The sequence below is a fragment of the Anguilla anguilla genome, chromosome 3 (assembly GCF_013347855.1).
Source record: "Anguilla anguilla isolate fAngAng1 chromosome 3, fAngAng1.pri, whole genome shotgun sequence".
NCBI classification, from domain to species: Eukaryota; Metazoa; Chordata; class Actinopteri; order Anguilliformes; family Anguillidae; genus Anguilla; species Anguilla anguilla.
The window spans coordinates 14,162,522-14,281,759 of record NC_049203.1 but is presented as its reverse complement, the minus strand read 5'-3'; the positions used below and the strand labels follow the sequence as shown (position 1 = coordinate 14,281,759).

The 119,238-nt window shown below is 45.8% G+C and overlaps 6 protein-coding genes across 13 annotated transcripts in view; 4 read left to right on the top strand and 2 right to left on the bottom strand.

Moving 5' to 3' along the window:
- The first annotated feature begins 1,569 nt into the window (after positions 1–1,569).
- LOC118223977 (platelet-derived growth factor receptor-like protein) lies at positions 1,570–7,799 on the top strand. Its single transcript, XM_035411103.1, has 6 exons — positions 1,570–1,663; positions 2,511–2,787; positions 3,714–3,865; positions 4,882–5,175; positions 5,973–6,112; positions 6,373–7,799. Exons 1-6 carry the CDS (start codon positions 1,606–1,608, stop codon positions 6,592–6,594), a joined length of 1,143 nt encoding a protein of 380 aa, XP_035266994.1. The 5' UTR covers positions 1,570–1,605; the 3' UTR covers positions 6,595–7,799.
- A 1,331-nt stretch (positions 7,800–9,130) lies between these two features.
- Positions 9,131–45,614, top strand: n4bp3 (NEDD4 binding protein 3). 3 transcript variants are annotated; one of them, XM_035411864.1, is made up of 6 exons: positions 9,131–9,323; positions 36,753–37,211; positions 38,381–38,971; positions 39,719–39,961; positions 41,990–43,442; positions 44,508–45,614. In XM_035411864.1, the coding sequence occupies exons 2-5, from the start codon at positions 36,786–36,788 to the stop codon at positions 42,527–42,529; spliced, it is 1,800 nt and encodes a 599-aa protein (XP_035267755.1). In that variant the 5' UTR covers positions 9,131–9,323; positions 36,753–36,785; the 3' UTR covers positions 42,530–43,442; positions 44,508–45,614. The 3 variants fall into 3 exon arrangements, with proteins under 3 accessions (XP_035267755.1, XP_035267757.1, XP_035267756.1); XM_035411866.1 differs by lacking the exon at positions 9,131–9,323 and adding an exon at positions 20,625–21,318; XM_035411865.1 differs by lacking the exon at positions 9,131–9,323 and adding an exon at positions 24,524–24,880.
- Positions 45,615–48,135: 2,521 nt separating this feature from the next.
- Positions 48,136–60,498, bottom strand: rmnd5b (required for meiotic nuclear division 5 homolog B). Of its 3 annotated transcripts, XM_035411254.1 has the most exons (12): positions 60,417–60,498; positions 58,178–58,302; positions 57,481–57,661; positions 55,914–56,056; positions 55,261–55,398; positions 53,321–53,421; positions 52,987–53,101; positions 52,789–52,838; positions 52,351–52,518; positions 51,863–51,965; positions 51,389–51,543; positions 48,136–51,028 (listed from the first exon to the last, which is right to left on the bottom strand). In XM_035411254.1, the coding sequence occupies exons 3-12, from the start codon at positions 57,617–57,619 to the stop codon at positions 50,965–50,967; spliced, it is 1,176 nt and encodes a 391-aa protein (XP_035267145.1). In that variant the 5' UTR covers positions 57,620–57,661; positions 58,178–58,302; positions 60,417–60,498; the 3' UTR covers positions 48,136–50,964. The 3 variants fall into 3 exon arrangements, with proteins under 3 accessions (XP_035267145.1, XP_035267144.1, XP_035267146.1); XM_035411253.1 differs by lacking the exon at positions 52,789–52,838 and having other exon boundaries at positions 52,351–52,516; positions 52,935–53,101; XM_035411255.1 differs by lacking the exons at positions 52,789–52,838; positions 60,417–60,498 and adding an exon at positions 59,527–60,080 and having other exon boundaries at positions 52,351–52,516; positions 52,935–53,101.
- A 1,300-nt stretch (positions 60,499–61,798) lies between these two features.
- LOC118223149 (ras-related protein Rab-24-like) lies at positions 61,799–69,784 on the top strand. 3 transcript variants are annotated; one of them, XM_035409341.1, is made up of 10 exons: positions 61,799–62,019; positions 63,238–63,517; positions 63,864–63,932; positions 64,410–64,488; positions 66,603–66,670; positions 67,101–67,200; positions 67,433–67,483; positions 67,760–67,822; positions 68,398–68,418; positions 68,854–69,784. In XM_035409341.1, the coding sequence occupies exons 2-10, from the start codon at positions 63,401–63,403 to the stop codon at positions 68,901–68,903; spliced, it is 618 nt and encodes a 205-aa protein (XP_035265232.1). In that variant the 5' UTR covers positions 61,799–62,019; positions 63,238–63,400; the 3' UTR covers positions 68,904–69,784. The 3 variants fall into 3 exon arrangements, with proteins under 3 accessions (XP_035265232.1, XP_035265231.1, XP_035265233.1); XM_035409340.1 differs by having other exon boundaries at positions 61,800–62,019; positions 63,377–63,517; XM_035409342.1 differs by lacking the exon at positions 68,398–68,418 and having other exon boundaries at positions 61,802–62,019; positions 63,377–63,517.
- A 4,686-nt stretch (positions 69,785–74,470) lies between these two features.
- On the bottom strand, positions 74,471–97,210 carry nsd1a (nuclear receptor binding SET domain protein 1a). Its single transcript, XM_035408254.1, has 24 exons — positions 96,743–97,210; positions 95,120–95,992; positions 91,509–91,650; positions 88,837–89,009; positions 86,441–88,283; positions 86,154–86,278; positions 85,314–85,527; positions 84,811–84,902; positions 83,849–83,908; positions 83,267–83,327; positions 82,967–83,097; positions 81,913–82,044; positions 81,451–81,574; positions 80,569–80,769; positions 80,075–80,254; positions 79,782–79,938; positions 79,280–79,485; positions 78,660–78,772; positions 77,956–78,225; positions 77,436–77,552; positions 76,920–77,061; positions 76,419–76,525; positions 75,858–76,059; positions 74,471–75,225 (listed from the first exon to the last, which is right to left on the bottom strand). Exons 2-24 carry the CDS (start codon positions 95,834–95,836, stop codon positions 74,471–74,473), a joined length of 6,264 nt encoding a protein of 2,087 aa, XP_035264145.1. The 5' UTR covers positions 95,837–95,992; positions 96,743–97,210.
- Positions 97,211–113,823: 16,613 nt separating this feature from the next.
- Positions 113,824–119,238, top strand: part of LOC118222208 (fibroblast growth factor receptor 4-like) — a 15,511-nt gene continuing 10,096 nt past the window's right edge. Inside the window, exons 1-5 of one of the 2 annotated variants that reach the window (XM_035407609.1) lie at positions 113,824–114,553; positions 117,117–117,366; positions 117,724–117,780; positions 118,295–118,555; positions 119,012–119,125. In XM_035407609.1, coding sequence (XP_035263500.1) covers positions 117,273–117,366; positions 117,724–117,780; positions 118,295–118,555; positions 119,012–119,125 — 526 coding nt within the window. In that variant the 5' untranslated portion in view covers positions 113,824–114,553; positions 117,117–117,272. Of the gene's footprint in view, positions 114,554–117,116; positions 117,367–117,723; positions 117,781–118,291; positions 118,556–119,011; positions 119,126–119,238 lie in introns of both variants that reach the window. The other variant, XM_035407608.1, reaches the window with a different exon arrangement.

Genomic DNA, 119,238 nt, shown 5'->3' with positions numbered 1-119,238 from the left:
GCAGGGGAAAGGAACTATTGTTGAAATGGTAACATGGTAAAATTGTTTTTCGATTTTAAATCTGATTTTATGTTAAACAAAAAGTCATTAACTAAGAATGTAGCATTTGTGGTATTTGTACTATTATAAGGTGGAGAGTAAACTAGAGGTAGATATACATGTACAGTGAAAAAACTTCATGAATCAATGCATTTCCTACTTTTATACTGTATGACATTACGGGTTGTTGGGTCATATTTATGGTGCTTTCAAATGTTTTATAATAAACATTGTGCAGCATATACTTTATAAATTCTCATGACAAAATAAAATGACACAAATAAACCATCAATGAGGAATGTGATTCTTTCATTGGAGAAGGTTGCATTTCAACTTTAGGAGAGATACACTGCTGGACCACCTAGTCTTGCGTAGTCAGACGTCAATCCTCCCCAAGCATACTAGCTAGTCTAAGGACCATATTAAATTATTGGGGTGACATATCTCCCTGGATCCCCTAAAATCTGTTCTTATATAGGTAAAACTGTGACAGAAAAGGTGCAATTGATTTCTTGCTGAGATGCAAAAAGTCCAGACAGAACCAGGCCTGGAACTTCACCCCACTCCCCCACCCTCCCACCCCTCCTTCTGTGCAGGAGACACAAGGAACAATGCTCCCTTTCACGGAGCATAACTTCTGTCACATCAATCACAGTTTCACCAATTTATCTCCTGGAATCTTGGCACAACAATAACTATGAAATCCGCTGGTGCCTGTCGGCTACCTGCTCAATCACCAGCCTAAAAACAGCATCAGAACAGAAGCCTTGGTGTAAAGACATTCCACTGGAATTTGTATTTGTTCTACATAACAGCTGTATATGCACTTTTTTCTACTAAGGACAGCCATAGCAAAGTTGATGCAGAATCTATCTATGGCACCATCATAGTGTAGCATTACACATGTAACTCACTAAAGTTTCACAGCTATGTGCGGCCTGTAAAGCACATGGTACAGAACAGGTCACAAACCAAAATGTAAACGTACAGTAATATGAAATCAGAATATTCTTAAAAATAAAGAAAAATAGACTCATTAATTGTGTCAATAGTTCTGCAGGAAATTAACTGGTGTCAGAAGAGTTCATATGCAATTACTGTTGCCGTTTTAAGGAAATTTTGCCATTTGAGACGGGTTGAGTTTGAGGCACCATGTCTCTGCCGGTTGGTGGCCCCAGCTAGATAAACACTCCGTGCTTTTGCAGTGGGCGGAGCCAAGAGCCCAGCTAGACAAACACCCCGCTCTGTCTCAGGGGGCGGGGTCAGGATCGCAGGGCTGCAATTGGACGTGCGGGGGAACGACCTGTGGACTGTGAATAGGCCCATTGAGCAAATCAGGAGGAATTTGGGGTGTCTGTGCCACCATCCCTGCACTGAGTGAATTCATGTGAAACTGGCTAACAGCTGACAGCTCGGCTTTACTCTACTCACCCCTTCCCCCATAGAATCTCTGCTGGCCTCTGAGCAGGTCTGGGCCCCTCCACAGACTCCCTGCTTCACAAAAAGGACTCTGAAACCCACCTTCACACCCACACTCACAGGTAGCGCAGCGTCCACTTTTCAGCGATGAAGTGGAAGTTGGCATTCAGAGTCGTCATCCTCACCATTTTGCTCTTGGAATTTGGTGAGTTCCTGCTTATTCGTCCGTTATTTTGATATGTTGTTTCGGTGTGTTAGCGGCTCAGAGGATTCTTTCTCTTGCCTGACTGAGCTGTTATACCATAAAGAAACACTGCACACTGGGAGCAAGCCCAAATTTGCTTCATTTCCTTTGTGGTGCTCATGGGATATATACACATGTGCACTGATGCCATCAAACAGCAGCAGTTGGTGTGAGGTTATTTCTTTGTGTACCTGAGCTCCCTTATGATTTGTAAATGCAGACACATCATTTCGATAATGTTGTGTGACTTGAGATCTACTTAACCAATTTATAAATAAATGTAAATTGTATTCTCACTTCAGGTCTGTGTTTGAGGGCTTTGCTGATATTTCTCTTGAATATTTGTCACTCTTGTAAAACCTACAGAACATCCAGAAAAGCTCTTTTTACAACAGCTGTTGGAGAAGTTAATGGCATAGGTCTCATTTCAAACAGGGTGGGGGGGAACCGTGGGGGGCTGGTGGTTGGAGAGGGGCTGGCATCCAATGGTTTTGTGGCCCAAAAAGATTTGGAGATCTGAAAGAGGGGGGTGCTGTGTGGATCATCCTTTAAGACACTGTTCTAATGGGGGGATGTGTCCCACAGTCTGGTACTGAATCAATACCAGTACCAGTACCAACTGTGGTTAAGTATCCCATAGGGCATTATCTAGCATCACCCAGTGTCACACAACAGTGCATACTCTGATGGATTGCACACCTGCTCTAGCTGTGTGTGTGTGTGGGCGTGTGTGTGTGTGTGGCCTGTCTGTGTGTGGGCGTGTGTATGTGCAATGTGTGTATATTTGAGCACTATGTGTTCTTTGCAGGACTCTGTCAGAAGAAAGGCCAAGACGCCGGTGACAAAAAGCCCAAAGTGAAGCCGAAGAAGACCAAAACGGTCACACCCAAACCCAAAGTCAGAGGCACCCCAGCCCCGCCCTCCCAGGTCACCCTCACACAGGTGCTAGACAAAGGAAAGTTCCGGAAGGTGGGGGACACATTGAGTGTCCCAGCTGGGGGTTCCCTGGAACTCAGGTGCAAGGGCAAACCCGTGCAGTGGGCGGTGCCCTACTACCTGCAGGAGGAGGACGAGGGCCGGCTCAGGTAACACCCCCACAATAGGAAGGCCCCAGAAAACCAGATACCCCATCAGCTGGGAGTCATGAGTCATGAATTCAACGATGCTCTTAATTATCCATGGGAATTTTTCAATGCATGATTTAATGTTTCAATTAATTCCTTGGATTTGCTAAATTGAAATGTCAAGTCTCAACCCTGATTAATAATTCTTGTAAATTAGCACAATCAATTGTTGGGCTTGGAACAGGAGCAGGGAATTAAGGAACAGGGCTTTGTAATTAGAAAGTTGCAGGCTTAAATCCCTAAAGAGGCATTACTGTTCTACCCTTGGGCTTGGCCACTATTTCTCTGGTAACTAGAAAATAAAAATTTAAGCCACTCTTGGAGAGCAATGGGCATTAGGGGAAAAAAATATTGCTAAAATATTTTTTAAAGATATATCTCAGCTGTAAGCCTTCAATAGGGCAATGTTGAGAGCTAGAAACAATGGTTCACAAATGTACCATACGTACGTGCAAGAGCAATAATGTTATCATCAACCAATAGAATTGCACCTATTTACATGAGTAAGGAAAAAGCATCCTGTATTGAAGATGTCCTGAATAAAATCATCAGCAAAAATAAATGTAACAAAATGAGCTTCGACTGACATGGATGTAAGAACTGGGCTTGACTGAGATAGATGAAACAATGTCGGAAATAGCCTTGAATGAAACAAAACTAACAGCTCTGTGACAGGCCTCCGTAGGATACATATTAGCAAGACTGTCACTGTTCATCCTTGTGTTATGAAATGCCATGACCCAAAGCATGCAATCTTGACATTTTGTTCCACGTAACTCGCCTGTTTGGCGCCCGATTCTCACCTGTATCTTGTTTATTTCTCTGTAGTTTCTTGCTTCTTTCCTTACTAATGTCTCTCTTATTTCTCATTTGTTTCTCTCCCATAGGACGGTTCAGCATGCACGGTATGGTGCGCTCATCCTGTCCAACGCTACAGGTGCGGACACGGGCGAGTACACTTGCTACCCCATGCATTGTGAGGAGAAAGACTGCCGGAAGGACTACGAGCGTGCGGTTAAGGTCTTTGTCTTCTTTCCCGGTAAAGCCCTACATAATTTCACCAAGATTCAGAATGCATTTCGGTTTCCCTCTGCAGAGGGCAGTAGCACTTAATCCAAATATACAACTTTTTTCTTTTTTTGGCTGGACCGCAACAGCGGGGCCAGCCCTACAAACGCGAATGTCTGTGACTGACTGAGTGAGTGACTGAGTGAGTGATGAAGTTACACCATTGGTCGGCCGAGTTATGAAGTCACACCATTGGTCGGCTGGATCACGTGTGTTAGGTCCAGCCATATACTAGGCTTTAACCTGGTCTTGTTTAAACAATTGAGACCAAATTCATTTGGATCCTTGTTATGCTCCTGAAGGTTCACAAGTATTTTCCATTAGAGGACTATCTATTATAGCGATGGCTAACCCTGGTTCTGGAGATCCACATGGTATGCTTGTTGCAGCAGTGTCTGTAACCATTAGGGGGCATGTGTACAAAAAAGCAAAACATTAAAGACAGTTGGTACATTGGCATGAGAGTGGTGATTGGTACAGTGCCTGTCTTTATCTGTGTGGCTGTGTTTGGTGACTCCCAGGAGATCCCCAGCCAAAGAGGCCAAAAGAGTGAATAGTGATGTTGTAACAATAATTGATTTTACGTTTTGTTTTTAATAGAACACTACGTTTTGTCACAGAAAAGTTGTGTTGTTCCGTAGCAGAACCCCAGAGCTGTGTTTCTAGACATATGAATCACATGCAAGAACAGAGAGAGCTCTTCCTCTGTCTTTCCTAGACTGCCCCCTGGTGCCTGTAACAGGTACTGAGCCTATATCGGCATCAAATATGTTTTTAATATTTTCTTAACAGGAGAGTATTTCATTATTTAGGTGTGTGCAAAATATATTCCTAACAAAAAAATGGAATCATATGAAAGAAACAATTTGTTCTGGTTATTGTTGACATTTTGAGATTATTCATTTACGGTTGTCTGTAATCATATATTTGAAATACAGTATTTGATGAAGTATTTGACCCAGGTCTGACTCATCCTGGTTCTTGCAGACCCGCAGGAGCTGTTCGTGCCCTCGTCGGATTATTACGAAATGATTCAGCTGCGCACCAACCGCCCCACGGTGCTGCCCTGCCAGGTCACCAACCCTCAGGCCACAGTGACCCTGCACCGTGAGTTCCCCCCGGAGGAGCTCAAAGTGGACGGGACCGAGATCTCCTTCGACCTGAAGAGGGGCTTCACCATCCACAGGCCACGCCCCCACCACGCCGGCTCTCTCTACTGCGTGGCCAGTCACGGCAGGCTGCGGCAGAGCTCCGTCAAATACGTCCTCATTTACGTCAACTGTGAGTCTATCAAATACGTCCTCATTTACGTCAACTGTGAGTCTTTGAAATACATCCTCATCTATGTCAACTGTGAGTCGAGCAAATACATCCTCATTCACATCAACTGTGAGTTTATCGAATATGTCCTCATGTACATTAGCTGTGAATCTACTAAATTGTATTCTCTTCTACATCAACTGTGAGTCGACCAAATACATCCACATTAATTTAAACTGTGAGTCTAGCAAATACGTCTGCATTTGCATAACTGGGTGTCTATGAAATATGTCCTCTTCTACATCAACTGTGAGACTATCGGATACATACTCATGATTCAACAGCTATGAGTCTAGCAAATACGCCTTCATCTACGTCAACTGTGAATCGACCAAATAAGTCCTCACGAATGTCCGCTGTGAGTCAAACAATTAAGTCCTCAAATGCGTCACCTGTGAGTAAATCTAATACATCCTTACACACCCCACCCATATGTCCTGTCCATGCAGCTAAACGCATCTTCATCCACGTCAAACGTGAGCTTACAGCACAGTACCCGACTATGTCAACCGTGAGTGACCTGCCCAAACACCCTACCCACAAGTGCCCTACCCATGCAACTAACACTGGTAACAATGTAAGCAGTCATGAATCTTTGCAATTTGCCTCAGGCCAACAGCTTAATTTTAGAATGATTACAATTACAGGACAACAGAAGCCAGTATCAGAATGAACTGCAGGCCTGGCTTGCTCAGTAGGCCTCTGTAAAGAGTTATGTGTAGATGGGTGTGACTTTATTGCTTCTTCTTTCCCCTTAGACCCCACGTCCCCTCCCTCCCCTGTGATCCAGGCCTCCTCCACGTCTGTCCGTGTAGGTGAGAACCTACAGATCATCTGCTCTGTGATGGGAGAAGCCAACGTGGCCATCGAGTTCACCTGGGATTACCCCGGGCAAGAGGTAACCCCCATAAGCACAGCAACCACACCATGGGACTGTAATGAGCATAATTATTAATCACCCCATTTATGACAGTGACTAATAAACGTAATGTCATTGACAACAGATACTGTTGTCTGTGGGGGAAATTATTGTCAGCAAGAAAGGAACCATACTATAGCATAGCCCAGGAAGCTTGCTGTTGATTTTCCCCTCCCCCTACAGTAAGGTCTACATTGGTTTACTCCTTCCCTGTTCTGTATTGCTTTGGTTTGCTCCAGATTGGCAGGCCGCTGTACACCGAGGACAGCGTGCGGCCCATGCGCGGCAGTGGCCAGGGCCAGCAGCGGTCTGAGACCGTTCTCCTGGTGGACGAGGTCCGCGAGGTGGACGGGGGGTCTTACACCTGCACCGCCCAGAACCTTGAGGGGTCCCGCTCCGCCTCCACTTCTGTCAAAGTGCTACCGGCCCAACCTGCCACCCCTCGCTCCCGCAGGCCCTGAGACCAGCCCCTACCACCTACAACCTTCATCCAGGACTGGAGGTTTCCACGGACACAGACAATCCCCCATGGACTCTCTATCTCTCTCTATCTTTCTCTCTGTCACACACACACACACACACACAGCGCTCAGGGCTTTGGGCTGCGCTGGAGAAAAGCACTGCAAAAGGATGCACAGAAAATAAAGACACGTTAGGGAGAAGCCAGTGAATTTCACTGACTGGGAGGCTTGAGGCATGAGAGCCATTCTGTTCCATTCTTCAGCATGTAATATGATCATTTATACCTGTGTTTTTTCTTAATTATATGTTGTTGTTTTTTTTTTTTTGTTGGGTTTTACATATTTCTACTTCATATTTCTACTTCATAGTCATATTTTATGCCTTGTATTAATTTGCTCAGTGAATGCAGTTCAGACAGTTATATCCAACAGTGTTCACTCCTTGTGTTTAAAAGAAAAACGATGTGTATTTAGAATAATCTTATCTATAATATTATACCTGAGTATCTCTCTCCCTCATTCTGAAAAACAACCTGCCACTAAAATGTACTTTTGAACTCGGACACAGCACACGTGACTCCTGTCAAAGCAGTTCATTTTTATGGTTGCAGATCAAATGAAAAGGAATGGAAATTTCCTTTTTGTGTAATTATGGAAAAGTATAGATGATCAGGCTTTGTATTTTTTGCAAGAACATCTTTGTTCCAGTTAAATTGGTGAATATGCTGGTTTTTTGTCATTTTTCATAAATTGTATGGAATAATTGTGAGTCATAGTGGTGATCTAAATTTGGTGTCTGACCTACTGCAGGACAGGGCTGAATGAGGCCAGAAAAACAAGCTCTTCTCTCCAGACATGACATTTAAACATGCCAATTAAAAGAGTCTTTTTTATTTTTAGGCTATCTCAGAACAGTGGATGATTACAGTAGTAGCTAAGGCCTTTCAGTCAAGGAAATGTCCTAGCAGTGAGACAATGTGGTTGCCTGCATTATGCTTTGACAAGAAAACTGTGCAAAACCTTAGGGAACTTAGCTATTCTGTAGGCTACTATGAATTGTTGATTATGTTTGGTTTTTATATTTTACTTAGCACATGGGTTGATACATTCATTGATGATGTTATATAGGCTAGTTTTGGTCTGTTTCTGTTTTTGGTTGTGACTGAGAGATTGATGAATGGTCACCTTTGTGACCAAGTGCAAGTTGTGACTTTATTAAATGATATCACAGTCGGCTCTTTCACCTCTCAAATTGGTTTTGCATGTTTTAGAAGTTAGTCAAAAAAAATCTTATGCTCAGTTTGTCTGCAAGCATAAATAAGCCAAGACTCACGAACGGTGATGTCCTACGCTAAGTGTTACGATGTTATTTGTTACTGCAATGACAATATATTCCCGCTAGAGGCACTAGAACGGACAAAAAGAACGTGCCGCCAAAGCAGGTATTCAAAAAAGTCAGTCGTTTGGATTGAAATGGGCCCAGTAGTCTAGTGCTATTAAGAGGAATTACGCGGAAAAAAACAAAATGTGCCTCTCCTAAATTCTTCCACATACACTTTTTGCGTCAGTTGCTTGTGGTTTGGCGATAGCTTTGCTTGTAGCCTACTGGTGGGTAACAGTATATTGCTTTATTGCTAAGATATTAGTTTCATCCACAAATTGGTAGTTGTACAAGCCTGGTGCTGCACGATAGACGGGTAAAGAGCGAATCAGAGTTATGTCTGATATACTGTGCATTTGTACTGCCGACCATTTGATTAGACGAGCCAACCTTGGACTGGAGGTTGGCCCTCCTAATCTGTTCATCAGAAAAGACCCAGTGGACAGTGTGTTTCTCCCGAATCTAGGGGCTACCAATTCCATCTGTACATGGCATGATGTGCACTGCACTTTGAGGCTTAAGTGCCTGTGTGACAAGGTCGTTAAAACAGGATGAGCGTGTGCGTTTTACACCCCAAGAGCTTCCTTTAATAGGCTATTGCAAGAGGATGAGAATCCCAACCAGGTCCCACCGGAGCAGACGGTGGCTCCTCTTCTTAAATAATTCATAAGCTTCTCAAGATTTCAGGCGGTATTTTTAAAAATGTAAATCAGTCACAGATCTGTCTGCGAGATGGGGATTTTATGGAGAAGCATCATAGCAGTAAGCTTACTGTTGCTGTCTTTGGGAAAGTACATTGTTAGCATTGTCTGCAGTGGCCAGCAATGAAATTATTGTATGTCTGCCATGCTAATTGGCATGCTTCCAATCGATTTTTCACTGGTAGCTCATCACCGGCACGGGATGTTTGTTATTATCTAAATTGCCTGGATGAATGCACAGTCATATGCCTGCAAGTTAAGAAATACATAAAATGTGTATATATTGTCGGGTTGATTCTGTTTATTTCAGGAAATTAAACTGACAAACATAAATAGGTGCATTCTGCAACTTCGCCAGGTCCATCGGTTGCACAGCTGTCATTCCGTTTGATGGCGCTGTTGAGGTACACTCGGTACCAAATCCGTTGCGAGGGAATGCGTATGGGTTGAGGATTGCGCTGCATTGTCCACAGTTCAAATCTCAGAGAGGGAAAAAGGTGCAGAACGGCAGTGCGGTGCTGCAAGATTTGATAGTCACATCGGCGAAGTCGTATACTGATTTGAACCAGGAATACATTCCTGCATTTGTTCGCTGCAATCCAAGAACTGAAATTTTCTTTCGTGTGTGAATCTACATTCGGGACATGGTAAGGACTGCTTTGCTCTTCATACAGTTATTGGTGAAATACTTTAAAAGGAGCTAGCGACGACGCTAGCAAGATGCAACACTTTCCCTCGAGCTCGCACCTTGGCGTGGATGTTAGCGATACTTGATTGGAGCTTTGTGGTCAAGTTTCTTACATGTCATAAGTTATTTTCATATATTGCTTTTTAATTTTATTCTGGCACAAGGAAGTAAACTAAATATAATAACTTCGCTGGAATCGTTTATACTCCACTACAGTCAGGTGGGTTTAAAACGCAGCTAGTTCAGAACAGCCAGGTCTACGTCTTGGTAAGTTAGATGATGCGATGCTGCGAATGGTGTTGTTTGGTAACATCAGTGCTTGTGTAACTAGTTGGCTGAAAATATTTATGTGTTGTTGGCATCGATGGCAATTCTTACATTGGTATGGCTAGTGAGATTCGTGAATAATGTACAACATAAAATTATTGATATTTGTTCATATAGTTCAAAAACAGTTGTATAGCCGTTTCCCACTCATCTGTCACGTTACCAACGAGATTCGCAGGACTCGCTACGTTTAATATAATGATTGCAGCCACCAATGTTTACACAGCTTAGTCTACTCACGATGTCAGTTATGTGACTCGTACTGATATAACCTAACTTGGATAGCGTAGCTATGTTATACTGTTGCTTTACGTTTCAAGCGACATACCCAGGCAGCGCAGCCTGATAGTTGCATAAACACTTGTGTTGCCATGTGCGTAGTAATTTTAACGGTTGAAATGGCGCATCTGTTAAGACGGGGTAAGCTCATTTGTTTTGTTTACTTTTTCTGCAACTCAAATCTGAGATAACGATCTTTAATTATTAGCCACGCTGTAGTTATGGTTAGGATTTGGAAACAAAAATATAATTTAATTTATACAATTTAAAAAAACAAAAGTAAGCCCAGGGTTTACTTTAAAGATATGCGGATTTTGTTTGTTAACTTTTTTGTTTGTGTTTTAAAATTTTTTTTTTTAACGTATGCTTGAATATGCACCCAAATTGAACACAGCGCAGTTGACAAACGCAAGCCTGTGTGCTTGCGTGTGCGCTCATGGTGTTCTCCCTGTGGTACGCATATCTGTGTCATAGGTTTACACAGAAAGGTACACCTTAATGACAGTGTCGTTCGCCAGCGCTAAGGAAACCGCGCTAAACATAGGGAAGTAATTATGCAAACCTAGTTGTATTGTTTAGTCGATGCTATATCGGGAACGATCGGGAACAGTGTTGTTCTTTGTTTTCTTTCCTTTGTTCAACTTGCGTTTGTAACCCCCCAGGGCTTCGACTGCAAATAGCCTCCCCCAACCCATCCTCTTCTCGGTGGTTTTAGGAAAAGTGCACTTCTTGTGTAACTGGGATGTAGAGAAACGTGCAGTGCCGTATGTATACCTGAATATCCTGAGATTGTTTGCAATAAAATGAATAAAGTGGAGCAGAGGTTTACCTGGTGCAGGAGAGAAGGGACGCAAGTCTGAATTGAATTGTGATGCTTATTGTCATATACCACCATGTGATTTAAGAACGTCATAAACAGGTCTTCCTTACAATAACGTGCTTTCCTGCTTGAATCTCTGAGTCTGCCTTAATGCAGGAGTCCAGTCAGCTGGAGTCCCTGTTAATTTTGGATATCCGCCCATCTTTCATTGATGCTTTGGGCCCCCCCTGGGGCAAGGGGTCGAAGGTCACGGGTCTCCTGTAATAGTTGGGAAATCACTTGAGCGGATGCAGGCCGTGTGGTGCAGCTGGGCCATGTCCCTGTGGAGCCCTGCAGGAAGGACGGGGTATTGATTCTCCTCCCTGCTCATCACAGGAAGACAGTGCCTTTCCCACCAGCCAAGGAACGGGACTCTCCCCACTCATTTTTCAGTACTGCTGCCTCTCTTTTTTCTTTTTTTCTACCGCTGTCTTGTTCCTCTCTTCTCTCTTGCTTTATATGTGTGTCCATCTACCCCTGTGTCCTTAATTCCATCTCTCATTCTCTGTCTTGCTCGCCCTCTCTCCTCCCTCAATTTCCTTCTCTCCTTCTCATTCCCTCTTTCTCTCACTCTCTCGCTCACTCTCATTATCTCACTGGTTTCTGACTCAGATCTTTCCCTCCATTCCTGAAAGCAGAGATGATCCCTTCATCTCTCTCCCCTCCCCTTCGCTCTGTCCTCACGAATCCTCCAGCCAACGTGATCGATCTGCATCGCAGTGTACAACTTTGGACGGTCCGGGTCTGTGCACACGGGGAAGCAGAGGGTATATCGATTCAGCTTCTAACGCTCCTCCCTGCCTGGGTCCCGCTGTACAGATTTGGCCCGGGTAATCTCTTCTTGGCGCGAGGAGGGAGAGTCTGCAGAAACATCACGTCATGTCCACATGCCCAAACAGATCAGAGCACTGCTTCTCTTTTATTCCCGGAAGATGTTGACAAGTCTGGTGTGATGTTTATGTGGTGTGCTCGAGGGCGGTCTGCTGGAGAGGAGTTTTTGTAAACCTGTGGGGGATTGAGTGCTCGAGGAAAGGGTGACGCATTTGGGTGCATGCCATCATGTCCCAGTGACCCAGGTGGGTCTGTGGCTCCTCCCCATGTCGGTAGATGGGCTCCAGGGTGTAGTAATTTGGAGCTTCATACACTGCTGTTTGTAAGAGAGTTAAAAAAAACCGTGTGTGTAATCGTAAACAGGAGATGCCTTTTTAATGAGAGTGTAAAGGGTACACACTCTAGTGTATGTAAAAGCTTGTGAATAATATTTAATGTGTAAAAAGTGTGCATGTGGGAGCTGCTTTTTCACCTGTGGAGGTCTTGGTGTAGATGCAGTTACAAGCGTGGGTTCTTCAGTTTCTTTTTCCCACTGACACATCTACGGCTTTACCCATGGAAACGCAAACCTGGGGGGGTGGGGGGCGTGGGTGGGGTGAGGGAGAATTGCACACGAGTTCGGAGCCCCCACAGCCATAGCTCCCGTATGGCTGTTTGTTTTATTTCCAGCCGTGTTTGTGAGCGTGTTTCAGTGAGCGCAGAAGATTGCCGTGTGAGAGGAGGTAATTACCGTTCTCCAGGTGAGGCTCGCCCTGCTGTCTCCTCAGCGGTAGTGTTTAGGTATCTGCCAACGCGACGCAAGACGGGAGCGCTGTTGGTGTGTGGTCAGCTGGGCGTGCTTTCTGTCTGCCTCACCCCCCCCCCCTCCACCTCTCCCCCACTTCCTCCACTCCTCCACCTCTTCCTTTCCTGGTGGTCCCCAGGGCACAAACCGTGAGCTTTGACCGCTTCTGCATTGAAATGCATGTGGGCCGTCGTAAAACTCTGAAAGGGGGGTGGGGTGGTGCCGGTGTATTTTCGGAGGAGGGGTTCCTACTCCAGACGAACTCAGAGCTGTTTCTTTTGAAGCAGAGAAAAGTGGGGGAGAGGGGAGGGGGGCTGCTGCATTCCCCCCCACTGCCCCGCCAGTAACCGTGGTAACCGGAGGCCCCCCCGATGAGCCTTGGTGACCTGGCGGATTGTGGCGCTGACCGTACCGGGGTGGGGGGTGCGGCAGGCTTTCGGGCTGTGAGGGCGGAACTGTCCTGTCTGCATCATCGCTCCTTCCAACTTTCACAGGAACAGGAAGTCAGTAATTTGCACAAAAAATGTAGTCTTTTAGTTATGCCAATTGAATTAATTTAAGTGTATTGCATATCTTGCTTATGAGCTAGCACAAAACCTTTTCAATAGATAATTACAGATTTGTAATTTGCTTGTTTTGTGTTGTCTTGTAAGATTGGTCCACTAAACATTGTTTTTGGTGATCAATATGACCATCGACCATAACAGTGTGCACAGAGGGGGGAGGGGTCGGGGGTTTTGAGAATCTGGCTGAAGCATGGCAGGCAGTGGTTTCCCATCGCTGGCCCGTTTTGGTTTGGGAGGTGGACGAGAGTCAAAGTGATGTGGGCGTGGCAGCCATGACGTGTCAGTCAGCCAGAAGCGACCAGTCATATCGCTTCTATTCTCCCTCATCCAGATTAGCCCCCCTCCCTTCCTCTCCCTGATGCGGCGCGGTGGTGCATTCTTTGGGCATGACGGCTCTGAAACCAGGGAGCTCTGCCTCCCACCTCCGGTATGTTTGCCTGCCTGTCTCGTTGTTATAAATGGCGCATTTTTGTTGAACATTTCACACCCTCCGCCTTTGTCGTGATGACAGGGTGTTTCGCTGCGCGCCTCACCGTGAAGCAGGTTTGCCAGACTTCAGGCCGTGTCGCTTGACTGCTTGACCCACTGAATAAGTTATCAACCGGCTGCTCTTCGTGCTTCTCTTGACACAGAGCCTTGACACTGACCTCAGCCCTCCCCCCCCCCACACATACCCCCCCATCCCCATTCCCAAGCCCACAATCTGAGCCCACAGTTGCCCCAGCCAGCTCAAGCTGATCTGGAATGGCTGATAGTAAGCTTCGCTGGTCCCTGCCCACTGATCCTAGATCAGCGAGGCCACACATCTGTGGACAGCAGATGGCCTATCTTGGGCAATGTCCCTGAGTAGGACTCTGATCACTAAAGGGGCTTTCACTGGAGCGAGCAGCTAAAGACCCATAATCCCCCTCATACCCTCTGCACACGAGCTCCAACACCATCCGACGAAGCTGAACAAACAGCCCCCACCGCCTGGCACCAAGGGAGAGAGTCTATGGGCCACTCAGGGTTAATCAAGTGTCCCTTTGTATTCCTGCCTCCCACCCAATGCACGCTGGGATAGACACCCCCTGCGACCCTGACCAGGAAGAAGCGGGTATAGATAATGGATGGATGTTGGGTCGCCCCGCCCTGTTAGAATACGTGCCTCTCTCTCCCCCCGGAGAGACTAAAATGTCTGTTGTGTCATTAACAGCTTTGGCGTGTTGATGCACAGCTGGTGAAAGTCTCTATAATCACTGATCCACCTCCCAGCCCCCACCCGAATGCCTGCTGGGTGAATGTGTCTGTTGGATGAACAATCCCACGCGTCACTGAGTGTGCAAATGGGGCAGAATCGCACATGCCACTAGCATGTAAACATGTTGCTTAATGTGTCACTGAGTGCATAAATGTGGCTGAATCACAGACTGAGTGTAAAAATGTGACAGTCACACGTGTCACTGAGTACAGACACGTGGCATGATCGAGTGTGTTAGCGCACTGACTCACACACATCACTGACTGACTCTAAGCACGCTACACTGTGATTCCACAATGAACCTCTGGCATTTTAACCTCTCTGTCTTCTGAGGTAGTGGCAGGCCCTGCAGGGGAGTGTTCTCACAGATGTACGATTTGCGAAAGTGTGAAAATGAACAGGCTTTGGCCCAGTTCAGTACAAATTCAGTTCTAGAAGTGGAGTGGAGCTCTGGGAAGTGGGCCAATTGCAAAGAAGTATCACCAGAACTCCAACACCACCCCCCCCCCCACCCCCAACTTCTCCCAGGTGTACAAGTGGGCCACTCCTTGCCCAGCCAGCCATGTCTCCGGCACCTTTAGTAGCCGAGTGGGGGGGGGGGGTAAGGGGAGGGGCCCCCTCTTAGCCAGGTCTCACCAGCTGCTGTTGTGTGACCCCATTTAAGCAGGACGAGCCGAAGGCGGCACTGGGGGTTGGGGGTGCGGGGGTTAATTGGCTGGACTCAGCAGGAGCTGCACTCTGCACTCTTCACTCTGCAGCCGCTGCTGTCACAGAGGCTTGGCCCCTGACCACAACCAATCAAAACACAAGCACCCTGCACTAATGGAGCTCTTCAGGGGGGCTCAGGGGACCCACGTCCATTTGGAAGGGGGGTGTGGGAGTAAGAGGCCTTGTCTGCACGTAGACGGATATTTTTGAAGGCACAACATTTTTCCTCCTGTTAGCCTCCTGTCCACAAGAAAGCAGCATTTTAGGTCACCAAGCTTTTCAAAGACGCTCTTCTTTTTCTGTAAACCGCACATCGTATGACCCACATATCCTATAAACCACACGCAGAGCATGTGCTTAATAGCTTTTTCAAAAATATCTGGCTACATGATCGATGAGGTCTAACCCCTATATTGTTTTTTAAAAAGTTTTTTAATTATTTTTATATTATATGTAAATAACAGTAATACTATAGGCTATTGCCTGTACCTGCAGGTAGCAAGCCTGTCTGTCTGTGTTTGCCTGTTCCATGTATGGTACCGATATTGAAACACAGGATTGTGGGAATTCCTTGAGGGAGTAGTATGGTGTCCAGACAGAGCATTAGGAGTGGGTGGGGGGGGGGGTATCTCAGTGCGTGGGAAGGGGGCGGGGCAGGGTGCTCTGAGGCCTTTGTCTGCAAAGGCCACGCGCCCCGGAGACAGGCTGAAGTAGTCTGCCAGCCATTGTTCCCCAGAACGCCAAAGAGCCTTTTACCGACGAGAGGGAAAGTCACGCCCCCCTCCCCAGGACACAGTGACATCAACAACACCCATAACAGACAGGTTCATGCACCTGCTTTGCCTGGGAAACACTGCAGGTTGCAAAGTACGGGAATAACCAAAGTTGGTTCTGTGATGCTGTCTGCATTCTGCAGTACACTGTAGGATCACACAGTGTTTCCAGGGCGTAGCACCGCTGTAAAAATACAATGTGTGTAGTGTGTGGCATCACTATAGCGATGCAGTCGACTGTAGTCTGTATAGTAGCGCGGTGAGTTTGTCCACGGTGTAAAACCCAGGGTGAACCTGTGTGCCTCGCACCCTTACCTGCTCCTCAGGTGTGTAATGAGCTCAGGCTGGGTTTGGTTGGGAGCTATTTTTGCCTTTTCGCTGGTAGCGTTCCGACTGTTGTGCAGGAAGTGCGGCTCTGATTTGAAGGGCTGTTGCATTGCGGTAAAGGAGGCTTGCCCTCCCACTGAGTGGCATGTCATTGGTGCTTTATATAGCCATGTGGCAGCATTCCAAATTTCCCAAAATAGCGCTGTTGGGAACAATATTCAGCGTTGCGCTCCTTCTCTTTATCACATTAATGATGCTGTGGCTTTTGGGGGGGGGGGGGGGGGTAGTGGGGGAGGAACTTAATCCGGTGCCTTCTCCTGACGGGGGTGGTCTCACTCACCCCTGACTCTCAAGGACCAGTCAGAAGGCCAGGGAGGTGACCCGTTTCTGAATTTAAGGGCAGTGATTGGCTTGTGTCTGAGGGTGAATATTCAGTTTTTTATGGCGCCAAAGCCACAGTGTTGTTCTTCATACGCTGTGAGTCACAGGTTAGGGGGCTGCAGCTTTTGATTGGTGGAATCCGAGTGTTGCAAGCAAAACCGTTATTCACGCTGGTATCAATCATTAAATGTTCCGTAAAAACATAGATAAACAGTTAGTGTGGGTAATGGAAGTTCCCTTGCTCAGGTACTCAGTTTGACCCCACTGTGAGGTCACATAAAGCTGCCATTTTATACCAGCTTGAATTCTGCTGTGAAGAAGTGGGGCTTCTGATCAATACCATCAATAATCAATCACACACATCTTCCCATAGTCTGCAGTAGTCTTGAGTTCCTCTCTCTCTCTCTGTCTCTCTCTCTCTCTCTCTCTCTCTCTCCCCCCCATGCTCACTCGCAAGCTCACTCACATTCAGGTATGCTTTACTCACACTACCATAAAATACATTTATTACCAAAGAAAGATATTTACTACAACAGCACTGCAATTAATTCGCACTAATAAGTTAAATACATGAAAAAACCAGGAAGAGGAAGGAGAGCAAACAGACTGAAACCCTGCTGTGGGCTAAGTGGTCTTCCCTTTGTTCCTGGGTTGGGAGTGTGCAGGCACATATCCAGTGGCTAGGCTGCTCTCCCTGTGGATTTGGGATTTTTTTTCCCAGTCTGGGAAGGCATTAAATCGAGGTATTAATATCACTTTTTTCATGCATGCTTTGTTTCTGTGGGCTAAAAGCAGGAAGTGCCTGTCTGCTTCTCCTGTAGTTCACTCATCTCTGGGAAAAACAGGATATAACTGTATGTTTATACACCTGTAATTATATAGCTAGGCTGTGGTCACTGGGGGGTGTAGCCTACTTCAAGATCAAGGTTGAAATTTACCTTTAGGTATTTTTTCAATTTTACATTTCTGTTGAAGACTCAATTCATGTTTATTTTGTGACCCATTAAGTGAAATTCTTGTTTATTTTAATGTACTTTATCTACCCTTGAGTCAATCTGTCAGGTGAGGACAGTTTACTTATACTCAATCACTCACATTCAGTCATTGAGAGGAAGAGGGAGGGGGCGGGGGAGAGAGAGAGAGAGAGAGCGCAGTGAAAGTGAAACCATTCTCTGGAAAGAGTGCTCTCTTGGGGCTGTAAGGCAAAACTATCTCTCTCTACCCCTTTCTGTCACACTCCCTCCTACTTTCTCTCTCTCAATACGAAATGCTCTTCAGTGGTTGTTTCAGTGATTAGGTATTCCCATTTGGGAGAAAATGAAAAAAAAAAACGGTAACCTGTGCCTCACTGTAGAGTCCTGCCTTGTCAATGTCAGTGTCTGAATCCATCTCTGTATTGCCTCTGTGCATTATCGGGCTTCTGCTGTGAGCTCACTGTTTGTGTCCAGACACCTTCCATGTTCCAACTGACTGGATTCTGCCCTCTGGCTCAGTTAGCTTGAGTCACAGAAATCACAGATTCCAGTTGGAAACCCATGTAGGCTATACACAATAATGATTCCTCAGAAGAACAACCTGAGCATTGGTTTATTAGCAAAGCACCCCTAGAAGTATGATGGACTTATTTCACATTAGAGTGTTAACCTGCTCAGGCTCATAATGCATCAGAGTTCATGCAGCAATGACCTGAGAACCCCTGGCTGGGGTGTATTTATTTAACCTTTATTTAACTAGGAAGTCTCATTTTATCCACATATTAATGCCCATAATTGTGGAAGATATGTTGGATGCCATATGTCCACATACTTTTGGCTATGTAGTGTACCTGGAAAAACAAAGGCAGGAGTTTACAATGTGAACAAGTTCAGGCAATGGCAATCACAATGAAATAGTTGGCAGCATGATACAATCATCACAAGAATTAGCCTACGCAATATAGTACAGGTTGCAAAACTCATCATCGGTGAGCGCTGAGCATATTTTTGAAATTAGATAAGGTGGGAAATTTCTGTCTTAGTTTATGATTGAATTAGTTTCATTTGCATAGCATTTCGGTTCTAGCCCTGGGCAGTGAAATGTGTGGTATTTTTCCCCACCCTACCCTGTTGAGATCAGGCCGCTTGTGTTTGGTGACATTGCCCCGGGCTCGTACCATACCTGTGACGTCTTGGCTAACATCTGAATCGCTCAGAACGCCTTTTCTGATATACGTCCCGGAGCTTGGGACAGCCGCCAGTTACTAAAATCAACCGCAACTACACCCTTAAGAAAATAAAAGAAAATAGGTAGGGAATAGGCATTCCTATAGATAGTTAAGCGTCCATATTTTGAAAAGGGCTCATACAAGGAACCCAAGTGTAGCACATCCAGATAATCAAATGAAAATCCTTTTTTTTTTTAACAGACTTCCTTATTTAAGTCTACCTTTCACTTTGCAGGATGTGCCTGACTTAGCTGTCCACATGCACACACGCACTATTTGTCCTCAGGGCAAAAGAGCGATTCTGTCGCACACCAGTGTCTTTGTCATCAGAGATTTTTGTTTCACAGAAATACACGTGGTTTTTTTTCCTCAGGAGTTGAATTGCAGTCTCATTTTATTGGCACCCTCTCAGTGGGTTGTCCCTCAGCATTATTGTTCTCTGCCTGCTCCGTTTGTGGGAAACAACGAATTGTAAAAACACCTCCGCCTGATTTTCTCCCGTCTTCTTCGCAGGGAAGACTGTGAGAGGCGTTTGCCCAGATCAGGGATCAGGTCGAGACATGCCAGGACCCTGCATTCTCTCCCAACTAGATGGGACAACGGGAGAATTTGGGGAATTTATGTGTGACAGAGATCACCTTAGGGAAGCGAGGAAGACTTTGAGTCAGAATCATTTGTGCGGGCCGAAGGTTTCTGGGGTCGCTGGAGACAGAAATTCCTTCTCTGGGGTCAGCGGCGAGGGGCTGTTTGTTCAGCATAGTTTCGCCTCCGCTCTGAAACTGTGCATGTCATTAGGAAGAGGGGAGTGCGATCAAAGGTGAACACTGGTGAGTGTTTAAGGGCCAAGTGGGATTTACCCATCATGCCTTTGGTCTCAGTGTGAAGTCTGACTGGAAGGGTCCAGGAAACATTGACCAGAAGGCCCCCACGCATCTGTCATTGGGGGAAGGATGCTGGTGGTGGCTCTCATTGGCTCCTCCTGTTTGATTGGCGGGGTTGCTTTGGTTTACAGTGGTCTGTGCGGATTAGTTTAGTTACCAACGGCAAGCTGTGGGAGAGCTGGCACAGGGCTGACAGCTATACAATGGCAGGGACTTTGGCACCCCCCCCCCCATGTTATTGGTGGCTGAGACATTAGTTGACAATATTCCTGCCTGCCACTACAATCCATGACCCGGTCACATGGAGGGGGGTGCAGGTTATTGGAAAGTAAGCCGGCCTTTAATTCTGCTTCAGGGTTCCAGCTTCTCTTATGTAATTTAAGGAGAGTGGTCCAGCAGCCAGTCGTGCAGGTTCCTCAGTCCTGAAGGCTGGAGAAACAGAAAGGCTGCACATTCACTTTACGCTGTTATGACTTCTGAAGGCCAACCTGGCAACCAAAACCACTAAAGCTCATTTTCCCTTGTTTGAACAGGTTTACAGGTTTAGCTATGCAAAGCAATGTTCTTACTGCATATGACTGCATGTTTTGGATAGAAACGTGTTTAATTGGAAATTCTCAAATAGCCTTCATATTTGAAATACTTAAAATTCAAACACAGTCATGCAGAAAAGAATGTTCTTTGTAATATTGGTAAAGATATGTTTCTTTTACAATTGTCAGTAATCTATGGTATGCTACCCCGTCTCTGGCAGTTGTCCACATACAGTACCCCGGCCTGATTCTTGGGAACAGGAGAACCGGTCTGGCTGCAAGTGGAAGCCCTGCTATTTCAGAACCCTCGAAATGAATGTAGAAGAATGGTAACCAGATACCCATACCTCATGAAGATATGTTCATACACTCCTCTGAGACTGCCCCCCCCCCCCCCGAATACACAGCCACGCCCTCAGCACTCACAGACATGCCCGCCCCCACAGCCACCCCCCAGATAAACACACACACCCCCCCCCCCCACTAAGGTGTCAGTGCGGGTCCTGTGCTGTGCGGGTTTCTGTTCTTCGGGTTGTTAGTGCAGAATTACTGGGTTCATGGATTTCCATATATATGAAGTGATCAGAATCTGATGGTGCCATTTTTGCCTTGAGTTGGACTTTCTGTTTGGGATTCAGAACTGCATCAGTTCACCTGTGCTGTAGCATGTGGCTGGAGTGAAGTTTAATTGGGCACTGGATGTTGTGAGCTGCACCAGGTGATCCCAGAGGCTACCTGCATTGAGGCCTTTGGGGCCAGGTTCTGTATTTGGATAAGGGACGTACCTCAGATTTTGGCAGTGATATGAGCTCACGTGGCTTATTTGCAATTGAAATGTGCCTTGCTGTCTTCAGGATAGCCTTTGATCTGGAGCCACAGATGAGGCTAGATTGCTTTGTTCATCCCCTCTCGATTTTCAGGAAGTGCACGCGCAAATATGGGCCCTGTTCTGTGTTTGTGTTGTAGTACCTGCTTTGTTCCTCTCCCTCCCTCCCTCTGTCTCTCTCTTTCTCTTCCTTCTCTCTGTCCCTCTGGCTCACACAGAACAGGGCGCTATTGTTCGGTATAGGCAGGCAGGCAGAGCGCGCTTTCCGTTGGAATTCTACGCCGGTGGGAGCTGATAGGGCCGGTAGGGTGCCTTGGCGACGTGTCTGGGATTCTTTTCAGACGTTTGAAACCGCACGGGTGTGAGGAGGAAGCAGCAGTGCGCTGCCTGTACCTGTGCAGGAGAGGAACGGTGCTGTGAAAGATTTATCCTGCAAGTAAGTGTGTGTCTCTGTGCTCATCTATATGGGACGCTCTCATACTTCTTCTTCCTCTTTATCAGCTTCTCCCTCTCTCTCCTTCTTCTCCATCTCTCTCTCTTCCATTTGCCACTTTGACAAGGGAAAAAATTTTGATGAGGGAAAAAAAAGTGACTGTATGGCATTAGCACTACAGTCTGTAACTAGTGCCGCAGACTTGGTTATGAATGAATCGGTTATGCTTTATTGTTGATGAGGTTTCCCACCTTAACCTTAATCATTAGTTAATTACTGGTCTTTTATTGAATCATTGTTCAGTATTGGTATTTTCCATTTTATGATTGTGTGTTATGTGTGTAAGTGTGTCTTTGGCTATATAAGATTTATCTCTTGCCAATAAAGCTATTTGAATTTAAGAGAGGGATTGGCACGACTGAGGCAATGTGTTAAGCCCTGGCCGCAAGACTGTTGGCTCTGAAAATCTCCCAGGTGTGCTACTGTGGGCCAGTCGGTTGCGGATGGAGGTAGTAAGTGCCCGTCTCTCCTAATTCTATGTGTGGAATACTGGTCGGAAGTTAGCAATGACCATTTAAACTCTTAACCAATCAAAGAACTGGAGGTTGCATCTTTGGAAAAAGACCCTTAAGCTCTAAGCCAATCAGAGAGTCCGAGGGTACCGTGTGAGGACCATCTGAGCTTCTGTGTCCCACAACTGTGAGTCACGCACCTGGGCAGAAAAGGTGTAGGCTGCTTCACCTTTCAACAATTATTGTTCTCAAACTAAATCTAAACAATTTTGCACTGATTATGCATAGAGACTCGAACAGTAACACAATCTGATGGGTAGGCTCATTAAATGCACATAAAATGTCTGCCATTTAAGTGGTTCGAGCTTAATGCAGTAATCAGCGGCTCAACTTACGTTTCGCTGCTGCAGCCATTACACCTGCTGTTTGCACAGTGTGAGGACTGGATGGGTTTGATCCAAAGCCTGGAGGGCCCCAGTGGCTGCAGGATTTCGGAGTGTTTCAGCCCTTGAGTGCTTAATATAAGTGATTTATTGGCTGAAGTCCACATGCTCGTTTCCAAGGCCTTAAACTGGCTGCTGATTGAAAAGAAGTAAAAAAAATTAATAAAAATACTGCAGACACTGCAGCACTACGAGAGTTTCAGATCTTTATGTAGGATTCTGAGGATTCCGAGAGAGGGAAAACCTGCTTCACTGCCTTCCAGGGTATTCAAGTATTTCTCCTTGGGTGGGCACACTCACTGGATTCAGTAGAGGACAGGTCAGGCCATTGTTCTCTGGTGTGTTTTCTAGGGGGAAATGATTGCTTAATTAGTTTGTTAGTTTTCACGTTGCTGGTTCGTTGCCCATACTTGGCAAGATTGGAGAGATTTTCAGAGGCAGACTGAGAGAATTGTATTGGGACAAAGGAGTGTGGTCAGGCAGAATCTTCATTTTTGCTTTATTTTTTATTTCCATTGTATGAGCTGTTTGACTTGTGTTACATCCGCTTTTCTTTGTTTGCTTGTGTCATCACATATCTTTATTTTGTGGGTGTTTATTTTTTTTGGCTGATGGCTTTTATTTTGTATAATGCAGAAAGTGCTTTGGCCACCACTGAATAAAGTTAGTTTTAATTATTATATTATTAACTTTAATGATGCCTCTTGTGAGACTTTGATGAAATAAGGTGCTTTTTATGGCAAAAGAAAGCCCTTATTCACTCATGGGTGGAGTTGGAACAGGAGATCCTGAGAAATTACTGTGAGAACAGACCTATCATCTTGGCTCATTTACCTGCAATCTTGGCTCATTTACCTGCAATACTCTCTTATAATGACTTTGGTGGGAAACTGTAAACCAGACCTGGGTCAAGTAATTATTGGAAATACTTAAACCTTTTAAACATCAATTTCATTCTTTCATGTGACTGCATTGTAATATGTTTTGTTGAAATTGCTAGGGATGTGCAGTCTTTTACCCACATCTAAAGGGCTTTCAGTATTGTATTTATTTAAAGAACTTTGAATCATTTTGAAAAAGACTTGAAACAGGTCAGTTTGAAACCAGTTTTCAGAGTTAATGATCAGGTCAATTAGGCTAGCCAATTTGGTTATTCCTGTTTGTAAGGAGGTTAGTGAAAGCGTGTAGCTGCTGTGTTTGAGGGTATTTGTGAAGGTGTGTTGACGTGTACGCGCAGGTTGCAGGATTTATCGTAACTGGGCAGCGCGTCAAGCGATACTGGGTTCTGTTTATTATCCGCCTTGTTTTAGCGGTCCTTCTGGTTGGCTGCTAATTGCGCGCTGACGAGTATCGTTAGCACCAGCTGCCCACCTTCATGAGACGGTGGGAAAAGTAAAAAAAACGGCATTCCCCCTGTAACCTGTAACAGGAAGCCCTCAGATAAAGGTGAGCGCACCCCCCCCCCCACTCCCCCCACTCCCCCCACCACCCTGCCAAAGTCGCGGGAACGCTGATATCTCTCTTTCGCACCGGTTAGCTTGTCAGATGTGTGTGTTTATCTAAACACGGCGCTGATCTGGATCTCTGTGATCGCAGAACGCTGGCTCCACTGCGAGCTTCATCTGGAACAATGCGCCGCCAGTCTGTCACTGCGCTGGAATTCAGCGAGTTCCTGCTACGTCAGTACCTGCATTCAAGCACCAGAAACAGCCTACCTTTCAGGGGAAAAACACAACATGGCAGCTTTGCATCAAACGGGCATTCATAATTGAGTTCGGTAGGCGAGCTTAGTGTGATAGTCGCACCCTGCATCAAGCTCTGCTGGGAAATAGCCTACTCAGTGATCATTTATGCCAACCATGACTTCACCTGTCATTCTGTCGGTGCAGAATGTCAGACATCTCTTTTAGTTGTATTTGTCGAGTGCGCATATTCTGTTTGACGCACTGTCTGTCTGTGCTTTGATTGTAGAGCGTGTGCTGCCCGTCCTGCATTTTTAATGTGCAGAGTGTTTTTCACACTCTGTTCCTGCTCGTGCCGCATTGGTAGAGTGTTTGTCGTGCCTTTGACATACAGTCCCACCTGTGCTGCACTAGTCGAGTGTGTGGCGTGTGTTTAACATGTTATCCCTGAGTGCTGCGCCGCCCGGCCCATTTTCCCACTGCTCAAAAGGTCATATTAATTATTCCCCAGGCAGAAATGTCAGGAATGTGATTGTTTACATATCACCACCCGCTCCCAAAAAGCATTCTCCTTTGCAAGTCAAGGTCCACTCAGACAGAACACTGTCGAAACGGTAATGGCACAAATAGAGGAGGCGGAACAGGACCAGAACAAGAGCGTATTTAAAAGGGCTTTAATTTCCAGTCGTCTGTTTCCTCGACATCTTTCGCGGATAAACGGATTCCTCCGACTTTGCGTTGGACGTGCTTTTGCCACGAGACAACAATACTGAAGGCGTTTTTTTTTTTTACCTCTTATGTCAATCAAGACAAGTTGTGCGGTATTTTCTCCCGAGGGGTTAGTGGTGTGATGTCACCGAACTGGAAGTGTCGCTCCGCTGTGCCGCCGGCGTGACGTGTGATCTACGGCTCTTCGCACCGCGCACCGGTAAAGACTGCGGCCGCACACTTCCTACAATTAATTCTGCAGAGTTATCGCTTGAGCCACTTAACATATTAGTTTCTGCGGGGCGACACAAGGCATTAAGTGATAGAATGCAGAAACTCGTGCCAAGATGGATATGAATGGGGTTACAGCCTATCCATCTTATTAATTATACTCTGACTGCCAAATTCTTGTGTGCAGGTATGGCTGCCTTGGTTATATAAGAGAGTTATGGGGGAGGGGGGGGGGGGCTTCTTGAAAAAACTGGTTTCTGTGTAGCGTGCAGTCATGGGATTAAGGGTTCTCAGATTACCTCACCCCTATCATCAGCAAGAAGATGGGGCTGTAATTTTCTTCATATCCTGGTGAAAGGGCTCTCTGACTTTACTGGCTGGGGTAGGAGACTTTTAATGCACACTGAGGTTAAAGGCAACATTTGCTTGGCTCTGTATTGGTGGACATGCTTGATTGCTCCCGCATTGCCATGGATACAGGTGTGACTGGCGGTTCCCACAGTCCTCTGGTCCCAGTAGGGCTGCAGAGAGAGGCCACTGGCGGGTTCGGGGGTTGACTCTAAATACTATCTGGCCTTCATGCTGTATGTCAGGGCCTGATTTTCTGAAGTAAAGGAGTAGTAATGCGTATACTGTTTACAAATAAAAAGGCTTTATTTCTACTTATTGCAGGACAACGCTGCAATTCAGAGCTCTACAGTGCTCCCATTTAAGAAGCATTTGTTCCTGAAAATAGATGTGTGAACTGGAAAAATAATTTAGGAGTGCATCTGCTAATTGGGATGCATTAGTGTGCTCATAAATATTCCAACTTACTAATTAAAAAAAAAATTATTGCAGAGCCCTGCAGTTGGTTCAGATCCGTGAGCCAGCGATAATACAGTAGCTCCACCCATATTATAGTTCGTGAAGCCTCACTCTCATTGCTTTAGAGCTGAGATCTCAAACTGAGGTCCTGAAGGGCCACAGTATCTGTTGGTTTTCAGTGTGTTCCAGCTCTTACGTGCATAATTTAAGTCATTGATTGGACCAGAGTCCACTCGTCTTGTTTCCAAGGCCTAAGTCGGCTGCTGGCCGCAAACCAGAAAAACCTGCAGGCACTGCGGTCCTCCAGGACTGGGGTTTGAGGCTGTTGTAGAGTAATCTGCAACAGGGATATAAAATCCGAATATCTGTTGATGAGAGCAGACCATAAAGCTCTTCTAGCGCATTCTGCCACATTAAAAAATCTTTAATGTAAACAGCTGTTGCCGTAAAACTGGTGTGAGCTGTCTTATCACGGACCATCATTGTGACGTCTTACTGCATCAGACAATGGGCTTTCTTCCTATTAGACTTCAGGTTAGCATAATCTCTTCTGTTCTGATTGGTGTTCAGCAGAATCAGAGGCATTTTGTATTGTGAAGCCGGTAATTTGTCTTAAATATTTTTTTCCTTGTTAGTTGTGTCTGCAGTGTGTTTATGGCCAAAGAGGAGATTAAAATAGGTAAGGTCAGTGTGTGCTCTCCAGCTTGTGTGTTCTTGATCTGTTTGTCCTTCTAAGGTGTGTCCAAAGATAAACACTGTTTCTCCCTTAGCCTTAGTTTGTTGGTGAACAGAAAAAAATAACTTTTACTTTAAGTATTTTCTGAATTATTTCAAAGCTTTTACATGTATTGGGTTCCCATGAATCCTGAAAAACCTGGAATTTTTTTTATGCAGTTTTCCAGTCGTGAAAAAGACACAAAACATGTCCTGGAAAACAATTAGTTTTCCTGGAAAATATTTTAGTGCAATGATAAAAACAAGTAACTTTAAAGGTTAAAGTCTGCAACTCCAATCACCCAACCCAGGGTCTTGGTCATGTAAAATGTTTGGGAAATGTCTTGGAAAATAAAGTTTTGAAAAGGTTGGAATGGAGCCCTGCTTTGAATATATACATGTTACAGAAGAATGATGCTTGCAGCAGATGCTTGGATGCTGCAGCCATGAAAGTGGGTTGAGGTTGTGTAATTTCACGGGTCCAAAAACAGAAAAACCCACACAGTGGAGCGTGTTTGAGTGTATGCGTGTACGCTATGTGGGCGCACGTGTGTGTGCATGTGCAGTTTTACGTGTGTGTGTGTGTGTGCGTGCGTGCGTGCGTGCGTGTGTGTGTGAACACGGCCATATGCAGGTAAAAGCCATAGCTGTACTGGAGGGCTGTCATGGATGTGGGGGGCATGGTGTGTTTGTGCTCAGTAAATGAGTTTGGATGTTGGGTTTGGGTAAAAAGCTTGGTTTCCTGTCTGCAGTCTCCTGTCCCCTTTCAAACCCTCGCTACTGCAGCTGGTGCCTGGGGGGGTACTCTGTCTGTTGTGAGGGGGTCTGAGTGCAGTCTAACAGTTTACGGGGGAAGCCCTGGGGGGTAGTCTGTCTGGTGTAGTGGGGAGAACCTGGGAGATGCAGTCTGCATGGTCTGTGGGGGGTGGGGTCACCCCCATACTCCACAGGAATCAATAAACAGCCAGACTGGCCTGCTAATTACTGAGGTATATGCAAGTGCATTCACTAAAACACAAACACACAATAACATACAAACACACATACACGTGCACACACACCCAGTCTCATTTTGGACTTGTTTCAGGTGTGTCTGCTGTTGCCATTCTCAGGTGAGCTTGCAGGTGTGACAGTGCTCTTTTCCCCCTGCACCAGAGACGAATCAGGGCCTGTGGTATTTCTGAGATGAAAGCTTGGGTTGTCTGTTAATTGGCCCTTTGGAGCAGAATGTTAAAAAGGGAAAAAAGGACCCTTTAATTATGTCATAGACCCTTTACTTCATCAGTGCAGGTATGCGCCATTTGGATGACTCATAAATCCCTGGCCCTTAGTCTGCTACCTGCAACATAGAAATTGCTACTCAGCATATAAGCATTGGCTGCCAAGGAACACAGTGTTTTTGCACAGATCAAAATAACATGTTGACATTTAGGAGCGCTTACTCGTTTGGGCCAGTGGAAGTGTTTTTGTGCAAGTGTGCGTGTGCGTGTGTGTGTGTGTGTCTGTGTGTGTGCGTGTGTGTGTGTGTGTGTGTGTGTGCTCCTCCCAGCATGCTCTGCTTCAGGCTTATTTACAGACAGGCAGATGTATGGTAGAATTACTCAGCAGTGTGGGGGCTGTAGAAGCCTTTTCCCCCCCTCCTATAAATCAATTACAGCTTCATCAACAGGCCTGTTAGGCCAGGGCTGAGTTATTCATACTCCTGGGCCTTATGGCAGAGAGAAGAGCAGGCCCCCGCGTCTGTAGCGAGCGTCGGTTTCGGTGCCCGAGGGCAGAGTGGGGCACGTTCATTAGGCCCCCGCTGCCTGGCTATCGGCCTGTGTGGCAGTGTCTGCTGCCGGCTGCTGTTTCGGTCCTGTGGCCTTTCTTTGGAGGGATCACAGCTTCTCTGATTTATGAAAGGACTAGGCTACATCCCCAACCCCCCCCCCCCACCTTCTTACCCGTTTACTTTTTTCCTCTCCGCTGGGCTCGTTCCCAGACTGCAGGTTCAAATCCCAGGTGGGGCACTTTAGCTGTATGCATAAGCAAAGGCACTTAACCTGAATTGCTTCAGCAAATATATGGCTGTATAAATGAGTGATATATTTTTAAAATGTCTGCTCTGGAATTCGGGCTGCTCAGCAGCTGAGTGCTCAGGGTGTGAAATGCGCTAAATTACAGCGGCTCTGCTTACCAAATAATTAATGCAATAAAGCCTTTTTCCAATCTTACTTTTTACCTGCTTTCTCCCATCCACTAACATTAGAATGTATTTCAATGGGATTAATCTATTGCTTTAATTATCCACAGAGACAGAGTCTATAATTAATATAGAATTAAACAGCTAAACTATATGGGATGTAGGCCTAGTTTTTTTTAAGAATGTTCTACCATGTTCTAAGACAGTGGTTCCCAAACCCTGTTCCTAGAGATCTACCATCGTGCAGGTTTTCATTTCAACCCTAATTACGTACATCTGATTCTACTAATTAGCAGCTCAGTGTAGATCTTTAGCTGTTGAATGAGGTGTTCTGTGTTAGGGTTGGAGTGAAAACCTATAGTATGGTAGATGGTTGGGATCCACTGTTCCAAATAGCCTACCTCTATTAGGTACAAACTTTTAAGGTGTTTCAGGAGAGGGAACCCATCTCTTATTTTAGATTTTTGCTGCTTCTCTTCACTATAAAATAATAAATATTAAAAATGCCCGGTGGATTTTCCACTTGCGCATTTGGGTGTAGCAGTGTGGTAAGTGCATCACTGAGTGAGTGAAATTCATGGGCAGACTTGAGTGCAGTACTGCTAATGAACAAGTGCATCCTGGGCTGTGGAAATACCTGTCACTCAAAATGCACAAACCTGCTCCCTTCGTTATTGTATTATTAAAAGCGATTGACCTGTGCTTCCTGTCTACCTCATGCACGACGGTGGGGTTTGATGTAGCAGGGTGTGGTGAGGTTTGGTGCATCGGCGTGCGGTGGCATTTGGTGTCACAGGATGATGTGGCGTTTGGTGTAGCAGGATGATGTGGCGTTTGGTGTAGCAGGATGCGGTGGCGTTCGGTGTAGCAGGATGCGGTGGGTGGGGTTTGGTGTAGCATGGCCTGGAGTGGCGTGTGTATTGGCGCTTGGGTCAGTTGAGGACTTGCGTCCCTCCTGTGTTGGCCTGCCTGTCATATGGCCTGCCTGCCACACAGGATTCTTGCTTGCTGAACAAGCTTACTCTACAGGGTTGGAGTCCTGATCGATGTGGTCACTTCTGGCACTACGATCCTTACTTCACTCTAGTGTTTCTTTTGCGCCTCTACATCATGAAACCTATGCACTTGTTGTACGTCGCTCTGGATAAGAGCGTCTGCTAAATGCCTATAATGTAATGTAATGTAAATATTGAGCCGAGCTCTTCGTCAAAACGTGCTGAAGATGTGCAGTAAATGCACTGTACGTGCATAGGGGGAAAATGTGCCAGAAAGACTCATTAAAACACAAAAAACTGTGCTGCATATGTGCAATAAATGCAATTTAGGAGGAGAAAGTGCTGCAAATACACTGTAAATCAATGTGCTGTAAATGCTCTGTAAATGAAGTGCAAGTATGCTGTAAATGTACTGTAAATTAGGAGTGGGTATGCTGCATGCATTGTAAATTAATGTGCTGTAAATGTGCTGTAAATGAATAGTAGTATGCTGTAAGTGCACTGTAAATTAAGAGTAAATGTGCTGTAAATCATGCTGAGAAAATGTGTGAGTAATTAGATACTGTAAATGTCAGTGGACAGTGAACACATCAGCAGTTTTCAGTACGCTGCAGTTTTGTGTGGAGTTGAAAATGGTGGCCCTCAGATTGGGGAGCACGGCTTTTACAGACATTGGTGTCCCTCCCAGGTTACCTGCCCGGGATTAGCCTGTCTCTCTCGTCCTTTCATGTGCAGTTATCACCAGACTCGCAGCCAGAGACCAGGCTTGGCTTTTCGGCTTTTCGGAGAAGTGTCTTTGGAACAGTTTATAAGAGGTGCTCGTTGTGCTTCTGCTCAGGGTGTGGTTTCACAGCAGGTGTGAATCATGTGATCTCATATCTATCACGTCCAGCTCTTCTTTCTGCCTGAAACCTTTACTTTTTACATTTTTTAATATGTTTTACTCCTTGAAACAGTTGGGGGAAGCACTCCATTACAGCTGCCACTATTAAAGTGTAGAGCTGGAACCAGGCTGGCCCATTATACCCCTTTCCCACTGTAGAGTTGGAACCAGGCTGGCTTATTATAGCCTACCCCTTTCATACAGTAGAGCTGGAACCAGGCTGGCTTATTATACCCCTTTCATACAGTAGAGCTGGAACCAGCCTGGCGTATTATACTGCTTTCCACTTGTGAAAAAATGTGATGCATTATTTACACACTCATACCACTGGATATTTACCGAAACAACAGACCCGCAGCTGCACGTCTGAAAGCCCATTCCTGCGCCTCACTTCCTGCTGTTTCCTGACTGGGTCAGGAGGCCGGGGACACAGCGTTTTAACCACAGGTCCAGCCCTGGAGCAGACCTCCCCTGCATAGCCCCAGAAGTGTGTGAGTGTGTGTGTGTGTGTAAGCATGTGTGTGGCTGAATCCTCCTAACATTTGTTGGCATGACTTCTCTTGATTCCTTCAGAGCAGCGTGGGTATTATAAAACCGAAGTGGGGCTGGGGAAGTGTGTGGAGTGGAGGGGGGAGGAGAAGGGAGTATGTGGTTGTTGGTTGTTTATACTCAGGTGTCCAGTTACCTGATCACAGGGTAGATGTGCTTATTCCAGAAAGCACTCAGGGGGCATCTTCAGAGGTGTAATTTTATTGTCATGAGAACGAGTCAGAACTCATTTATGAAAGCATGACTGGAATGCAGAGGATCTCAATCTCTCCTCTCTCCATCTCTCCCTCTCTCTGCCCACTCCCTTTCTTTCTTCCTAACTCCCCCTCTACCGTCCATTCTCTCTCCCATTTTATCTTTCGTTGTCCCTTTTTTTCTCTCCCTCTCCTCTCCCCCACACGTGCTGGTAAGCCGTGTGCAGTGGTGACCTCATCTCCCGGAGTGTTGCATTGTGGGAGTTGAAAGTGGCGGGTATCTGGGGCTGGAGTGGGGCCTGTTGTGGGCGGTTGAGTGTGTAAAAACATGGAGAGAGGAAGTGCCGTTTCAGTATCTGAGAAGATGGCACCACTGGGAATCTGAGGCCCTGTCAAAAAATACTCTCAAGCAATGTCTTCCCTTCCTTCCTGAGTCATTTCACTGATCGGAAATAACTGCTGATTGACTTGGTGAGGCTTCTGCCATATTGCTTCAGCCTGTCCACACACTATAGATCAGGTGAATGAAAAAAGGAAGGATGGCAGGATGTCACTTTTAGAGTTTTTGGATGTGGCCTGAGATGGGTGTGTATGAACTCTGACCTCTGACCTGTGTGTGCAGCTGCAGGAATCTTTGTGTATGGCTTCACGCTGGAACGGGCTGGCCTGTCAGTTTGATAGAAAGTGTCGCGGTTGAGCAGCAGCGCGAGAACATTATGGCCGCGGTCAGGCGGCACTGTGAAAACACGGCCCTTGCGGTCGACGGTGAGACGACTGTGAGTGAGGGAGCGCCGTGGCTGCGGCTCAGCTGCATTGTGGGAACGCTGAGTTCCAGCTGCACTTCGGAATGACGGAGGAGTCATCAGCTCGGATGCTGAGGTGGAGGAGCTGGAGAGGCTGAGTCAGCGCTCGAGAGTGCTGAATACACGCATCACTGTTTACCCAGAACCCTCAGGCCACGCGTAGCAACCCCCCCGCTGTCATTAATGACCTCAAACACAGGAGGCGTCTGATTGGTCGGGATGCAGTCGTTCCATAAATCCCACGGCTCCAGTGGACAGGTGTGAAGGACAGGCAGGTGAACGTTGTCTACGTGCCCTGAAAGATGCAATTCTGGAACACGGAACAGAGCTAAACATCGCTCTGCCTCGACAAGGTCAAACATGTATTTGATATACTTTAGCTTTTTTGAGGCCAGTAAACTTTGAGAACTTGCAGATCCCGGAGAAATAACTTTCCTTGCCAACAAAAAAAAGCACAATCTTATGAATGAGGACATTTGTTCTTAATATTGGTAAAAGAATAGTCTGGATGCTTCCGGGCTGATATCTTTAGCCAGTATTTGTCTGGAGATATTGGCGGATGTCAACGCCAATGCCTTGCTTGCACAATTACAAACTACAACCAAGTTTCCCAATTATAGGAAGAAGTAGAAGAGCATAGACATCAACTAATGTAAAATGTAACAAATTGTATTTGTTTACTAAAATATTTCAATATGCTTTGTTATCAAGCAGAGGGTTTAAAGAGCTAATGAGTTCAAATAGCTTTGCTTGTGAGCCTGTATATATATATATATATATATATATATATATAGATATATATATATATATATATAGTTAATGAATAAATAAATAAATAAGGGAGATTCCATTTACAATGATTAGGCTACTTTATATGTGACATTTTCACTTCATTCATAGCATCAGTGGAGCATCAAATGCGCTGCCTCTGACACATGCATGTTGTGTCATACAGCAATATCAGCCACAACGTCAGCATCAAATACCAGAATGTTTTCAGCTATTAGCCCCTCTCGATACGGCCCCAGTATTTTTTGTGCGTGTATAAAAAAAATCAGGGATCTGCAGCGATTTTACTGGTGTCCATAATGGCATCTCCGATGTTTATTTTACCTAAGTTTGCTTCAGTCATATGCTTCCAGCAGCAGATTTATAACTTTGTACCCCAGCCCCCCCCCCCGGGCAGCTGCCTGACGTGGTGTAATTCAGAGTAAACACAATCGATTGCGTCTGTCCTGCCAGCCCTTCAAACGGGATAAAAATGTTTGAAAAGAATCTGTTTTTAGGAGATTAATAGCATGGTTAGAAGGAAAATGGCCTCCGTGTTTTGTCAGGACTGGGGTTTCTAAATAATGTTCTGGAAAGAATGGGACTGCATTCAGCACACAGCGCCACACAAGAGGGAATAAATAGGCCTAAAGCGTTTAGAAAACCTTGAAAACAAGAGGTCAATTGTCCTCAGGGGGCAGTTTAATATACCCATTCACTGTAGCCTTAGTTTTTACATCCAATGAGAGCAATTGACAGCCTTCAGGCATGAAGGATACACTGAATATATGCCTCTTTCTTCCTATATAAACACAAATACCATTGCTTATAAAGTCAATTGATTTGTCTTTCACTGGATGTCAGGTTGAACATCAAACTAAAGCTTATACTGGGCTTATTCGGCTGTGTGAAAGGTTTGTGAGGTTCTATGTTGTGGCTCAGTGTGGTTGTGTGCCAGTCCCCTTCTTTTCAGGTGGGCAGGGATGTTTTCCCGGTGTGTCAGGGCGTTGGCTGAACAGAGAGGTCACTGCTTTGTTTTGAAAACACGAGAAGGGATCTGACCTAGCCTGTCTGAGCCTCTGGGTTTGAACTGGTTTCAGAACCGCTCCACAGTAGCCTGCTGGTTCTGCTGACTTTGGACTCGACCAAAACCTGTTCACACTGAGGAACACGGACCAGTCTGGGTCAGTCCAGAGTGACTGGTTCCTCCTGAGTGGTTCACCCCTTACTGCTAGTGTTTTTTTCCCATGCTGCACAATGCCTGGAAGCAAGTGTCAACAAACCTGCTTTCTCAGAGTGTGGGGGTTTAGCTTTCACTGGTCAGCCAGAAGAGCCTTATCTTCAACAAAGTAGCCCTTGTCTGCTTGTCTGCATGTTGTTTTCTTCGTGGAAACAACAGGTTTCCCATGTGAACGACAGGTGCGTTGAGTCTCATGCCCATGTTCTGGAGCTAGGCTCACACAGGGCGGAGCCAGAGCCGACTGTTAGCTGCTGCTCTTGCTGTTTTGTTGCTCTACCTGCAGCTAGACCTGCAGGGCATGATGTCATAATGTATGATGTCATGTTGAGATTTTTCACAAAACTGGGCAGTAGTACAATGTAGCTGTCTGGTTCCAACTTTACAGTTAAAATGTATGCGCCAGGGCCTAGGGGTACAATGAGCCAGCCTGGTTCCAGGGGGAAGAAGCCTTTTAAAAGTGGAGCACCTAGTTCTGGTACCTACAGTAGTCAGAACTCAGTAGACTAAATAACTGGTTCACCTCATGTCAGGTGGTCATGTTAGTGTTTGTGATCTCATCCTGATTTCCATATAGAGCGTGAATGAGTGTATTCTTAGGAATGTGTGCTCGTCTCATGTTTCCTTAGGCTACCTAGTTGTCAAGTAAGAATCATATTTCCCTGAAACAAAATGAATCTGCATACAGTGATGTGAGTAGACCCATGCAGCAGAAAGAATGCCTCCCCCATGTTCAAACCTTGATAAAACCTGACCTGTTGACAGTGGTGTTGAGTGAAAGGTTTTCCTTTGAACTGTCAGATGCTGCACAGATTAAGCTGCTCAGTGGGAGGTCTGCACTAGATTGGCATGAGTAGCTGTTGCCCCCGGAAGCCTTACGGTGATATGATGGAGCTCCTTATAGGTGTGAGCTCAATAGTGTGGGCGGAGTCAGAGGGGAAGAGAGAGACTGAATGAGAGGGAGGGAGAGAGAAGTACTGAGAGGAGAGAGTTTCAGAAAAGGAGAAAGGGAGAGGAGAGGGGGTGTGAGTGAGAGAATAAGAAGAATTTGAAAAAAATGTTATTTGAGAAGGGGGATAAAGAGTCAAGTCTTCAGTTTCATTTTAATTGCTGTACAAATAAAAATAAAAGCAGCGCTTTAGTAACAGAAGGGCAAAAAAGGGCGAGAGACAGAGGGTGGTTGGTATATTATCTGGACTCAAATGTGTGTGTATGTGAAGGGAACAGACAGAAAGGATGCAAGTGACACATGAAGCAGAAAGAGTGTGTGTGTTTGTGTGTGTGTGTGTGTGTGGGGGGGGGGGTATCGGGCACAGTATCCACCCTTACCCTCCCCCCCCCCCAGGTTTGTGCCATATCTCTGTGATCCTGGCAGAATAGGAACAGTGCGTGAGCTGATGGCTGAGTCTGCCCCCCTCCCAGTCTAAATCAAGCCAAAGTGTCCCAGTTAGCTTTCAGCGTGGGCCAGTTCTCTCCTCTCCCCCTCAATCCCCCGGCAGGTCGCCGGTACTGCGGCGCCTGTCCCTGCCGCTCCTCTCCAGCCGAGCGGGGTTTACCGCCGGATCGCCAGAGCGCCGGTTACGCAACGGGCTTACAAACCGCCGGTCAGCGCGTCACCTCATCTCCCCCTGGCCCTCGCCGTCGGGGGGTCTGGCCAGGAGAGCGGGCGCGTCCGGGGGCCCGGCCAAAATTTCTCCCCCCCCCCCTCGTTCCTGCCTCTCATTTACGTTTAGCAGCCTCTGCTTCCTGGAGCACTTAAAGAGGGCACAGGAAGGTTAGGCAAAGTAGGAAGGAAGGAGGCAACCGTATGGTATGGAAACTACATTAAAATAATAATTCATGGTTTTCAGTTAAGTGCCTTAACTGGCTCTTAGGGGTAGACATCTTTACAGAGCTGTGTTTGTGTGTGCATGCGTGTCTGTGTGTGTATGTGTGTTTGTGTGTGTAATGCAGGTACTGTGGAACACTTTTCATTTCTAACTGTCGTCTTTTAAATCCCTGTTAGAACATTTATTTTGTTTTAAGCGCCTTTGCACTAATCTCTTATTAGGTCGTTATCGTCTGGTCAGCCCTGGCAGAACCCTGTCAAACCAGGTTCTTCTTCACCAGCAGATCGTCCTCAGAGCCAGTGCTGATCGTGGCAGGGAAAGCTTTGTCGCAGTGTGAAAATGAAGCTCTTGTGATCGCCTGTTAATCAGGTCACCAGAGTGGAAAATAAAGGCAAAAATAGAGAGGAGGAATTAGAGTATAAATAAAAAGGAGGCTCAGGCGGTGTCGCTGAGAAGGGGCAGATGGACCGAGGAAGGGAGAGATAGAGCAGTACAGACTTGCAGCCTCACACCAGCCTTTAGCTGGTGTGAGGGTACATAGGATACCGTTACTGGCCTGACCTATGACCCTTACTAGCCTGACCACTGACCTAAAAACTGCTCCCATCCAGAATGTGGGCTAATCACTGCCCTGAACTCGATTTCTGACCTTCAGACCATTACTGCCCTGAACGCTGACTGGTGCTGACCTACACACTGTTACCACCTTAAGGACTGACATTTTTTTAAATGAGTAACGTTTTTCTGCCAATGAGTGTGAAATGTTATTGCCCTTTGTTGCTATTTTCTGTTAAAAATAGAAACGTTTAATGTGAGTGTCAGCTAGTGTACACACTGGCCCTGAGACATCACAGGTGGCCGGGGTTTATCCATGATGATGTCATTTCCTCTCCTTCCCAGAATCCCCATTGGGCCCACTGTTCTGTGTGACTCATGGCCACAGCCACCCAGACTCTGCCTTTGTCCTGCACTCCCAGCCGGCGTTTCAGAGACCCCTACCCCGCCCAGCCCCCGCCTCTCCTTTCCCACTGCACCATGGGAAGTGTAGGCAGTCTGGTGGAGAGGCCGGAGGTGAGCCCGGAGCGGCTGAAGAGCGGGCGGGCGGGGCCGCAGGCGAGCGCGCGGCAGCAGGACGGCCCGCTGAGGAAGGGCTTCACTCAGCGCGAGCTGCTCAACTACCTGAACATCGCCAAGAAGGAGCAGAAGCCCAGCGGGAAGCACATCATCTCCTCCATCTCCTCCATCAAGAGGGAGCACGGCCGCGAGGAGGAGAACGTCTACAGCAAGGTCTACCACAAGGACGCCCGCGAGCTCGACCTGGGAAAGAACTCCTTGCCCATCGGGGGCAAGTACGAGAAGGTACAGAACCGCACGGCGGCGCCTGGTTCTCTTCTACTCATTTCAGGGTTAGCTCAGCGCAGGATTGTAGCCTGCAGTATAACAGTAGCTTTTAGGTATGCAATTGCCTTCAGAGGCTAAGAATTTATTAGCTGCTACCCTCAATAGAAAAAGACAAAAATTGTGAAGCAAAACATTGCCTTACATTATATTGTGAGGCAAAACAAAACTACTTTCACTCGCATATCATGCTTCTATGCAAAAATAGTATACGCATAACCCCTGGGATATGAAACGATACGTAAAGAAAAGTTTCCTCAGGACTGCAGCCCAGCCTTTTTTCTTTAATAACATAAACAACGGGATCTATAAAAATGGATGTCTCTGCAGCCGGCTCCGCAGTTGTATGGAAATGCTGAAATGGGCCTATTTATTTGCGTCTCTGATTTATGGCTGCGGCATAATTGTTTCTCATATTCTGTACGGCTTAATGCGCAGATGAAATGGATCGTATTAACGGAGAAGAAGAGGAGCGTTGGTCTCAGTGGAGCAGTGTGCCATTTCTCACAAGGCCCCGTGATTTAATATTCAGAAATATTAATATTCCTCATGTTCCTCACGCTGCCAATATACTCTGCTGCATCGCCACTGTAACGGGACAGGATCTTTAGGCTAATTTTGTCTTTTATTCCCCTTAAAATATACTATGGAAATTGAACTAATAAACTATCCTGTGGATTATACATTTTCTGCTGGAATAACAAATGGCCGTGCTGTTCGTATAAGTCATTTATTTTTCTGTACTCTTTGGCCTGGAATAATTGTTATTGTCCTTATGATGTGGTTTATTTATGTGTGAATTTTGCAGATCCCCACATTCAAAGCTTTAGAAATGACAGGACAGAACACAGCTGGCAAATGAGCAACAGCAATATATCCTGAGGCGAACAATCATCTTTACTAATTGGCATCCTCGGTAAAAACATACTGATCATAACTCGTGTTAGTGCAGTATCTAAAGACTGGCACAAGGACAAGCTTCTAGTGCTACATCAGCTTGTGGGTTAGGGTGAAATAACCCACAATTACGCAGTTATATTACACTTAATAAATGCAGTTTTTAGATATTGTCCTTATCTGCCAGTTCTTGATGGATACATTTTTATTTATTTTTTCTTTCCTATCCAAAGTCTCGTTTCAGGCCTTCCGCCTTCAAGCCAGTCACCCCTAAGACCTTCAGCTCGGTGCAGAACCTCTACCCTTCCAAAAGTGAGGATCTGGACTCGGGTCTGTCCAACGGGCTGCAGGTGACCTTCGCCAAGGTGGCCTCCGCGGGGGTCTCCACCTCCTCCTCCTCCTCCTCGCCCTCGCGCCACGCCGCGGGGGGCGTGGCCAAAGCCCCGTTGGCAGCGGCGAGGGGGCTGAGCCAGGAGGAGGAGAGCATGTCGGACTCGGGGCACAACTCCATGAACAGCCTGCCCCCGTACCGGCCCCCCTTCCGCCCCCACCTGGGCCAGATCAGCGCCTCCATGGGCCACATCGACCACATCGGCTCCCTGGACCGCGCCTCCGCCTCCACCGCCACCGAGGGCTCCTGCCCCGGCGGCATGCCGGCGCTGGGCCGCCTGCGGGTGTACGGCAGCGAGGCCCCGCCCCCTTACGAGCTGTCGCAGTCGCTGGAGGACGTGGTGCGGGACCTGGAGGACCGGCTCCTGGAGAAGGAGCACGAGCTGAAGCAGATGAGGAGGAACCTGGACGAGAGCGAGGGAGCCATCGCACAGGTGAGCAGTCATAGAGCAGTCATACAGGTGAGCAGTCACAGAGCAGTCATACAGGTGAGCAGTCACAGAGCAGTCATACAGGTGAGCAGTCACAGAGCGGTCACCCAGGTGAGCAGTCACAGAGCCATCACACAGGAGAGCAGTCACAGAGCGGTCATACAGGTGAGCAGTCACAGAGCCATCACACAGGAGAGCAGTCACAGAACCATCACACAGGTGAGCAGTCATAGAGCAGTCATACAGGTGAGCAGTCACAGAGCGGTCACCCAGGTGAGCAGTCATAGAGCCATCACACAGGAGAGCAGTCACGAGCTGTCAGACAGGTGAGCAGTCACGGAGTTGCCACACAGGAGAGCAGTCACAGAGGTCACACAGGTGAGCTATCACACAGAGCTGTGAGCTCTGGAATCCTCAGACAGCATTGCCAAAGGAGAGTGACTGACTGGGTGATGTCATCAGTGTTTGTTCGTGCGTGTGACTGAGTGCTGCTGGGATTTCCTAAGGATTGGTCAGGACAATGAGCAGTGGAAACTCAACAGTGCTGAATGACTGCACTTGTTTACGGCTGGGCAGGTTGGACCAGGTGTTCAGGGGAACACAAAGCAGGTGCTTAATGCTCTGTTTCCTCTTTGGGTGGAGTGTTTGGAGTTCTAGAGAAGCCCTTTATAAATGGTAAGTTGAACGTTAACCCTGCTTCAACCTTCTCACCCGTTCTCTCTCTCCCTGCTCCCTTCCTGTCTTTCTCAGGTGTTTGAGGGGAAGCAGAGGCTGTGGGAGAAGGAGGTGGAGGAGCTGAGGAGGTTGTACGCGGCCAAGCTGCGCCAGGTATCCCAGCATGCCCAGCGGTCGACGCGCTCGCTGCAGCTGCAGCTGTACAAGGTCCAGCAGGAGCGCCGCCGTCTCCAGGACGACCTGGAGGCCCTGCAGAACCGTACCCCCGGAGGCCACCCACAGGAGCCGCACCCACAACTGGAGGAGACGCAGTGGGAGGTGGGGAGGAGGAGAAGAGGGGAGGTTTGGGGGTGGGGGGGTATTGATCAGGCCTAGAGTCTATGACAGGGTACTGGAGGGCTGTAGGGTCTGCTGGTTTTTTCCGTCCTAAAATCAGCAACCAAAATTGGCTCCTAAGAGAACGGGTGAGGAGAGTTAAGTGTGTAATCAGCTGCCTCAACTGAGTAGCTACGAAAACCAGCACGCCCTGTGCCCATCTCCAGGTCTAGGGCAACGGTTTTCAACCTTTTCTGATCCCAGGACCCCTACCCAGGCTCCAAAGCTCCCAGGAGACCCCCATCATGACTCTTCTAATTAGCAGCTCAATGTAGATCTTTAGCTGTTGAATGGCGTGCTTTGTTAGGGTTGTATTGAAAACCTACAGGGCAGTAGATCTCTTAAGCCGCGTTTCCACCGCAGGAACTATACCCCGGAACTAGGAACCTTTTGAGGAACTCAGTGCGTTTCCACCGCAGGAACTAGGGTCTAAATTTAGTTCTGGGGGCTTTGTTTTACCCCCCAAAACGTTCCTGCTCGGGGGGTAGTACTTTCCGAAAGTACAGGAACCTTTTGGGTGGAGCTTGCAGCGCTGAACATTTCTGATTGGTCGAGTACTCGTAGCATTTGTGTTGTATTTATTTTCCGCCATTACCCGCCATGTTTGAAAATATGCAGCGGCAAACCAATTTATTTTCATAATAACTTCAAATCAAACTTGTATGTTATGCGGCGCAGTAGCCTACTTTTGGTTATAGCCTGTCAACGTCTTGGAATTATAACGTGTGCTCTTCTGTTCTTTTCTTGCTTTAGTATTCGTTTTATAAAATGCTAAGCATTCGTGCTGGGACAGCATATTACGTAGGCTACCAAAACATTCAAACGGATTAATTCGGTTGCTGAATATTTTCTTCCGGATTTTCTTTGTTAGCCCGTTGTAATTGACTCAAAACGTTTGATACAGTTATGTGAGGTATGCGGTAGTTCTGCATAATTAACATTGGTGATACAGTACAAGCAAACTGGAAATCACATTCCGCACTTTTTATCCGGGTAAAATAACAGGTTAATTCTAGTAATCTTCCCTTTAGCTTTTTCAGACTGCCGTAATTTTACTCAATTTTACTGCCATTTTTCAATTCCACGAAAAGACCAGGAAGACTATGGACTCATTTATGGTGCATGGTTCGCATCTGGAGGGCACACTTCGCTGCTCGGCTAGCAGTAACTTCGAAGGAAAGCAAACGGTGGCTTTACCACTACTAATTTACATTTTCACGCAAGTCCGAGTTTTCGTTCTATTCTTGTCATTTTGCGATTAGCCTATATGGAATTGACGACGAGAAAGTAAAAAAACAGCAAATTGTTTACAACGTGTGCATGTTTTCTGCTGTTAATGAATGTGTTTGAGAGGATATATGAAAATCAATAAATACAAAAGTAACCATATATAGTCATTAGTTGGTAACCCGTTGTATATAAGTGGAATAAACCCCTCCGGGCTGTCCCGGTTATTAGAAAATAATATAGGCTACTTCGGTGATAGTATGGGGTTACAGAAGAAATCATATGACAGATGGACCGACGACAACGTCAGTGGGCTAATTTGCCTAATCTTCGCGGTACTTTAGACCCCGGTGGAAACGCAGACAACCATTGGCTGAAGGAACCTTTTAGTTCCTGGTAAAGTAGTTCCTGGGACTGAAAGTTCCGGGTAATTTTGGTGGAAACGCGGCTTTAGTTACCACTGGTCTCGGGGGGTAAAGAGGCCCACGAAGGGGGGGCTGGGTGTAGTGATTAAATGTGATGTCATGTAATTTAATTTTGCAATTACTACACTCATCATAGGCAACTTGATTTGAGGGAATAGTGTTTAATGTCATCCAAGGGTATTCAAAGCAGGGTCAATTCTCAGAGTTGAAGTTTCAGGCAATTTGAGTCAAGATGCATTTGAACAGTTTGGTTTTCAGTCTGTGCTGGGGCAGTGCTGTAACTCCACCCCCGTGCTGTAACTCCGCCCTCTCCCTGCAGGTGTGCCAGAAGTCAGGCGAGATCTCCCTGCTGAAGCAGCAGGTGCGGGACGCCCAGGCCGAGGTGGCCCAGAAGCTGAGTGAGATCTTCCACCTGAAGACCCAGCTGCGCGAGGCCCGGGGCGAGGGGCGGGCCAAGGACGCTCAGATCCAGCTGCTGCAGCAGGCCCTGCAGGGGGAGGGGCCGGGGGGTGGGGCCGAGGCCAGGGGGACGGGGCCCGGGGGCGGGGCTGAGGAGCGCCTGAGGGCGGAGCTGCTGCTGGAGCGGCGGCAGAGCGAGGCGCAGGCCTCCGCCTTCGAGGCAGAGCGACGCACCTGGCAGGCGGAGAAGGACAAGGTCATCAGCTACCAGAAGGAGCTGCAGGCCAGCTACCTGGATATGTTCCACAGGAACCAGGCCCTGGAGAGGGAGCTGGCCGAGCTGAGGGGCGGGGCCGAGGGCGGGGGAGGAGGCGGGGCCGGGGACGGGGAGGCGGAGGGAGGAGACAGACTGCCCCCAGGCCTGCCCTGGATTGAGAGGATCGAGTCGTCCGAAATCTGATTGTGACCTCACAAGGCATACCAGAGCCAACCAATCAGGACATAAGGCTACTGTATTCATTTGTATCCCCCATCTCATGAAGAGACTACCCCCATTGATGTCTGCAGCCTTTTTTAGTTGAATAATGAATGCAGGACACTGTTGGTGTGGCTCTGTGCATGAAGGTTTGTCCTGGAGGCACATGCACAGTGCAGTGCACAGAACACATGGAAACTGGTGTCCACAGGTATGAACGGGAGGAGATGCACGGGGGATGAAGATGAATTTGGGCGAGTGAATGACCCCGCTCACTCTCTGGCTGGGCTCTCCAGTGATTCCTCTAACGAGCTGCCCAGCAGCATTAATCATCCGTTTTTATTTTATGTTCTGAAGATTTTAAAAAATAAGCAAGGAGAAATGTAATTTTAAGCTAGCCTTAGTTATGTAAGTAAGGGCTGTATGATGTTCTTGTTATTTTGATCTGTGATTCACACATTTGAGACTCTCCCGAGGAACCCTCTGAAGCTCGTATTTACTGGGATTTTTTTCGGCCTATTAGATCCGAGTGAAATGTGTTTAGCGGTGTTGCTTTATTAAATAATATCTGGATGTTGTTCATGTTGTGTACCTGTGAAGCTCAGGCTCCAGATAATGCCACTGCTGGTCTGTAAGAAACTGCTGTGTGCTTCAGCTTTAAATTCTAAAAATACCTGCACCCTCTCACTCCTCTGCTCTCACCCTCTCATACCTCACCCTGTCACACCTGTTTCCTCTCATACCTCACCCTGTCATGTCTCTTTTAGAGGGAGCATGTAGGGGATATTGAGGCGACATGTGGAGGGATTGTAGAGTGATTCTGTAACGGTTATGCAGGGAGGGTATAGTGATTGAGTGATGCAGGGAAGGTGTAGTGAGTGAGTGATGCAGGGAGGGTGTAGGGTGTAGTGAGTGAGTGATGCAGGGAGGGTGTAGTGAGTGAGTGATGCAGGGAGGGTGTAGTGAGTGATGCAGGGAGGGTGTAGGGTGTAGTGAGTGAGTGATGCAGGGAGGGTGTAGTGAGTGAGTGATGCAGGGAGGGTGTAGTGAGTGATGCAGGGAGGGTGTAGGGTGTAGTGAGTGAGTGATGCAGGGAGGGTGTAGGGTGTAGTGATTGAGTGATGCAGGGAGGGTGTAGTGAGTGAGTGATGCAGGGAGGGTGTAGGGTGTAGTGATTGAGTGATGCAGGGAGGGTGTAGGGTGTAGTGAGTGAGTGATGCAGGGAGGGTGTAGGGTGTAGTGATTGAGTGATGCAGGGAGGGTGTAGTGAGTGATTGAGTGATGCAGGGAGGGTGTAGGGTGTAGTGAGTGAGTGATGCAGGGAGGGTGTAGTGATTGAGTGATGCAGGGAGGGTGTAGTGATTGAGTGATGCAGGGAGGGTGTAGTGAGTGAGTGATGCAGGGAGGGTGTAGTGAGTGAGTGATACAGGGAGGGTGTAGGGTGTAGTGAGTGAGTGATGCAGGGAGGGTGTAGTGAGTGAGTGATGCAGGGAGGGTGTAGTGAGTGATGCAGGGAGGGTGTAGGGTGTAGTGAGTGAGTGATGCAGGGAGGGTGTAGTGATTGAGTGATGCAGGGAGGGTGTAGTGAGTGAGTGATGCAGGGAGGGTGTAGGGTGTAGTGAGTGAGTGATGCAGGGAGGGTGTAGTGAGTGAGTGATGCAGGGAGGGTGTAGTGAGTGATGCAGGGAGGGTGTAGGGTGTAGTGAGTGAGTGATGCAGGGAGGGTGTAGTGAGTGAGTGATGCAGGGAGGGTGTAGTGAGTGATGCAGGGAGGGTGTAGGGTGTAGTGAGTGAGTGATGCAGGGAGGGTGTAGTGAGTGATTGAGTGATGCAGGGAGGGTGTAGGGTGTAGTGAGTGAGTGATGCAGGGAGGGTGTAGGGTGTAGTGAGTGAGTGATGCAGGGAGGGTGTAGTGAGTGAGTGATACAGGGAGGGTGTAGGGTGTAGTGAGTGAGTGATGCAGGGAGGGTGTAGTGAGTGAGTGATGCAGGGAGGGTGTAGTGAACGAGAGATGCAGGGAGTGTGTAGGGTGTACTGGGGGGACACAGGGAGTGCATAGGGCACAGTAAAGGGCACACGGGGAAAGCGTAGAGCTTGGTGATGGTGGCACAAGTAGGGCATAGTGAGGGCACAAAGCGTGGGCATCAGAGTGGCACATAGGTAGAAAGCATCGACCCAGGCTGCTTAATGTCCTGATTGACCCTGCAGCCCGTAGAGTAATTATACTGTGACTACTGAAAACAATCCTACAAGTGTATCATATGTTCATTAATCCAATATTTCGATTGATAAGTATTTATACATTTGTGTACAGGAAACGGATTTATTCCTTTCGTTTCTGCCTTTATTTGAATATTATTATTTTTTATACGTGTGTTTTGGGGTTAAATTTTCCGCAGGTTTTCCGGATGGGGAACTTCTGCAAAGGGAGTTTTTCTTCTGTTGGATTCGGTGTCTTTAGCAGCCTCTTTCTCCTTTTCGTTGCTCCCGTTGTGAAATGGCCCCTCATTAATAATTGAAGGTATTTGGTGTGGAATGCACTTTGCATATGCTCTGTAGATCTCTACACAATCATACACACACACACACACACACACACACACACGCACACACACCGACCCACACACACACACACACACACTCACTCACAAACACATTAGCATCTGTAAAGGAGCCTTTTCCCTGATCCACTTTCCTGGGGGGCGGAGCTGTTCTGTCTACGGGCCGTGAAGGAGCTGAACGACACAGAGGACACTCTCGAACCTGGAACTCGTACCAAAAACGACCCTTTGTCAGCCTCGGGGCGGGGGGCCTGACCGCATACGGTGGCTGCGGCCGGAGTGGGTGGCGTTCGCCCTCTTCAGTGGAGGCGGAAGGGCGGACGAACGAATTAACAAAATGAACGAGTGAGTAAACGAATGCATGGCCAGGCTACCGCAAGGTATTTACGCTGAACTGAAAGCCACTTCTTCCTGGACCTGGACTCCATTCTTTGGTCGCATGTATGAACACGAAACCGCGCTATTGTGACAATCTACAAAGAAATAAATTAACCGACAAAACAAGCTTATGTCATTTTCACTGTGTTTTTTTGTTGTTGACTGTATTGAAAAGTTAATGTGGCACTCGCACAGTCTACACACCTTTCCTCTGCTCGGCTATTTTCCCTCCTGTTTTGGAATTCCCCTATTTTGAAATCTGCAATGTTTTTACATCACGGCTGTGCCACCCACTCACGTAAGACTCTTATGTGCAATCCAGTAACTAAATTATCTCCCACAGTCCAGGGTGACCTGATATTTCCTTTTGGCGTGGTAGAGAAGAAGCTACAGAGAAGGCTGACTGAAGAGATAAAACAAACACTAAACACAAAGTGAAATGGCACTAAACTGCCATAATCCCGTTGCTCTAGTTGGTAACAGTGAACACCATGGCCTGCCTATACAAACACTGCACTCACAGTTAAGCATTGAGTCACCGATATTCAGAGCCATGCAAAGTTGCCAAATCTCACATCTTTATTTTGCTCGCCATATTCCTGGTCATGTGACAGCCTGGCATATTAGAGTGCTCAGTTTCACAAACACACCTAGGTGTGTAGCCACATGTGTTGTAATTCAGTAAGTCAACAGTAATTTGTGGGGATTTTTCACCACATTTTAACAATATGTTGTGACCTGCGAAATCCCTCTCTATCACGGTGAGTTCGGTATGATGAAAGGGACCGGGTCTCTCTCTGTTGGCCACACCCTCCATAAAGGGATGAAAAAAGCTGGTTTTACAAGTGATTCTGTACAATGAGCTTAACTGAAATCACTGCCTCATCCACAACATCCTGTGCCTGACTGACCGAACCTACCTGAGATCAGTGCCTGGTCTGTAGTGTGTTTTTGGAGTAACAGCTACGAGTGGATTCTCTTTAAATGACAAGTTGACTCCTGTGAGCCTGGCATTCCTCTTCCTGGGCGCTTGTTGGAGGCTCCTCCCACTTTCCTCCTCGCATACCTCTCCTCCATGTTTGGACTCTGCAGGTCAGAGGTCATCCCTTTGTGAAAACAGAGGAGGGCCTTTATGTGCTCAAGGAACAGGTGTTTCCATGGAAACTGGAAAAGGTAGACCCAGAGGGAGTGCCCAGTCCAATATTTAAAGGGAGCTGCCGAGATTCTTGCAGATCAGTAATCATTTTAAAGGAAAAACACCATTTTCACCAACATAAAGAACAAGATTCTGCTTTCATATAATTGCATCTCTTGGTCCAGTAAAAACATCATCAGGAATCCCTAAGAAGTGTTTACAAATTTTGCCAGCAGCTGAAGAGAATAAGTATATATTGCACATGACCCAGGTCTGGCACACACTGATAAAGTGTTCTAGCAGAGCAGGCAGGAATGGGTCAGAGACCGGGCTGGGTTAAGGTGATCAGGGGCAGGGGCAAAAGCGTTATCTGAGTGCTTGAATGTGCGCTGCTGAGGGCGAGAGCAACTGGCTCCTTGAGCTAAATAAATGAGGCTCTGCTGTAGCCAGCGGAGCTTTGAGCACTGGCCAGCGGGAGTTTGAAGGAGGACTGCAGCCTCTGTGTTTCAGCCTGCACACACCCTCCCACCCACCCATAAAAAAAGATTAAAATGCAGCTTGTCCTATCCCTAGGTGGGGTGTACACACTGTGTACAGCTGACCGCAACTTCTGTAGCTCTCTCTGGTCTTCTCTTCCTCCTCCGTTCTGTTTGGGTGGGATTCAGCTGCTGTGGAAAACTCTGCAGTGCTGCATTTACCCAGGCCCTAAATCTGGGAACCCCCCTCCTCTCCCCTCCCCTCCCCTCCCTGCCCAGCCCTCCTCTGCTTCGCTCCACAAGAAAACAGCAATCCCAGAGCTGCTTAACTCTAAATTATGCGATGACTCGAGGTTATGCATTGTTCTGTCTTTTTAATACTTACCCTGAAATAAGGAAACACAAAATCCCTGCAGGTTGTGTACACAGGCATTAATCTGCCAAGAGGAGAGCTGCCTAACAGAGCCATCCAATAAATCTAACCTGTGGAGGAGTGAGCAGAGTCGTGGATAGCTGCTCCACTCCCAGGCGCCTGGGATGCTAGTTTGGCTGGAGCATCTCAAAGCTCAGCCGGTCATTAAATAAAACATGAAACCTTACAGAAAAAGAGCTATAAATAAAAATCGTATCAATGGACTTGGGTGTCCTGACACCTAAGGCTCTTCAGATCTTCCTAGGAATAGCCTGGTTTTGGTATGCAGCCATTGTGGTGTCTAGTGTCTCAAGGTGTACACAGAAACTCACTTATCCTGTTTGTTGCACGCAATCGCTGAAACATGCTTAACAATACCGTGCAGATTCACACGTTAGGAATAAAATGCAATTGCTTCTCGTGTGTGTTTTTGGAACTTCACATGACTGCATATGAATATATTCCATATTACAAATAACATCAGATACATGTCTAATAAAGTACATATGATCGCGGTTCCCTGGCGGAAACCAATGCTACACTGCCCTCTAGTGACATAATCAATAATTACATTAGTACATGGTTTATGGAGACCTGAGACCTTGGTGAACTCGTGATCTGCAAAATGATTGTTTTCTCAACCAAATTCAAATTTATGAGTTTTCAGTAAAGGTACAGAATACAGAATGAATCATACAAACAAAACACCTGCACATACTTTAAGGTGGTCCTTTCATTTTCACCCACAGTAAATGTGGGATAATTATGCTAAAAGTTCATTACAGCAAGTCTTCGGTAAAATGAAGACACTTCCTTTTGAAGTACAAAGTTTTATTTTAAGATGCAGGTGTAAAATGAAACTTACTGTACTATTAAAGGATACATTATTTACAATAAAAATTGCATCAACATAACTGTTAGCGGGAAAATGCAAGTTTGTTCTGTAGAGCTGGTATAGATGCTCAGCGAAGAACTGGCAGGCCAGACAGGTAACTGCCAGGTGAGCACATGGTGCTGTAATAACAGATTGTCTAACAAAGTAATATGCCCAAAAATAAAATCAGCCAACACAGGAAACACAGGAGAACACACACCCATTCCATTCTCTCACACACTTGTACACACACACGCACACACTGAACTACCACCCCTACAACTCCCTTAATGTTACTCGGAAAAGCAAGCTGTGAGTTCCTGCTCTTCTAAAGACAAGAAGGTATGACCCTCATGCACACAGAGGGCCTGGAGCTTTCCCATTGGCCCCTTCTTGCTGTGATGTCACAATGCCGTAATGCCCTTTTGAAATAAGAAGGCCCAGTACGTGTGGGTGGGGTTACAGATTATGTGAGGGATACCTTATGGATGGATACATCGACTGTACCTTGTGGGCGGGGTGTAAACTCCAAATTATGTGCACAATCACACTGACAGTCACTCCCCCTCTTTGCACCACTCATAGCCACAAGCAACACAGTACTTGCTTCAACTATGTCAAACTACAAAAAAAAAAAACAAAAAAAAACGCTCTAGCTGTCTAGAGATGATAGCAAGGCTCCGCCCCTCCAGCCTCTCTCTCATTGGCTGCTGCTGGAACTTGAGCCTCATGCAGCTTTATAATGAGCGACATTCGAGTCTGCAGCACCTGCAGCACAGGGCAGGGGTGATCCTCTGGAACACGCAGTTGGGAAAAATGTTCTCACAGTTTTCATATCAAAGTCCTTATACAGTAAGACTGACTGCGCACCGGGAGATAGGGGCAAAAAGCATTCACCTTTCCAAAGGATCATGTCCTACTTTTTCTTGAACGACTCGACTTCCCACAACACCATGCAAAATGTTGTGCGCATCCAAGCCCATGGAAAAAACTGCCCTGAGACAAACTAAACATATTTGAAAGCACACCGCCTGGAACCGGGGAGGAGCACAAGCAGAAACACATTAAAATAAGCCCGGGGCAGACTGTGCCAAAAAAACAGAAAACAATAAAACCAAATCACAGCAACAGCGAATCAGAGACGAGGTGAGGGGGGGGGGGGGGATCTGGGAGAAACACGAGAGAAACACATGAGAAAACAGCGAGACACCTGAGAGCTAATTCCATTCAAGCACTACCAATGCTACAAGCTGAGCGCTGCTCGTCCTGACCACCGCACCGCCAAAGGGAGGGCGACGCCCGCAGTTTGGACACACCCACTGAGTGAGGCCGACGCCCACTCAGTGGAAAACTGGGCGGGGGCAGTACGGAGGGCAGGCAGGGGTTCACGCATCTTCCTGCACCTAGAGGATCCGTAAATCTCATCTCTACAACGACGATATAAACGCGTATGGTCTTCCTCTTTCTTGCCGTAATGAACACTAAACTTTCTACCGATCTGACAGCATTATATTTGTCTTATCTTTCACAAAAGTACAAAAGATTAAACACAGATTCAGTTGCACTGAAAACTGAAAATACAGCACATTTAACAGTAGTACATTTTCCTTTTGAAATACTTGTTCAAAACACACACGCGCGCACGCACACCCATGCACAAGCACACGCACACGCACGCAAAGAGAACAAGAAACATCGCTTCCAAAACCCCACAACTCACAACTGGTCAATAACTTCATTGATCCCAAAAACCCTCAAGTTTCCAAAAAAAAACAGCTCGCAAGTCCTCCTCATGCCTGTAACCACGGCAACGCACCCGTGGTCATTTCCGACAGGGAAGTCGTATTCAAAAATGAATGAGGAAGCGGGCCTTCATGTTGGTGTGTACGCATGCTTGCGCATACATGTATATGCGGTGTGTACGTGTTTTACGCGTGCATATGCATGTGTGCATGCATGCATGTACGTATGTGCCGGTATTATATAGTCATTTTATTGTTCATTTTTATGACAGCTTGTTTTTAAACTACCTCACCACGAAGCATAGAATTATTATACCTATCAATATAACTTATATGTGGATATACCGTGGCGGAATGGGCCACTCTCTTAATAACTGATAGATGTAGATTAACTCCATATATAGAACATTTACCATGTTTACATATCGCCCGTTATCCAGCAGCATGTCCCTGGACAGGCAAGTTTCGGCACCCACTCAAACTCTCAGCAAACTCTCGCCAGACAGGGAGGGTGCAGACAGGGAGCTCTGGAGGCTAAGAGACCTCTGATATTAAAGTTAAAAGAAAAAAAAAGAAAAAAAGAAAAAAAAAGCGATAATTTTCTTTTTTAAAAAGCCCGCGGTGGCGGACGGGGGCGGGCCACGTATAACGGAGGTCTCGTATGAGGTACGCGTATCGACTCGGTCTACGGATGACGCCGCTATCGTTAGTCGCTAACGGTCTCTGTAAACTACCGGCCAGGCTTCGGCCTCGGCTCAGAAAAAGGAGGGCGGGGCCTTGAACGCGGGGGCGGGGCGGAGCGGGAAGGGGGCGCTCCGCTTCCTGTCTTCCCGAAAACGGCGTCAAAAGAAGATCTGCTTGGCGTCTGACGGGTCCTGCTCCATGGGACAGTACGGACACTTCAGCCTGCCCAACGGAGAGAGAAAATGGTAGAAACATATGAGAGAGAGACAGGAGGAGAAGAGAGAGAGAAAGAGAGGGGGGGAGAGAGAGAGAGAGGGGGGAGGGAGGGAGAGAGAGAGAGAGAGACTTTCTTTCAATAAGGCATCTGGAATTTGTATTAAACAGACAGTCGAGTGGGCACTCTGTGGTAGTTAACTTTTGAATGTTCAGGTTTTATACACCATGGTGATGTAGGTCAACAAGTTACTTAACTGACTTTTCTCATTTACTGATGCTTCTGGGGTGAGGGACAGGGAGGGGGGGGGGGGGGGAGTGGGTGGGGTGGGGGGCTAAGAGACAGAAGACAGGCCCGCGCTGACTCACTTCCCAGCGTTGGTGAGCTTGTTGAGGGCGTCGCGGGAGATGACGTGGCCGCAGATCAGCTTCATGGGCGGGTTGCTTTCGGAGGTCTGCTGTCGCAGGATGGGGCAGGCGAACACCGAGTGGTACCAGCACTTCTTTCCCAAGTCAATCTCAATCTGAGCACCGGGTCAGAGGTCAGGGGTCAGGGGGTCATTCACAAAAATAGGCCAATCACCTCCCAGGGAACTCTATTACCATTCCATTACTGTCATTCTTGCCACACTGAGTCAATGAATTGGTATGCAGGCACCACGTGAAACGCTGACAGTATTTCACATTCTGTACCTGAAGGAGATGTACAGCACTGTAAATCCCAATAGGAAGGATGTCCCCTTTCAACACTGTCCTGGAATCTAAAGAGTACAGTGGTCCACGGACCTCTGCCCAGAGAGGAAGTGATCTCACAGTATCTCTGTAAAAAGTTAAACATCTCACCGGTAGCTCATCTTTGTGCGTCCAGACTCCACTGCACTGTCTCTGTTCAATCACCTGCTTAATATTCATGAGCACAGGCAGGGCCATGCATCCAGATGCAAAGCTGAGAGAGACACAGAAAAGGAACACGAGAGAGAATGACCATCCGACATGTCCATGGGATATGGCATAAAGTCCGGTCAACTATTTTATTACAATCTAACCTGCAATTGTATGTATGGAGGCATCTGAAACCGTACAGTATGTGTGTTTCTACGAACGTGTGTGTGTGTGAGAATTGGTATGTTTGGGACGTGTGTGCCAAAAGCCACATATGTACTTGTGTGTGCATACGTGTGTGTTATCCATGTGTAACTGGGGTCCCAAATAAATAATTATAATCTGTGTCTCTTGGCTGTCAATATATATGCATGTATGAATCTGAGGGTGTGCATGTCTGAGCTGGGTGTGCTTTGAGCACGTGCAGACAGGGGGCGCTGTACTCGAACCTCACGCTGAGGGGCGACTCCACAGACAGGCCCAGGAGGGAGCAGGCGTCGCGGGTGAAGATGCTGCAGATCTCTGCCCACTGGTTGGTCTCCAGGAGACTGCGGTACGGCGACTTCTCGATGCCGTGCCGCAGGTACACCAGACTGCCCATGAGGATCTGTATGTCTAAAACCACCAAACGGGGTCAGCCTTAGCTTTACAAAAAAAAAAATCTTTTTAAAAAGCATGTTTTTATATTTTCACTTTTTTTTTCCGAACAGTAAAGTTTTTTCAAACGTTTTCGTTTCCAAGCCCGAATTAATCGGTTTGGTTTAAGTCCCGTATTTTACAGTAAATCAACTGTGCCAGCAGCCCACAGCAAACAGCTAAATGAGAGCCCCAGCGCCGCGTCTGCATGCAGAACAGCAGGCGGAGAGGACGCAGAGCGTGGGGGGCAGCTCTGGTGCTGGGAGGCGAAGGGCTGGAAGTGGCGGGCATACTGCAGCGCCTCCAGCTGGTTGGTTAGGGTTAGGGTTTGGGTTGGGGGTGGGCTAGGGGAACAGCAGCCAGAGGGGAGGTGTGTGTGGCATGGGGGGCAGCTCACCTCTCTGGTGCTGGGAGGCGAAGGGCTGGAAGTGGCGGGCATACTGCAGCGCCTCCAGCTGGTTGGCCATGCCGCCGTTCAGCAGGCTGATGAAGTAAAGCCGGTGCAGCTTGAACTCCAGAGTGCTGTTCAGGTCCAGCAGCCTCTGCCGATTCGCTACGGCCCACCTGGACACGCACGCGAACACACACAAGCACGCACGCACGCACACACACACACATTTAGAGGACAGGTCAAGCACAGAGATCGGTAAATGTGAAGCACACAGGTGAATGAGAATCATAGACACAAATAAAGGTGAAGCACAGAGACAGGTACAGAAGATACACAGACTCAGATAAAGGTAAAACACAGATAGTGGTAAAAGGTAAAGCAGAGTTTCATACTCCAGCGCTGGTCTGAGGTCCTGCATTCTCAGAGCCTCCAGAATTCGATTCAGCTCCAAGAACGGCTGCTTCAGGCTCATATCAATCACCACCCCCGATTCCTGCCAGATACAACACCCCCGTTACTCTCCACCCACAGCCAGAGACAACACTCCGTTCCTGCATCAGCTCAGTCCAGTTACAAACCACTTCCAGGTCACAAGTACTTTACACAGAGCAAATGCACTTTATATGCTTCAGTCCTTGTTAATCAACAGGAGAAAGTTCAATGAGCCCGAGGTGTGACAGGAGAAGGTTCAATGAACCTGAGATGTGACAGAGGAACATTCAAAAGCCCTGAGCTGTGACACAGGACAGTTCAGTGAGCCTGAGCTGTGACACAGGACAGTGCAGTGAGCCTGAGCTGTGACACAGGTCAGTGCAGTGAGCCTGAGCTGTGACACAGGACAGTGCAGTGAGCCTGAGTGTGTGACACAGGACAGTTCAGTGAGCCTGAGCTGTGACACAGGACAGTTCAGTGAGCCTGAGCTGTGACACAGGACAGTGCAGTGAGCCTGAGCTGTGACACAGGACAGTGCAGTGAGCCTGAGCTGTGACACAGGACAGTGCAGTGAGCCTGAGTTCGTGACACAGGACAGTGCAGTGAGCCTGAGTTCGTGACACAGGACAGTGCAGTGAGCCTGAGCTGTGACACAGGACAGTGCAGTGAGCCTGAGCTGTGACACAGAACAGTTCAGTGAGCCTGAGCTGTGACACAGGACAGTGCAGTGAGCCTGAGTTCGTGACACAGGACAGTGCAGTGAGCCTGAGCTGTGACACAGAACAGTGCAGTGAGCCTGAGCTGTGACACAGGACAGTTCAGTGAGCCTGAGCTGTGACACAGGACAGTGCAGTGAGCCTGAGTTCGTGACACAGGACAGTGCAGTGAGCCTGAGCTGTGACACAGGACAGTTCAGTGAGCCTGAGCCTAAGCTGTGACACAGGACAGTTCAGTGAGCCTGAGCTGTAACACAGGACAGTGCAGTGAGCCTGAGCTGTGACACAGGTCAGTGCAGTGAGCCTGAGCTGTGACACAGGACAGTGCAGTGAGCCTGAGTGTGTGACACAGGACAGTTCAGTGAGCCTGAGCTGTGACACAGGACAGTGCAGTGAGCCTGAGTTTGTGACACAGGACAGTGCAGTGAGCCTGAGATGTGACACAGGACAGTTCAGTGAGCCTGAGCCTAAGCTGTGACACAGGACAGTTCAGTGAGCCTGAGCTGTAACACAGGACAGTGCAGTGAGCCTGAGCTGTGACACAGGTCAGTGCAGTGAGCCTGAGCTGTGACAAAGGACAGTGCAGTGAGCCTGAGTGTGTGACACAGGACAGTTCAGTGAGCCTGAGCTGTGACACAGGGCAGTTCAGTGAGCCTGAGCTGTGACACAGGACAGTTCAGTGAGCCTGAGCTGTGACACAGGACAGTGCAGTGAGCCTGAGCTGTGACACAGGACAGTGCAGTGAGCCTGAGCTGTGACACAGAACAGTGCAGTGAGCCTGAGCTGTGACACAGGACAGTGCAGTGAGCCTGAGTTCGTGACACAGGACAGTGCAGTGAGCCTGAGCTGTGACACAGGACAGTGCAGTGAGCCTGAGCTGTGACACAGAACAGTTCAGTGAGCCTGAGCTGTGACACAGGACAGTGCAGTGAGCCTGAGTTCGTGACACAGGACAGTGCAGTGAGCCTGAGCTGTGACACAGAACAGTGCAGTGAGCCTGAGCTGTGACACAGGACAGTGCAGTGAGCCTGAGCTGTGACACAGGACAGTGCAGTGAGCCTGAGTTTGTGACACAGGACAGTGCAGTGAGCCTGAGCTGTGACACAGGACAGTGCAGTGAGCCTGAGAGCATGACAGAAGATGGTCCACTGAGCCTGAGGTCTGATGGGAGATCGGGGACACACCTGGCACAGGTCCTCGGCCACGCTGAGCATGCCCTGGCGGTACAGGTGCTCCACAATGGTCTCGCTCAGGTACTTCTGCCTCTCCGGGGAGTCCCACACCGTCTCGGCCACCACGGCGCTCACCTCTGCATCAAAGTTCTGAGCGCAACACAGCAAGCACACCTCACAATGAACAATCATCTCAAGTGTTAACAGGGCACTTTTCAGGTTTGAATTTAAATAAAAACAGCCGTTTCATACAATGTTCAGCAACAAATGTACAGGAAATTAGTGAAGCAGAAAATACGAAATAAATCTGTGACGTAGACCTAATTTTCTTGACAAAGTGAATAGCCATCTAATTCCTTTTAACTCATAAATATGCTGGTATACAAATATATACCTAGGTGGCCAAAATCCTGGGCTATGAGTTTTTGCTACTTGGTAGCCCAAAGGACTAAATCCTGACAGTGTCTCTGCTACTGTATGTTACAATGTAAATATGCAAGCTACTAAATTAGGTTGCGCTAGCCAGTGATTGACAGTACATACTACTACATAGTAGCTTGCACCACCAGGGGATTGATGAATCCTCACTGGCTCTTCAGCAGAATGAGAGCCAGGGCTGGCCTGTGCATTGCAGAGGGGGGCGGAGCCTGTCCAGCATTACCCACCCGGTCAATGGCCTTGCCAACTTTCGAGACGCTGCCATGGATGTCCTTGTGGCGGGATGCCAACATCTGCACTGTGTCTTTGATATTCTTACAGCACTGCGCCATGGATTGTGACAGCACAGAGAGGTCTGCATCCTGCACACCTGCGAGAGGGAGAGAGAGAGAGGGAGGGGGGAGGGGGGGGGGGGGTGAGAGAGAATGGGTGAGAGAGAGAGAGGTGGAGGGAGAGAGGGGGGGAGTGAGAGAAAGGCGGAGGGAGAGAGTGAGAGAGAGAGAGAATGGAGGGAGAGCGTGAGAGAGAGAGCGAGAGAGAGAATAAAAATATTAACATTATTTCCCCCAACATCCAAATTATAAGTGTCATTGAAAAACTGTCAACGATATTACGAGAAGGGCCTGCAGCCAGATATGTAGCCACATACCACAGGATGAGGGTCATAAAGAGAACACTCTGCATCAAATTTAACTAATTTATTTAGCCTATTTATGCAAGAGGCAGAGATTGAACTGGGGTTAAAATCACCCCCCACCCCCCAAACAGTACTGCACTGTACAACCACCCACACACCCCATGTAACCCTTCCCGAAAATCCATAAATAAACACGAGTCATCCTGCCCTTTATGAGCAAGCAACAGCAGGACCGCTCAACAGCAGGACCATTTCTCACAGAGCGGAGCTCCGACCGAGCATTAAGAAAACACTCCATCTGAAAACGGGCTCGCTTTTCGAGCTTTCCCACAATTCTCAAACAAAACAAAAAATAAAAATACACACGTACACACAGTCTGCACATATTTGTTAATGCCATGTCTCTCCATCCATAGATTTCAGCCATGAAGGGGAAATAAACTTCATACTCGACAAGGCGAGGAGAAAAAACAAAAACATAACTCAAACGGCAGGCCTAAACCCTTGTGAACAAGAACACACACAAACCGAAACCACTGGGCACCAGGGACGACATATTTCAACATATTACAACCACTCATCCACTGGTTCCCAATTCCTATACAATGAAAACATGATAAGCTGAAGCTGAGGAGATACTGTATCTCCCAGGCATATACGTACTATCCACAGAAAGATTTTCTGCTGACCTGAATTGCTCAAATGATAAAAGAAAAATTTAGATTGCGTCTACATTCTGGAAGAGCTATTCTGGAAATAAGCAGCTTCTCGCTTTCCTGACTGGAATATATAAAAACACGAGGTAAACACAAAATAAAGACGTCACTTCTTTTTCATTCCCAAAACCAAATCAGCCTGAAACGGTAAGTCAGTGGTTCAGTTTCACTCAAGAACTGAAGGTCTGCTGTCCCATCGAGCAAGGCACTTAAACCGAATGTTTTCTGTAAAATATGAGGCTGTATGAACGGGCTGGCTGTTAAAAAAAAGTGCTTTTAAAAAGTAAGCTATTCAAGTCACCACGGATACGAGCATACAGAAGGTAAACAGTTGGGGTAAAAACCCTCTTTGTGCTGGCCTCCTGGAAGGTGACCAGTTGAGAAGAACCCCATTAAGTCCAGACCTTACTAAAGGAGAAAAGCCCTCTGTGCAGGCCTTACCGAAGGTGACCAGCTGTCCTCGTAGTTCGCAGACGTATCGCAGCAGCTCGTCCAGGCTTTCCTCCGACAGGTGTCCGTACATGACGAACCTGTGGAGCACCTTCTCCAACTCTCGCTCCACACACGCGCACTGCTCCATCGCACCGGAATGAGCTACCACACCACACGGCACTACGACCACCTGAGGGGCCAGAGAGAGAGAGAGATAGAGAGAGAGAGAGTTTGTGAGAGGGTCATACGTAGCACACACGCGCCAGCTAGACTGAGGCTTTATGAACCTCATAAGGGGTGGAGCTATAATGCTCTACTGTTGCTACAACACAAAGTATGCACATACACAAAATCCCCCAGTGTTGTTAGGCCAACCCTACTGTTCAAATTGTCATTAAATCCTCTAATTGTAACAACAAAAAATGTTCATATTATCTTGCCAGGACTACAAAATGTGCTGGCCTGGCCTTCTGACTTACCAATAACATGCCAGATATCTTAGTGCAATTATGCATTACAACGGTCGACAATTGATAGTTCTCACACAAATACTACAGCAGGCACTGAATAATCTGACGTGTAAAGGGTACATGCATAAAACTTATCAAGGGGTCAACATACGTTCTATTATAATGGGTAAAACTACCTGTGGAACTGGCCCCGCTGTACTTAGTTTAATAAGTGCGGTTTTACGTGGTGAACTCACCTTGACCCCTCTTCTGTCTGGCCACTGCTTCTGCTCCGTGCCTGCACCGCTGGACCAATTGCGCACATGTGGACACAGCCAATCAGAGCTGAACAGCCCTTAATGTCCGGGCATTGCAAACCCGGCTACAAAAGAGGAGAAGAAAAGACTTTATTGAGCACTAGTACTGATTTCACAAAATTAGGCGAGTCTTACCTAGAGATACTGGGTTCAGACTTCGTTACACAGTGTGTTATTGAAAACTATACAGTATGTACTGTGGGTGTATTTGTTGACTAAATAAACATGCTGAAAAAAAAAACTCAAGGTTTAAAGAAACACTGCTGTACATTTCTGCCAGGACCAGGAGACCCCACAGGGCCATGGTCTACAGGGCTGAACAGACAGTGAGAATCTATGCCTTTGCAAGAGTAGGAGAGTTACACCCACGACATAATATACACCGAACACAATGGGCCATTTACACGTCACACACTCCCAAACTCTCCGCCCATCACGTCTGGTTGAATGCAGTTTTTTTTCTTTTCTCCATAAAACTGCCTCCTAAATGGTCCTGTGTCTGATAAACCAAGGGAACGGTTATTTAAAGAGTAGTCGCAAGTCTCTAAAGGCTGTGAAATGTTGCAGCTTATGTTATGCCAACACACTGGGCCTGATTTACGAAGGCCTTGGTTGTGTTATTAGCTTTGCGTGTGCTAAAGGTTTCAGTAACTAATTCCCACTATGTAGCCTACTATAATACAATACTTCTCAACTTCCGTACTGAAACGAAAAAGCCAAGCCTAAAACCTCAATTTTAAGATTGAAATCTCCATTCACATGATTCAACTGGTCCCCAATGATCCGTTTAAGGCTTTAAGAGTAACCCTTCAAGCCCTTCGTGCCCGCTTCATCGAGCAAATTACACAAGTAAGGGTTTTACGGAAAATAGAAAAATACCGGGGAAACAGCGACACTTTATTTACAATGGCTCGTTCGCCTGGCTTTCATTATAACGCATAGATAAATTGCATCGTTCAACAATACGGGTACGGTATTGGCATTAACTGCGGCAGGTCGAACAGCACCTGGACCAGCTGAACAGTTCAAACTGAGGTGACCAAAGCGAAGCCACACAGATCTACACGATTGTAACCATTCATAAGTAACCAAAGAGCAACATACAATCATTAGAAATACTAAAATGCACGGAAGTCCATAACGTCGGAAATCACACTATCCCTACGTAACTCGCCATCTATACCGAACAGCCAGGGCAACATGCGATCATATAGAAGAATACATTATTATTTCCACTGAAATTGTCTATAATATATTTAACGATGGCTAGGTAGCAAAACAACACTTACCAATTTAGCGACTGTTTAGCCAATAATTGTAGGCAACGATCTGCAAACTGTAGCTATCAGATAACGCAAGAAAACACATTCACAATTTAAACTATTCACCACCCCCAGCTTAGGACGTTAGCTACAACAACGATGATAGAATATGGTTATACCAGTTTTCTTGATACAACGAGAGATCATATCTTAACCAAACTGCTAAAGTTGCCGTGGGATACACAGACTCTTGGCATAACTCCTTAATTCAGTGATGTGGTCATTTGCATAGTATTCATTCATACGCATTTTCCAAATGACCCAATACAGTTTTAAACTGAGGCCTAGCCAACAGGCAACCAACGCCGGCACTCGTCTGGGTTGCTACCAAGCTTGTTATCAGAAACATTACAGCAGCTAGCTAGCCTAGCTAACCTAAGTGGCTAGCATGTCAGCTAACCTGCCAGGATGAGTGGTCTTTCACCATCGCTAGCGATGAGCTAACGTTAGTTAAAATCACACCGTAGAGCATAACACACAACGGTCGCAACAATGGTTAGACTAGCTAGCTAACTACAAACTATGACAACGGTATGAATAGATGACATAAGCTGCTATTTTAGGAAATAGGCAAACAAGGCAGCACTTGTTTACCAATCTACTACTAGTATAATGGACAACGAAAACCGATGGCTAACGTTAGCTAGGTAAGTAGCCAGCAAATACGGTTAGCACTAGCTTAGCTTCAAATGTAGCTCACCAGCGCGAACTAGCTAGCTAAATAACAAATTGCGAAATAATATTTCACAGATTCCTAGCAAGCTTTCAGTCGGAATTAGTTTAATCACTTCAAATATGTATTTAAAGCACGTTACGTTCAAAATGATACGCAAAACACAAATGTAAATATTATTTACCTGTAGTCTGGACACTTTTCACCGGCTGTCTCTTTAACAGTACAGTACTTCCTGTGAAAATACGGACCTCCGCAGGTGGAATGTACGCATGCCTGGGTGTCCGGATATTACGAAATATAAATAAAGCGCTGTCAAGCACAGTTGCATTTGGGTATTTTTATGACACGATGAGCACTACTTATTCCAGTTTTAGTTTAAATTATAAAGCAAAAACTTAGCGTTAATTTCTTTGTATTTTTTAAATAATGTTTCTCCCATAGGCTACCTGTCATATTTGTTTCAACAACCTAAGTTTCTGAGGTAAATTCCATATTACAAAGTCACATGTTGAGCATGTTTTGGCCATTTTAGGACCATCTATTAGCATTTTCATGTCACATTGCATGGGCTGTGGACAACACAGTGTGGGTAATCTTGTGACTGTGCTTCGATGAGGGTTTATTGGTTATATTGACCACACAATATTGGTGATGTGACTAAAATAGATTGTTTCTGTCTACAAGTCAATGGCAGAATTAGCCCTGCCTAACACTAGAATTAGCCCTGCCTTACACTGTAGTATAATGGTTATGGAACTGCTCTTGTAACACAGAGGTTGCAAGTTGAATTTCCAGGTGGAGCACTGTGGTTGTACCCTTGAGCAATGTACTCAATCTGAATTTATTCAGTGTACATCAAGCTGTAATGAATACTATACAAAATGGAAAGTTACTCTGGATAAGAGCATCTGATAAATGTCTAAAATGTAACCAAAAAGGAATGCATACTATAATGTTAAACTAGAATAGATTTAATATATAGTATGTGGCCTACAGTGAATTCATATTTCATGTAGCCGCACGCACAAAAGAAGCAAATTTCAAGTGCATTTTTACTGCAGTTCATGGTTTATGATTATTTTTAATGGTGACAACAGCTCAGCAAAACATTGATTGTAAATGGCCTTTGGCCTTCAAGACTGTTCAAAAAAACAAAAAACAAAAAAAAAAAAACATGCATAAAACACAGTCATATTGTAGTCCACTATGTCTCCTGTCAGGGCAAAGAGAAACATCACAAAAGGGCCAGTTTAACCTGGCAGACAGGCGAATAATATTAATAATCAGTGTTTAGCACGAGATGAGCATTTTCCTAAACTTGGGGATACATCAGCACGTACATTACTGCTGAGCTCTCTGTATTTAGGTTTTAATGAGCCGTAATGGGTGCACCACTGCTATAGCTTATTTGTGAAAGATGTGCAGCTTGATTATGTTAATATGAATACATCTAATTCAAAATACAGATTATTGATTATATGTTATTTCGAGAAAATTAATTCAGCCAAGTCAGTTACGTTGTTCTAGGGTCGTACATCACTTCCTGTTCAACGTGTGGTCTTCTATTGGCCATCCTGGGAAGAAAAAAAAAACAGAAACCTCATGCGGTCGTCAGATTGCAAAACAAAACACACCTCAAGCTGGTTATATCAGATGCACATAATACACGACAATGCCTGCCGAGAGTGAGCTAGTCAGTGTTAGCAATATTGTGAAGTTGTCGCTTTGTAACAGCTAGATTATCAGACGAAATTGCGAAGCTATGGAAACTGTACAATATTGAGGTAAGCAGTGGAGCTGCGCATGCTGGACCACTGGCAAGCTGTCCAAAATGATTATTATTATTATTATTTCGGAAGACAAAACCTTTCAGACAGCCGGCCTAGCAAGCTAGCTGTGCGTATATTAGCTATGCTGACCAGAAAACGAAGTAATATGTAACGTGGGCAGCTAGTTAGTTTGCAGTATATCTCTGGCTTGTTGACTTGGGTGTGTCAGTCCCCCATCATAACTAATCAGTTAACTGGGTAGCTGCTGAGCGTGCTCGTTTTGTGTTGCCTGCTTTGTGTACGATGTTTGTAGCGATAGCAATTGCTTGTTAATTTAGCAAGCCAGCCAAATTATTTACTGATTTCAGCAAACTAGCTAAAGAGCTTGGCACAGTTCAATACATGCAAACATAGCGTGATAGTTATTGACTTAGTTAGCCACGTTAGCAAGCGAACAAATACTTAATATATGAGCAATCGAGCAAATGGATAGCTAGGCGTTACATAAATCTGAAAACGCTAATTTGGGTTGCTAACTTAAACTCGTTAACGATAGATAATATCAAACATACGTTTGGGCTTGCAAGTTATAAATTAAGTGATGGAAAAAAAATAAAGAAATACAAATGTGAACCAGAAAACGTTTTCTAGTTTTTCAAATAAAACACCCTCAACACCTTAATTTAGAATGAATAATAACACCATTGGTTGTGAAATCAATAATGTTAAAAATTAACCATGGGGGCATTTGTGGATATTTTATGGATTTGATAGTGCATGTTTGTGTTGTGGACATGACAAGGCATGTTACTGTACATTGTGTTGTAAAAATGCTTTACCGCCTGCCTCAACTGCATAAGGAATTGAACAGCACTCCGGAGGGGAGGGCTGTGATTTTAAAATTTCCTCTTTTTGTACCTGATATTGTACTTAGACCAGGTACTATTTATCTCTTTATGTTTGGTTCCGTGCTTTTTCTTATAACAAAATATCACAGCAATATTGCAGAAATCCAATTTTCGAGGTAAGTCTGACTATAAAATACTGCAAAACATTTACATGGTAGCCTATATGTCCTCTTGATTATTTGAGCAGTTTGCATCTGCTGTGCATTCCCTTGGTTTTCAACTTGCTTATGAACTAATATATTTTTTAAAATAAGAAAAACAGTCTAACTTTTCTGTCCGATAGCACTGCAGACCCCCTCCTTCTGTTTCCACCTTTTACATCCAGAGCCCCTGCCCTCTGATCCCACCTCTCCTATGCCAAATCCCACCTCTGACTCCACCTCTCCCGTCCACGGCACTGTCCTCCCAGACTCCACCCCTCCGATGTACAGCCCTTCCCCTGACTCCGCCTCTCCTATCCACAGCCCCTCTTCTCTACAGGCCGCAATATGAGCAGCCAGCGTGTGGATGCCAAGGTAGTGCTGCTTGGTAAGGAGTATGTGGGGAAGACCAGCCTGGTGGAGAGATATGTGCACAAACGCTTCCATGGTGGGCCGTATCAGAATGTGAGTATGGCTTCTCTCAACTGACTGCATATTTGGGCTGCAGAGGTTTGTGTCGGTTGACTGAAATCTGTTACCCACTGTGAAAATTTCACCAACTTTACAGAATGTGAATACGGTAATGACATCATGACAAAAGCCGAGTCAGAAGAGTTGGGGTGGCACACCACACACATTTTCAAAATGGGGTAATGAAGTAGCGCGTCATGCCCTCAGGATTCAGCATGTTCAGAGCCATACAGTGTTGGGTACCGTTTGATGCTGCCCTACTAGTCTTTTATAGGTGTAATACAGACTAGGTGGCCCGCATTGCTAAGCTGGTGTAAAATTAACTCCCTTTTTCCAACAGACAATTGGTGCAGCATTTGTTGCCAAGCCCATCCAGGTGGGAGACAAAGTACTGACCTTGGGAATCTGGGTAAGTGCTGATGGGATAACCCAGGAAAATGCCTGTAAGCCAAGAAGTGCAAGGGAGGCGGGGCCTTTTTGAGGGAGGCGCGGCCTTACATGCAAGCAGTGTGTACTTTGCATATAGGATGGGCCAGTACTAGTTGTAAACTATGTTTCACAGTACGATAGAACTTTTCAGATTTTTTAAAACTCATATTGCTCCAGGACACAGCTGTAGCTGATGCACATGTACTGCTGTGGTGGGACACAGCTGTAGCTAATTGCATACTCTCAAATCACTGCTTCAGGACATAGATGGAGTTGATGCACACTTTCATATAACTGTCACTGGTGTTTGGCGGTGCTAATCTACACATTCATATTACTGCCCTGGGGTGTGCTCATATCACAGTTTTGGGACACAGCTGGAGCTGATATGCACATATTGCTGTGCCAAGATGCACAGCTGAATCTGTGCTCTCATGCTCTTGTTTTACTGTCACAGGATACAGCTGGAGCGGAGCGCTATGAAGCCATGAGCAGGATTTACTACAGGGGAGCGTGTGCAGCCATCGTGTGCTACGGTAAACATAACCTCACCTTATGGTGACTGCATACTTTGGTGGGGTTCAGTCTAATTGTCATGGCACTCATTCATTTACTGTGAAGTAACAGATTTAAGCAAGAATTGTTTTATTGATTCTTACAGTGCTTATATAGTTAATAACAGTGATCACTGAATCCTGTGAGCTAGTTTAAGTGAAGGAAAAAGCATCATGATAATAAGCCTCCATTTGCTGTCACTAACAGACTAAGCAGAGGTAGTGCCCTTCTTATTATACTCCCCCAGTGGAGGAATGTGAGTGAGGTGATGTCATGACCTGTGGGAGGGGCTATTTTCATACTGGCTCAGCCCGTGTGTACAGACAAACAGACACTGTTGCTATTTTGGGAGCTGGAGGCGCTTCACAAAGCTGTGTGAAGAACAGAGGTACCAGCAGTCACACTGCAAGCCTGGCATTCCAGGTGAATCGCAGCGTTAAATCACTAACGTAACCTAAACATTTATTCTTTTGGATGAGCTTTTATCTCACCTGCTGTTGATTGTGGTGGGTTCACAAGGAGACTATTTCTGGCTTCTGCAGTGAACTCCATAATGTTTGAGATAAATTAATGTTTTTTTTCTTGATTTGGCTCTGTACTTCATAATTTTAGATTTGTAATCAAACAATTCACATGTGGTTATTCACATCAGCTTTTATTTAATTGTATTTTATACAGTTTTGCTTTCACCATGTGGAAATTACAGCACTTTTTATACATGACCCCCCATTTCAAGGCACCTTGATGTTTGGGACATATTAATGTTATGTAAACGAATGCAGCCATGTTTAGCACTGTGTGGCACATGCTTTGTATGCTGCTTGAAGTCTATCACCATTAGCCATGGCCAGGTGCTGAGCATCTTCTCTGGTGATGCTCTGCCAGGCCTGTACAGCAGCTATCTTCAGCTCCTGCCTGTTTCGGGGGCTAGTTGCTTTAAGTTTTCTCTTCAGCATATGAAATGCATGTTCTATTGAATTCAGATCAGTGAATGACTTGGCCAGTCAATAATTTTTCACTTTTTAGCATTGGAAAAACTCCTTTGTTGCTTTGGCAGTATGTTTGGGATAATTTTCTGGCTGTTGGATGAAGTGCCGTCCAATGAGTTTGGAGGCATTTGTTTGAACTGGAGCAGATAAGATGTTTCTGTACATTTTAGAATTCATACTACTGCTGTTATCAGCTGTTATCAGTGGTTGCATCATCAGTGAAGACAAGCAAGCCAGTACACGTGGCAGCCATCGTTCCTTTTGGCCTCCACACTTTGCTATTGTAATCAGTCTGATGCAAGGGAATCCTGGTCTCATCTGTCCACAAGATCCAGAACTCTGCAGGCTCTTTTAGATACTTCTTAGCGAACTCTAACCTGGCCATCCTGTTTTTTTTTTTGCAGCTAACTGGTGGTTTGCATCTTGCAGTGTAGCCTCTTTAGTTATGTTCATGAAATCACTGTCACATCCACACTTGCCTCTTGAAGAGTGTTTCTGATCTGTTGAACAGGTCTTTGGGATTTTCTAGGTATAAAAAGTGATGTAATTTCTACATGGTAAAAACAAAGTGTGTAAAAATTCCCTTAAATAAAATCTGAGAAATATGCACTTTAACCACATGTGGTTAAATGGTTTGATTAGAAATCTAAAATTGTGCAGTAAAGAGCAAAATCAAGAAAAATAAATTGTTTTCTTTGTCCCACACATTATGGGGCTGATTATCCACATGGAAAAGTTGTGTAATTCTTGATGGCCTGTTGTTAGCCTTGTATTCCTCTGTATGCCAAAACCGCCATGGCGACTGTTTGTGAACATGTCTTTGAGGAACTCCAGCCCTGCCCACTTTGAGATTATAATATGCATGATTTGTATTTTCATACTTCAGGAAAGATGTGTTGTCATTTCTTGTTGAACGTGGATACATATGTAGATCTGAGATAGCCTTGCCAGTTCTGTTTGGATCTGTGCAAACGTACTCTGCTTAGTTCATCTGTACGTTCCGATTTTGTGTGGATCTGCAAGTTCTGCCAGTTGTGTGTGGATGTGTGAGTTCTGCCTGTTCTGTGCGGTTCTGTAAGTTCTGCTGGGAATTTGTTCTCCCTCAGATCTGACCGACAGCAGCAGCTTTGTGCGACTGAAGTTCTGGGTCAAGGAGCTACAGAACTGTGAACAGGTGAATATACGCACACCTATCTCTGCCTTTGTAGCAGTTGCTACAAATTCTCCTGGTGCAGTAAAGTGATAATAACTTGGTGTTCATAAAAATTGGTCTGTCTTGCACAGTCATAAATACACATTTTAGGGTCTTCATTCATTTATCTATCTGTTATGGCTCAAATATGGCTCCTACACTATCTGTGTGAAATAGTCAAGCCACCAATACTAAACAGCACGTGTCTGTAGGTTTTCTTTGGACTGAGGTCAAGTCTTACACATTTTTTGAGTCTTGTTTTTATGGTTAAGCCCACCAGGCTGGTTTTCAGTGCAGTGGTTAAGTACATTTTTTGAATAATTCTCACAGCCCGTGATGTGGTAACGTTGTATTCTCACTGAGCAGTAATGTGACTGGGTGAGTGCCTGTATTTTTTCTTCTCTGATTCCAGAAATGTAAGATTTACCTGTGTGGCACAAAGAGTGACCTCATCGAGGCCGACCGCAGCATAAGGCAGGTGGACTACCACGATGCCCAGGACTACGCGGAGGGTAATGCCACAGTTATTGCCTTGTATCAATAATGCCACTTCTCTTTGCTATTACACCACAGAACAGGAATCCAAGAGTGTGATTAAATCAAATGCACCATTGCCAGGGTGTATTAGAAGTCACTGTACAGCAATTTAAGAGAGTTCACAGCCCACATGTTTGGACTGAAATTACTTTGCCTTTGTTTATTGACAGTGGAAGTTTACAAATGTGCTTTTTGTATATTCTACAGAAGTGAAGGCGGAGATATTCGAGACCTCCAGTAAGACAGGCCGGAATGTCGGTGAGCAACCAATCACATCACTTACTATGGAAATGTTTTAGAACCTAAGAATGTGAGGGGAATGGAGAAAAGTATGTTTTTTTTCCTGCTGTGGGCCCAGCACTTGGTCTGGTTTGGAGCATAGTGGGGGTACAACAGTAAGCTGTTCCATGCATTAATAAGTCTCAATTGGTCACAAATAATGTAAATAAGTGGTTGCTGGACTCAATTTTCCACAATGCCTATTCAAACAGAGACTATGAGTTAATGGAGGGCTCTCATGTATCGGCTTTACAGATGAGCTTTTCCAGAAGGTAGCAGAGGACTTCCACAACAGCACAGCCTTCCAGGTTATGACAGGTGAGGCCACATCCCTTTCACTCCTTTATTCTCCCTCTTTTTACAGTGCTGCATAAGTTTGCACAAGGCAGAAGAGCAGCGGATTTTTGCAAATACAGGTATTTGTAGTTCAGTAATAAAAAAAATGACAGTTCCTAGGTTCATTCATTTTAAAGGGAATGTGGAAAGTGTCCCAATGCAGTCACACCCTTGCCACACCTTCAGCTACTTACAGAATTGGTCCCAGCTCCAGTGTACTTTGCTCTGTCTGTGGTATGTGCCAGTAAAGGATTAATTCATTTATACATGCTTTTTTAGATTTTCACCATTGCATAACAACTACATTTTGACTTCCAACTGCACCTGGTCTACCATGTATAAGTATCTGGGCAGGGGGGTCATGTGCCTGAAGCTCTTGTTTTTTTCCAAAGTGTGAATGCTGTCTCTTGGTGAATGCAGATTGGATTTCCCAGTGTGAACTGGGATTAATACATACATCCATCAGTCTAAAACTGGGCCTTTGTTTTGTGTAATATTTAAAACATGGGAGTATCATTTTAGCTTTAATCATATTCTGTATGGACCACGCCTTTCAGGAACCACAATCCTTTTACACAGTGAGTAATTCCTGTTAATGGTTGGATATTAAACATGCATGCTTATTAATCATGCAACAAAAAAAAAAAAATCAAAAACAGGTTAAGGGTGTTCTCTGACTTTCTCTAAATCATTAACCACCACTAGTCTGAGTCTGACTATGGTCTGGTCTGATTGGTTGTGGTTGATTGGTGCGTGTGACTGATTGGTACATACGGTTGGTCAGTCAGGTCTTATTTGAGTGTTGATTAAAGCATGGGGCTGACTGATTGGGTATGATATGTATGTGGGACTGATTGGCTGGATCGAACTGGTATGTGGGGCTGATTGGCTGGATCGGGCTAATACGTGGGGCCAATTGGCTGGATCGGACTGATAAGTGGGGTTGATTGGCTGGATGTGACTTGTAAGTGGGGCTGATTGGTCAGGCCTGATTGGCACTTTCTGCATTGCAGAGGAGAGGGAGATGGACCAGCGTCAGCGGAAAAGCTGCTGCCACCACTGAGAATAACTGAGACTACCGGGACCCTGAGCACCCCACATGAGAGAGGGACCCCCACATCCTGCGTCCATTCCCCCAACGAGTGACTGAGCTCGGCCCCATTTCCCACCGCCGCCCGAAGCAGAACCTCAGTAACCAGGCTGCCGGCCTTCACGGGCGGCCCATGTACCGACAGGAACTGAACCGCGCCTCCTCTTGGGGAAACCGCCGTCTGAACGCGGCCTTTATGCGCTTGGCTTGCGGTCACTCTTCTGTTCACTATGACCCTTATAAACTCAGCTCAGTGTGGTTTACGGTCAGACATTGGTTTAATGTTACCCTTATACACCCAGTGCACTGTGATTTCCGATCAGACATGTTCAATGCTATCCTCGTACGCTCAGATCATTGTGGTTTATGGTTTGACATTGGTTTAGTATTAACCTTATACACTACAGTCACAACGGTTTGCTGCTCATTTTGTCACAGGTTTTACAGTCTTATAATTTGTGGTATGTCCTCTCAAATGAACATTACCAGCGTTTCTACGCACTCGCTCTGAGAAAAAACAGAACAGGTTCTGCGATTTACACCCAGTTCTCTTTATCTAAACTAATTTAACAAGTGTACAAGAAATCTACCTGCTGTAGGCATCATGTGGTATTTAAGATCTCAGTGGAATGCTTAATGTTTAAAGAAACGGAGGTGAATGCTCTGAGACGGTTTCATTTAGAATCCTGCATATCATATCATTTTAAATTATTTTTGTTTACTTGTGAAACAGCTGTCGGTTTTATAACCTAAACTGAAATGTACTGAATGGGTTGCAAGTGTATTCAGAAAGACACTATCAGCCATAGTGAATTAAACATACAGTAAAACTCAAATACAAGCTTTGAAGCTCACTTGAACGCGAGTGTTAATGTCTAAATCTCCCTGTCATACTGTGTTGTATCTACTGATGGCAGATCTAGTGAGAATCATTCCAATTGGATTTGCACAATTTATAAGTTTTGTTGGATCAACACCGAAGATACTGTTCATTCTGTATGGAACACAGGCCAACCCTGGTCTATCTGGATACTGTAGGAAAAGAAAACGGTACACCCGATTTAGTCTACTCTGAGTCTGAACTCGTGAAGGGACAATGCTAGAGCTTGGGGTCACAAAAGCCACATTAACAGGGTTCATTAAATATACAAAATGGTGCATGCTCACAAACAGAAACAAAGAGCTTTGGGAGAATGCCCTTGGGCACAGTGTTGTGCTGTGCCAACTCAGCTGTCGTGTGGATTCCAGAGGGGTGATGCACAATTGGCCGTGGTATTGAATAAGATCACTTCCTAAACCTGCTAAGCCTTGGAACCTAAAAATGAATGTATTTTCTGTTGACCAATTCACTATAAGATCTAGACTGTGCTATAATATACAGTAAAAATACATAGGTCAGCATAGCAGCACACATGGTCACTTGAATTGTTCAGGTTGATTTGTGGAGGTGGTTGCCAGGGTAACTACCTCTGCTCTGTGCTCACTACTGCCCTCCTCTGGCCAATCAGCTGCCTGCAATGCGCCTGTGATGTCACAACTGACTGGGAGTTGATGATATATTTGCAAAGCACATTTTCTTACATGGAGGAAAAACAAATTTGTTTGGGCTGTCTCATTATTATCAGTGTCCTCTGAACTGAATCCAGCTCTAGAGATATTTAAAATATATTCTGAAGACTAAGGACTAAAGACTTGCACTCTTCCTAGATTTATTCTGTTGTATGAAATTGGGCCATAGAGATGGAACAGGTATTTTCCAGTCCTGGGTTAAATATGTCTTTAAAATACCATTAAAACGCATTTAAAAATACTCATGCCAATACCTTACAATTAAAAAAAGAAACCTATCCAAAATACGCATTCTGAATATTGGTGCAGGTTGGAAGATTCTTTTACATTAGTAAGCAACCTGCAAGAGTTGTATTGGTGTCTATAGGGTTCAAGTGTTTTTCAATTAATGATTTCATATAGGTCTACAGATATTATAAGCATGGCAAACAACCACTCAGAGCCTACTGCAGGGCTTACTCAGGTGTACAGTACAGTAACATCAGTAACTGGTGGGTCACAGGCTAAATTGGGAAGAAGTAGAGGATGGTAGCCTTTTCTAGTACATTCTTTGTGTTTTCTCCCCCGAACACGCAGTAATGAAGACACGGCGTGTCTGTGTGATACTTTAATTACAGTTTTTTTTGTCGTTTTTGTTTTTTTGTAATTATGTACAAAGGACTACAGTACAGTTCAGGATTCATCTCAAGGCTGCAGTTTTATCTTCTTGTTAGAATTCTGCTAACAGACCACTGCTTGTGTCTGGATGGGAGGGGCTGGATGCACAGAGGTTGCTGACACATATTTAGCTAGTACAGCAGGGAAGGACGAGTTAAAAAAAGAAACACTGGAAAACATCATAAATGTGTTAAAAGGGCAGCTCACTTTCTGGGGGGTTTGGTATCATTTCACTTTTAGTGCATGTTTTCAACTGGCCTAGACAGTTTTGGCGTGTGATGAAAGATATTTTCAATATTTACGTCAACTTTTGATGGTCTCCTGGCTTTACAATGGCTTGTTATAGGAGGCATTAGGGGGTTTGTGTTCTAAAGCAAGAAAATACACTTCAAATAACTCCAACGCTTGTACAGCGATGCGATGTTTCCAGAGGCTGTACATATGAACATATTCATTTTATAGTGTTCATTCACAGAAACATTTTGAAAAACCATCTTACTGGCACTTCTCTTCTTGAGCATAGGAGTCTCAGGTTGTTCCTGCCATAAGAAATTCTTCTAACCAGAAATACGATAAAACTTTCTGAAGAATTTTTGGGTAATATACACATGTACATGGACACACAACATTTTAGAAGCTTTAGAGTCTGAAATGTGTTTTCTTACTTTAGACCACATACTCCTCAATGCCCCCATACCAATTATTGTGAAACTTCCGGAAATATCTAAAATATCCTTCACCGTACACAAAAACTGTCCGCACCAGTTGAGACTTTACCAAAACTGAAATTATATTGGAAAAACCCCAATGTGAACTGCCCCTTTAAAAGCACGCATAAACACAGAAAGCGGTGCGGTTCTGCTAGACTGGTTACAGAAAAGAACAGTCCGTGATTGGCTCTGCAGTTGCACCCACTGGCCAGTCACACAAGTCCATTGTCCAATCAAACGGCCGAAAACACAAAATCCACCCATCGTCCAATCACATTGGTTTTAAAGCGTCCAGGTTGTATGGAGTGGGCCACAGAGTTTCAGAGACGCCAGTACCCAGCAGCAGCTCAGTACTGTGACAGACACACAGCCACAGAGGACAGTTTCAGGTCAGTTGGCTAAATTGCAGGAATTGGCACTCCCACCCCCCCCCCCCCACCCCACATAAGTAGTGCTGGAGCTCCTGAGTTTCTCTCAGGTACTGATAAGGGGTTAGAAATCCCAAACAGGAACAGCCATGACTTGCAACAAATGCAACACTGCCTGATCGCATCATAGCTGCACTAGTTGACGAACACCATTTTCCCGTTTGAAATAATGTGGAATAAAGCTCCCCTGAAAGCGATGGCACTTCACTGTACTCTAGGAGAACACAGCCTATGGGCTACCTGCAGAGTTGGGCTCCACCAGGTGCATACAGACTTGTTTTTACACTGTGCTGATCAGGAGCTGGGTCTGACCTTTGTCCGCGTCAGATCTGAGCTGGATGCCTGTGGAAAGCGACAGAACGTCCCCCTTGACTCACATAACCCAACTTCCTGCGTCCCATCGTGCTCTGCTTCAGCTGAACAGCGTTTTGTTCCGGGGAGATAGTATCCTCTTAGGTAGGGTAGAATTGTTCTCTTTCCGGTCTTCAAGTAACAATACGTTTCTCACAGCCAACAGCAGAGGGCGCAGTGTATGCCGTTCCCGATATCCCAAGCCAATCGAAAAGTCAGTTTGGTTTATTCAGTAACTACAGTACATTCCACATTATATATATATATATATTTTAAAAAATCTAAAAAATTCCCCCTTCCTTTCAAAAATGTTGACCTGCAGACTTTGCTCCGTGATAACGATGCATGGTGACACACTGCTCAGAAAACGTAGGTGATGCTCAGCCAAACAGGAACGCTTGCTTCGGCAGCACGTATACTAAAACTGGAACCATACAGGGTCAAAAGACAGTGATACAAAACGGTCACACTTTACCGCTGTCTTCGTTGTAGACTCAACTCTGACCTCTGCACCACTAATCCGCTACACACACACACACTCACTCACACACACACACACACACGTGTTATTGACCCTTCGAAAATAACCCTACCCTGGGGCAGACACAAGGAAGGCAATGTGTTTAAAAGCTTAAAACCAGTGTTAAAAACAGGCCTGGTTTTAGATGTATGAGAACATGGAGGGCCCAGCTTCACACAGCGCAGGACGTTCAGACATTTGGGAGCTCCCAAGCAGCACCTCAGTGACACACGAGTCCTTCCTTTTTCAATCAGTTCATACGGAACCATAGGATTGGATCTCGTCCTTTAAAAAAAAATGGTTAAAAACTCAAAGCTCCAGGTGGGTAACGGAGGTAACCGGTGGGGTCTCAGTTTGGAGCCAAAAAATAAACGTGGGGAAAGAGGGAGGTGCAAGAGGCACGGTCACGGAGAGCAGCGGCCGTCCTCCAAATCGGGCCCTCTTGTACCATCTGTGCGTTATCTGTTATGAGCCAGCAGGTGGCGCCACAGACAGGAATGGTGAAGTGGGGCGGGGGGGGGGGGCGGGGGTGGTAAATCTGCTGTCCCATCTAAATTTGCATGTTCTGAACAGATCTACTCCCTTAGGTCTGACTTGCCCTATCGGATGTCTATCCACGGGATTACTTCAGGTTGTGTGTGTACACGGCACTCTGCAAAGACCCCATCCACACCGATGAAACATGACAAAGCGCAGATGCTTTAAGTGAACCAAACAAACAAACAAAAAAAAAAACACACACCTGGACAGTTTAAAAAAAAAAAAAAAACAAGCTTAGTCAGCGAAATTATTCAGATGTAGCGTCTTCTCTGTGCTCCGAGGGGAAGCTTTTTAATAAAAGGGGGCTTTTTTTATTTTGGGGTGGGGGGGGCCTCGTCTCAGGGCCCAGTGTTCTATGGGATTTGTGCGGTGGTCCCCGAGTTCCGGTCACGGTCACCGTGGTGAGGGCGTGGCCATGATTCGTTCCCTCGTGCACGGCCCTGTGCCTGATTCTGGCCGTGCCTGAAGGGGTTTCCGCCTTCTGTACATGGATTTATCATTTTTCCGGAGGAGAGAACATGATTAAATGTAAACGAGTGAAAGGAAAAAAAAAAAAAATAGAAATGTGAAGAAACGAACGATAAACAGCACCAGACACAAATAACGTCTGCGTGAGAACATGAGACAGCAGCGGCTCCGCCCCTTTCGGGCAGCAGTCAGTCAGTCAGCGCGCGGTTATGTGCGTCCCTTCTGCGCCCGCATGCACACGCTCCACTTCCCCTCGCCAGCTCCCCCTGCTGGTCCGGCTGTCTGAGGTGGGTCACTTCACTCCGCTGCCACGTCCTTTAGGTCCGCCCCGTCAGGATCGGCATCATCCTCAGACCCCTCCCCCTCTTTGTCAAACACCTCATCCTCATCCTCAAGCCCCTCCTCCTCTCCATTTAACCCATCCTCTTCATCGAGCCCCTCCCCCTCTTCATCTATCCCCTCCTCCTCCTCCTCTTCAAGCCCCTCCTCTTCTTCCACCTCCTCAGCATCACCCTCTTCCTCAAATTCCTCTTCCTCCTCCTCCTCCTCTTCTTCCTCCCCAAACTCCTCCCCCTCTTCATCCAACTCCCCTTCCTCTTCTTCGAGCCCCTCGCCCTCGCCATCTTCCTTGTCGACCTCTCCGCCGCTCTCGCGCTTGGGGGCGGGGCATTTCTGGGCGCTGGAGGAGGAGTCAGACATGTAGAGGGGTGGGGGGGCGGGGCCGAGGGCCGGTTTAGGGGCAGGCTGGGAGGGGCAGGTCATAGAGGGGGTGACGGCAGCGCCGGCGGTGAGGGGGGGCAGCTGCGGGAGCACCCCCATGGGCTTTGGGGGGGCCTGGCCCGGGGGGGGCACGTACTCGCGGATCTCTCCAGGTTCGAGCGGGTCGGGACCACAGGGGTCGTGCTCGCTGCAGGACAGCCGGCCGTCCAGTTTGGAGATGAACAGCATGCCCTCCCGGTGCTGGGGGCAGAAGGAGCTGGGGCACATCTCGCAGAAGGAGGCCGCCTCGCCCCCGCACACGTCACACTGGTGCCATGGACACTCCCAGCGCCCTGAAACACAGCCAATCACAGGCCACACAGAAACACACACAGCCAATCAGCAACCCCACACAGACACCAGTATGCAGTATTTGTGGAATATGTGTATGCAGTACTGACCTGCAATAAATGTATGTGTGCGCAGTACTGGCAAGCAGTAAGAGTATGTGTATGCAGTACTGACCTGCAGTAAGTGTATGCAATATGCAGTAGTGGCCTAAAATAGGTGTATGCAGTATGCAGTACTGACCTACAGTAAGTGCATGTATATGCAGTATGCAGTACTGACCAACAGTAAGTGTATGTATATGCAGTACTGACCTACAGTAAGTGTATGTATATGCAGTATGCAGTACTGACCTACAGTAAGTGTATGTATATGCAGTACTGACCTACAGTAAGAGTATGTGTATGCAGTACTGACCTACAGTAAGTGTATGCAATATGCAGTAGTGGCCTAAAACAGGTGTATGCAGTATGCAGTACTGACCTACAGTAAGTGTATGTATATGCAGTACTGACCTACAGTAAGTGTATGTATATGCAGTACTGACCTACAGTAAGTGTATGTATATGCAGTACTGACCTACAGTAAGAGTATGTGTATGCAGTACTGACCTACAGTAAGTGCACACAGCCCTTACCCGCGGGTCTCTTGGACAGGTTGAGGCAGTCGGCGTGGTAGACCTTGGGGCAGCCCGGCTTCTTGCAGGAGACGATCTGGCCCCCGTCTCCACAGCTGAAGCACTCGTCCTCCCGCTCCCTCTGCACCTCCAGCTTGCTCTTCTTCTTCACCGGAATCTTCCTCTTAAACTTGCGGTTCTTGTCTTCCGACGAGGGCTGGTTCTGAGGACAGAATTGATCGAGTTTGCTTTACTAATACAATACATCAGGATAACACTAAATAATCACGCAGAGCATGTGCAGTAGGAAAAGTAGGAAAACATAGGGAGGACAAACTGAGGATGGAACACAGCTGAGGAGAGAAGGCCCTGTATCCATTATGACTCCAGCTGTGCCCAGCTCAAAAATTCAAATTTTTATTCACAATTCAAATAACCCCCCCCCCGCAAGAGAACTTGGCATCCCATTCAAATTCTCCCATAGCTCAGTGCACAGAGAGCATCGCGTTGCCGACGACGTAAACTGGAGACGTGACACGCATCGGACGGCCTGGCTGAAGCCGAGCGGCCTCCCTTCCTCACCTTGGGTCGGTCGCCCAGGAAGCCGCTGCAGTTGGGGGCGCCGCACTTGCACACGGTCTTGCCGTTCCCCAGGCACTCCAGGTTGTAGTTGAAGGTGAGCTCCACTCCTGGAGGGAAGCAGTTTTTAGACGCACGCGCTCAGACACAACCCCGGTGAAATCAAACCTGAGCCGACACAAAACAACGATACGATATACCGGACTTTAAAACTAAGGAAGGGCTGCCCAACCCTGTTCCTGGAGAGCTACCGTCCTGCAGGTTTACATTTCAGCTCTCATTTGGCACGCCTGACTGCCAATTAGCAGATTAAAAAGCTCTCTAGCTGTTGAATGAGGTGTGCTTTGTTAGGGTTGGAGTGAAAGTCAATAGGATAGTGGATCTCCAGGAACAGGGTTGGGAAGCCCGCTATCTGAAAGCAGGTAGAACCCTGCAGTGTTCCCAGCACTTGACTAGACCCTGGTGAGCCGGCGCGCTGGGCGTGGCCGTGGGGGCGAGGCCCACCTGCGGGGATGTCCACCAGGGCGAAGAGCCCGACCCGCGTGTCCCCGTTGACCGTCCACTTCTGGGTCTCGCAGTTGGGCTGGCAGCTGTGGTTCATGAAGCGGGCCTGGTTCCCCTTGGGCCCGGCGTCGATGATCCGGTCCTGCGGACGCGAGCCAAACAAACGGCACTCAGAAAACAGCGGACACCGCCCTTCACTTAAACAGCTGATTCTACAATGTGTAAATGATTCATAAATGTGATGTAAGTACTTGTACTAAAAATCCAATACAACCGTTAGCGTTGTAATTTTACCTAAGCTTAAACAGCAAAAGGTGTTTTTTGCATGGCTGCTCACTATACAGTTACACCTCACTTTGTGTATGTAAGGGAGACGGTATTTTGTATTAAACGTTGTGTTTTAAGTGTGGCCAGTCACAATACATAGTTGTGTGTTACATGTAATATGTGTGCGTGTGTGTTTGTGTGTGCATATGTAAGAGATGCCATTTTGTACTAAATGCTATCGGGCTCCACCTTGTCCAGAGTCAGCATGTAGAAGTTGCAGATGTCGTTCTCCTGGGCGTGTCTGATCCTAGCTCGGCACTCCTCCTCGTCGATCACCTCGCCCACGTACTCGTTCACAAACTCGCCCTGACGACCCGGAACCAGAAAAGATGAGAGGGGTCCTGACAGACAGGGCGTTCTGAACCAGAACACGGCTCAGTATCACGGCGCGTCGCAGATAAATCACAATGTTTGCATGTGGGGATGACAAGAGCGTCCCAGATGAATAACAATATCAGTATTTCATTTGAAAATACCAGAATAGGTTTCCAACAACATACCTACTATTTGGGCACAGCACTGTATATTATTTGACAGTGTCACAGGGTTGCTGCTGAATCACAATATCCGCACGCAGCTGGATAAAATGAGCGTTCCAGCGTTCATAAATGACTAATGCATAATGCATGAGGGCCCAGAGCGTTGGGGTTGAACTTTGAATTTGAGCACGTAAGGGGCGGGGCTAACGGACTGACGGACGGGCGCTGACCTTCTTGATGTCGGTGATGCTGCGCAGCCCCCAGCCGCGCGCCAGCGTGCGGAAGATCTCCACCGGGGTGTACTGGCGCTTGGTGAAGCACTGGTTCTGGCAGCGCTCGCCCGCCGGGCACACCTGCGGGTGGCACTCGTACATCAGCATGCGGTTGATGCACTCCGAGTCCAGGCCGCACGGGCTCTCGTCCGCCGCCTTGCAGTTGCAGCGCGGGATCTCCGACAGGTCGGCCGTGATGATCTGGACCTTTCCTATTGGCCGGTTCACCTGGGAGGGACGCAGAGAAGACAGCGGCTCGGCACCGAGTGCACCAGTGTGTCGTGAACGTACAATAATACGAACCTCTGAAACGACACATCCCTGAAGGACAAAGTGTTTGTGCAGAAGAAATTAACACCAGCGCTTGAACACGTCAGCCTGTTCACTGAACGACTGGTAGCAGTGAAATTGGACTGCGGGGTTAAAAGAAGAGTCAGCCTGGCATCACGTGTTTCTGAGAAGATGGCACCTTTGTCTGCTTTTCGCCAAATATAGAGGAAGCACCAGCAATGAGGCTGGCCTACAAATGCACTCGGGCATTCCGCTTTGGGAGAAAAGAGCGTCAGGATAAAAACAGCAACAGAAAAAGTGTTCTTTTTGCACTCTGCGAAAAGAGAGGGCAGCACTCAAGAGTTCTGTGAGGGGAGGGGACCGGACTGTACCTTTATGTGCCTGTATGGAGGGGGTTTCTTGTCATTTCTTCGGTCTTCCTGCAGCTGCCTCATTTCTTTCTCTGCCTGCAGCTCCTGGAATCTTGCAGCAGCTTCATGCAGAGCTGAGGAGAGATTAACAATGTGCAGATTATCACCAGCAGCAAGTAATTCTGGGAAATGCAGTCCATCTCTATGATATAATGACCAGCCTTTGCAGTTTTGGTAACCTTCAATTCTGTTGAAATCCATTTTGTGTCATTGTAGCTGCTCATTTTGTATATACAATGAGGTAATTGACTACAAAAGGCCTTTTAAGAGAGCAATCATAACTTTGGTGCAATTCAACAAATTAACTCGTTAAACTGAAAGTGTTAGACTAGATAGACAACTATGAAGACAAAATAACCAGTGAAAAAACAAACTTCAGTTCCAATGGTGCAAAGGCACCTGATTGATGCTGATTAAAATTAAATGTGATAATGTTTCTGCTCAACAGATGACTGAATCAGGTTTTAGTGCCATCTTGCTGCTGGAGGACTGAATTACAGGCTAAAAAAAGCTATAGATCACATGAACTTTCCTCAACAAAACCTCTCTGGAGTTTAGCAGTGAAGCACACGTGCCAGTACCTTTCTTGTAGATGGCGTCCGCACCCTTCCCCATCTTGTCCTTGTTATTGGCATCTCCCTCCATGTAGGGGAAGACTCTGGCCTGATAGGTCCACAGGTAGTCCTTGGAGCCGAAAAAGTGCACAGGGAACTCCCCCACATCGTGCCTCATACGCATGATGTTCTCAGGCACGTTTTTGGGGAGAGTGACCTCTGCGGGCCACCACCTGGAGAGAGAGAGCACCCCAAATAATTGGTTTGGGGTTAAGACGCAGACTCCACCCAGTTTCACACGAGTGTGATGTTCTACCCTTTAGCCAAGTACAACACCTGAAGTTCCCTATTAAATATCTGGTATTTAAACATATAGCTAAAATAATGGACCCATTTAGTTAATTTAACATCATGACTAATTAAACAGCACACGGATGCTCATCATCTTTAAAAACATGCTAACGTGTAATGTTAAACTACAAAACACATGAAAGCTCATTATGTCCAGAGAAATGAGCGTGGTCCAAACCTGTATCTGCCCACTTTGACCCACAGTACGTCCTTGTAATGGGGCTTCTTGCTGGCTCGACAGTCATTGCAGAACCAGCTGCCCTCAGGCATGTCGATATTCAGACACTCGCGGTGGAAGGCTGCAGGGCAGGACTCGCAACACAAGAGACTGCCCCCTACAGGGAGGGAGGTTCCACAACAGGGAAAAAAACATAAAATTACTATAGAGTGGGATACAGTAGAGGTACAGTGAGATAAGGTACAGTGAGAGCACGATACGATGGGGTAAAGCCGGGGATGCGGGTTACAGACCTTCAGAGCAGACGAAGCACCAGCTGACGTTGATGTGCTCGTGGTTTCGGCAGCCCCGGCGGGGGGTGAAGTGGTTGGGACACAGGAAGCTGTTGTTGGCCAGGATCACGCTGCCGGCTGCCATGCAGTAGTCATTAGCGTGGTACGCCACCGGGCAGCGCACGCACCGTGTCAGTCGGCCTGGAGGGAAAATACACTTCAGCAACACTTCACAATACCTAGGACAATAATTACACTTAGTAAGATGAAGACTAAGGTGATGAAGATTTTGCTCAGCATTCCAAAGTGAACACAATAATAATAAAAAAAACTAGTAAAATAACAGAAGAAAGGAAAACAGGAGTAAAACTAAAACTAAGGTCTAAAGATTAAAACATAAGTCTGACAGCCATAGGAACCATTCACTGTGATTGGAGTAAAGTAGACTGGTTGGAATTCACTGGCTCCTGCTTGTAAAAGCTGGTGGGGGGGGGGTGGGGGGGGGGGGGACACACCTTTGGAGACGGAGGGGTTGGCGGGGTTGGTGATGTAGCAGGACAGGCAGACGTGGAGGGAGCAGCGGAAGCCCCGCCCCTGGGCCATGGTGGGGGCGTGCTTGGCGATGCACTCTCCGTGGTAGAACTTTCCGCACACGGGGATCATGCAGCGCTTCACGTCCGAGCCAGGCTTCTTGCACACGAAGCAGGTGTGCACACCTGGAAGGGGCCAAACACAGCGCCATGCTGAACGCCACTTCCACAGGCCTGCACACCTCCTGCTCCACAACACACGCTTTTTCTGTTTTTAACATAATCCATTTATACACTGGAATGTCATATTTTCATAGGGATGGGGGGGGGGGCATATTTGTGAGTTCAGACCGGAAGGTGGCCATGGTCGGGATCTCCAGGGGGAGTCATCCAGCAGGGCTTCAATATTTGGGGTTTCAGTATTTGGGGGTTTGGTGTTTGAATGTTCAGCATTTGGGGGTTCAGTGTTTGGGAATTTCAATGCTTGGGGGTTCAGTGTTTGGGGGCACAGTGTTTGGGGCTTCAGTATTTAGGGGTGCAGCATTTGGAGTTTCAGTATTTGGGGATGCAGTATTTAGGGGTGCAGTATTTGGAGTTTCAGTATTTGTAGTTTCGGTATTTAGGGGTGCAGTATTTGGAGTTTCAGTATTTGGGGATGCAGTATATAGGGGTGCAGTATTTGGGGGTGCAGTATTTAGGGGTGCAGTATTTGGAGTTTCAGTATTTGGGGATGCAGTATATAGGGGTGCAGTATTTGGAGTTTCAGTATTTGGGGATGCAGTATATAGGGGTGCAGTATTTGGGGATGCAGTATATAGGGGTGCAGTATTTGGGGGTGCAGTATTTGGGGGCGATGGCGATCCTGACCCGTTTTGCACTCGTTGCAGATGAAGCGGCCCTGGGGGGTCTCCTCCAGCCCGATGCACTGCAGGTGGAACGCCCCGCAGCACTGACCCTCACAGAGCAGCAGCTCCCCCGTCTTCTCACACACCTGGGGGGGCACGCACACATACACAATGCTTACACAACTATTCCCACACTCAGACAAATAACACACGACACAGCAGGGCTCGATTCCACTTCAATTCAGTCAATGTACTAAAACTGATAAACTGAACAATCCCCCAAAATGCCTATATTATTAGGGGCATTTTTTAGCCATACAGTTCTGTTATCAAGAGTTGAGAACAGTATGAAAAATACCCCCTATTGTGCCCACCTCAGCAAGCATGTACCTCACAACCAGCTGACCTGTCCCACTCTTACCCTCCACACCTGGCACACTCACACCGCCAGCACGTACCTGGCACGCACGCACGCCCAACTCACCTGGCACACGTTCTCCTTCATGGAGGCGGCGCCCCCTTTCTCCCCCGGGGGTCTCTTACAGAGGGCCATCCCGTCCTCCAGACATGGCTCCTTCACCCCGGTCATGCTGTCCTCCCGCCCCGAGCAAAAGCCCTGCCGACCAATCACATCTCAGTTACCCCAGAAACTAAAGGCACCAGCACCAGCACCCTGCTGCAGTTTACAATAGGCCTACAGCCTGGGTGGCTAACGCTGGCCTTCAAATAGCCACAGGATGTGCTGGCAGTTAGCGGTTGATGACACAGTTAGCTCCCCTCACCTGGGGCCGACTGCATTAAAACTTCACACCTGAGACTAAGTGTGAACGTCGGATGTTCATTCAGGCGTAAATTTTAGTTGCACGGGTTCCGGCATTCAGCAACAGACACCAAGAGTTGTTTAGGACTAAAATCCACGCCTAACAGCACTGGGCTAGCAGTAAGCCGAGCGTAACGTTGACGGCTACAGTAATTACAATTCAAGCTTTCGTCGTTTTTTGATTTGAAAAAGAAACAAAATCTGGGCTTTGCCTCAGCCATTTTAGAAAATGCCAGCCAGTTCCACGGTATGCAAATTTGGAGTTCACACTTCTATGCAACTGACACATATGTGAACATGTGTCGTAATTAGTGCCTGCCGCGCCGCCTAGCTGGTGCAACCGACATCAATGCTGCGCTTGTGCCAGATGTTAGTGAGGACTAACAGCATCAGACGCGAGGCAAACGTCGGGCGTAATGGCTGGTTGCATGACCAGCATTTATGCACCCAGCCCCTGGTGTCTTACATCACAATTGGTTGCCGACTTCAAGGGAAAATTAAAATGAAAACGTACTGGCACACGTATACAGTTACTGTGGAGGGGATCTGAAAACAGACAGATCTTACCGAAAACAGATGCTAAATATTTGTTTAAAAAAAAAAACACAAAAGCACACAGCTGTTGTCAAATGTAAAAGTTGGATTTTAGCTGGTCAGCTGGTCACATTCTGTTTACATTCAAATGACTGGCGGTTTTAAGCAGCCCCTGTGAACTGACCTCCGAGTCCAGCGTTCCCTCACCATCCCCCTCTGTCCCACACAGGGAGTCCCAGGTGGCCCCGCCCTCCAGGCTCTCCCGGCGGGGCGTGGGAGAGGAACTTTGCAGGCCTTGCGCGCTGTCCTGTTTATCTGAAGAGACACAGACAGACAGACACACAGACAAAGAGATATTACACACCGACAGTCAAACACAAGAGCCCAGGGTATTAATCCCATGTTCCACCGGGCCGGTTCCGACCAGCAGGGGATTGGGTCCGTAAAGAGTGGACCCAGCTCTGCTCCGAGCTGGGAGGCTTACCTTCAGAAGCAGCATGCCACGGCAAACTGGAATCAGGCACTTCATTCGCCACATCTTTCACCTGTAACACAGAGCACCAATGAAGCGTGCGCCCACCGCAGCAGTCCAACCTCTCTGACCAATTACCACGAGACGGTGAACAACAAATAGGGATGGATGGATAGAGTGACTGTTAATGAGGTGAAACGGGCCATGTTGACCTTGTGGGTCTCTAAGGACAAAATGGTGTATTAGTTTGGCCTTAATTCATTTAGCAGTTGCTCTCCAGAGCGACATACAATATATCACAATAATGTTTGATGCACACAAGTACAGACCAGAAAATTAACTACAAAATTGTCAAAATCCCTCCTTCAACCCAAGTCGATTTGTAGTGAGTTTTCTGACACAAAATGGCTGCCGTGTTTCACCAGATGGGTGGTGTTCACTGGTGGCGAGATGAGTTTCCCCCAGAGATGAGAGGAACTGTGTAAATGGCATCTATTATTATTGATGTTTTTGATTCAAACGAATAAATAAAGCGTAATTAATTGAGCTCGGAGGGGCCGTGTCGGGTCTGTGGGACGTTGGGAGCCCTCTCACCTCATCCAGTACCTCATGACTGTCCTGGCTCTCTGAGTCCTCTCCTGGATCCCTACACTCCTGACCAACCCAGCACCAGTAAGAGAATGTCACACGTACGCCAAAAAGACACAGCACAAAACCTTCTGAAGCATCACAAAACCCCCGATCATCACGTAAAAAACAACACATACCCAAGTTAACCAATGTAGACACACAAAAACGACATAAAACCCCCTCTTCATTACATACAAACACTGTCATCACATACGTAGCCAATGTCGTTAAAAATTGTGAGTTGTCCTGAAGGGACTAGTACAATTAGACCCATAGAAGGACTGCATAGAGGCAATCAAGAAAAACAAAACAAACATGGATCACTGTGGTGTGCTGAATGCATGTGGATTCTAGACTGCCTAGTGGATTCACATACATGATGACATAAACCTCCTCTATACCTTATCTTACTAATTTCCTGAACAGGAAGACTATGGGAAACAGGAAGTAGGAACAGGAGGCTCAGTTGCTGCGTGAATGAGCCAATCAGCTCACAGATATGGAGCAGAAACTAGGGCCAGTAAGGTGTCGGTATCCAGACTTAAGTCGAGTTTACAACTTCCTGCCCTGAAAGTTCTAGTAATGAGCTTGTCCTGCACAGCTGGGGGATACTGCCCTTCAACGGGAGACTGAGAGGGAAGCATTCGGGGAGTTTAGGACAACAGCGGCCTCTGATATCCAAATATCCCCCTCCTTCCCCACTGAAGTGACTACCAGTCACACAGAAATGTTCACACATGGCACATCCATTTGATTGAGCAGGACAGTGTCTTGCAGTAGGTAATGACCATGATATGACCATGACTGCAATATAAATAATGGAGCACAAAAAGGGAGAATACTCAGACTGCAATGTTTTGAACCCGAATGGAAATGTTTGATGACTCTGTCTCTGTCAGCACAATGGAATTTAATTTTTCCGGTACCTTCTTGGTTGGGACAGTAAGAAACTCTGTCTCCTCCGTACTCTCCAGGAGCTTTTTGGTAGGCTTCCTCTGCCTCTTCTTGTCCTGGAGCGCTGAACGGAGACATGCTTCGTTTAAAACAGGAGCAAGGCCGCCAGCTGGGCCTCATCAGTCAATAAGAGAATTTACTGACATAGGGGGAGGGGTTTTCCAAATTGAATTAGAATTGTAATTCTTATTTAGAATTGTTGTTTGTATGCTTGTGTTGTCCTAATAAGTATACAAACAAAATATCAAAACGTGTTTCACAGTGAGGGGACTTATGTTCCTGGGGGGGGATAGTCAGCCCTCTCAACCACCAAGTATTCAAATATGTGATTTTGCCAGTTTGACTGAATTTATTTCAGTGCTTTTCCTCTTAAGTTCTTCTGGGGAGATGTCCTTCACCTAATTAGAATGGAAGTACAATTAAAATAGCCTTTCAAAAAAGCTTCTCTCACCAGATTCCACAGAGTGATGCGTACCAGGAGAGGGAGCTTCAGGGGGCGGGGTTAGTGTGTCAATGGGCAGGGCATGGCCTTCCTGGGGAGGGGTCTGTTCCAGGACGGTAGGGGCTGGCCCAGTAGCAGCCTTGGATTGCTCCTCGGGGGGTGGAGTTTGCATCTCTGGCAGCGAGTTCAGTGGGTTTGGCATCACTTTCCCAGATGTGATCTGTTCTGTACTGCTGAGGTCAGAGTCCTAGAGCCCAGCAGGGTAGAGACAGCAGTGACCTCTCATGCAACGGCTGACAACCATCAGTCAGGTTTTAACACTGAGGTCTGCTTTCATGCAATGTGAATGCTCCAAATGCAAAACTGCCTACTGTAAAATCCCTCCAACTTTCATCCTAAGCTGGTCCCACGGACCATCTTTTTCCAATGGAGAACAAAAGCCATTCTGTTCTGTTTCTCATAAACACTGCAAATGCAGTGGAGAGACACAGGAAAAAGTATCAGGACATTATTATTATAATATAATCATTATCAGATACTAGAATATTACCCACATTCATTCAGCTGGAATGCCCATTCAACAGGAATTTTTCAAGCTTCAAATTACTTCCTTTTTTGCCCTCAATAATTCTTTGTAAGAATTACCCATCTTTTTGTTGTAATATATTTTTCACCTAAGACTACTAGCAGACACATCAAGGATTTAGCGTCTTTACAACACCCCCATCAGTTGAGTTAGTCTAACAGACTAGAAGTGTCAATTCCACCCAAAACATATATAACACAATACATTTCTTAGTTATGACTATACATTACATTATTACATATCTATGATATAATTTATTCGGGCCTGTGTGTGCATGCTTCCGTTACCGTCCCAGATGCCTCAGTAGATTTCTTGGGTTTTTTCTTCACGGCGTAGATCTTGTCATACTCCTCTGTGCACTCTATCAGTCTTTTGCTTGGTTTTCTGAGACGTTTATTTTCGGAATGTGTGGCTGCGGACGACAAGCAAAAAAACACGGCAATGAGCGAGGTGTGCATTTAGCCACCCCGAAAATGGAACTCTGCTCTGCTCAGCACACTGTAACTATATTTTTATAATCATATCTGTGTCATATGATTGAATTTGTGGCTCCGTAGTGAAAAGCTGGCCTTACCTGGTGCATCTCCCCCCGTGGAAGGGATTCGGGAGAGGGAGAGTTCACCCGCCTCCATCTTTGACTGGGAGGCTCCGCCTTGCTCCGAAGGCACCTCGGCATGGGGCTCCACCCCCCCGGCCCGCCCCTCCATCTCCAACCCGCCCTGCTCTAGCCAGCGCTTCTTGGGTGCCACGCCCACGGCCCTCCCGTGGACGCCGCCGTCGTGGGCGCCGTCGTAGAATCCTCCGAGCGAGGAGTCGCCCGCTCCCCCGTCCGCCCCGCCCCGCCCGTACGCGTGCTCCGCCAGCTCGGCCGGCACGGCGCCGCCCGCGCCCGCCCGCCCGCTCTCCGACGGGCGGGGCCTCTTGGGCCGCGAGTACTTGGAGGGCGAGAACACGGGGTCCCCCTCGTATTTGGAGACCTTCTTCTTGGGGGCGGGTCTGGGCCTGTGTCTCACCCTCTTGGGTTTCGGCTTCAGTTCCGGAACCTTCTTGGAATCTGCTGTGGTCCAGAGTCCGGCCCTCTGGCCTGCTGTTGGGGTGGAGGACGGTATGAGGGACGGCTCCTCCTTCATGAGAGCACGGGTCGGGCCCCGCGCTTCCCCTTCCGGGCTCAAGGGGGCGCCACGCTTCTCCCGGCTGTCATGTGCGTCCTTCAGCAGCATCAGGAAGGTGCTGAACTTGTAGTTGGCGTCGGGCCGGAAGGTGACGGGCTTCCCTGGCGCTCCGCTGTCCTCGTCCAGCAGGGACCTGAACGTGATCTCCTTCAGGTCCTGGAAGGCTTCCATCGGGGAAAGAGGAGGCGAGGAGGAGCAGTAGGAGGAGGCGTCCGAAGCTCCGCCCTCGCGTTTCACCTGCACGGCAGGCACGCCGTTCTCCCTCTTCACGTGAGCGGGGCCCCAGCCGCCCTCGTCCTCCGGCTTGATCAGCAGCCCATTGGGAACACCACCCCTGTGGGCCTTCATGTCTGCGTACTTGAGGAGGGGAGAAGCAGAAGGAGAGCAAGACCTTGTGGGAGTTGTAGTCTCAGGGATGGGCTGTGGACTGACAGTGGATTGTGAGGACTTGGATGCGCCAGGAAGCACTTCAGTCGGGGCCGAATCATCTGGGGTCTCCTCAGGTGCAGGGGGCGGTGGGCTGAGGTTGCGGCCACGCATTCGGCTGCGCAGGACCCTGTCCCGCTGGTCTGCCTGCTCCTGGCTGCGCAGCGCTCGGGTCATCAGCCGGCTGCTGGCAGGAAGACAGGCTGAGTGCACTTCCACGGCTTTCCTGGAATTGTCATGGAGATCTGCCGTGGTATCCTCTGTGGCCCCGCCCCCCGAGAGCGGCCCATCCAAAGACCCGAGCTCCGCCCCCGACACCACCAGACCATTCCCTTCTCCATCCCCTCCTGCCCCAAAGGCCTTCCGCCTCTCCCCTTTCCCAGGGGGCAATGGGGCTGATAGGGGGTCCCTCTCTGAGGTCTTCTCTGGTTTGGGACACAAAATCCTGGGCACAGAATCGATGTCAGCATATGGGCTGTCTCCAGCCTCTATCTGATTGGCAGGTGACTTTCTCAGGACTGGTCCAGCCGTTTTGGAGCTGGGTGTTTTGGACTTCTTCCTGATTGGTGGTTTCTTGACAGCGCTTTCCTTTGGTCGCGGGGGCTCTGTCGGGGTTAGTGCTTTTCCATTGAAAAGGCAAGCTGGAGACACGGGTGTCATGGAGACAGGTGAAGACTCGGAGACCTGCTCCTCTCTGATTGGCTCACAGCTGTTCTTCTGGGTGGGTGTGACAGGAAGTGCCTTGTTCAGTGCCTCGGGAAGCAAGGCCTCTGCTTCCAGCACACTGACTTTCCATGCCTCCAAGAACCGCTTTGCTATCTAAATGAGAAAAATAACACAACAAAATCGAAACAAATAATACACATTGAGCAAATCACTTGCATTTCAATGCTATCTTTTCAACGAAGCAGCAGATAAAGTGCAAAAAGCGGTTATGAAAATGAATTGCAATCACAATGGTGTTCATTGAGAGGGAAAATAGGTAAAAGGTAGAGAGAATTCCCCAAGCACTGTATTAAATTTGAAATCAGGGTGTGACACTTGTTCATTTTAGTATACTGAAAAACAGGCCTATCAAGTAGTCTGCGATTACCTTGTATAAATAATTCTATCAGTGAAAACGTATTTGCAACATGAGTGCAGCTGATGTGCTGAAGTCTGTAGGCTAAGTTAGCAATCGCTATAGTTACAATCCTTCTGCACTTAGAATTAAATTTATGTCTTTGCTAACTATGCATTTAAAAATGGTGCCAGAAGCCACCATGTAATTGTAACTCATGTTGGCACTATCAGTAGTTCTTGTCTGCCTGTAGCCGATGTCAGTATTTTTTACCATGTTTTTTAAGCAGACATCATTAGTGTCAGCAGTTACCGTGTATCTGTAATTTTTGTCCTTCTGCCTCCCTCTCCTCCGCAGGACGGGGAGGTTGTCGAACTCGTGGCCTCCCTCAAACGGGCAGGTGGCCTTGCCAGGGACCCATGCCTGGTCCACCGTGTCCCCAAACGTCCGCAGGAAGTACTGCCGACATGGCCTGCGACTGGGCTCTGATACACAACACAGAGAACATAGTCAAACACACAGCACGGTGTCCAACACACAGCACAACACAGAGTCAAACACACAGCACATAGTCAAACACACAGCACAGTGTCAAACACACGGCACAACACAGTCAAACACACAGCACAGTGTCAAACACACGGCACAACACAGTCAAACACACAGCACAGTGTCCAACACAGCACTACACAGTCAAACACACAGCACAGTGTCAAACACACAGCACAACACACAGTCAAACACACAGCACAGTGTCAAACACAGCACTACACAGTCAAACACACAGCAGTGTCAAACACACAGCACAACACATAGTCAAACACACAGCATAGTGTCCAACACAGCACTACACAGTCAAACACACAGCACAGTGTCCAACACAGAGCACAGTGTGAAACACATGGCACAACACAGTCAAACACACAGCACAATATCAAACACAAAGAACAGCACACAGCTATACACAGCATGACACTGTCAAACACACAGCAGTGTCAAACACACAGCACAGCACACAGTCATACACAGTAGTGTTAAACACACACACTGCACAATCATACACAGCACAGTGTCAAACACTCACACCACACACAGTCATACACAGCAGTGTCAAACACACAGCACAGATTCAAACATTGCAGCACAGATTCAAAAACAGTGCACATTCAAACACAGTGAACCACAGATTCAAACATGCAAAGCATAGAGTAATAGGGTGTTATCTATTTCCAGAATAATAAACCTGGTGTGAATTATCATATTGTGTCACACGCATGTAGGGAAAGTTTCACAGAATGAAGGTTACTCGTAATCTTACAGTCAGCCTAACCAAGTTACTCAGAATCTTACAGTACAATGACCCTGACCAGGTTACCCATAATCTTACAGTATCATGAGCCCAACCAGGTTACTCATAATCTTACAGTACCATGAGCCTGACCAGGTTACTCAGAATCTTACAGTACAATGACCCTGACCAGGTTACCCATAATCTTACAGTATCATGAGCCCAACCAGGTTACTCATAATCTTACAGTGCAATGACCCTGACCAGGTTACCCATAATCTTACAGTACCATGAGCCTGACCAGGTTACTCATAATCTTACAGTACCATGGGCATGACCATGTTACTCATCATATTACAGTACCATGAGCCTGACCAGGTTACCCATAATCTTACAGTATCATGAGCCTGACCAGGTTACTCATAATCTTACAGTACCATGAGCCTGACCAGGTTACTCATAATCTTACAGTGCAATGAGCCTGACCAGGTTACTCATAATCTTACAGTACCATGGGCATGACCATGTTACTCATCATATTACAGTACCATGGGCACGACCATGTTACTCATCATATTACAGTACCATGAGCCTGACCAGGTTACCCATAATCTTACAGTATCATGAGCCTGACCAGGTTACTCATAATCTTACAGTACAATGATCCTGACCAGGTTACCCATATTCTTACAGTTTCATGAGACTAACTAGGTAACGTATAATCTTACAGTACCACGACCGTGGTCACATTAATGCAGGATTCTGTGTTTTTTTAAGGAGAAAAAAAGGGCCAAAATGCAGGGGGAAAAACACACTGCTTTCTATAAAAGCAAATGTTCTGAGGTCCTTTTTAAAAAGACCTTTAAAAGACACAACAAAATAATTGCTCCTGTTTCTTTGAGCCAACTGTCTTTCAGAATGACATTTCTGTTGCTCATATATCATAATACACAGCCGTTGGTAGCATCGCAAGATTCAAAGAGAAAGCGCTTAATTTGAATGAAAAGTCAAACACGATAAGTCACGCTCTAGCTAGCTTGCTCAACATGAGTAAATTAAAACAAAAATTGCTCCAAGGGTTTTTAAAAATGATTAGGCCCAGGGGCAAACACTTTTTTTGATCAGAATGCCAAAACATCATTTGTAGATTCACTCACAACCTTACAGTACTACAAGCCTAACCAGCTTGACACTATGACATAAAATAAGTCTTTCTCATCATGCTTTGCAAACAATTGTCAGTTACTCTTAATGCATGACCTACAATCAGAGGTGGCAATTAAACCCAACTCAATGGATAAAGTGTACATAACTGGCTGGCTGAAATCTGCTCAAATCTAATTGGGTCACAGGACTCTCACAAACGGCAACTTCCCTTCCCAGAAAGAGCTTAACTATTGAGACCAACTGCAATCCAGAGTTCCCAGGTTCAAGCCCAGAATGATCATCTGCTGACTGTGCCCAGGAATCTGGAGCATGGGAACACGTGGCCCTGTCCCGTCAGGGGAAGGACGATGCACGTCAGGCAGGGTTCCGCAGGTTGCCGCTGCACTAGTTTCACCCAGCAACAAGCCAGCAGTAGAGTTGAAAGCAGTGACTGGCTTGCAGAAAAATGGTCTTTGGCAGTGTTTTTTTAACAACCCGACATGCAGGTGGTTAGCGTAGGGGAACGCCTGTAGGAGAGGCGGAGACCCACCTTTCATTCGAGTGTGCATTCCGTCCCGCGGGTCGCCGATCACCTGGCACGGCCACCAGGGTCGGCGGTTAAACTTTGCCCACACCAGGTCCCCCACCGAGAACTTCACCTCGGGGGGCGGCTTCTTCCTCGGGCTGGTGGGCTACAAAAAAAAAAACCAGAGGCGTGTCACTATGGAGAACACCAGAACAGGAGGATAAACATGTAAACACGGAACGTTACACTGTAACAGTAGGGTAACATGACAAAGTAACAACAGGAGAATGGAACACCATTACAGCAGGGCAGTGTATCTACACTGTATCCCCTCAGCAAAAGCAGGGCATCGATATACTGTAAGCAATGGATGCTATGCACATCCGAAATAAGTAAGCATCTAAATGACATTCAAAAGAGAAAGATTCACATGTAACTCTAAGTTGCCAACACAGCTTACTGATTGTCACTTAATTTAGCAGAGACAGAGCTTGGTTTTGACAACCAATGTTACAGGGCAATCAAAGCAGAGTTCAGAGATATTCCATCTTAAAAAAGACCTGCTTTTCCCAGTTGAGATTGAAGATGAGACGCTGTGAGTGAGCCAGTTTACATAGATTTGCTCTTGCACTGCGATGCATCTACCTTTACGACTAGCAATTAACATTTCCTGAACACAATCGCCATTTTGTCAGTCAAGCTCTGAAGCAAACTTAATTTAAAATGCAAATGCTAAAAACATGCCACCACGCCACCATGTTGTAAAAGCATCATACCTGAATGGAAACCCAAAAATATGACGCTACATCAATGAACTTGTGAAGCTGAGAAAACATTTGTCAATGGTTTGTCAGCATATTTAAAAACAGACATTAACATGGAAAGAAATGCATCGCAATAACATTTAAAGACGTAGGGAAAATTCTTAACGTTTACAAAATTATTTGTTTCAACCAGATAAAATGGTAAGTCCTTAAAACTCCACACTGTAACCCACAGTAACAGCTGGAACCCTACACCGCAAACCATGGCAACAACAACAGGACACTGAACTGTAAGCCGCAGCAACAGCTCTGGAACACTACAACGCAACCCACAGTAACAGCAGGGGGACACTACCCTGCAATCCATAGCAACAGCAGTGGAACACTACAGTTGAACACATAGCAACAGCATGGGGACATTGAACTGTAACCCATGGCAACTACAGGAGAACACTGCACTGCAGCCCATGGCAACGGCAGTGGAGTATTACACTGTAATCCATGGCAGCTGTAGGGGAACATTATACTGCAACAGCAAGAAAAAAATTACACTGCAACCTACAGTGAAAGCAGAGAAAGTCCATGATACATGAATCAGTCTCATTTATAGGACATTTTTTCTCCAAGATAACATTAATCAAGCTTTCTGAACGTACGTGATCTTCAAAGTTTATTTTACATTAAACCAAATATCTGATATATACAGCAAATTTATGCCTGAACAAATTCCCTGATTGCTTAGGCATTTATAGCAGACAGTATTGTGCACATTAAGAGATACACTCAACATTGAAGAGAAAATTACAAACACGGTTAAGAATAGACAGACTAAATCACACATGCTTTGATGGCATTTCACATTGGAGAAGAAGATTATCAGGTAAGGAGTCGTACAAACACGACAGCATAGCTACAAACTGAACCGCAGATTGTGCACTATGTATGACTGTGTCTGGGGTATAAGGTTGTTTGCAAATGTTTGGGAACCCTCAGTAAAAGTGTATGTTACAAAGAATGAGTGGGGAAACCAGGTTTGCAGGCAAAATGTCTTGATACCAGCGGGAGTTCACGATTCCATTGACCTTAAGAAGAGCTCCAGGACCCGAAGATGCAACACAATAGCATAATATCAATATCCATATTTTTCTTTAGGTATGACATACATTTCAAAGAGAGTGTTCCTTCTGATGCCAGATACAATGATCAGATAAGACCAAAACCGAGCTTTTTGGCAGTGAAAAATGCTCAAGTTCATGGCTGGAAGGACACTCACATTGAAAGGATGAAAGAATATGGTATTCTTACAGTGAAATATCTATCCAGCACAGATCAGCACAAACTGGTGAAGAGCAAAGTTAAACACTATCAGTTTTTTAAAACAATGTTTCATTAATAACCTTATCAAAGAGCTACACTCATAGCCAAGCGTCGTACAAGCACAGCGTCTTCAGAAGTAGGACACCTTTCTGTGCAGTTTTCCACATTTTGATGAAGGTGTTGTCATTCAGATAATGAGGACCAAGAAAATCACCTGTATTTGTGACTTATTTTTCAAATGAAACAGCAAATCAATGTCTGTTCTGACATTAGACAAAAGTGAGACAACTTTTTTTGGTTCCCTCACCAAATGACAGAGAAGGTGATGTTCCACTGATGTCGAATAAAACAACATAAATCTCATCTTTTGATCATGCCAGATGATGACACACTAACTCATATAAAAAGCCAATAAACTGAATAAATCTATACTTCTATGCAAAATATGTAAAATTATAAACTTGCCACACATAGCCATCCATAGCATGCCTTGCTCCTCCATATGAATGGTGGTGACATTCCTAAGATGATTGATGATTGCTCAGTTTGAGTATACCCAACACAGAAGAGCCTCCCATAATGCACCACACCAAATATCAATAACTTATCTGGGGATGATAAGCACTGTGGTATGGTAAAACACTGTGTGTTACTTAAGAGGGTCAGGGTACAGTAAAGTAACTAGACCCTCAACAAGCGTGGAAAACTACTCAATTTTTGTACTCTTTTGAACACTTAATTGAACCAATCCTAAACAGTGGCTTAACTTTCTATGGTGTCCAATTTAGCAACAGTACCAACTGCAGATAAGTAGCCAATAAACATGGACAGGTAAATAAACATTCAAACCTGATAAAGAAGTCACTTTTCATCACTACCCATTACAACTACTTAGAAAATCTGATGTCTTCATGCTTTTAACCGCACAGTATAGCAGATTCCTTTGTACAATTCAAGTTCCACTTACAATGTCTCACCTACTCAACTATGGTGATGTAATGGTAATGGACATAATGTATAGACATTATGGTCCAAGGTCCTAGGCCCAAGCCATTATATATACTATGGTTAGTTGCAATCATTAATACAGAGTATCCCATTGGAAACGTGCATTTAGATGACACATGCATGAGATATGGTTAGGCTCTCTGTTTATGTATGTTCTGCAGTAAGCATGCAGTTTATTTTGGTGACTGTTATAGTTTGTATGTATAAGCATGCTGACCATCTTGATAACCACTTATACATGTAGTGAGCATGCAGTACATTCTGAGGTCTGTCTATAGCCTGCATCATGGATCTCAAATTCAACTGCTGGAGGACCAGACAATCTGCAGATTTTTTGTTTAGGCCATGGAAACAAGGAGAAACACACCTAAAACATGCAGACACAACAGCCCAGTGTGACTTGAGTTTCAAACACATGCAGGGAAAAAACTTTGACCTAAATTAATGGGATCGAATGATAACTGGGTGGAGGAGAGCAAATAGATCAGTGGCAGAGGGGACAAGGATGTGCAGTAGACACGAAGTTAGAGCGAACAGGAAACTTACAGGATTGGTGGAGGAGCAGGGTTCAGCCACACCCTGGGATGAGTCAGCGATAGACCCCAGCGAGGGCAGCTCGAAGTCGCTGTCCGAGGAGTCGTCAGAGAACTCAACCTCGTCCAGAGGGGCCTTGGAGGCCATGGGTGTGGGAGCAGCCCGTTCGGCTCCCATCTCTCCACAGGCAACAACATCCCGTCTGGCAGCCGTCAAATCCACCCCGGAGCTGCAGGGGGCACTGCTAGGAGACACTTTTCTCTTACACTCCTTCTTCAAAAAACCTTTCAGTCCCATCCCTTGTCCTTTGTCATCCTCAAACTCCCCTTCTTCATCTTCCTCCTCCTCCCCATTCTCGAACAGGGTGGACTCAAAGTGCAGGGTGCCATTTGAGACCTGACTGGGACGGTCCAGACATAAGCCGGGTGGGTGCAGGGGTAATCCGTTAACATCCGAATCCTGTCCTGGCAAATAGGTGCCAGTCTCATTGTTGGCAGGTAATGGTGGTGATATGTGGGCCAGAGTGGACCCAAGGTCTTTCAGCCCCATAGGTTTCTGGGTGTGTGACCCACTTCGACCCTGTGAGTCTCGGTGTGCCAAACCCAGGTCTGGACCAGAAACCATGGAGGTCAGGTGCTGGAGTCTCCTCAGTGGGCTGTAGCAGGGGGCGTCCTGCTGCTTGTAGGCATAGGAGGATGTGGCTTTCAGGGCAGTTGTTGATAGATGCATGGCACGGTGGCGTATCTTCTCAAAAGCTGGGCGCTGTTCTGGTTTCCGCCTGGAGCGAGACCACCGAACCAGAAACTCCGGAGTAATTAGCGCTGCATTCCAATGAATCTCGGGTGGACCGTTCCTGTGTCTAATTCAAATGGACACGACTCCATCCTGACAACACACAAATGGACACATTAGATTAATAAATCTTGCATAATTTTGGACAAATGTGTCTTGTCGATCTCCTTTTGCTGTTGCATATAATATCCGAGTAAGTTCACTTCTGGTAATTATGGCTGACATGGCTGCAGAAAACGTGATTATCGTTGCATGCAAACGCCGAGCGCTGAACGCTATTGGGCATCCGAGGAGAAATGTATGTGATCTATGCAGACTGCCGACCCACTGACAACTGGCTAAAAACGAATGCATCGAACTTCGCAGTTTTCGAATTTCTATCCCTTGTTTTGTATTTACTGTAGTCAATCAAAAGGCGTGAAATTGCGCCAGAGCTCGTAAAAACTATTCGCATCCTTACCTTGCTAATTCATGCTAGCCAGCTAGATGGCTACCTCTCCGTCAGCCGGTCACGTTACGAGCAGTAACGTGTAGACTCAGATCAAAAAATTGACGCACTGTGCTGCACTGTCTTCAGTCAAAATAAAGTTGATAATAATTCTTAAAATTAGGATGGTAAAACGGTCTGCTAGTGTATTAAAAATTGTGATACATTCACAAATAATGACAACGCTTCCCGTAAACATCAAGGCTCCGAGGTTTCAGGCAGCAAGCTACTGTACTGAACGACCATACTATCAACATTCGCTAGCTCTCACACACATGCAGACACAGATACACAGAAAAGCACTATATGTGACACGATAAATACTCCGGACGTTAAAAAATCCGCCAAAATCTTACCATTTATATCTTGGTCACAACAAAACCGACCGAAACCCTCTTAAATTTGGACATGAAGCGTGATTTTTTCTTGATTTGTGAGAACGGATCTGCAAAATCCTAGCCGCAGCATTACCACTAGGCCAGGACCTTGTGCTCATTCTCTACTTTATTGCTCGACCGGCGGTCCCCTCAGAAAACAAAAATTTACCTTCTGACTAGTAAGCCAGATTCCTTCCATTTCTTACGAGTTGTCTAGCTACAAAAGTTCATGATTCCCAATAACGCAGTTAACATTTACAGTTTCATATTGAATAAATGATTGTTTCCCTTTCTGCCGACCTGCCCCTGGTTACATTGAAACAAGCCCCGACTGTGCCTGACGAGCCAATCGCCTCTGCTTCCCATCCCCCCGTCTGTGGGCTATATCACGATACTCGCCTCACAATAGTGTATTCGCAGAAAACAGTGATAACTATATGTGAGAGCTATAATAAGCACGGCCTGTCATTTTTTGTCCTTATTTAACCCTAACAAACACATACTGATGCCGTTACTTAGTGTCTTTTTGAATTACACTATTTAATCCAGGAAAACAAGGCACAATGCACAAATAAGCGCGCCATTTGTTCCCTTATACCAACAAAGGCGTAACTTCTTCCATCTTGGGTTACAAGTATAATTAACAACATTTAAGTGCAAAAAGACCCCCAAGTTCCAAAATATTTAAGGGAAGGTGCGGATTTCGCGATGTCGTCACGTGTTAGCAGGGTGAATTACAACACCAGGCGGTTAACGCAGACTACGCAAAATGGAGTCGGAGTGGTACAAGTAGGCTACATAAACAGGCCGTAATGTATTACAGACATATTGATAAAAGTCCACCTTTGATCGTTAAATCTAACATTTTGGAACAAAACTGATTTTTAAATGCGTTTATTTTGACAACAGACATATTGGCACACGGTTTGTACAGGGCATACTGATTGGCATAGTCTGCCTGACATTTATTATGCAATTTGCATTTGTTATGACTCGCATTACCTGGGTAATTCTTATTATTATCTGAGATGATATGTGAACGAGGAGCATTTTTTTGGCGTTCACGGTTATTTATATTAACACCCCCCTCCCCACTGTTCATGATTCAGATCCTTATCCCAGGACTGAAAATGCGTTTTAAAGCAGGTTACCATGATCTCATTTATCGGTCGTCTTTTGATGTTACTGAAATAACCAAATCCAATAAGATGCCATTTGAAATAACCTTCATACATTTCATTTTTGGTGAAACCAGGAAATAGTCCTAATAGTATAGGCCGTTTGTATGTGGTGTCCACGCGAGTAACTTAGTATTTAGCGTTTGTTTCTGCTTTATTGGCTAAAGTGATTCTATAGCCTACGTATTTTGGAATGCGGAAATGGGAAATACGGGAACGCAGAAGCAGTACTTTTAAGCGTGCGTTATTATAGGCTTTTGTTAAGACATAAAATGTCCTTGAGTCGGTGGCAGCGTTTTACCCTGCCTGGTGGAACAGCACCGCCCCACGCAGACGTTCGGTGCTCACCGCAGGCTTGGCCTGCTGCGAGCAACGTCAGACATCGTCCCCAGATCAAGCGCATCCAAAGATTTTTATTTACACCAACAATAATACACATCTGCAATGTGTGGGCATAATTATACATGCCATTCGAACTATTAAAGTACCTCGCCTAAACAGCGAGGCAGGCAAATTGGCCTATAAAACGAAGTGTAAGAACAAACGCATTTTATGTAAAAGCTTGTTCAGCAGATATAAAAGAACAGGCTTGTGTTTCTTTAAACGTGTCCAAGACGATGTCCGTAAGACCCGAGAACTAAGATTCTAAACGCTGTCTAACAACTGGGAAAAACATTTCCCACAAGACTAATAGACTTTTAGTGTTCAGGGAGCACCCACCATATTTTATATAAAAACAAAATGGTAGGCTAAAACAACACGGTTGCATGTTTGACCAAATATCTCATATTTCCATTTCGAATAGGCTAAGGGGCAAGGTGAGCCTATATTATGATTCGTTAAGCTTTCTGTGCGCGCAAAATGTTTTATTTTATGTCTAATGATTCGTCTAAGTTACCACGTAAAACAGTGACGTATTGAGGACAAGATGGAAACTGAATCGCGAGAGTTTATCCCGCATGGAACCCGAATCTACCGTTGGCTACATCCTGTATTTTAACAATACATGGCATACAAAGGACTGTTGAACAGAGAAATATTTAGTGCACAGGCGACAACACCGGGTCCCTGATGAAAAACTACAACTCAATGTGCGAATGCGTACACATGCGTCCTGCCAGTTCAACCAGGACATGCGGTATTAAGCACCATTAATTTCTGTCAGGTTAATTGTTGAAAGGTTTCCGAATTAAAAAAACACCCAGCTACCTTATAATTTGTTCTGCGTCTTCTTTAGTCCCCAAGTTTTTGATTCGTTTTGGAAATGTGGGGCGGGGAATTGTGCCGTGTGGTTGGGGTAAGTGGGTCGTAAATAATTTAACTTATGGAAAGAACACCTTGCCTCCAACCCGTGCCCACAACATATCGCAAAAATGATACACAGATGCCTTTCCTCCACTTTCAGGTGAAGTTTTTTGTTTCATGAACAGCATTCTATGAAAATGTCAAACGGATGTATGACTGTTTAATGCATACATTTTGTGAACACTGGTCCCCACCTGGATAATCTCACCTGCATGGGGGAAACTCAAAATCATTAAAGGCACAAGCATTCAGGCAAAAGGAGAAAACAGGATGGCATGGTTCGTGTGTTTGCTCGTTTACATTATCTCTCACACACTGACCAATGATAACTAGTGTGGGTGCCCAATGGCGATCCTGGAAAATTAAATGTAGGTCTATGTATGAGTACACCTGCCCATTTGATCTTCTAAAGCAGTGTGACTATGGGTCTCCACATGAAGGTGTGTGAAGTGAACACTCTCCTCCAGAGCATTATTGTGTGTTTCTCCCGGTCATCTGTGCTGTGGCTGCTTATATACTGTGCAAGGTGGGACCTGCATGACATCTGCGCAGATTCACTGATCTTGAAATTGTCTGGATTGGCTCATCCCATTTGCTGAGATGATTCACAGCTGATGCAGATCAATGGATCTGCAGAGGTTTAATGCAACTCCAGCCTAGCAGAACAAGAACACTCTCTCACACCTGTTTAGAGTCTTTCTTACTCTATGGTCATTGTACCCTTTTGTTTGTCACCTCCATGTTTTATGCTGCCCCCATCTGATGGCTTCCTGCATCTGCGTCCAGACCCTTGTTGTCTTGCCTGGGCTGCACATATGACAGCTGCCATCTTTGCCTTTGATACTGGGTGTTTGTCCTCCCACCTCAGAAGACCCACCCACATGAACAAACACACACATTCACAATTGGACATTCAGAAAATTTTGGTTTGACACAGTTAGTTGATATGGGGGGTCAAGAAACATTAGTCATGTGCTTCTGTGAGCTGCAGAGGAAAAAACAATGATGCATGCAAGATGAGTGTCTATTTGCGTGTGCGTCTGTGACCGCGGTCGTTTATACTTACAGTTCTGGGCATTTTCCTGCAAGCAGCTGTGGAAAGGGCAGCCGATTTTCGGTGCTCATTCAGGAACTGGGCCGGCTCTGTTGCACCGTGATCTTTCTCCCCTCCCTCCTCGTCCATTATTCACGAGTCTCCGTCTCTATTGGTCAATGACTCACTGTAGGAAGTTCTAAGCCCGCCAGTAGCTACTTATTGAACCGGCTGAAATATTTCTGGGGTCTTCATGCTAGGCCTATCTGGTTACTTCAGAAGTAGCAACAATGAAACTTGCCACTGATTGAAATTTAAACGGTATTTCTGTATTACTAGATACCCATATACATATAAGAACAAACTGTAATAATGCCGTGGAAAGTTGTTAAACAAATAAAAACACTAATGCATTATTTTTTGTTTAAAACAGGCTATTCCGGCTATTCTAACCGAAGAATCTGTCACAAATGTAAAAATAATAGCACGTTGTTAAACTGTATATTTTATGATGAATAAACAGGCGACCAAATATTGTTATTCGTAACGCTTCCTATTAGGATTTGCCGTTAAATACTGGCTGTCTTGCTGTCTCAGTGTCTTCAAAAATAGTATATATTAACACAATTGACAGACACATAATTAAAATTTGCACAAAAAAAAAAAAAAAAAAAAAACCCTCTTCATTCTGGCCGTGGTCCGCAAACACCAGACGGATGATTTGATTTCTGGTTCGACCGGTGCTTGCTTATTCGATGCCCTATACGAAGAGCTCCCTCTTCTGCTTATTGTAGAGTATTACGCATTGTCAGCTAGTAATAAATCTGCGCCGTTTCAGATTTTCGTTCGACAGATCATAACCAATTTGCACAGTGATACACAGAACTGTCGAATGTGGCGTGTATCTCATCCAGTTCCTTTATACGCAATACATTGTTTTACCTAAACTGTGTTTTATATTAAAGCGCTTTATGCCGTGGAGTGTCCCACAGTGTTAAAGAGAACGCCAGGGAGTATGTCGTGTGCAATATACTAAACTAGCCTAGTTTGCAGACTGCCCGACGCAAAATTGGCTATAGCGTCACATAGGGAGGGTGTCTGTAGATTTTCTATAGTGCAAGAGCGACTCCACTGGTTGATTATGCAACCTGCAACGCTTGGAGCGTAGGCTAACGCATCCTCTATATCCCAATGACTGCGCAATTGGAGCAGCGCGGAGTGGCATGAACGGCGGCCGGCGCGACATCGCAATTTTATCCCACAACTCAATGGTCAGACATTACACAGCCGTTGTAAGCGGCGTTTTCAGGTAGTGTAACGCAATGTAAGGTGTTGCGAATTGTTAAGAAAATAAGTTAACAACCACCCCCAAGTTAATTTATAAATTCACAATACATCCATCCATCCATTATCCTGGACAGAAATTCCACGACCAATATTTGATTCCAGGCAAATATTAGGAGCTCAGTTCAATATGGCCGTAGAACCTGTGAAGAAATCAAGTGCAGAGAACCAACAGTTAAAAAGACTACTTTATTTGGTTAATTAACTTCTGCAAATGAATAAATAAATAAATAAATAAATATCATATATCATATCGTGGCTGTCCAAAACAAGGGAATAAATCACCGCATTACAAAGAAGAATGTCTGGAGCTTGGTTGATACCCAATACTGTAACAACGTCATGTATGAAGTTTATCCACTTGGCACGGAGGTACGCATACCGCATACTCTCTCTGAGAGTAGCTGTCGGATGCCCTCTGCTGGAGAGCTGCAGGGTCTGCATGTTTTTGTGGTTTCCTTTCAATCAGCAGCTAATTTATGGCCTTGAAAAACAGGTGCGTGAACCCTTTAGCCAATCTATGAATTCAATTGAAATGGTACAATTAGTACAATCAATATCCCTCCGGATTTTTGGTCATTTGAGAATGAAGAGATATAAAATTATTTTTTCTTATTGAACATGCTTTTGCTCATCCATCACCACCAGATGGCAATACATTTACATTTCTACACTGATCCGTGAAGAAAGGCTCAGTGCATATTATTCATTTAAACATACTGAACAAATAAATATGGACATTGATTGGTAGCTATATATTTAATTCATTATAATTTTTGTCAAACACTGTGATTCTGCTTTTTCATTGCGTTCTTAAATTCATAACTTAAAAAAAACTGATATAGATAAAACAGCATGTTACATAAATAATAAATGCATGATAAGTAATGACTCATTTTCTTTGTTGAAATTAAGATTCTAACACATCCACACTTACACTTTTATCAACCACATATTTTATTACTGTTTCAGCCCCAATCCTCAGGACAGGTTCCAGCTTTCATATGAACTGCACAAATGGACAACCATTTCCACTGTTGAGCTCTCACTCTGGAACAAGATGTGTGTGTATGTGCATGTGTGCGCATGAGGTTGTGTGTGTCTAAATATGTGTGTTTGCGGGGTGGGGCTTTTGCTGGTGGGGGTGCTTTCTGGGCCAGTGCTAAATTCCTTGTGATGTAAAGCATAAAGGAAGCAGAAGCACAGATGTTCTCACTGACCACACTGAGCCCACAGTACTACCCGGGAGCCCAATGTACCATACAGTTTCCCACAGTACTGTGCAGAGGCCCACAGTATCATACAGTTTCCCACAAGACTGTACATGAGCCGCAACTAGCTGCACAGGTGGGGCCTTATCTTTGTAGCGTTGTGATTGGGATGTCTGTGTGACTTTAGTCCTGCATCTATGTATCCAGATAAATTCCTTCTTGGCCAAAGTGATGCACAGAACAACACAATGAAGAGGGAAGTTTAAGTGTTTGTGAAATAGAAGCAGTGAAAGGGAAATGATACCTTTTAAAGTGAGTGTATGCATTTAGAGCAGACCTAAATTCTGCCTCCTGTCATTTTAAGAGCTTCTGGATCCCTCCAAGGTCCGCACTGAATCCGTTTCAGAGGGGGTTTGTGGTGTCTCTGTGTAGGTTATGAAAGCTTGTAATATCACATATGGAATAGGTTTGGTTTATGGGCACTGCCACAAAGAACACTGTGTTTTCTACAAATTCTACTTATAACCTATCTGTATTTTTAGATGATTAGAGCCCTTTTTGGGGGAAGCTTGTTTGTTTTTACTGGATACAAACCAAAGAAGAACACAAAGAATGTATCTGCAGCTCCAACTACTGGAGGAAAAATGCCATCACACCCCTCTGAACTGTATTACTGTATTCACCCCCACCCCCTCTGCTACTCAGGTTTGTACCCCAATTTTACAGTACATACAGGTGTGTTGCAAAGAGAATGCTGCATGTGTGGGAGAAGGGCAGGAGAGGGTAGAGCAGAGCAGGTTGGGGGGGGGGGGGGGGGGAGGTGTTTTTTAGTTTGTTGTTCATCATCTCATTGGGCGTATAACAGTACCCCACCTGGTATTTGAACCCTGCTCCCTTCTGGTCACAAGTTCCATTCCCTGCTGGCCCAATTAATGTCACCGCCCACAAACGCGTGCCTATGCTCTGCGCGGCCAGCTTCCTGTAGCAGGTCAGATTAGAGCCAAAGCAGGAAATCATGTCAGAAAGGACCTGCAGGGCTTGCAGTATTCTCTTTGTACCACATTATGTACGGTCCATTACTTTTCAGTTGCCCATTTCCTGGTTTAACCATTGTCACTGAGGTGATGAGGCATACAGACTGACCTGCTCCCACAGATTGCATAGACCAACCAGATACTCAGCTTTATATTCATTCAAAGCTCAGTTTTCCTGCGGTTGAAGGTGAAACATTCCAATTTTTTGCAGACTCTGAAAATCTATTTAGAGGTGTGACCAAGGCAAGTACTGTGGCAATTCATGTTCTGTATTGTAATACAGCACCAGAAACACTTGTTATGAACTGACCCTCCAGCAGTTTGGAATAAAAGATTGATGGAAGGAAGACAGAAACCGAATATCTGGTGAATATGAAGAATATGTGCTGTCACTCTCTCCCATACCTATCCACCTCCCATCTCCTATCCTCAGCTGTGACCTGGAGCCACACCCATACACCCTGGGGCCAACTCTCCGAGGAACTGGGTGACAGGTAAAATTGCCTTACCCTAATTCTGTCCAACCACAGTACAGAACACTTAAACCCCCTTATCACTGTAGCAACAATTAAAGGAGAGAGTATCGATTGGGTGATGTGAGCAAAAGCAGTGGCTTTTGGAAGCAAAACAAGACAGTCACAATTACAGGGCTATTGAATTAGTAGCTAGCTTACATAAATTGGGTTACAGAGTAGATTGATACTACTACTGCTCCTACTACTACTACTACTACTACTTATAATAATAAAAATAATTATATATTTTCTTTAACTGGTGCCTGGTTGCAATCGAAGTGCTTCACTTTGAATGGAGGAAACCTCAATCACCACCGTAGCACCTGCCAAGGTGATGCACGATTGCTCACCACACATCAGGAGGAGAGGTAGATGCGAACCTTGTGTCAAATAAACCCACAGAGTCGTTTAACTGAGTGTCCGCGGGAAGGTTGGCTCCAAAGTGCTCGATGCTCCTTTGCCATGGAAATTGCATGGGTAGATCAGCAGTCCCTGATACAGCGCCCTGCGGTGTTAGGTTACAGAGAGCGCAGAGGTTTAAGGGCTCACTGTCCGGCTCTAGTGTTCAGCTTGGATTCGGCGAGGTCTACAGCAGCAGCGACGCGGTGTAAGTGACCCTCTTTCGCGGCATCGTCGGCGCTGTTTCGATGAAGAGATAAACCGATGGAGGCAAACCTGGCTGCCTGCTCTACAGTGCTGCATGTTACAGTGCCCCCTATAGGGCATGACAAATGACAAACGGAGGGACAAAAAAAAAACACTGACATAAAAATGGCAACAGCTGCCCCTCTCTTCTCAATTTCAATTTCAGTTTGCTTTATTGGCAGGAAAACTTCAGTCATATTGCCAAAGCAACACATGCAAAATCAAGACACTTGGAAACCACATATACAACATGTAAGTATGAACCACAACACTATGCTGATGATGATAATAATAATAATAATAATAATAATAATAATAATAATAATAACAGACATATTGATACAGAGTGTTCTCTTTATGTCCCTCATCCTGTGGCATGTGGCTACATATCTGGCTACTCGTGGGGCTGCCTTTCTCCTAATATTACTGATCATTTTTTGTTTGCTTGTGCAAAGCCTGTCTGCTCCAACAGATCCAGGCTCTGCTGAAGCCTTCCATCTTCCAAGGAATTTGTCTTCATTGTCATGAGGGGTGAGGCCAGTGGCTGTAGTCTCTTCCAACACGGTGGCCAGTTCATTCATATAGATGTTAAAGAGTGTTGGACTCAGACTACAGCCCTGTTTCACTCCATGCTCTTGAGTGAAGAATTTAGTTCTTTTGTTTCAAATTTTTATCCTGCATTTGTTTTCTGAGTGCATTGATTTTATGATGTCATATATTTTACCACTACACCATTTTGAAGAAGTTAGAAAAATATGCCTTCATGCCAAATTGAATCAAATGCTTTTTAAAAATCTATAAAGCATGCACATATTGTCCTTCTGTTAGTTTGGTGGACATGTTTATTGGGATGTGCAGGGTGTAAATATGAGCTGATGTACAGTGTTTTGGAAAACAGCCAATTTGACGTTTACTCAAGACATTGTGTTCAATAAGGAAGGCAAGTATTCAGACATTTAAAATACTGCAGAAAACTTTTCCCAGGTTTCTGCTCACACAGATGCTTCTGTAATTGTTTGAGTCAAATTTGTCTCCACTGTTATCAGTCCTCAATTCCAGGGCTCAGGAAAATATGTAGCTTTTAACACAAGATTGAAGAGTTTCAGTAGGGCACTCTGCATTTCCGGGCTGCCCTGCTTTACCATCTCAGTGCTGATGCTGTCAGGCCCATGGGCTTTACCTGATTTGAGGGCTCTGAGTTTGTCGGTAGTTATAGGATTGTCTAGAGGGTTTGGGTTGTCTTTGATACATGATTCTAATTGTTAAAGTCTTTCACAAATCAAATTGAGTTAATTTTGTTCTGCCCCCAGAACCTCTGCCATTCAGGTCATTGCTGTGCTTGCGGGATGGCAATATTATTTCTCTGTAGCCCGTCTCTCTCGCTCTATCTCTCTCTCTCTCTCTCACCCCCTCTCTCTCTCTTTCATTTAAAACAGGTTATATTTCCATGCCCAGGTTATATTTGCATGCTGGAAAATAAGAATAGCATCTCTTTGGAATTGATATAGATGAAAGATAATGTGCTTCGTTGGAGTCACAGGAAGTCAACTGTAGCACGCTTCCTCTATGGAGAACTGTGCTGCAGGCCTGTTAACTGGCTGAGGGTGACTGTGTGGTGGTGCGCTGGACAATACCAAAAATTACACAGTAATATTTCAGTGATGAATGGGGCGCCAGGGGAAGCACCCTGCTGTGGTAATAAGTCACTGTTTCCGCAGACTTCCCCCTGCAATTAGCTCTTCCCCTGACGATTTCACATTTACCAACTATTTTAATTACTGACAATTACAATACTCGCATATCCTCCCGCTGCTCTACGGGGAAACGATTCAAGAATTTCAGCCTCTGTGTGTGTGTGTCTGTTTGTGCGCGCGTGTATGTGTGTGTGTGTACATATGATGTGTCTGTGTGTGTGTGTGTGTGTGTGCGCGAGTGCACATGTGTGTGTATGTATGTGTGTACATGCGATGCACGTGCTTGTGTGTATGTCCATGTGTGTGTGTGTGTGTATGTGCAAGAGGGAGTGAGTTGGGAGGGGAGGGGACGGGGGTGGGTGGGGGGGGGGGGGTGCTGTGGTTAGGTTTCTCTCCAGTAGAGACAGTCTGACTGAGAGTCCATGCTTGTGGCATTCCTGCAGACCATAAACTGGCTCAGCAACACCCTCCAAAAATCTCCAGAATAAATGAGAGCCTTTTCTCTTTCTCTCCTCCTCTGAGTGGTGAGAGAGGGACGGGTAAAACCATCTCTTATTTTAGATCAACGGACAAGTGGGGGCCGTGCTTGGAGGTGGTGCTCAGCTATGTGTTAGAATGACACTGAAGCAGTGTTCACCTCTGCAATTACCTTTACATGCCGAATCACAGCCCTGCTTGGATGTAGAGGCAGCAGCATAACAGATGTTTATCTCCTCAGGACAAATAGATTCCTTATCGTGTACCTCTCTTTATGTTTCACATATACATTTGATATGTGGAAAAGTTTACAAGATCACATCACATATGGAACACTATATGATATACATTACTGTATTAAAATGACAGCCCAGCAAATATTTTTGTGGTGAAAATTATGTGAAACACTGTCTGGGCATTCAGATAAAAAGCCGGCTACATTTGCTTGAAAAGTGATCGTTTTCTGGCCAACTAGGATGTAACTGGGCTGTGTCTGGGTAAAACTTGTGTTGTATTGGTTTTAATCCTATTCTGTTTATGTCAGAATATCTCTCGACCAATATTTACACCACTCTTGACGTCTAGATTTCAGCTTTTGCTCACTGGGTTTACAGGACTGAATGAGAAAATGTTATTCAGTCCTTGTTGGTGAATTACGTAATTCGTTGAAATAGCCATCAATCAAACATTGTGTGGATGAGGAATATGATTTCCAGTTTTTTGTTTGGCCAAACCCAGAAACTCAGCCACAGGACATAATTGCCACCCCTTCCTCAGTTAATAAATAAAGTAAATATAAGGCACAAAAAAAGCTCACAAAAATGCTCACACAAGCAAAAACAAGAACACTCACACACATACACAAAGGAACTTTTATGAGAAAATGAAATATATACGGAGATATATTCATCAAGGGGAATCACAGTACCATTATCAGATAATGTTAATGAATCTGGTGTTGTGTTGAGCTGAACAGCACATTAAAGCTTGCACCATAGAGAGCCGCATTGATTCAGAACCCCCATTGTTGTGCTAATCAGGCACAGATGGGGACGCCTTTGAGCTCCTCTCTGGCTGAGAGAGGGGTCCTCTGTGGACAACACTACAAGCGTGGGCTGAGGAGTCACCTGACAGAGAGGTGGTCAAGGGTCAAACTGTAGTGAGCCATCATTGGCATCACAGATGCGACCTTTCATCGTGATGATTTGTCTTTGAAAGTCAACAAAGACACTGTTTGAAAAAATAAGCTCCAGTTGCTTTGAAGTCTTTTTTCTTTGTGTGAGAAATAACAGCTGAATGCAAGTGAAGATAAGAAGGGCTCCTAGTACTACATGGTTAAGCAGCAAGGTGATCAACCACAGCTAATCAACTGTAAAGCACAGAAACACACATAAAAAACAAGCGTAAAAACCATACGCATACATCTCTCTCTCTCTCTCTCTCTCTCTCTCTCTCTCACACACACACACACACACACACACACACGAGAGAACCAAAACCTGGAACCTGGTGATATGGCTCGAAAAAACGCTATTGGCAGAATCTCCAAGGTATGCATCCCTGTTTTGTTTTGATGACTGAAAAAAAAAAAAACATATAATTTCAGAACAATTTAGAATGATCTGTGGAAAATGTTAAACAGCTTTTGTCTCTGCAGGGAGAAAACACCCCCTTTGGACACGCGCCTATGTTTGGACACGCCCCTTTGTTTGCAATCACACCATTTTTAAATGGCAGCTGTCAACCTTCAGCAGCAGAGGAGCTTTCCACCCAGGGAAATTAGGCAATGAGGAGGGACGTACTAAGGTCGACCAAACAAAATACAGGCTCAAAATGCATGAATATGTATGAATATGAAATCCTCATTGATGTTTTTGAAAGGACGTTTTGGAGATTATAGCAGCTGTCAGCAGACCTATGTTATAAAAATTGTCTTGTAAATCGATGATTTGGTCTTATCTGGTCTTTACCTGAGGTTAACCTATGATTTTGGCCTGTAAGTTTGGCCTGCTAGTTTGGCATGTTCGCTCACAGAAAAAAAATAAAAGCTTCCTTTTGATTTATTTTTACCGACAAGCAGACTGAGGGCACTGGCCCAAAGTTAGCCATGAAAAGGGAAGAAAGGGAAACCTGAATGCGCTGAGCGTGATTATACCACCTCTGTGATCCTGTTACAGTAATAACCTCCTCTACAGCTCCTTATCTCTTCAGAAAACTGGCAACAACACACATGGGATTCACACTAGAACCGCTGCGCTTTCTAATGTGACTGACACGCCGATCTCTTCCGTGCTCACCCAAACCCGCGAGGGACAAACAAGATAACCCCCCCTCCATGTGATCGCTCCTGTTGGTCACTTAGTTGGCCTTTCCAGCATTGATATTTATTGATTTAATTTGGAAACGTGTGAACAGGATGAACCCCTTGAGATGGAGCATCTTGTATTCGAGGGGTCTGGGAAAATCATGACACTCTTTCTGTATTGTGCATTCTGGGTAATCATTAACTGAAGCAGAAGACAATAGTGTCCCCCCAACCCATTCATATACTCTAAAGGGCCTGCACCACTGAGCGCACACACACACACACACACACACGTGCATGCATACACACATACAGTCACCCCCCCATCGATTTGGGGTGCTGTGCATCTGCAGAGAGGTTAAGAGGATGGTGAGGTAGGAGGAGCCAATATGGCTGCCAGCGTGACTGTTGCCAGGATCCTGAGGAAATCGCAGCTGAAACCTGATTTCTCTATGGCCGATACAAACACAGCGCAAAGCACAACTGAAACGCGCACAAACACAACGCCGCTCAATTACAAACAACACTGATGCTGAAACACCAATGAGAAGAGATGGAAACTGAGGAACAAAAATAAAATGAGGCAGTCTAGGTAAAATGATCCCTCTTTGGCCAGGGATGAAAGCAGAGATGCAGAACTACAGATGCCAAGGAAATAAAAGATACAGATACAGAGGGAAAAAATACAGATACAGACTGGGAAAAAAACAGGACGGCTCTTTGCTTTAGGCCCTGTGAAGGTCCTCTGTGCTGCAGTCATTGTCATGCACGCTGCAGGGACCATTCTCTGTTTCCACAACACCTTGTTCATTCTCCGGCCAATTTAAATACCCTGAATTAAAAAGCCATTTCTTCACCCCAGACACACCCAGTCCCACGGATGGACAGAGGTGGGGTGGGGTGTGGGGGGGGGGGGGGGCAGGGGCTCAGATGCGAAATCAGATGGAGGTGGGCCGAAGGGAAAGCACAGGAGCGGAATGGGCCAGAGTCTCAGTGCATTCCTCCTCACGTCCCGAGACTGACGGGGCATTCCTCGCATGTTTGGGCTTCATTGTCTTATCCAACCCCCCCCCCCCCAAAAAAAAAAACGCTTTTCACACCCCTCCTTCCCCAAAATCAAGCCTTATTTGCGGTCAGACAGACAGAGCCAGAATTCCCTCTGAGGCCGTCTTTGTATGGGATCTGCTCTGAACATGTTGATGTGGTGTCATATTCCCCTGAGCTGTACTTCCCAGTATTGCGAGGCAAGAAACCCAGGCTGGGGTCTGCTCCATTTCGATTCAGGAAATGAATTGAATTTAAAACTCGCCACGCTGTTCGAGATGGATTTTTTTTTTCAGTTGATTTACCAAATTTCAATTCACTTCCAGGACTGACTGAAATGAAATCAACTGAAATGAAACGGACTCTGTGAGAAGACAGCAGTGATCTGAGCTGTAAAGGCTTACATCAAGGGTTCTTGCTGTTCACATTGTTTTCTGTGTGTTGGTGAACCGGCCTGAGGGGCTGGGAATTAACACAACAATTAGGATCAATAATGCTGTGTCAACAGCAACACAACCCTCATACAACGTAACCTGGCAGCCTATGGTGTTGCATTTGTGTGTACTAGGAAAACCATGTTAGTCCCCGCCTAGAGCAAGGTTGTTCAGTCAAGACCCTGCCAGCAAGGGTTTGTGAAAACATAATAATATGACAAAACTCCAGATTATATTGCAGGACAGAACTGAAAGCGAGCCTATTATTAATTGATATCCAGAAGGGGCTAAGCTAAATTTGGGATTGACCTAAGAAATGGTGACCCTGTCCTCATCAGTGTGAAGCCCTTGAAATGTCAAGAGCTAAGCCAACAAAGAGCTCTCTTAACCATTCAGTCCTGAGGCTCTATATACTCACGCCCACTGACAATAAGCTTCCTTGGGACAACACCAAATTATATCAAGAAAAACATATTATCCACTGGACCTCAGGCACACAAAAGCACAAAGCAAAACTTGAGTGCTGCAAGACAGTACTCTGTAGTAGACTACATCTCAAGAGTAAAAGATATCAAGCTTAGGCAAATTTAAACAAAGCATAGACTGGTCACACAGCTTGACAGCAGTGATGAACAGTCCCATGGAACAGACTATGTTCTTCTTTTATTTTAAGATGCACACCCAACTTTTAATGAGGTGCAAATAAATGAGAACAAGCATTCAAAAACAATACGACTGCACACTTTGCTCCTTAATTTATTAAAGACAAAGTGAATGTTTCTGCATTATGTCTTTGTTTAGTTACACTCACTCTTCTGTTATTTGGTACAGTATCACACTCAGACATGAGTCAAATAATCATTTGATATGATAAAATGTGCAAACTCTCCTGCAGATTCCTGAGAATATTACTAAAATTGCACAAATTGACAAACAAAGAAAAATTTCATTCCAATCATTGGTAAGTTGATGCTTCTTTTATTGTCAGTAACTTGCATGAATTGTGTTGATGGTTTCAAATAATAATGACCAAGGCTCAATATGAATACATGTTTATCGTATCAATGGAGAAAATGTAAAATTGAACTGAAGACTTGATTCTGTGAACTCCACTGTTTATGCAACAAAATCTCCCACAACATCAACATCATTATTCTCATTGCTCTTTTTAAACATTGACACATTGGTGGTTGTCTCATGCTGCATTAACCTCAGGTCCTGATGACAGGACCAGTCATTCTTCCCAATCTTTCATAATACTCACTCCCCCTTTCTATATTTGCCCCCTCCCCCCTGAAAATAAATGCTGGAGTTTGACTTTTGACCTGTTTCTCAGCAATTATCACAGAGAAGCAGACAGCGTGTTGCATATGTGTGTGTGGAACAGCAACATGACTGAGCTTTCTGTGACTTGGAACAAGTGGTGGCAAAGCTAATTACGCCACCTCTGTCAGTAGCGTTAGTCCAGTCTGCAGCAATTAGCTCAGTGCACAGTAAAACCTTAATTATTTCTTCTCTCTCTTCACTTCAGCTGATGATCATTGAGTGTTCTGGCACAAAATGTCTGCCGTATATTGTCCAGGCGGGCGCTACACCTGGGAGGTGGGTGATTGTAAATATCTTGAGATTGTGTGATGAAAGACAATAAAAATGCAAAACTAATTATGAGTATTATTCTAATGAGAAATGGTAAAATTGCCCAAAAAAATGTTTAGCATCATTTCATCCCAACTAGACTCATATCAAGTCTGTCAGAGTTGAATAGTAGTACAGTGCAGAGCAATACTAAAAGTCCAGAGTGCAGTGATAGTATTAGTCTAGTAGTGAATTATGGTTTTATTTCAGTGTGTAATGATACTATAATTTCCAGGCTTAAAGAACAGAGAATAATTCACACACCACTGTTTGTACTGGGAGGTGGAGCCTCATGGAAATGGAGATCTTTTAGGGGTGGGGGCGCATTGGGTTTAGAGATGCATAGGGAGAGCTGCAGGGGGGCGGTTGATAATGTGCTTCAACAGGGCATTCAAAGCCTGCTGGCTCGCTCAAAGGGGCGAACCAGGGGTAGGCAAGCAGGGCTGATCAGGGTGTGGATTAATACTGGACAGGCGGGGCAGGCAGGCGGTGGTTGATTGTGTCAGGGAAAGAAAGCCACCCCCTCTCCCCCTTTGTGGGGTGGAATGCCAGTGTGTTTTTGAAGGAGAGGCAAAGCTAGAAGAGTGGGATTGAAAGTGTGTGTGTGTGTGTGTGTGTGTGTGTGTGTGGGGGGGGGGGGGGATCTTTAGTCAGCAGGAGTAGTGTGCTAGCAGTAAACAGCCTAAACTCTTCCTTGTCTGAAGTTTGGATCCTCTCTTTGCAAATGGTTGAACCATTGAATATTTCAACATTTTTTTGAAACATGGACTAGATAATCCTGATGTGATGGAGTTTTCATCTTTATTTAATATACAAATTGTCCTCCATGGCCTGGGTAAAATGGATCAAACACAATAATGTCTTCGCAGTAAGCACAGTAGTGGTATAGAAAATGGAAAAAAAAAACTAGCTAATACTACACTGCATGCAGATGTTGTAATTGTATTTATCAATACATTTCCTCCCTAATTATGAAAAATTAGTGTTGCATTAGCAATATTCTAATGAATAATCTACATCAGGTAATAAAATAAATGAACATGTGAATGTGGTGTATTGTATTTCACCAAAAGTTTTCATTTCTGAGAGAACAGGAGAAACGGCAGATTTGGGTGTTGATTTTGTGCCGCTGGGGGCTGCCCCGAAGCATTTGGGGGGGGGGGGGGGGTGGTTCTTTCATTTGAACCTTTTGTTGGGACTCTCGTGCTCACATGCCGTGGGTGTATTAGCAGTGAAAGGCTCGTAGCAGCTTCGCTGTGAAACCGGAGAGACGCTAATTGAGATCTCTAAAAGCTACTGGCCAGCACATTGGAGAACAGAACTGGACAGAGTGAAGTGCCGCAAGAACCAAACATCTGTTGCATTGCTGCTGGACGCCGGACAACTTAATAGCGCTTAATCGCGGGTGAATGTCACAAGAACTCAGGGCCTTGTGGTTGGAGATTTATTTTGAAATTGCACTCTGAAAGCGGAACATATCCAAGTCTGTTCCCGGACTGGAATTTAAATCGCTATCAAACATGGGGCGGCGTTTCTCCTCGAATGCACTTTTTCCGGAATGAACTGAAGCAGTGAAGACCGGACACTTTCATGACAGTCCACGGTCGCAGTGGGTCGTGACTTTCATTTCGTGGAGAGAGTGGAGACAGCGACGGCTGTCATTCTTGAGTTGGACTTTTCAGTAAGGAGAGAGTAGCCTAAAGATCAGTCCGTCTTCGGTGGGCAGCTGCTGTTGTTTTGGTTTGGACTGATTTAGAATTGACCCCCCCGAGCTTTTTTTTTTATCCTTCAGGCACCAGACCCTTTTTGGGAAATAAGCATACGGTACTATGTCAATGGGGACTCAAGCGTTCATTTCTCCTGGACGGAACTAAGGACTCCCGGTGAACCACCTAGGATTCACTGTTTACAAGAAGACAAAGTAGCGTACTGAACGGTGAGTGAAAGGGGGTAGTCTATTCAGTCATAGCGATGCGCAGCCTGTTGAAGTGAAGTTCTATCTTAGACTCTTATGACATGTGCATATACAGCTAAAATGGGTATCCCACCCTCTCCGAGATTAAGTATGTAGGCTGTAAAATAACTGGAGAGACAGCATAGGCTAAACTAAAGGCTATATATTTCAATTACTTTTCACGAGCAGGTAGTGACACTACTCGTTAGTCTACCCATCACGGCTTCACAATGTAAGTAACGGTTTTAAGGCACAATTTCCTTTACAAATGTTTTATTGTGGTTCTGTGAAAATGTTTTAATGCTTGTAACATAGCCTATAGTTATTTTCGGGTGTATAAAATAGCAAAATCCCAGAGCAAGTCGCTACGCATCCTTTACCAAATTAAGTCGATTGATGTTTCCGCGAATTCATTTCAAGAAAGGGATATTTGCATTTCCTTTCAGGGTAGACCAGCTTGATGTATTTGAGAAGGACTGACAGTGAAAATTCACAATTGTTGCAAATATTCTTTTATAAGATTTGTTAATATTTAAACCAGTTAATACGGTGTAACAAGAGACTTGTCTTGTAAATTATTGACCGACCCCCAAAAGCGCGAAATTTGGAAACGATTTTAAATAAAACTTTGATTCAGTGGAACACCCGCGTGGACTCGAACTTAAGACGTCAGCGGTAAATGGGCTACTTGTTGGAAAGAAAATTAAGAAAGAATTTCATTCATTACCACTCCAGTGGAAATCGTTGAGGTTTGCCCGTGACTTGTTTAGTCTCTTGTTTAGTCTTAAACAAATTGGACTTGGCGTCACATATTTTGAAACGGGAAACATAATCTTGATTTTTCAATTAAATCATTAGGCAGCTGGTACATGGCTCCAGTGTAACTGAATAGCGCTATGGGCATGGATAGAACCGCGCTTGAGTCTTAAAAACATGCCTGTCTGGCGGACCTCCGTTTACCTTCCTACGACTGCAGGATGAAAGACAATCGCACATTTGTACGAACCACTCTTGCAAACGTTTGAGCGGTGGTCTCTGACTGTTTGATACTCCCGTACAATTTAAATGTTAAGTGCACTTTCATTTTAAGTTTAAGGCGAAAAAAAAAAACGAATTTAGGCCTATGTGGATGCAATGACGTTTGACCTCGTTTATGTAGCTTACAGACGTTGTATTAATATTAAGAACGAATTCAAAACTATACGTGTCAACCAATAGACTTATTGTTATATGTCATAGCGTGTATGTCAGTTGACAATTAATTGAAACTAAGTATAGCAGAACCCTGGCGTACTATATAATTGTTTATATAGCCGTTAATTTGTTGACATTGTTTACATTTGTTTACACACACATATCTTATATATGTTGTATGTATGTATGTATAAGTGAGCTTCATAATGTTTTTTGGGACAAAGTTATATTTTTCGGACTTGGTTCTATACTTCACAATTCAAACAATTCACATGTGGTTAAAGTGCAGATTTTCACCTTTCATTAAATGGTGTTTTTATATATTTTGGTTTCACCATATAGAAATCTGATCATCCAGGTGTGTTCAGTTGCTTCCTTAGTGTAGGTATAAGATCGCTTTCAGTAAGTAGTCTTGATTCTAGGCTTTTGATTGCCTTTGGAGTCTGCTATTTTCATTTATCAACATGAGGACCAGAGTTGTGCTAATGGAAGTCAAGGAAGCCATGTTGAGGCTAAGAAATAAGAAAAATAACAAAACAACGGGAGACCAAAGAATTATCACCATAATGAAGAAAAAACCCCGAACACCTATCAAACAGATCAGAAAAACTCTTTAGGAGGCGGTCGTGGATATGTCAGTGATTACTGTCCGCAGATCCAAAGCACCCCCCTGCATCTGTGAAACGTGGTGGGGGTGTTATGATATGGGCATGTATGACTGCCACAGTCAGTGGCTGACTTGTCTTCATCTTCTGTTCATAGCAGCAGCAGAAAAAAGGAATTCTGAGGTGTACAGAAGCAGCTACTCTGCTGAAGTTCAAACAAATATTTCCAAACTCATTGGACAGCACTTCACCCTACAACAAGACAATGATCCCAAACATATCGCTAAAGCAAAAAAGGAGTTTTTCAAAGCCAACAGCATTCTTCATTGGCCACGTCATTCACCTGATCTAAATCCAAGTGAATATGCGTTTCTTGTGCTTATGTGAAAACTTAAGGCTCCTAGTCCTCAAAACAAGCAGGCGCTGAAGATGGCTGCAGTACAAGCCTGGCAGTCTGTGGGTCAAACAGTCATTACATGCGATGGATATGCGACAAAAGTGCTATACATGACAACTTTAATTTACATAACAATAATATGTCCCAAACATTATTGTGCCCTGAAATGTAGGGGGAGTCTGTGTGTAAAAATGGCTCTAATTTCGAAGTGGTGAAACCAAAGTATATAAAAATACCTTTAAATAAAATCAGAGAACTTGCACTTTAACCACATGTGAATTGTTCCGGTCCCAAAAACAGTTTGAGGAAGTTTTGAAAGCTGTGAAAAATGTGATTATTGTTTTTCTAGGGCTTCATGTTGCCTGGCCATATGGTGAGCTAGCTGCTAGCATATAGCAGGAGACAGAGTCGGAGGCCACCTGTAGGGTGTGGGGTCCCCTGTACCCCTCATTCTCATCCACGACAAGACAAGACAACACCCCCGAATCCCCGTCCGACACACAAAATGACCTCTTCCCTCTGGCTGGGTATCTTTCTCCTCATGCTCTCTGATGGAACTGTGGCAAGACCTGGTCCTGCTGTGGATGGCAAAATGCCAGGTAGGAGCCCTCTCTGAACCGCACTTGCACAGTAAAGTGCAGCACTGTGATGGACGGGTGAACTGTGAACAGAATCATTCAGAAAGTTATGTCACATAATGCTGAAAGGGCTGATATTCAATAAGCAGGCAGGTGCTTATGTTGTGGTTAAGTGATTGAACTGAGATGTGCAGGTTGATGGTTTTGTTCTGGTTATGTGACTGAGCAAAAACGTGCGGTTAGATGGTTATTTTATGGTTTTATGCCTGAACTGAGATGTGTTGGTGAAAGTTTATATTATGGTTAAGCGGTTGAATTGAGACATCAGGACAGGCGGTTTTGGTGTATTTCACATGTCTGCTCTCCTCTCCTTTGCAGAGCTCTTGCCTGAAGCTCCCAGGCTGGCAGACCAGGTCTACAGCGTGTTCCCTCCGGGTGGGTAAACTCTGTGGTCTGATAGTGCTTGAGGGTAAAACCACAGGATGCTGTTTTTCTGCCAATTCAGTGTTGTAAAATCGTCTATTAATATAGTTACATGTAAAGAGCCAAAGTAATCAATTGCTATGATATGGAATCCTTTTTTATTTGGCTGAGATTTTAAATGGGTGTCTTTTAGTCATGAAAGGAACAAAGTTTTACCCATGCTGTTTCTTTCGGTAGCGTGACGATTTACACCTTGTCAGCAGTATGTCTGTTTAGTGGCTGCCAATCAGAGTGAATTTTCAGTACCTGAACAGACACAACGTAAAGAATTTTCAGAAGATGCTTCAAATTGGAATGTTTTAGCTTCAATGGTAGTGAGATGCAACTTTCTTTGTTGAGATTACAGAGCTGAGTATCTGGTGAGTCTATTGAATCTTTGTGGAGATGTCGAGATGGCTGAGACAGGCAACGGACGCTGACCTTGTGTTGACCTTGGCTTATCTTTGACTTGACTCTCCTCCAGAAGGCCTCGAGGACAATTCAGAGGAGTCCGTGGAGCACCTGCTCCTGCTACCTGGGGACGTCCTGACGCTGACCTGCGACGGGAACCTCACTGAGCCCATCCGCTGGTACCGAGGGGGCGCGTGGCTCCGGCACGGCGGGCGTGTCCGCGTCCACTCCACGGCGCTGGAGATTTCCGACTTGTCGTATGAGGACTCGGGCGTGTATAGCTGTGCACCGCGTGGCACCAGAGACCCCCTGCGATCCTTCATCATCACCGTCGTTGGTGAGGTTCCCAGCAGTCATTTCCTGCCAACGTGCTCAACGCATTACGCCTCACACGTTTCAAATGATGGGAACTATTGCAACAACAAATGTTCAGGGAGTTAGGCAACCTTCTCTCCAGGACCGCCTGTGTGTTTCCCTCCACTTTGTCTTGTTTGTCCGTTTATTGGTCTGGATGTGTTGTTGTGGGGGTGTTATTTTAAATGGTGGGATTATTATTATTATTATTATTATTATTATTATTGGGATTCTTTTGGAGTAGAGAGCTTTTTTTAAAAGTCAGTTAGGTTAATAAGCAGAACAGAGCCAAAAAAAATGCTACAGTGAGTTAGTTACACGTCTCCCCAACCCAGGGATAGAAGATTATAAATAAACCATTAATTGCACTTCATCGTGAAAGGGTTCTTCCTTATATGGTTTAACTCTGAATCCTTACAATAAATTCTCTCTGCTTTAGACTCATTTAGTTCAGGTGACGATGAAGACGATGATGATGAAGGAGATGATGATGACGATGTTGGGGACGATTCGGTAACACAAATGGAGGAAGAGCAGGTCAATTTCAGCAGAGGTAGGTTTCTACAGGGCAAAAGCATAGATGACTGTAAGATAAGTAAAGATTTTGTGCAGTATTACTTGCTCAAAATAATAGAATTTGTATAAAAGAATATAATTTTCCCATTT

What these genes read in the sequence shown, in the direction of transcription:
- LOC118223977 (XM_035411103.1), top strand. Translation starts at nt 1,606, where the DNA reads ATGAAGTGGAAGTTGGCATTCAGAGTCGTCATCCTCACCATTTTGCTC. An exon ending in GAGGACGAGGGCCGGCTCAG is followed by an intron (nt 2,788 to 3,713) that starts GTAACACCCCCA and finishes TCTCTCCCATAG; the next exon opens with GACGGTTCAGCATGCACGGT. An exon ending in GGGATTACCCCGGGCAAGAG is followed by an intron (nt 6,113 to 6,372) that starts GTAACCCCCATA and finishes GGTTTGCTCCAG; the next exon opens with ATTGGCAGGCCGCTGTACAC.
- n4bp3 (XM_035411864.1), top strand. Translation starts at nt 36,786, where the DNA reads ATGGCCACAGCCACCCAGACTCTGCCTTTGTCCTGCACTCCCAGCCGG. An exon ending in TCGGGGGCAAGTACGAGAAG is followed by an intron (nt 37,212 to 38,380) that starts GTACAGAACCGC and finishes TCCTATCCAAAG; the next exon opens with TCTCGTTTCAGGCCTTCCGC. An exon ending in GCGAGGGAGCCATCGCACAG is followed by an intron (nt 38,972 to 39,718) that starts GTGAGCAGTCAT and finishes TGTCTTTCTCAG; the next exon opens with GTGTTTGAGGGGAAGCAGAG.
- LOC118223149 (XM_035409341.1), top strand. Translation starts at nt 63,401, where the DNA reads ATGAGCAGCCAGCGTGTGGATGCCAAGGTAGTGCTGCTTGGTAAGGAG. An exon ending in TACTGACCTTGGGAATCTGG is followed by an intron (nt 63,933 to 64,409) that starts GTAAGTGCTGAT and finishes TTACTGTCACAG; the next exon opens with GATACAGCTGGAGCGGAGCG. An exon ending in AACCACAATCCTTTTACACA is followed by an intron (nt 68,419 to 68,853) that starts GTGAGTAATTCC and finishes TCTGCATTGCAG; the next exon opens with AGGAGAGGGAGATGGACCAG.
- nsd1a (XM_035408254.1), bottom strand. Translation starts at nt 95,836, where the DNA reads ATGCATCTATCAACAACTGCCCTGAAAGCCACATCCTCCTATGCCTAC. An exon ending in AGGGAACGCTGGACTCGGAG is followed by an intron (nt 82,045 to 82,966) that starts GTCAGTTCACAG and finishes ATTGGTCGGCAG; the next exon opens with GGCTTTTGCTCGGGGCGGGA. An exon ending in GCATCACCGACATCAAGAAG is followed by an intron (nt 77,553 to 77,955) that starts GTCAGCGCCCGT and finishes CCGGGTCGTCAG; the next exon opens with GGCGAGTTTGTGAACGAGTA.
- rmnd5b (XM_035411253.1), bottom strand. Translation starts at nt 57,619, where the DNA reads ATGGAGCAGTGCGCGTGTGTGGAGCGAGAGTTGGAGAAGGTGCTCCAC. An exon ending in TTGGCAAGGCCATTGACCGG is followed by an intron (nt 55,399 to 55,913) that starts GTGGGTAATGCT and finishes TGTTGCGCTCAG; the next exon opens with AACTTTGATGCAGAGGTGAG. An exon ending in CGCACAAAGATGAGCTACCG is followed by an intron (nt 51,544 to 51,862) that starts GTGAGATGTTTA and finishes CCCGGTGCTCAG; the next exon opens with ATTGAGATTGACTTGGGAAA.